Here is a 123,337-nt window from a genome sequence, read left to right on the forward strand (position 1 = left end):
CTTTAAAGGAACACTGTGGCCGCTTGGAGAGAATAACTGGTAGGGGCAAGTTTAGCAAGCTATTGCAATTTTCAGGTGAGAGATGATGGTGGCCTGGACCACGGTGGGAGCTGTGGAGCTGCTGAGTGAGTTCTGCAATATGTTGTTTACTTCTCTGTGACCTATTTTTCTGTAGTTGAGTTTGTGCCCTGGGAGACAGTTTTGACCCATAATGGCTAACAAAATGTGTGTGAGTGATGGTGCTATGCCTGCCACAAAAAAATAAAGGAAGGATATCCTGCTGAATGTTAAAATGGGAGTTTTGCAGGGATTGGAGGCATCTTTGAGGAAAGAATTCAGGAAACAAGGGTAAAGATCAACAGATAATCAGGGAATGGAATAAGTTCTTTGACACTGAAAAGATTTCCTAACTATGCCACAGCCTGGGAGGATTGATCAACAGTTGAATGACTGATAGCTGGAAGAAATCGGGGGCAGAGACGTCTATAAGTTCAGAGCATTTGAAGAAAACTCTACCACCTTGCAACACCAGAGCAACATCTCAAAAAAGGCTTTATAGCTAGCGTTCCCATTTCCAGAAACGTATTCTCCTAGCTGAAGAGGGAGAGCCTGTATTCATTTGGACAGTCTTGGAACATTTTGTTGTCATCTGCTAACACACAAGTTTCTAGAGTGAAATAATAGAACTGATACTTGTGGTCTCCTGTATTTGAACCATCTTGATGATGATGGGAGAACCGAAGCAGCAGAACAAATAACCTGGATTAAATCCCTAGAAATCAATTCACATGTACCTGTATAACATATTGGGCTGGGGTCTGAAAGCCAATCCAGTGTGGTATATTGAAGAAATTGGGACCCTAATACTGCTGCTAAAAAGCTACCCAAGTCTTCGGTAGCCAACTTAGAAAAACTGAATCCTCTCCATATGGGTTTCTAAGAAAGGTCAAAAGTTAATGGAAGTCCCAAGTTGGGCATTTCACAGTTAGGTAGCAGGAGAGTGTTTCAACAGTTTATAGAAACACTTATTTGCTTCCTTGGCTTATGGTTTCTGTCACGAGCTGAAAATTGGAACCACCTGTAACTTGGAGAGTGTCAAGGCAAAGACACAAATGATTTCAACATGTCTTCTGAAGTAGTGAGCCATGGGTGCTCCTCTGCTGTCAGTTTGTTAATGTACAGACCCAATCTCTGACTCCTTCATGGGGGCCAATGCCAGGTTCCCTTAAAAATGAGCATCCCGCTCTTACAGAACACACTTAGGGTCATCAAAACCAAGAGCTCAAAGGGAGCTACTCATTTTGGAAAAGGTAGAAAAACAGTGGAAACATTTTCACCACCTGAGCATCTCCCAGCTCAAAAAGATTGACAACTGATTGCACTGAGCCTGGGAGTCTAAAGAAGTCAACATGTGGAGTGGGAAGGAGACATGGAAATGCCTAGCTTGCAGGGAAATCATCGTGAAATAAAGGACAAATGAAGATCTATGTTTGACAAGTGTCAAATAAAAAATGGGGAACTTGGAGGCTGTTGTAGATTGTATTTAAGAATATTGTTTGTTAACTCCTTATGTTTAGAGGAGCTGAGGACTCTCCTAGGGGCTCAGAAAATTCTAGGGAGGTGAGAAATAGCTGGAGGAAGTTTTCAGCCTGGGTTTCTCAAAGAATTCCTCATTAGCTTTCAGCAAGAAGCAATTGAAGTTCTCTGTCTTCAAAATATATTTTTCAAGAAATGCATAAGCAGCAATCTCATCTGTCATCAAGACTTCTCAGTGAGTTGCTATATGATTTCATGGAAGATAATAATTTAGTTAAACTTTGAATTAAATTAATATTATTTAAGAGATACTCAGAAGCAAACCTATACTTGTTTCATCTAGGTTGTTGCTCTGGAGCTGAGCAGGTATGATTATCAAGTAATTAAACTGATTCCATAAAACTTCATGGAAAAATGAATTGGATTATTTTATGGACACACTTGTTTATGTGGCTTGTTCATTATAAGAGATTGCAAAATTTTTTTTGTCTAGGATACATTCTTTTTCTAATTTAGCGGTGTTTGTATTTTACTGTAGTCATTAATAATTTCCAGAACACAACTGTGGACATTAAACAACGAGTCATTCTTTTGAAGGACGTGAGGATTAATATCATTGTTTTACAGATGAGGAGACTGAGGTATCCTCCAGAATTAAATTAAAAAAAATTTCTGGTGTAGTTAAGTGGTCAGATCCTTTTGGGTCTCTTCTTATTGTTGAGTATGTACAGTAAGAGTTAGAGGTAGCAAGGAGGCTATCTCCTGTGATAGCCAAGGATTCATTTTTTAATGCCGTTTCTATTGCCTGAAACATAAAGGTAATAAAATCTGAAAATGTGAGAGTGCCAAGATTCACCAATTTAAAATCATTTAATAGGAGGAAAATGATTTAACCTTCATTCATCCAGGAAATAATTCTCGCTTCTAGGTTTGTGTGTAAATGCATTGGTGTGTAAGTACTATGAGTCAAGTGCGAATATGAGTTTCCTCTTTCCTATGCACCTGCTTCCTGGCAGCCTCTGATCTCTGCTTCTCCTATTCAGAGAACTTATTCCTAGTCTAGAGAAGTGACTCTTAACCTTTTCCGCATTATGAACCCCTTGAAAATCTCTATGAAAGCTATGGATAATCTGCCCCAGAAAGATGCACATTTGTGCATATACACAAAATTTTGCAAACACTTTCAGGCTTAAAGCCCATTCATGTGCCTGTGCATGAACCCCAGGGAAAGAACCTCAGGCCTGGGCTCATTGGACAAGATGCTTCACTTCCTGTGTTCCCAAAGAAATGATAGCCTCTCAATAATCATATGAACATGTGTGCCCAAAGAACTAGAGATTCTTCTCATTCTGACAAGTGGCTTATTATTATTAATTACTATTGTTACTATTATAATTTTATTTCTTCCTTTACCTTTGCCCAAAATGTTATTCAATACCTGTGAAAGTCCAATAACCTCTAAGACCTGAAAGATTATCAGATAGTCTAGCTACCTCAGCCAGTTGAATTGATACCTTTGGAATTGAGGAAGTTATCTCTGATTCTCCAACACTGCAAATATAGTGACCCTCATGGGATGCCTGGCCCCATTTACCTGATTCATTGGCTGTGACTCATTGAATATTCATGTACTCTCTGCATTTCCCAGCCTTGAGGTAGGGCTTCAAGATTGAGTCCTGACAAATGGGAATATGAGTGTGATTGGTGACTCCCAGCCCACTTAAAGCACTTAAAGGTTGATGTGGCTCTTCTCTTCCCATTTAGAGAAACGGTAGGACCACAAGATGGAAACAGCCTAGATCCCTGAGTCACCCCAGGGAGGAGAGCGGAACTAGTGAGTTTCCCAAAATACATTGGACTTAACCAGAACAACAACAAAAAACCTTTATTGTGCTAAGTCATTGAGATTCCAGGATTAATTTGTTAATTCAGCATGGCCTAACTATACTGATAAATACATTGGTATAAAGACTGGATTTTAAAAAAAGAAAGAAATTACCCCAGAACACTTTTTTTTTTTTGCGGTATGTGGGCCTCTCACTGCTGTGGCCTCTCACATTGTGGAGCACAGGCTCTGGACGCGCAAGCTCGGCGGCATGGCTCACGGGCCCAGCCGCTCCGCAGCATGTGGGATCCTCCCGGACCGGGGCACGAACCTGTGTACCCTGCATCGGCAGGCGGACTCTCAACCACTGCGCCACCAGGGAAGCTCCCCCCAGAACACTTTTATGGCTAAGAATGGGAATCATTATGGTTAACTGGATAGAGCTTGATATTACCTACATTGCAGGGTTATTGTATAATAGATATGATAGTATATAAAATACCTAGGAGGGCACCTGGCTTATATTAGTTACTCCATAAATAGTGGCTTTTATTATTAGTTCTTTTAAAAAAATATTTATGTTTTTTATTTATTTGGCTGCACCGGGTCTCAGTTGTGGCATGCAAACTCTTAGTTGCAGCATGTGGGATCTAGTTCCCTGACCAGGGATTGAACCTGGGCCCCTTGCATTGGGAACGTGGAGTCTTAGCCACTGGACCACCAGGGACATCCCTATTATTAGTTCTTAAGATATCCTATAGCATACTATAAGTATTTTATGGGACATGATAAAACTGGACTACACTCATGGACGATAGGATCCCTATTCTGATTCTTTTCCAGATTCTCCCCTTAAGGTATCTCTCCTAAATAGTTTGGGTGTTGGGCTCAAGCATCTTTTATAAAATTACTGGAACTAATAACTTCCAAGAAATAAGCTGTATATTGTCTTTAATCCACCAACATTGAGTCAAATCCTTTTATTTCTTCCACACGTTAATTAAGAAAACAGCATAACAGGTAACATAATATCGCCAAGTGCTAATTCATGTGATCCAGACAATGAAAGAATATGACATATAAAATTATGCTGTGTGAGACAGTACTTTCTAGAAAGAAAAAGGAAAGCTCTATGCAGGCTCAAGTCTTCAGTGAAAACTTCTTGAAAGGAGTAGGGCTCAGATCTTGTCTTGAAGCACAGGTAGGATGTGGATAAGTAAGAGAAAGGAAGAAAAACATTCTAAGTGGGCAACAGAATGATCAAGGTACTGATCAAATCCATAAAGGATAAATATCAGGTTGAAACATATAACATTACTGGGGTTTTTTTTGTAGGTACAAAACAATCAAATATTGGCAATTTCATATTGTTCAACCTAATAAAAGCGGCATTTGTGGAGTGATACACTGGAAATTTTAACTGTATTTGTAATGTTTTATTTTTTGTCCTGAGTGGTAGGTACATAGGTTTCTTATATGACTTCTTACTTCTTGTGGTTCTTAAGTATTTCACAATTATTAAAATAATTTAATGAAAAGCAAAAGAGAAAGTAAAGTCTCATCAAATAATTTAAATGATTCCTTTAGGTAACACTCATTCTGTTGATGAAGATAACACTCAGTTTTCTCAGCATTCTCAGACTTTCACCCTCTTCCCCAGCTTTTCTCCAAGTATATCAGGGGACAGCATAGCTTATGCAAACACATGACAAAGGAGAGAATCCAGAGATCCCCCAAGTGTTCTTTGACTCCTCTGGCCTTTGGGGCAATGTGCCTCTCCACCTGGCCACTGCTTGCCCTGCTGGTGTTTGCAGCTGAAATTTGTGGTTCAAGACCATGTGGATATAAGGGACCTGGCCTCCCTTAGAGTGCTCAGGCCTTGTGGCTCTTCCTCTACTCCCCCTCAGCTCTCTGACTCTATGGGTCCTTCTCCCATTTGTCTATGAGGCTCATCTGGCCGTGGCCCCAGTGTGGCAGAGGGGGGTGTTCCCTTTGCAGTCTTCACTGCAGTGTCACCTTGCCCCTTAAGGTCACCCCTCCAGCCAGCTCCTCAGTCAGACATTCAGCCACTATGGCTCTCACTGTGGCTTTCCCAAGAAAGCTACACCTCAAGGCCTCCTGCCTGACTACACCTTTACCTGGTGTGACAGAGGAGAATACAGCGTTCTGGGCCTCCTCACAGGGGCCCAAATAGGATCAGTCCCTGTTATTCCCTCCAAATATACGATACACCTCTGTCATCTCTACACAGAAGCCTGGAGAGGAGAAATTGGGACACACATCTGACAGTTTTCCCCTTCCCCCTATTTCTCGATTCCCCTTCTTCTTCCCAGAATCCCCCCAGGGCCCAAAACACAGGCTTGCCTGCCTTCATCGCCTTCATGTCCTTCTACCACTGAGCACAGGCAACATGACCTGGCAGTCATACCCTTTGGGAGAACTCCCTGGGTTAAGCTCCCCAAGCTGGGCTCTTCAGGGAGGTACAGGAATTTTTTTTTAAAGGGAATTTAGGAAATCCTCTTTCAAGCCACTAACCTGGCTTAGAAAGTTCTTGTCTTGCTATAAAATCCTATGTTGAATGTCAGAAGCCAAATATCTCACTATTTTTTCCCCATTCCTTCTGTAACAAATCCTTATTTCCCCCCGGGGCGGATGGATGCCAAGGGCCAACTAAGGATAAAGTCATTTTCTGAGAAAGGGAAAAAGGAAAGCATGCTATTTTTCAAAAGAGTACTTTTCTGGGCTTCCCTTGTTGCGCAGTGGTTGAGAGTCTGCCTGCCGATGCAGGGGATGCGGGTTCGTGCCCCGGTCCAGGAAGATCCCACATGCCGCGGAGCGGTTGGGCCCGTAAGCCATGGCTGCTGGACCTGCGCGTCCGGAGCCTGTGCTCCGCAGTGGGAGAGGCCACAACAGTGAGAGGCCCGCGTACTGAATAAAAAAAAAAAAAAGAGAAAAAAAAAAGATTACTTTTCTAATTGCACTAAAATTCTTCCCATCCCCTGTTCCTCTCCTTCATAGAGCTCCAACCCCGACATGGGTCATGCCCCATGACCCCGACAGGTCAAATGCCAAGGTTTACTGCCAGGGTTGATACTCAGAATGTTGAACAACTAGCTGAATAGCAACCCTGACCCATGATGAACATGTAGAGGAAATAACAACCAGTTAAGTAAGTTCGCAGTGTTTGCTCTTCTTCTCTCCCAAAGCATATCTGTGCACAGCTTTGTAAACAATTTACCCAGGGGCTCCCCTTCCTCCATCCACGTTTGCAATGACCCCCCCCCCTTGCCTGGTAAACAAGATCTGTGGAGTGTGTCTGGTGCACTTCAGATGCCAGTTAACAAGGCATGACTTCAAGGAACATAAACTATCTCATTGATATCACAATCGCCTTTTAGGCAAGAGGTCTTTGGAGGAAAACACTCAGATCCAATATTCAGGGAGTCAGTGAAACAAAATGAAAGGAGAGACGGGCAGTGGGTAAAGAGTCCTGCCAGGCACTAACTAGCACATTACTTACCCTTGTCTAAGCTCAGTTTCTTCAACTATGAGGTAGGGTTATTAGGAGAATTCACTGACCTAATGCATGTAATTTGCTTAGCACAGAAAAGTGTTGATAAATAAATGTTGATAAATATAAGTGTTAATAATAATTCTTTTTATTATTATTTTATTGTTGTTATTACTGGGCCAGTGGCCCACTATTGACAATGAAAAGTGTTTCCCTACCATCAGCACCTTCACCTGCATATTCACGTGGGCCTTCTGATCCAACTGCTGAACAAATGAAAATGGCAGGAATGAAGTGAGTGTGTGTAATGGGGGCAAAGATGGAAAATTCAGTCACAGACCACAGCCCTGATTAGCACAAAAGAGAGCTTCCCCTACTGAGAAGGGACAAAGTCAAATTCAATCACTTCAGGCTTTCATATGACCTAAATAGGATGATAAAAAATTTTTAATAAATAATTAGGGAAAAGAGAAAAATGTTTATTTTATTTTATTTTTAAATGTTTATTTTAAAGTAAACATAAATAAAAATAAAATAGATCCACAGGAGTACTTGAGTACATGATATTCCAGCAACCCAAGCTTCCAGGACTACACTGCAGACAGTGCTTTCAGACACATGTGGAATGTGTCCATGGCCCTGGGGTCACAGGGTAATAGAGGAGCCATAGAGAAAAGACGAGCTTGGCAGAATTGCCTTCATATTTTAAGCTATAGCTTTCTTTACTGAAATAATAGTTTTCAAGAAACAAATTATTCACAAACCATTAATAGCATATGTTGAGATGGGAAGATGATAGGCAAGAAGGATAATTAATTCTGGCCTATTCTTTAAATAAAATACTGTCTAAGTATAGAGGAATAAATTAGATGACTTTTCAAACCTTTCTAATCAAAGCCTCCTAAAATAATCCCATTGTCTAGTGCAGTGGTTTTCAAACATTTTTTGACCATAACACACAGTAAGAAATATATTCTACATCTAGACTCGGTACATGCACACAGACAGTATTCTTTCTTAATACTGGTTTCACGAAAGAATATATATATATAATTTTTATAAATTTCTTTATTTTACTTTTGGCTGCGTTGGGTCTTCATTGCTGCACGCAGGCTTTCTCTAGTTGCAGCGAGCGGGGCCTACTCTTCCTTGAGGTGCGCACTTCTCACTGTGGTGGCTTCTCTTGTTGTGGAGCACAGGCTCTAGGCGCGCGGGCTTCAGTAGTTGTAGCACGCAGGCTCAGTAGTTGTGGTTCGTGGGCTCTAGAGCACAGGCTCAGTAGTTGTGGCTCACGGGCTCTAGTCACGCAGGCTCCACCGCATGTGGGATCTTCCTGGACCAGGGCTCAAACCCGTGTTCCCTGCATTGGCAGGCAGAGTCTTAACCACTGTGACACCAGGGAAGCTCCCATGAAAGAATATTGATCCTTAGTTATGTAATGTTTTTCTATTGTTTTATGCCGGTTCCTTCCTTTCTTTTCCTTCCTTTCTTCCCTTGTCCCTTCTTCCCTTTCTTTCTTCCTCCCTTCCTCCCTCCCTAATACTCCTTGCCAAACTGATTTTGCCACTCATAATCTGAAAAATACAGGCCTATTGGGTTTTCCTAATCATTAAATATTTTTGCAGGTGAGTTTACCCATCCAGAATATGGACAGAATTCAGCCAACTTCCCAGAAGAGCAGTTTCTAGGTTTGACTTTTGTCTCTAGGATTTAAGAAGTCATTCCCAGGGGATCTTGTTTTGTCTATAGCTGAACATAAGTATTTAGGAGGGGGCGGGAAGGAAGGGGACAGATGAGAATCAATAGAAAGAACTGCAAGGTCCGAAGACAAGAACCATTTGTCTAGTGCAATCTACTTTACTATATATTAATAAAAAAAAAAAAACTGATCTTAAATATTTAGCATCATCGTGCACCTTTTACAATTGACCCAACAAACCAAGCTCTGGCTTGGAGGCGCAATTATTCATTTTCACGGAAGAGTGACCTCTTTTTTAAAATCCAGGACCCCCGCAGCGTCCCAGCCCTTCTCCGGCCTCCAACTTTTCCCTCCAGTTTGGTGGAAGGTTACATTAGAAGAAAATAGTCCCTATAGTGTTGAAACTTTTCAGGGGAAAAGAGGGCGTTTGACGTGTGGGTGGGTGGGCAGCGCCGGCCGGTGCAGCTGGTGCGGCGAACGCCCGGGGCTGGGCGGCACGCGGACGCGGAGGCGCCAGCGGCGGGGGCAGGACGGGGCAGGAGGAACCCGGAGGCGGGGGTGGGAAGAAAGCCCTGAAGTCCAGCAAAGGACAGAGGCCGCTTGCGCTCCTTTGCTGCTCACCCGCCGCCCGGGAGGGGGCGCTGGCTGCCGGGGAGTTGAGGATGGGGCCTTGGTCTCCCGAACCCTAGAGTCGGCTTGGGTTGTCAAGAACCGTCTTTTTTATTGATCATTTCTTTTTGTCATGAGGCTCTCTTGGCCTCAGACTGCGTGAAGGGAGCCATATTAAGAGTGCAGAAGAAGAGGTGACCTGGAGGAAAAATTAAAATGCGATATAAAAAAAGAGTTTTTCTTACTTCCTTTCTCTCTCAAATTAATTTAGATGTAAATTACATTTTGAAAGGTCCCAAAATCAGTCTCCAAGGCTGTGTCCTCTACCCTCACCAGATACATAGAATAAGATTTTGATGTGATAGTAATTTTGCCAGTGGAGGCCGACTCCCCAAACCATCACCCTGGTAAGTAATGAACAATTTCCATGGGTTATGACTTTGAGGTTTTGTTTTACTTCATTCTAATAGATGTCCCGTCTAAAAGTGGGTAAGATTATACCTAACTCAGCCCAGGTTTAATTCGGATTATTTTTGAAAACTCTTGATGGGTAGGTAATTTACCTAGTTTCTCCTTATTCAGATTTAGGAAATATTGCTTTATTGCTACATGCATTTTAAGTGTCTTTTGCCATGCTGTTCTTAGTGTGGGTAGAATGTCTCTCTCTTTCCCCGTTGGTACTGTCAACAAACATTCGAGGAGTGCTTAGCTCAGAATACTGTTGGGTATTACAGATTAAACAATCTGACATACCTGTCAATTTCATCAGAAACAGCATTTATGTATACGTATAGTCTGTACCATGCTATATACTAGAAATCTTTGTGAAATGTAAACTCCTCATATGTAGAGACCCTATTTTATTCTGCAGTGAAATGGAGTCGATCTCCTTGCAGTGTTGTGTATTTTAAAGGATCTAGGATTTAATAGGGACTATTAAATGATAGCCATTAGTATTATTTACCTTGATATCCTCCAAAGTGCTTTGCTCATGGCAAACACTCAATAAATATTGGTTAAATGAATGAACATGGCATGTTCCTTACTATGCACATAAGGAAAATACCAGGATACCCTGTAGCACAATGACTTCCTTTCACCAATGAAGCTTAGTGTGGAGGTGTCTATCCTACAGCCCTTTTACCAGACGCAGGCTCTCTTGACCTTGGAATGTGGATCACTTAAAATTTTCGGGGGAAAATAAGTGTACTTACTTAACTAGTAGGCCCTAACCTCTTGTCAGTATGGAGCTTGAGAAGTTTGCTTAAATATGGAAAAGCTAAGCTTACTTGACACAAATCAGGGGGAAAAAAAGGTTTCTACATGTTATTCAAGTTATTCATGTCAAAAGTGATTAGTGGGCCCCAGCTTCCATTACATCATTCATTAGGAGAGTGTGGGCTGGGAGCTCTGCAAGTCACATGATTCGATGGAGGAATTAAGACTGAATTTTCTTTTGTGTTTCTGCCCTTAACCATATTCAGTGGTAAGCATGTTTGGAAAAGGTTAAAGCAGAACATGGAGATCTAGTTTATTTTAATGCTGTCAGACTGCTAAGCAGTGGAAACTTGTTGAAGAGATTTACCAAGCTGTTTCCTTAGATTAAAGACTTTAGTGAATTAATTAAAAGGGTTCTGAGAGATACAACATGCCAGACCCCTACTGGCTCATAAAATTGTTCTTTCTGATTGATGTGACGTGACAGCTGAGCACAGTGCATGTAAAGCTGCAGGAGAATAAAACAAGAGTAGTGCTGATGTGTTCAAAGACATGTAAGAGTTCCACGTGAACTGGCTGTGACCACGGAGTCAGCTGGACACCGTGCTTATTTCCTTTGGCTCAGGCACCTGAGCTCAGTAGAAGCACAGATTTGGCAAGGTGCTGAACTACTGGGGGAAAATGAAGTCACAGCTTCAGAAGAGCTTCACAGATTGTGATGTGTTGGTATTATGTTTCATGTTTTAGTCATTGCTTTTAGGATGCACGCTTGAAGATGGTCCTCAGTTATGGAGTCATGTCTGCGCCACTTGGTTTCCCGAGTGACTGACTGAGCTGAAAGTGAACTACGTTTTTAAGGAGACAGATATCCAAGACAAGTAGATGAATTGCAGAAGTATTCTAAAATTTTTAGCCAGATTCTAGGCAATGTTGGGTCTAACTGGTTTAGAAAATACATTCTTTTTTAGCCAACAGTGTCAACAATATCAACCAACACTGAAGCTGAGAGCCGTCAGCGTTAATACATACCTGCAGTCAGAATTTGAACGTGCCTTGGCCAAATACATTTATTCATTCAACGCATCTTTATTAAGTGCTAGGCCTTGGAGATACCTCAGTTCTTATATTGTCTAATAGTGTTGTTCAATAGGAATATAATGTGAGCCCCGTGTGTAATTTAAAATTTTCTAGTAGCCATATTAAGACATTTAAGAGAAATCAATGAAATTAATTTTAATAAGATATTTTATTTCCACCAAATATAGCTAAACTATAATTTTAATATGTAATTAATATAGGAGTTATTAATACAATATTTTACATTGTTTATTTTGAATTGTTGTTCTAATTCAGTGTGTATTTTACGCTTAGAGCACATCTCACATTGCACTAGACACATTTCAGCTGCTCAAATGCCACTAGTGATTACCGTATTGGGCAGTGCAGGTCTAGAGGGAAATACAGATGAGTAAAAAGGTAATTTCAATAAGATGGAATAAAGGCAATGATGAGAGAAGTATAAGGTACAACGAGAACATATAAAAAGGGCTTAGTTCCTTCAGTTCTTCCGCCTAAAAATCCCATACTTCTCTCTGCTCCTCTGCATTCTTCCTGCCACCACTCTAATCCAAGCCAGCATCATCTCTCTCCTTGACTTCCGTAACAGCATCCAAAATTGTCTACCTGCATCCGCCCATGGCCCTCTCTGCAGCTAGAGTGATCTTTTAAAAATGCCCGTCCAGGTGCTTCCCTGGTGGCGCAGTGGTTGAGAGTCTGCCTGCCGATGCAGGGGACACGGGTTCGTGCCCCGGTCCAGGAAGATCCCATATGCCGCGGAGCGGCTGGGCCCATGAGCCATGGCCGCTGAGCCTGCGCGTCCGGAGCCTGTGCTCCACAACGGGAGAGGCCACGACAGTGAGAGGCCCACGTACTGCAAAAAAAAATAAAAAATAAGAAAAAACAAATAAAAATGCCCATCTGATCATATCACTCCCCTGATTCAAACCTTAACTAGATGATGAATTGAGCAAATGTGAAATGATGGACGTAAAGCACCTGGCACAAGACTTCTGCTCACTAAGTTTACTTCTCCCCACGTCTCCCTTCACTTTCTTGTTTCTGCCTTCCTCTTCCCTCTCTGGCTCTGGAAAAAGCATCTGCCTCCCACCCTCTCCTTCCTCTTATCACCACTTATCAGTCTCTTATCACCTGAATTTTTTTTTCTTGCTTTCCCCTTTCTTCTTTCTTGTCTCTCCTTCATGATTTAGTTTATTACAACATAGAATTTAAATGGTTTAAATTTTTGTGCTGTAGGGAGTTCCCTGGTGGCCTAGTGGTTAGGATTCTGGGCTTTCACTGTCATGGCCTGGGTTCAATCCCTGGTGTTGGAACTGAGATCCCATTCCATAAGCTGCACAGAGCAGCCGACAAAAACAAACAAACAAACAAAATCTGTGCTGTAGTTATGTACTTCTGTGGCTCAAGTTCTTCATTTTTTATTTTTTAAGAAGATGTTGGGGGTAGGAGTTTATTAATTACTTACTTTTGCTGTGTTGGGTCTTTGTTTCTGTGCGAGGGCTTTCTCTAGTTGTGGCAAGCGGGGGCACTCTTCATCGCGGTGCGCGGGCCTCTCACTATTGTGGTCTCTCTTGTTGCGGAGCACAGGCTCCAGATGCGCAGGCTCAGTAGTTGTGGCTCACGGGCCTAGTTGCTCTGCGGCATGTGGGAGCCTCCCAGACCAGGGCTCAAGCCCGTGTCCCCTGCATTAGCAGGCAGATTCTCAACCACTGCTCCACCAGGGAAGCCCCAAGTTCTTCATTTTAAAAGTCAGAAAAGCTTGACCTTGTATCAGAATTAAATTAAAATGCTTTTTACTTCAGCATGGTCTTCAGTTAACTCTTCTTATAGAAAGCTTCTATACAAAAGTACGTATTATCTTCTTTTGGGAGGAAAACAATCCCCTTTCATGTTCTGTAGAGGAGAAAATGGTGCAGCTGTTTACACAGCATCCTCCTCTAGTGATGTGAAACATGTCAGAAGAACCCAGGTACCTGCCCATAGCTGTGCCTCTCTTAGGTGGATTGCTGCTGCCTCTTGGCAGTAGGGCAGTGAGGCAAGTTAATTATTCAGTGTCAGTGGAAGTAAATAAATAAATGAATTACCTAGTTAAATAAACCTTCAGGCTGCTGAAAGCTGGCAGTTTCCTTAACTGCACACTTTCTTTGGAGGATCAGTTCTCTTGTTTGAAGGAACAGCCAACCCAGGCATATGGGCTCTTCCCTTGTACTTCTGAGAAAGTGGATTTACGACCGTCTGTGTATTCATCTTTCTGTTTACGTCTCTGACATAGACAACTCTGCCTACCACTCTTTCTACCTCCACTGAGAACAAGGAGAGATCCTGCCACTGCAGAAGGAAGAAAGTAAGTTATAATTCAAGAAGGACTTCCTGCTGTAAAGATATAATCAACACCCACACAAAACAAGTGAGGGAGTATCTTAGCCTAGAAAAGATGTTTCTGTTATAGAAAAGACCCCCCCCCTCATCCCAGGCCTGGCCTGAGGGAGGCCCTGCCCCTGGAAAGGCTTGGGCATTCAGAGTCAGAATCAGCAAGCATTTGTTGAATAGATAGATACTACATAATACAAGGCAGCTCCATGTACATCTTTCTACTACACCATTTTAATATTTTAATTTAAGAGAAACCCTTCAGCTTTTTCCCAAATGGAATTTTATCCTGAAATGAGATCCTGCAGCATGAGGACCAGCTACAGAAATACTTTAGTATTAAGGGACCTCCACAACCTGAAACATTTTTCCTAACTTTGACCACTGTTCCATGGGCTTCCAGAGGCTGTACCACATTCTATCCTAACAGCTTGTTCTTAACCTCCCACTACAAAGATTTACTGAGAATTTCTTTCTGAACAGAATTACTCTCATGAAATAAATAGTAGAAGCATGTTGTATTTATTAGGATAAGTGCTATAACAGATCCAAATAAGGAAAATGGCTCCCATACAGTAGTTTATTTCTTGCTTCTAGGGTGGCAGAGCAGCCCTCCTCCATGTAGCCGTTTAGGAGCCCAGGTTAATGACGGCCTGCAGAAGGCACGGAGGAGACACATGGGAGGTTTTATGGGCCTTGAAGGAGGGTTCATCCCCCTAAATGGGCTCCACTGATGGGTGTCAGTTTGCAAACAGTTTGTTACTGATGCCTGACAAGATAAGTATGGAAATGGAGAGTAAGCCTTTAGAAAATTTTATAGCAATTTTGATAGAGTAATTTTATGTCTGCTGAATTTAATAAAAAATTGGGGCTTAATTTATATCTTCGTTTTTTTTTTTTTGCGGTACGCGGGCCTCTCATTGTTGTAGCCTCTCCTGTTGCGGAGCACAGGTTCCGGAAGCGCAGGCTCAGCGGCCATGGCTCACGGGCCCAGCCGCTCCACTGTATGTGGGATCTTCCCGGACTGGGGCACGAACCCGTGTCCCCTGCATCGGCAGGCGGACTCTCAACCACTGCGCCACAAGGGAAGCCCTATATCTTCATTTTTTAATTTCATTTTTCCATTAACTTATTGCTAGTATATTTTTTCAAAAGTTCTGATCCACAATGGATTAGAAAGAAAAAAAATCTTGTCTTTTTTGCCACATATGTTATGAGAAGCACTAGTGTACATTCCTTCCCTCCATGTACCTTCTGCTAGAACTTAGTCTCATGGTCATGTCTAACCGTAGTGGAGGTTGGGAACGTGGTCTAGCTGTATGCAAAGGGAAAAGGGGAGAAGGCAGATGTTGGTGAGCACTAGAAGACTCTGGCACATGTAGCTTACACACCTGGAAACACAACTTGAAGTTTGTAACGGAGAGAGAGGACTGAGCCCCCAGGATGAGGGTGAGCTATGGGGAATGTATCCATCCTACTTTCGTCCAGGCTGGAGACCACTGACGGCTACTGGCATTAGTTACAATTCAGAAGGATTTGGCTGCTAAGGTCAGAAGGAAAAATGTCTTTATTTGCTAGGCTCATTTCTCTCACACTCGAACTTTTCTTTCCATTCTCCCTGCCATGCCTTACTTAGTTCGTTATTTCTTAAACTATTGAAATAGCCTCTTAACAGAGGCCCCTACATCTATCTTTACCCACCTCAGCCCCATCTAACATGTGAGTCTCACTGTGTTATGCTTCAGTAGTTTCCCTGTCACTCACAAGCCTGAGTTAACTTTTGTCATAAAAATCCCACGAGGGCATTCACATTCCAGTCCCTTCCTACCTCTTAGGCCTCATCTCCTGGCACTGTGCTCTGGGCATTCTGTGCCCAGCCTTACCGACTTCCTCTATTCCTGGCACACTCCATGCACTAACATGCCTCCTTGCCTTGGACGTGCAGCCTCCCTGGGAGCACTCCCACCTGTCCTTCAGCTCTCAGTTTAATGTTACTTCATCTGTGAAACCTTCCTTGATTCTCTTCAGCCTGGTGGTGCACCCCTTCCTTCAGGAAAATCATAATTGTTTGGTAAAAAATAGCTATCGCTCTAAAAAATGTATTTCTCCCCATCTTAGACTATAAGCTAAATGAGGCCCAAGAACATGTGTTCTCATTTATGTATCTCAAGTGCCTCCTATGGTTTCTGATAAAGAGTTGGTACTCAGTGAAGATTTGTCAAGTGAATGAGTGAATGGTTTTCGACCTTTGGACAATTCAAGGATGAACCTTTGGACCATTTAAGCTCCTTCTTGTCTGCCCCCTGTCTAAGAATAAAGGGTTTGAGGAAGATAGGACAAGAAGTTGACACAAAAACGGAAGAAACGAAAGTTAGCTCTCAGAAAGACTGTCAAATGAGAGGACTCTGAAATGTTGGTGTCTTGGACTGGATGTGACATCTCAATGCCTAGAGAGGAGACTGCTAGTTGCCTACTCAGCACCCAATATTTCATCCTTCCTTACTAACAGAGCCCTTATGTTATTGAAAGTGGCAATGGGCCTAGCTGAGAAACGACATCTCTTAGACCGTTGTTGCTAGGAGGAGCCATGAGATGTGATGGAATTTCTTGGAAAAGACCTTTAAAGGTGGCTGACTTCGCTGAGAGGTCTCCCTTTCTACCTTTGCCTCAGCCTCATTTCTGCTGCTTAGAATATGGATGTGGTATCTGCAGCTGCAAATCTTGCTACCAGGAGGCAACCTTGAGGATGGAAGCTGTGAGCTAAGGAGAGCAGGATAGAAATATAGAAGCAGCCTGAGTCCCTAATAGGATGGAGCCACCCTACCTGGCCTGTCTTGCCTATTTTGTATAAATTTATTTATTTATGTATTTTTGGCTGTGTTGGGTCTTTGTTGCTGCGCACAGGCTTTCTCTAGTTGTGGCGAGCGGGGGCTACTCTTCGTTGTGGTGCGCAGGCTTCTCGTTGCGGTGGCTCCTCTTGTTGCGGAGCTCAGGGGTTCAGTAGTTGTGGCTTGCGGACTCTAGAGTGCAGGCTCAGTAGTTGTGGCGCACGGGCTTAGTTGCTCCGCGGCATGTGGGATCTTCCCAGACCAGGGCTCGAACCCATGTCCCCTGCATTGGCAGGCGCCACCAGGGAAGTCCCAGTACCCACTCTTAGCCATTACCATATTAGCATATTAGCAATAACATAAGCGCATTCAGAGGCCTGACTGTAGTTCAGAAAGCTTCGGTAACTTGTTTAAGGTGACACAGTAAGCGGTAGAGCCAAGATTCAGACCCGGGCCCCCATGAATCTTAAAACTGTGCATTTCTGGGAATTCCCTGACAGTTTAGTGGTTAGGACTCCACGCTTTCACTGCCGGGGTTCGATCCCTGGTCGGAGAATTAAGATCCCGCAAGTCGCATGGTGAGGCCGGAAAAACAAACAAACAAAAACAAAACAAAAACCCAAACTGTGCATTTCCCCATGCATTTTGGAAGGACCCAATGTGGGTAGACTACAGGGTGAAGGGGCGGAATACCAGATGCATAAATGAAATCCTGCCTTTTACTCTCCTGTAACCCTGAGTCTTACCCATGGAGCCGACATCCATCTCGCCCTCTTGTGGCCACATGACCCACTGCTCTTGGCAAGCAGTTAATAGGAAGTCCCACGTGGAGGGCTCAAGTCAACAAAGGGCTTAGCTCAGCCGACCCATGGGAGAAAGATGGGGTATTCAAGGAGGAGGAAGGCAGCTACCAAATAAGGGAACCATGCTTAGCCTGACTTCCCAGTACCAAGTCCATCCCCAGAGCTAGGAGTGTCAACCTCCCATAAAAATAAGGGCCAAAAAACTCTAGGCAGTTGATAAGACTTTCTTAATCATGATATGGGGCTCTCAAGAGAAGAAATGGAAGATATAGTCCCCTCCCTCAAGGAGCTCATCATATAATTTATCCATTTGCGCAATCAGCAGACAGAATTTTATATGGTTAAGAGCAAGACTCTAGAGTCTGACTGTCTGGGTGTGAATTCTGCCTCTGCTACTTACTGTGTGACCTTGAGCAACTTACTTAACTTCTCTGTGCTCTGATTTCCACGCTTAAAACGAGGGTGATAATACCACCTACTTTATAAGATCATCATGAAGATTAAATGAAGTAATATTTGTAAAGCGATTAGAATAGTGTCTGGCATATAGTAAATGCTTAAGAGACTTATAGATAACCTGTAAATGAAACACTCCTTTTGTGGTTTAACTCCATAACAATTCAGAAATGGGGAAAGTCATAGGAGAAAAGAAATTAAGAAGGGTGTCACTAAAATAGTGAAGCCAAATAATGGACAGGATTTGGGAAGATGCAGAGGTGTGTCCCGGATCCAGGCAAAAATATGGAGGCAGAAACTGGCATGGTCAGGGTTACAGATGAGGTGGGGAGTGAGAAGGCATGCCAGACAGTAGACAGGGTAGGTGCTTGCAAGCCTCTGATCAGAGCATTTTCAACTGATAAATTCATAACCTTGTGTGTGTTTCTGTTTAAAGACACCTTATTTAATATCTATTGTTGATTCATTAACATTGAACTCATGACAAACAGCACTCTAAATCATGCCTGCAAGAAGCTTATCTAACACCCTTTTCCTCTGTAGGGCACATCCCAGCCTTCTTGCACCTGGGAAGCACTTCAGCACTGCAGTTGGGGGCCATTGTAAACAGCGAAATCACCAACAAAAAGCATCCACACAAAAGCAAAAAACAGAGCACTAAACAGACCATGAATAGGACACTTGTTTACCGGATGAGAGCTGAAACAAGGAGGTAGAGCGCTGCCCTGTTGGACCTCAGTTGGTAACGTCACTATCCCATGACTCAAATTTTTTGCTGCTCTGAACACATCTGTGAATGACCATGAAAGCCTTATGATTACTGATTGGGGGGTTACAGATAAATTTTAGCAAGTAGGCAAAATTGACAAATATAGAAACTGTAAATCATGAGGATGAACCATACATAGAGGACCAGCTTCTTGGTCATGTGACCTGTCCAGTCACACAGAGACAACATTCAGAAGGGCCCCAAGCTTGGTTTAATGCTCTGCTGTTGTTACTGTCCTGAATTATTCCTAACTTTTTTTTAAATTGAAGTATAGTTGATTTACAATATTGTTAGTTTCAGATGTACAGTGAAGTGATTCAGTTATATATATATATGTTTTTTTCAGATTATTTTCCATTATAGGTTATTATAAGATATCAAATATAGTTCCCTGTGCTATACAGTAAACCCTTGTTGCTTATCTATTTTATATATAGTAGTATGTACCTGTTAATGCCATACCTTCCCCCCACCCCTCGAAATTCTTAACTTTTGAACAAGGGACCACACATCATTTTCATTTTGCACTAGGCTACGAATTATGTATCTGGTCCTGTATATGTTTGTGTAGGCATATTTTATTTCATAAATGAGATATTATAAATACTCTTCCTTTTTTCTTATATTTTCCTTTTTTAAAAACTCAGTATTATATCTTTGGAGACATTTTCATATTGACATATAGAAGTCTACTTTCCTCCTTTTAACATCCATAGTATAGGTGTATCATGATTTATTTTTCAAGCCTCCTATTGCTGGACATTACTTTATGAATTTTTAGAAATTATACTGAAAAGACCATCCTTGTTATACATACACAAACGCTTTGGCATATCTTCAAATTATATTCATACAGTATACTAGCAGTAGAATTGCTGCTACCTCAAAGGATATTTGTATTTCAAATAATGATCATTATTGCCTTGTTGCTCTCTAAAAAGTTTGTGCTGATTTTCACTCATACCAAGAAAGTTTGAGAATGCCTGTTCTCAAATACAGCTTGCCGATTCCATAAGTTTCCAAACTTAAAAAGAATTTGCCAGTCTGATCAGCAAAAAAGGTATTTTGTAGTTGTTTTAATTTGCATGTATTTAATCATGTGTGAAGTTGAACATTTTTTCTGTATGTTTATTTATTAATCATTTTTTCTCTGTTTTTGAATTTCCTGTTGCTATCCTTTGTTCATTTTCCTATTAGGCTGTCTTTAGTACTTCTTTATATAAATGAAAGAAATTAACCCTTTGCTTATTATATGAATTATAAGTATTATCCCTGACTTATGAGTCTTTTGATTTTATTTGCAGCATTGCTTTATTTCCAATACAGGAACAAAGCTTTTCATGTTATACACTGAAACTTCTAGATGAGAGGTATTTTAAATTTCAATCAGGGAATTCCCTGGCGGTCCAGTGGTTAGGACTTGGCGCTTTCACTGCAGGGGCCTGGGTTCGATCCCTGGTCGGGGAACTAAGATCCTGCAAGCTGTGCAGTGTGGCCAAAAAAAAAAAAAATTTAAATCAATATCACTTCATGATAGCTTAGATATAAAGGGCCTGGGAGAGGAAGACATCAAAGATAACACCAGTGTTTCTAGGTTTGGGGAATAATAATAGTGTCCGTACCAGGCTCCTCCAGCAGGAATCCTCCCAGTGATAGGTCTTCCCTGTGAGCTTAGGGAGCCAAAGTTTCAAAATCAAGAATTCATTAGAGTTTACTGCTTTTATTTTTTAATAAATGATTTAGGAATAATTTTAGATTCACAGAATAGTTGCAAAGATAGTAAGCAGAGAGCGTTCTCAGATACCCTACACCCAGTTTTCCCTACTATATATTAAAATACTACATTAACATGGTATATTTATCACAATTAATGAGCCAATATTGACACATTACTATTAACTAAAGTCCATACTTTCTTCAGATTTCCTTAGTTTTTAGTCTCATAACCTTTTTCTATTCCAGCATACCATATAATATTTATTAGTAATGTCTTCTTAGCCTCCTCTTGACTGTGACAATTGAGTTTCCTGCTTTTTGTCATTATCATTCCACATCAATTCACTAACGGGAGCAAAACCCTATCTGAACTAGCCATGCCCAGGATACAGAATCAGCAAATAGCTGACTCTAGATCCTTATCCCCACTCTCCTCCTGCTTCCAATCCCCCTTTTCTGAGTCTCTCAGGCACCCTCCACTTCCCCTACATTCACTCCAGTGCCCTGCGCATTCCTTCTGTGCCCTCTGACTTAACCTCTGACAACCTAGCAATGCTTAAGTCTTCCTCTGAAATCAAAGACTGTTTTCTACCTTCTTTGCCAAAGGTAGGGATTAACCCCCACATAGTCCCATAAATTTGCCTTATTTGTTTAGTTATATAATTATTTGTTTGTTTGTTTATCCCCTCAATCAGAGTAGCTGGCTGGTTTTCTTAGTAGCTAGTCTCTGGTACAATTCTAAGAAAGGAGGTGCGGGCTTCCCTGGTGGCGCAGTGCAGGGGACACGGGTTCGTGCCCCGGTCCGGGAGGATCCCACATGTGAGCCTGCGCGTCCGGAGCCTGTGCTCCGCAACGGGAGAGGCCACAACAGTGAGAGGCCCGTGTACCGCAAAAAAAAAAAAAAGAAAAAAAGAAAGGAGGTGCTCCTGATATTGGAGAGAATGAGGACTACGATCAGGAGAGGCAGGGAAGTTGGGAAGCAGAGCTGGGGTACTGGGGAACTTCGTGCACCTGGTTTGTACGTGTCCTAAGTAAAGGTGAGTTGCACAAGTGCAGAAGTCCAGGAAAAATTTAGAAATACAGATTTCATATACTTATGAGAGGTCAGTGTTTAAAATGGAGCTTGGATAGATGTCTGCTTTTGGAGGTGGCAGTAGAAAGCATGAGAGTGAGGGAGAAGAGTAGGGGGCAGAGGAAAGAACCTTGTCCACAGTTAGGAAACAGGGGAAGAAGTTCCCATGAAGGAGGCAGGGGAGGGGCTGGAGCTATGGAAGACCATGGACAGAGCAGTGGTGTAGGAACCCAAGGAGAAAAGAGTGTGGAAAACCAGGAAGCAGAGGAAGAAGAGCCACTCAGTAAAGGGAGGACTGAGACAAGGTCTTCAGTTTCTCAGCTCACGTGCAGAGGAGGGACGAGAGGACTTGGAACCCTCGTGTGATAAACTGCTTGACTCAGACGTCGTAAATAGAAAGGAAAGAAATCGGAGGGCAGCTTCAAGTTGCAAAAGGATGAGGATAAGTTTCTCTTACACATTTTCAGGGCATAAGGAAAGTAACTCAGGGAGGGAATTATTGAAGATGATAAAGAGGAAAGGGAGATTGGTGGAAGTAAGATTCTAGCTTTTAGTTTCCCTGCTTCACTTAGGATGAAGCTCATGAAGGCAGGGATTTCTGTCTGTTTCGACTTCTGTTATATTCCAGGAGCCTAGAACAGTGTCTGGTACCTGGTAGGTAGTCAATAAATATTGATGAATAGTGGAGAGGAACAGGAATTATTAAGTCTAGACACTAAGAGGAGAGGCTGGTTTTAGAATGAAGGATAAATAAATATCTCTTCCTCTGAGATCATAGGGAAAACTGAGGAGCCAGAGGGGGAGAAGGAACTCATGCCTGACGCCCTAGGCTGAATAATAAGGTACCTAGTGGAGGTGGACTGCAGGAAGGCGGGTCTGGCAGGGAACTGAGGGCAAAAATCCCCTCCTGCTCCCATGCAGGGCAGCCAAGAGCTGGCCTGGGACACCAGCTGGGCACTTTTCCCAGCCCTTGCATTCCAGCCGAGTCCCATACACAATGAAGAAATGGAGCTGACAGTGCAGTGACATGATTTAGGTTAATGAACCTAAATCACCTGCCAAGTGGGTGGGAAGTTGTTTTTCTGTCTGCCCACTTTTATAGAAAACATTTTTTTATGAATGATTCGTGTCTCATTACTCAGAGCACAAACTTGTGAGCTGATAACAAGAGGTTAAAACCCAGAGAGAACATAGCTACCCCCACCCCATCCCATTCCCCCCAATTTCTGGTGTATGGGTATGCTCACCCTCTTGATTTTGGTGAGGATTTCACAGATGTGTATATATATATATATATATATATATATACACACACATACATATATATATGTGTGTGTGTGTGTGTCAAAACTATCAAATTATATATTTACGTGTGTGCAGTTCACTGTATGTCAATTATACCTCAATCAAGCTGTTTAGAAAAAGGAAAACAGAATCTTTTTTTTTTTTACCATTTAAAAAAATTTTTTTATTGGGGTATCGTTGATTTACAATGTCGTGTTAGTTTCAGGTATACAGCAAAGTGAATCAGCTATACATATATCCACTCTTTTTTGTTAAATTCTTTTCCCATATAGGCCATTACAGAGTATTCAGTAGAATCCCCTGTGCTATACAATAGCTCCTTATTAGTTACCTTTTTTATATGTAGTAGCAGGTATGTGTCAATCCTAATCTTCCAATTTATCCCCTCCCCCATCTTTACCACTTTTAAGCATAAGGTTCAGTGGTAACAAACACATTCATCACATTGAGCAACCGTCACCACCATCCATCCCTGTGAACACTTTTCATCTTCTAAAATGGAAACTATACCCATTAAACAGTAACTCTTCATTTCCTCATTCCCTGCCCCTGGCAACCACCAGTATATTCTTTTAAAATATATCTGGACAACCTATGTTTTCACCAATTGATCAAAAGGCAAATTGGATGTCTGTGTTAATGGCATAATAAAAACCTCAAATATAAGAATACTACCACAATCAATTTAGAAATCCTTAACATTGGTGTCAATATGTGGCGAATCTACTTTTTGTATGTGGCTGCAAAGAGGTACAGCTAGACGTCAACTGTGATGCTCATTCACTGGTGGTTAACCTTTCATGTCCCTAAACCTTTCTGTACCATCTTGTTTTCACTGAGACCAATCTACTTTTTATTTGCTTTAAAATATTTTATTGGAATCCTTTGGGTAAGATGAAGTAAAGGCCACCTAATTGATTTTGGTCCCCAAATTTCTAGGCAGTCCCCTCCCTCCACCCCAGGAGATTGACAGCTGCTCACGCGGGTTAATACAGGAAAGACGTGAAGTTCCAAGGATCTGTCCAACACCAGGTAGAGAACATCCTTTGTGTCAGCAAAATTCACAGTACCCAGGTAGAAGGCATGCTACTCTCCACTTCTTGTCACTCTCCACTTCTTGTCACAGCTTGTTGATGAAGTGGCAGGTACCATTACCTGGGCATCGCAGCTATCCCAACAGCACTTCTCCAAGAGGAAAATTCCAAACTTTAGGCCTTCATCCACCAGACTATCCCTGAATCTCTGTGAAGGGGCACTGCCCCTGCTGGGCTTCCAAAGCTCTCACGCTTTATTCAAAAATAACACACTGGTGAACGTCTTAAACCCCTTTGAGGCGCTGCGGACCCTCCTTCGAGAATCAGGGGCCTGTATGCCGGCAGCTGTGCAAAGATGGCGCAGGCGGTCGCCTTCCTCTTGGAAGGTTGCACAACTGCCGCCAGGCGGATCCCAAAGCCACCATCTTCCCCATTCACGAGTTCACTGCACAAAGACAGAAAACAGAATCTTAAATGTAAATTTTTTTTGATCACAGAGTTTGGAATATATATATATATATATATATATACACACACACATACACACACATATACACAGGTTTATATATATATATATTTTTTTAATTTTTTCAATTGCATATATAAATTTATCTAATTTATCTTTACAATCAAAGAAAAATTTATTTTGAAATAAAATAATTATTTGGGGGGAAAACAAAGGTCAACCCAGGGAGATGAGATACAAAGAGGGTCATTGTAAGATTTCCAGCCACATCTCAGGATAAACTAGCTACTCCCTCTCCTCGGGTGAAAACTGAAGAGGAAAAAGTCTTTGGTTAGCTGGGGTGAGAATGTTGTGTTCCTTTTATAAACTTTTTATAATTCTTTATTTAGCTCTCCTTGAGTCCATGGTCTCTTTGTAACCTTCAATCTATAGAAAACCCTCCCTTTCACAGCCTGGAGAGAAAGATGGCTTTTTCCTAGGGAAGCCAGTTGCTCTGCCATTCTGCTGGTGCCAAGGGTCCCATTTCTTCATCCTCCTGATACACTACAGAACTTGAGAGACACCAGTACAACTTACCGAATAGAGGGATCTGGGACCTGGTTTCCCTGCCCCCAGGACTCAGTGGTGAACCAAATCCTAGCTGAGGCCAGTTTACTTTAAACTTTTCTGAAGAGGTTTTGAAAATCATTTCCAAAGGAATGAAATTTAATTGGGTAAGGACTGAAATTACTCCCACTTTGGGCTCTGCCATCACATTGCAGCCTTAGGGCTTTTATGCCAGACAATATGCATGAAACAGTGCTGGGTGCTGTTCTTAATCTTCAAGAGAAAGGGTTGGTTCTTGATCTTGACTTGAAATTCAGAAAGCCTAGAGAATAAAATCCCTGGGGTGGGGGGTCACAAATCCATATTTACTTTGTGAGTTGGAACTGGTCTGCTTAATAAAGCTCATTCATAAGTGAGGATGGTAAAAGTCAACACACTTCCTGAACTAACAGGCCCCAAATTCACCAAAAATATCCAAAGGACTCCAAGGGGAACAGAGCCAAGTGTGCTAGTAATTGCCTTATAATCCTTCAGGCTTTAGCTCCAAAGCCAGTTCCTCAGAGGGAGTTCTCTTGGTCAGACCACTCTCCAAACCTTGTCACCATCATGATGCCCTTTTAAAACTGACTTCAGGGGACTTCCCTGGTGGTGCAGTGGTTACGAATCCACCTGCCAATGCAGGGGACATGGGTTCGATCCCTGGTCTGGGAACATCCCACATGCCACGGAGCAACTAAACCCGTGTGCCACAACTACTGAGCCTGTGCTCTAGAGCCTGCGCCACAACTACTGAGCCTGCGCGCCATAACTACTGAAGCCCAATACTCTAGGGCCCGTGTGCCGCAACTACTGAGCCCGTATGCTGCAACTACTGAAGCCCATGCACCTAGAGCCTGTGCTCTGCAACAAGAGAAGCCCCTGCTCGCCGCAACTAGAGAAAGCCCACACACAGCAACGAAGACCCAACACAGCCAAAAATAAATAAACAAATAAAATAAATAAATAAAATTGACTTCATAGCACTTATTAGCATTTTATCAATTAATTTACCTGTTTATTTTCTGTCTCTCCTACACTGGAAGAGAATCTCCATGGGAGCAGGGATCTCACCTCCTGTGTTCATCACTCTATTACCACAATAATGTAGAATAATGGCTTCCCCCAAACGGCCACCTCCTAATTCTAGGAACTCCTGAATATGTTACCTCATGTCATAAAAGGGACTTTGCAGATCTGATTAAGTTAAGGATGGGGACTTAAAAGTGGGGAGAGTAGCCTGGATTATCCAGGTGGGCCCAACGTAATCATGAGGGTCTTTATAAGAGGGAAGGAGGATCAGTGTCAGAGAAGGAGATATGACAACAGCAACAGCAGTCAGAAAGTGGGAGAGAGATTGGAAGATGTTGTGCTGCTGGCTTTGAAGATGGAGGAAGGGGCCACAAGCCAAGGAATGTAGACAGCTTCTAGAAGCTGGAAAAGACAGGAGAATAGAGTCTCTCCTAGCCTCTAGAAGGAACGCAGCCCTGTGACAACTGATTTTAGGATTTCTGATCTCCAGAACTGTAAGGTGATAAATTTGTGCTGTTTTAAGCCACTAAATTTGCACTAATTTGTTACAGCAGCCATAGAAAACTAATACAAATGGTACCTGATGCATAGCAGATGCTCAACAAACATTTATTGATTGACGAGCTTCCTTATATCTGAGACCCCAGCCTACAATAAAAACAATACTTTGCAACTTCATAGTGTTGTACAATAGCAAAATGAGATCATAATCCTAATCTCATTTTATTTTCACAATTATTATCCTTATATTACAGACAAGGAAAATAAAACTCAGTTGTCAATTTCCCATAGAGGCAGAAGGTAGATTCAGAACCAATATCCTTATTTTCTCCTTATTTTTGTGTAATGTATAAACAATGTTAACAGTAAAGGACAGGTGAAAAAAATTTTCATTCACAATCCTTTTACTCTAATAGATCAACTAGTTTTATTTTTCTATGTCTTCTTCCAGGTCTCATCTATGTAAACGTAAAAAATCTTTGTAATTATAGTATGTGTTACATATATACGTAGTTTTCATTTTTCTGGTTAATATTATTTTACTGCCTGGGTGTGTTGGTTTGGGTCTTTTGGGAAACAGCTGCTGAGACAAAGATAACAATATAAGAAGTTCATTGGGGGTAACACCTGTAAAAGATAAAGAGAGAGGAAGCAGGATTGGGCGTGGAGAGCCCCAAGTCATGATGCAGCTCTGACGGTCTCAGCCAGCCCAACACGGAGATCTGGGAAAAAGATAGCCAGTTAGACGAGCAGAAATGGCCAGTCCTGGTACCCACATCAGGCTCATTCATTGGCTGGGGGCTGTCTGGGGAAAGTATGGTCTCAACTGGAATATAATAGTGAATCCTGAAGGTGTTGCAACTGGAAGCTGTGAGATCACTGCATTCTGGTAGGTGAACAGAAATAGTTTTCTGAAGGGGATCCAAGTGGGGCACCTCCACAGCTGCTACAGTCCACACCTTGTGTCACATGGATTCACTTCTCCATACATATTGAGTAAGTGTTCCCTGGACCTCTTCTCAGGAGAAACTCAGGTGAGGGAGGTTAGTGGAATAATGTACAGCTCCATTGCTGCAGTTGGTCTCGGGGCTGCAACTGGTGCTCATTGTTTCCTTCCTCCATTCTAAATCCCCTTTGCCCTCGGCCTTCACCTCTACTGGTCTCAGTGGCTTATCCAGTGGTGCAGCCCAAACACTGATTCCTGAAGGGTCTGAGGTAACTTCTTAGGTCAGGGTTGCTACACTTGTCCATTCATGGTCACAACTAGGCAAGGGAGTACCAAGAGGTGCCCAGGTGGGTCACGGCGCACATTCCTCCCTGCCCCAACTGGGTAACTGAAGGAAGTCTACCTCTTCCCTGATCAGAGCCAATGACCCTTGACCACATGGTAATTTCTTGCCTGCTGCTCTCTGTATACAAGGAGTCCAAAGTGCCCAGGTGGCAGCCACTGCATGAAACTCAGTGTTACCCTTGTGGAAAGAATATATCCTTTGGGGGATTAGAACTTCAAACCCTGCAGAGCCCAGAGTTGCAGGAATAGGAAGCACAAAGTCCCCAGTGGGTCACTGAGAATGATGGTAAGTAGGTGCTATTGTCTGAATGCTTGTGTCCCTCCAAAATTCATATGTTGAAATCCTAATGCCCAATATGATGGTGTTAGGAGGTGGAGCCTCTGTGAGGTGATTAGGTCCTCAGAGAGAGCCCTCATGAATGGGATTAGTGTCCTTATTAAATAGGTCCAAGAGAGACCCCTCCCTGCTTCTGCCATGTGAGGACACAGTGAAAAGACAAACATCTAAGAACCAGGAAGCCCTTACCAAATACCAAGATGCTGTACTTCCCAGCCTCCAGAACCATGAGAAATAAATGTTTGTTGTTTTTTACCTACCTGATATGTGGCATTTTGTTGTAACAGCACGAGCTAAGACTGTGGGGCTACTCCTTTCCTGCTCCAGGCCCCACTCAGCGCTGGCACGTTTTTTTTGTCACCTAGTATGTGGGCCAGAGCAGTATTCCTAGCGTGGAAAGTATTGCCTTCACAAGCTGAAGAGGCCTCCCAGGTCTGTGATCCTTTCTTTGTGGTAAAGGATGGAAGATGAAGTAGTTTGTCTTTTATTTTGGAAGGGATGTCCTGGCATGTCTCTTAAACACTGGACTCTTAAGAACTTTACTGATGTAAGAAAGACTTTACTGATATAAGACTTGACTTCAGTCTTACTGATGTAAGACTAACTGATGTAATTTACTGATGTAAGAATTTCTGGGTGCCCAGGCCTGCAGCAGGGAGAGGGAGAAGGAGGGGCAGGGGGCAGGCACTGGAAGGTGCTTCCTACAAAAGTGTTTGTTGAAGCCTTTTGCTAAATCATGCATCCTGTTCAAAATGGAGAAAAATTGTTTTAAAAGCTCGACCTCGGGACTTCCCTCGTGGTCCAGTGTTTAAGAATCCGGCTTCCAATGCAGGGGACGCGGGTTCGATCCCAGGTTGGGGAACTAAGATCCTACATGCCGCAGGGCAACTAAGCCCGTGCACCACAAACTACTGAGCCCATGCACACTGGAGCCTGCACGCCACAACTAAAGAGAAGCCCATGCGCCAATGAAGACCCCGCACTGTAACGAAAGATCCCGTATGCCGAAACTAAGACCCAAAGGAGGCAAAAACAAAATAAATAAATAAAATTAAAAAAAAAAGAAAAACTCCACCTAAGGGCCTTCCTTAAAAGAGAAGATTCCAGGACTTCCCTGGTGGCACAGTGGTTAAGAATCCGCCTGCCAATGCAGGGGACATGGGTTCAATCCCTGGTCTGGGAAGATCCCACATGCCGCAGAGCATCTAAGCCCGTGTGCCACAACTACTGACCCTGTGCTCTAGAGACCACGAGCCACAACTACTGAGCCCGGGTGCCACAACTACAGAGCCTGCGCTCTAGAGCCTGCAAGCCACAACTACTGTGCCACGACTACTGAAGTCCATGTGCCTAGAGCCCATGCTCCGCAACAAGAGAAGCCACTGCAATGAGAAGCCCGTGCACCGCAACGAAGATTAGCCCCTGCTCGATGCAACTAAAGAAAGCCCGCGCACAGTAATGAAGACCCAATGCAGCCAAAAATAAATAAATTAAATAAATAAATAAATAAATTTTAAAAAAGAGAGAGAAGATTCCAATCCTCTCTGTAGACAATGTAATGCACTCTTGGTTGATATGCAGAAGTTTCTAAAAGACAAACTGACTTCGGTAATTGCTCTAAAAAAATCTTTACAGCAAGCAAACAGAGTTTGGATCTAACTATTCTTTTGAGTTCACATCTGAGACCTGCCTAAATTTAAAATAAACTATATGTTTTCTGTGTGAAAAAAAAAAAGAACTTCTGTAGGGATTATCTTCCACACTCTGGAGTGTGTGTGTCTTTTTTTTTTTTTTTTTTAAAGTTTCACTTAATATACAATTGAATTTTACTTTTATTATTATTTTTTTAAATTTTTGGCTGTGTTGGGTCTTCGTTTCTGTGCGAGGGCTTTCTCTAGTTGTGGCAAGTGGGGGCCACTCTTCATCGCGGTGCGCAGGCCTCTCACTATCGTGGCCTCTCTTGTTGCGGAGCACAGGCTCCAGACGCTCAGGCTCAGTAGTTGTGGCTCATGGGCCTAGTTCCTCCGCGGCATGTGGGATCCTCCCAGACCAGGGCCCAAACCCGTGTCCCCTGCATTAAGCAGGCAGATTCTCAACCACTGCGCCACCAGGGAAGCCCAGTGTGTGTCTTACCTAGGCTTTTAGTGTGCTAGCTCCTGTTGCTCATCCTGACTGATCAGCATGATGTCATCAATGTAACGGACCAGAGGGATGTTGTGCAGGATGTCCACACGGTACAGACTGCTTCTGACTAGGTAGGGTGGATCCACTGGAAGCTGGACTTTGGCTAGGACTCTACTTATCACCCGACTCTCACAGGCTCCCACTCCAACAGAGGGGTGAGAATGACACTTTGGGTCTCCAGGTGTCAATGTCAACTTAGAGTCTGTGTCCAACAGTCCTCAAAATGCCTGGGTGTTCTCTCCTATATCTACAGTTACTTGAGGAAATAGTCCTAAGTCCCTTTTTGGAAAGACTACAGTATATACTTACTGTGCTGTTGCCAGTCTTGGAGACATGGCCACCTCTTTAATCAAAGAAATCTTGGTCTGGAAACTGACTGAGGTTGGGGAACTAGACAAGGGACCATGATTTTTTACTGGGACCTCCATCCTGAGGTTTCTGCTCATCTATTTTTGCTTTCTTTTCATATATGCAGCAATACCCTTGTTTTGACTGCCCATCTATTTTGCCCCTAGGGATGCCATGTTCTATCACTCATCTACACAACTCTTTGTGTCAAGCTCCTGGGCTGTCCCTCTGACCTTGCCAGTCATTAGGATCATTAATAACCCCCAGGCTTCTGGCAGTTAAATGCTGCCACTTGGCCTCTATCGCTGTTGCTATAGAAGAGCCAAACTGTGACAGCATCTCCTCTTGTTAGCTCTGGCTTGCAGAAGAAAGCCAACACTGAGCTTCTTAGTAATGCTGGTACTCCTCTTACCAGCACATTCCTGATGGCACTGGTAAATGGGGTTGTTCTAGACCTTCCATGGAACATCCTGTGGTAGGGTTTCTGGCCTCTTATAATTGACTCTAGCATGGCCACTTCACTGAGCCATTTAATCCTTTCTCCCTCCCAACTGCTGTGGCAATTCAGGCAATTGAACTTCACTCAGCAAAAGTTATCACATCCTCCAGGTTTCTAGGAGCCACACAGGCAGGTCCTTACAAGGAAGTTAAATTCTATTCCAGGGGAGGGGATCCCAGTCAATAAACTCTTCCTTATTCAGTCTTGTATTTCAGCCCCTTAATTAAGCATCATCAAAAACCCAATCCCAGGGGCTTCCCTGGTGGCACAGTGGTTAAGAATTCGCCTACCAATGCAGGGGACACGGGTTCGAGCCCTGGTCCAGGAAAATCCCACATGCCGCGGAGCAACTAAGCCCGTGCACCACAATTACTGAGCCTGTGCTCTAGAGCCCACGAGTCACAACTACTGAGCCCACACACCACAACTACTGAAGCCCGCGTGCCTACAGCCCGTGCTCCGCAACAAGAGAAGCCACTGCAATGAGAAGCCTGCACGCTGCCACAAAGAGTAGCCCCCGCTCGCCGCAACTAGAGAAAGCCTGAGCGCAGCAAGGAGGACCCAACGAGGCCAAAAAAAAAAAAACTCAACCCCATAGATACTCCCCAACTCTTACCAGTTCATATTGGTCAGTTCTTGCAGCTACTTTGGGGTATGTCCTTTTCTTCCCTTATCAAGACCAGCATGTTCTTACTGGACTATGCTGTCACTTAACCCTAATTAAGATCCTGGCAGTCAGGAGAGGAGGTGGAAGCAAATTCTGAGGGGGAGAGCCCTCTGCAGTGTCTTCACACATGGAGGGAGTGCTAGCTCCTAACAGGAAAGGGTGGGCCCCCTTCTAAGGCTCTGAGGTGCTCAGAAGAGTGTAGGGAGCCAAAATCTTTGGGGGCACCACCTAGATACCTCCATTCCATGTGTCAGGGTCCTGGGTTTTCCTAACCAGGATCCTGACCTTGATTACAGGTCTGCCTCCTGGAACTCTCAAGTCTTGAGTTTGGTCTTCAGCTTTTTTTTTCCCCCTCTCCCATTGTTATAAGGGCCTCTTTGTAACCCATCAAAGAAGCTCTCTGGCCTTCACAGTCAATTTTCAATGTTTGGTAACTGCTCTCAGCTTTTCATTATCTCTTGGCAGGACTCAATGCAACTTAGTAAGTCAGCTAATTCCATTGTCCTTGTATCCGCTGCTATCCCTCCACCTACCACATATGTCCGAATTGTTGCACCATAGGAATATTTTCCCACTTCACCATCAGTGAAAGTTTTAGCAAATGCGCCATCACCTTGTCCCAGTGACTATCTGTACCCCACATACTATCCAGGAGGGGTTCTTATTGCCAGCCAGGCAATGAGTAATGCAGTTCCCAAACCCCATCTTACTGCCAGCCTTCTCAGACCACTCCTGGAGCCAACTGAGTCAGTTCAGGTGGTCTGGCAAGCAGATGCTGAGACAAAATTAGGAGTGCAAGAGATTTATTGGGTAGCAATGCCTATGAAAGATCAAGGGGAAGGAAGCAGGAATGGGTAAGTAAAGCGTTTGGATAGTAATACAAAATTGGGCAAGGAGAATCTCAAGTCATGATGCAGACAGATCCTCCCAAGTTGCAGCTGACCCAGTGAAAAGTTCCAGAGCAAACAGGGTCCTCTAGAGGAGTCCAACAGTGGGCAGAAATGGCCAAGCCCTAATGTCCACATGGTGCCTAGTCATAGGCTGATAGCTGCTCAGTGAGAGTGGGGCCTCAGTGAGAGTGGGGTCTCTAACACTGTAACAAATCCCAAAGGTGATGTAGCTGGAGGCTGACAGCTAACAGCACTCTGGCAGTTGAATGCCAGTGTCTTTTTTTTTTTTAATTAATTAATTTATTTTTGGCTGTGTTGGGTCTTCGCAGCTGCCCACGGGCTTTCCCTAGTTGCTGTGAGCGGGGGCTACTCTTCGTTGTGGTGTGTGGGCTTCTCATTGCAGTGGCTTCTCTTGTAGAGCATGGGCTCTAGGCACGTGGGTTTCTAGTTGTGGCACGCGGGCTCAGTAGTTGTGGCGCATGGGCTTAGTCGCTCCGTAGCGTGTGGGATCTTCCCGGACCAGGGCTCAAACCTGTGTTCCCTGCACTGGCAGGCAGATTCTCAACCACTGAGCCACCAGGGAAGTCCCCAGAGTCCTTCTTAAAGGGAGAGCTGAGCTACATATCTCTGTGGCTGCCATATCAGGTATTTTCTCTTCGAGTCCAGTGCTATTTCCATATATCATCTTGCCTCTGTATTTGAAACATGAACTTTGAGAAACAGTCAGATAAAGAACCTAAGTAAATCAGAGTGGGACTCTGCTGAAATTCTTTGCCACAATGGACTGTGAGAGAATGTGGGGCTTCGGGAATGTGTGCATAGGTTTAAGCTGCCTAGTTTCTGCCTCCTTCACGGATGAGGAAAGGAAAGTGGGGTGTGAGGTACAATCAGCTCTTGTTTGGCTGTGTGGAGGAAAGCTGGCTGTCTCCTCAGAATGGCAATTTACCAACTCAGGAAAAGAAATTATTCAGAAGGAATCTGTCCCTTTTAATTACCACTGGAATTGGAAGTACGTAGCCTTCTTGCTCTTTTTTCCTTTTAAATAATACTCATATTTTGAATGTATGCTGGAGACTGAACATGATGGAATTTAGTTGCTCAGAGCATTAGAGGTGGGGCAGCTGGGATCTATCAAAGGGTTAAAGGGTATAGGGTCACCTGAGGAGCTGGGAGAGGAGTCTTTCCCTTGTCAGGAGTGACTCTGATTAGGCTGAAAATGTTGCTTGGAATTCTTTGTCCCAAATAGTTATCTTGTGTCAGATGTGGTTACACTTACTCATGTTTCTAACTGATAATAAAAAGAGGAGCTGGAAGACAGAACGTGACTTCTGCCCCCAAAGAAGCCAAAGGAAACAATATAATTATGGAATCTGCAATCATCTTTTTTTTTTTTAATTTTTAGTTTTGGCCACATTGCGTGGCTTGTGGGATCTTAGTTCCCTGACCAGGAATCGAACTCAGGCCCTCAGCAGTGAAAGTGCAGAGTCCTAACCACTAGACTGCCAGGGAATTCCCATCATCTCCTTAATTTCTCAGAAGAAACTGAGTTCCAGAGATTTTAGGAAACTTGGCTAGGATTACAGCTTTCTCAGAAGTAAAATTAGAATATAGGTCTCAACTCCTGACTCAGTGCTCTACCTCAGTGATGTTCACTCATAAAGTCTCTTGTGGAAAGAGTGGAGGACGTGGGTCAGAAAAAATGAAAGATCATTTGGGGACTTAGAGATCCTGAACCCAAAGATTGGAAGAGTATATCAAGCGAGTATATAACGTGACCATTTCTTATTATCTTCCCTAACAACACCCATAATAAAAATTTTACTCAACCAGGAAAAGCCCCAAGCATTAGTATAATTACAGGTTGTTACTGCTGTTGAAGAGCAGAGTATTTGTAATGGAATTTGTAAAGAAATGGTGAGTAATGTGCTAAAAGGACATCAGGGTGACTGGTCCCTTTCTTTTCCCTCCCTTGGTCACCACTCTAGCGTAGGACTTGCCACCTCAATCAAGCCTTGCCATTGCATTTATCATCCCAACCTAGATTAACCTTCTGAAGTACTGCCACTTTCTTGTTCAAAAACCTTCAATAGCTCTCTATGACCTACCAATAAAGTCCACATTCCTTATCCTGATATTCAAGGCCTTGTAAAATTTATCCCAGAATCTACCTTTCCAGTCTATTTCTCAATCCTCACCTGTCCCTGTGCTCAGCCTGTAGGATCTCCTTCTAGTTCCAAAATAAACATTGTGCTTTCCTGCCCCAAGGCCCTTCCCCCCACCTCTCCCCTTCACCTACCTGTTTTTTCAAGGTCCACATTAGATACCACCCCATTCTAGTTGGAAGGAAGACTTTTCAGTACTATTTCATTTGTGCCATTCATTGGGCACTTTTCATATCCTTCTTTAGGCTCATAGGTAACTCCAACAGCTTCAAAACTTGTTTACACAGTCTCCGGCCCTCAGAATCACTCTTATTTTTGGCAGGTCCATCTATGTGGTGAACTAAAGTTACCTGACTCAACTTTCTCAACTCCCCACTCCTTCATACCTGGTCTTCCAATTTAAGTTCTAGAACACAAAATTTACCTTTTCTTCTGTGTCAGGCTTTGAGTGCTCGATCGCTCGCACTCTCTCTCTCTCTCTCTCTCTCTCTCGTACTTCTTGAATCTTGCTCACTCTTCTCGCTTATCCTCAAAATACAACCAAGTCTCTCTTTCCTGAAAACAAAACCAAACCAACATACAACTTCCCCTTTCTTTCACCCTGTTTTTCTTTAAGTCAAGGTACCTTTTCTCCTCTTTTCTTGGTATACTCCTGTTACTGCAGTTTGACCTAAGGGTCTGCCACGCTGTTGAAACTGACATCTGGAAGATCAACCATAACTTCTAAATGCCAAATTCCAGTCTCTTCTACTTGAACACGTCCCTTCTATGGACTTTTTCATCTACCTCTCTGACTACTCCATCACTGGCTTTTGTTTTTCTTCCTCTGTCCCATACTTTTCAAGGTTTGTTCTTTGGTCCTCTTTAGAAACTTCCACTTCTGTGGGGATGATTCTTAGATCTGTCTCTAGCCCTAGCTTCTCTTCTATGCTTCATTTCCAGTTGTTTGCTAGACTTGTGTGTGTGTGTGCGTGTGTGTCCCACCTACTTCTCCAAGATGGCAAGTTCCAAAGTTAATTTATTTTATTCTTCCTCTTCCAGGCTATCCCCAAATCTCTTCTGTCTCCTGTCCTTTCACTCTCAGCCAGTGGCATCACCCCCTTTCAGTTATTTGTTTATCTTTAATTACTCTTCCTGTGTAGCTTCCTGCTGCTCCATTTAGGAACTGGCCACAGAATAATAGGTGATCTCTGAGACGATTTCAGTAGAGTTTTTAGTGGTAGTGGTGATAGTCTTGGAGAACTCAGGAAAGAATTGCAGGATAAGAATTTGGCTCCAAATTCACTGCTTTCAATGAAGCTGTCTCCAATTTACTTAGAACATTCTCTCCTACACCATTTCACAAAAGTAAAATTACTCTCTTGAGTACGTATCAATGTAATTCATTTCTTCTTTCTGGATACTATATTTCGCTCTAATTTTCTATCTTTGCTATATTTATAAACTGGTCAATTTTGCCAAATTGTTACATTTCTTAAGGAGACAGACCACAAACTCTGGAAAAGGCATTGGTGTCATCTTTGCCATCTGTACCTGATGATAGTGTCTCTCTCAGATTGAGTACTTCCTCGAGGGACAGATGATGATGACTGTGACTCAGAAGTCTCCTGGTTTTTTCTTGTAATCTGTGTTCATAGTGCAGGGATGGGGTGTCTCCTTTGCCACTCTAACTTTGTATTTACTACAAATACACGAAATATACTAATTATTGAGGTGTTAACTTAGGAGAGTTTAGGAGTTTCCACTTTTCCAATATTTGGGTCAATTAAACAATCTCAAATTTCAAAAGAAAAAAAACACTCTTCAAAAACCACCCCAGTGGGCTGGAGATAACGTAGTCCTGGAGAGACATTTCCTTTTCCGATCCCCCCTGTTCCTCACTCCACCGCCCGCTGTTCCTCCCTGGGGCATGGGTAGGTTTGATGGCTCAGATCCCTACATAAAGCTTCCCTTGGAATGCTGAGACTTTGCGTCCCAGCCTAGGAACTGGGAGGTGGACTTTAATCTCCAGGACCTACATCTAGCCTTCGAAGTTTGGGGGGAGGGGAAGGAAATGAGCTCCCGAGAAAGCACTAGACTGTCAGCAGCATGTAAGAGTCCTCTTCAACCCTAAATAGGTACACAATAAATATCTGTTGAATAAATGAGAACATCAGAACCCAACAACGTAAACTAAGTCAATCTCTTTTTTACATACCTCAACGATTAAAATCTAGGAAGTCAGCTTTACCGCTGTTTACACCTAGTAGATTAGCAGAGTGCCTGCAGTTTGCTGAGCACCCCTGACTCTACTCTTCAGGGCACTGGGATCAATTTCCCCACTTCTTGAAAGGCTAAACCCCAAAATGGATTTATAATCTGGGGTTGAGACCTCCTTCTGTTTAGAATGAGTCATTCCCGTTCCCTGTAAACTCACCCCGCCCCTTCCCATTCATTCATTCAACAAATATTTATTAAGCGCCTAACATATGCCGATCCCTTTGCAGGCGTTTGGGATAAACCAGAGAAAAAAACAAGAGCTCTTTGCCCTGGTAGAACTTAGCGTAGGGCAAGAGACAAACGACGACTATGAATTTTAGATTAAATTATATGATTTGGAAATTGATACATACTACCGAGAAAAAGGTGCCAGGCTGAATGATTTGTGGAGGCCAGGAGACAGGGGTGGAGAATCCAAGATTGGGATCCAGCTCAGGTTGGGGAAAAGGGAGACGGAGCTGAAGTGGAGGAGGTGCTGACGTCGGGGGACCGGGAAGATATTTTCCGCAGAATGCGACGGAAGAGTATTCTGGCTTATGCGGAGGTAGGTGAAGAGCAGAAAGGAGTCTGGACAGAGATTCCCGTCGAGAAGCCGGCAGGCGGGGGACTCTTCTGCCGCTGAGGAGAGAAGATGCTCTGGCTGGAGGATCCTGGTCCAGGGGCCGGGCGGGGGCCGTCAAGGGCGGCCAACCACTAAGTCCCCAAAATGGCCTCCCGATGCCCCTCGCAGCCCCACCCCCGCCCCCGCACTCCACCGCTCGCCGGCCCACGTGACCCGACCGGCCCCTCCCGCCCACCCGGGCTAGCGACCCCGGGTCCGGGTCCCTGCGGCGGTGGCCCCGCCCCTCGCGGGAAACGGACCAACCGAGGAAGGGTAAGGCGGGGCGGGTGGTGACGGCCAATGGAGGTGGAGCTCCGGAGGGGAGTAACAGGTTGGTGGGAGGGGGAGAAAGAAGGAGGGAGCGCCGAGGGACAGAGGGGGAGGGCCCGGGAGCCGCGCGTGCAGCTCTACCCGAGCCCGAGCCCGAGCCCGGGAACGCCGAGCCCGGCTGGGGTGAGTGAACCGGGCGGGCGCAAGGGCACCTGAGAGGCAGGCGAGCCCTCAGGTGTACCCCTGAGGGGCGGGAGTCCAGGCGATCAGAGATACCCAGGGCACAGGTGCTGAGTTGGCGAGAGGAGGAGGGGAGGTCAAGTTAGGGTGGGAGTAGTGATTAAGAGCTGGCTCCTACTCTAAGATGCCACACGCAGGTGCCTGGGAAGGTGCCAGGTGAGGGGCACCTGAGGCTAAGGCTATTCCCAGGGCATGGAAGCGTTTCAGGGCCCATATATCTCTGGAGGTCAGACGCCAGTCCCCGGGGCAGAGTTTCTCTTGGAGACCGGAATGGTGGGGGGAAGGAGTCAGTCTCAGTTGGGCAAAGGGAACTGCTGCCTGAGGTTCAGACACGTAAAGGAAAGGGCGTGGAAAGGTGCTGTTTCCCTGAGGTTCTTTACCCGACTGCCAGTCTGAGCCGGTGCTGATACCTCCCTCTGGCTTTGAGGTGGAATCTTTCTCTAACCATTCATCTATAGGGCAAGACAGGTGCAATTAATAGACACTGAGAGGTAGAGCGAGAGGGCACCCCCATCTCTTTGCTAGGTGTGAAACTAAGTCTTTCAGTTTTTGTCCTCCTTTGCTTTCTTGCCAGGGAGAATATTTCCTTCTTTCTCTTGAGAGAGTGCTCTACAAGAGAGGGATTTGAGTAAGCCTAGATCCCTAGGCCTACAAAATGTGTAGAAATACTTCTTTCTAATGAGGCCTCTTTCTGGGGGCTAATGTCAAGCCCTTCCCCCAAGCATACATACTTCTGTGGTTCTAGGTGGGGCCATTGGGTGAGGTTTGGGAGCCTAACCAATTTCCTTGATGCCTCTCAGAAATTCCCCATTATTTCCTTAAACCCTACCAGGCATCCCTGACAGCTGGACCATGATGGCTGTCAGACTAGCCATAGGCACTGGTGCAGGAAATAAGCAGGACTCCTCAGGAGACCACAGGACTAGGAGATTCAGCACCTCTGAGTCTCCAAGCTGGATGAGAGGTGCACGTCAGGGCTGAGACAAAATTTCTGAGGCAGATTCCCTTGCCTTAGGCAGGTGAGGGAATCAGAGCCAGCCTTAGCTTGGCCCCTTTGATGCCCTGCCTGAGGAGAGTTGTTGTAATTGGGAAATAATTAGCAACCGCTATGTTGTCGACAGGCTGCCTGCACATGCCTCTCTACCTCTTTTTTCATCCTGGATATTCGGGAATGGGGGGCTGGCTCTAGGGGACTGCTAATCCAGAGATTTGCCTGACCCTAAGAGGATTCTGGCTTCCTAGAACCCTTCCTGCTTTCCCCAGGCTGACCTGCATGCCATCACCCATGTGGGAGGTGAGGAGGGGGTAGGGCTGCTGCTTTCTTCACGCCAGGGAAGGGGAGAACTGAGGGCCAGGGAGGTGGCCCAGGTTAAGTGTGGGATCTGGAATGCAACCTTGGGAACTTTAGAGGGAGGGGTAGAGGGAGACAAAGTCTTCTGTTACACACTGGCCTGTCTGTCAGTCACCAGGCACACTGTGTATCTGTTCCTGCCTGTTCCCTCCCCACCTTCTGCCTCTTCCTTCAGAGCCTTGGCTTTGGCATCTAAGCTGGACGGAGTCCCTGCCCATGGTTTTGCCCCTCTGCCTCCTCTGTGGTGTGGAATTTCTCTGGTCTGCTTCACAAGCTGCCAGTGGAGTCTCCCCGGCCCTCCCCTTTCCCTTGCCTCTCAAACCAGTCCAGCCAGTTTGCAGGGGCCCAGTTCCTCATTGTGTTTTTTTCCCCACTGGCCAAGCAGCTCTAGTCTGGTGCTCAGGTTTGACTTTTCCAGTGGACTGAGCCAGGAGTACACATGGGGGGGAGTTCTTTTTTTTTTTTTTTTTGCAGTACGCGGGCCTCTCACTGTTGTGGCCTCTCCCGTTGCGGAGCACAGGCTCCGGACGCGCAGGCTCAGCTGCCATGGCTCACGGGCCTAGCCGCTCCACGGCATGTGGGATCTTTCCGGATCGGGGCACGAACCCGTGTCCCCTGCATCGGCAGGCGGACTCTCAACCACTGCGCCACCAGGGAAGCCCACATGGGGGGTTCTTTCTGGATCCTTGGGCAACCTTATCTTGCTAACTCTTTATGAGAAAATAGGAGCCGAAAGAGCAAGGTCATTGAACTGTCCTTTTCTGTTTTCACCATTTGCTTTCCTTGTTTCCTCCGAGGGGAGTCTAATCTCTGTACCTCTAGTTCACCCATTTTCTGCATCTGCCAATTATATAGCATCTAGCATATTGCCAGGCCCTATGTATACCAGTTCTTCCTGGGCACACCTGGAGCCACCCCACCCCCACTTCCTGCCAGGAGTCCAGAGACCCTGTCACTCCTAGTTGGAAGCCAGCTGCTTATGGTTGGGCCAGAGGTGATGGAATTGGGGCAGGGCAGGCTAATGAGTAACTCAGGGAGAAGTGGCTGCCTGATACAAGTGCTGTGTTCTCCCTCTCCTTACAGGCAGGAATGACAGAGGCAGAAAGATGAAGCTGAATTAACTTGTGGCCTAGTCTCTTCCCAGAGTACAGTTGGTGGGAAAAGCAGGGTCAGGCGTCTGGTGAGAGGAGAGGCTCTGGGCTCCCTGTTGCCTGGCACTAGATCACTATTTACCTGCCTCTGGGGCTTACGAAAGGCCTTGGAGCTGCCTTGCTCACCGGGCCCCGCCCCGCTGTCCTCTGTAACTGAAGGCGGATAGGTTTCGGGTTTTCCATGTTGAATCATTTAGAGCCCTGCTTTCTGACCCACCCCAAAGATCCCTTTAGCCCTCCTGGCCCTTGACCCACATGTCCTGGGACTGAAGGGGGTTGAGGTTAGGGAGTCACTGGGACCTCAGGGTACACTTGGTGCCGCCTCTGAGCAGCTTGGTGCTCTTGGGCAGGCAAGGGCTATGCACTCGCTGGGACTAGGCTGGGAACTTCTTGACCTGGATCTGGAAGATCAGTAGATGTACTGTCAGGGTAGAGCTGCATCATGAATAAATCATGTGACTTCTAGGCACATCTGGTTCCAAAATTATGCCTGAATAGGACAGGGAGTCCAGGCCAGGAAGAGGTCCTGTTACTAGGACAAACAAGAAATGGCTGTGCACGATCCTTGGGAAATCTCCCCACTGCTGTGTTGAGTCTGCCTTGGTTTGGGATACAACTTCTTTTTGTTTGTTTCTTTGCGGTACGCGGGCCTCTCGCTGCTGTGGCCTCTCCCATTGCGGAGCACAGGCTCCGGACGCTCAGGCTCAGCGGCCATGGCTCACGGGCCCAGCCGCTCTGAGGCATGTGGGATCCTCCCGGACCAGGGCACGAACCCGTGTCCCCTGCATCGGCAGGCGGACTCTCAACCACTGCGCCACCAGGGAAGCCCTGGGATACAACTTTTAATAGATATATATTGACAACTACCATCTGCCAGGCCCTGGGGACACAGGAGTCAGCTGAGAACAATGTCTTTTTTCCCTCCAGGAGCTTATAACCTAGTGGAGGAGACAGATAGGAAACAAATCATCATTCTGATAAATATATAACTAAACTGAGGCACACTCACTGAAGGCCAACTATGGAGTGTATAATGTGAATCTGATCTAGTTTGTGGGAAGGAATGGTCAAGGAAGGCTTCTCTAGGAAGTGGCATCCTTCTGTAAACCAGGGGAAGCCAGGAAGGTCCTGTTGGAAGGAGCAGCATATGTGCAGGATAACATTTGTTGTCAGCTTTGTGACAGGCTTATGCTGCTAGGTGCATTCATGTTTAATATCTTGACATTTCCCCTCTTTTTATTGAAGTAGAACCTAAGTAAATAAAGTGCAAAAATCTTAAGTGTATAGCATGATACATTTTTACAGTTGTGTATACCCACATAGTTGTTATTATCTAATTCTCACAGGTAATTACCTCATGAGGTATTATTATACCCATTTTACAGATGAGGAAACAGGCTGGGAAAAGTTGTGATTTGCCCAAGGTTATATACATCAAGTGAAGGTCAGAAGCTGGGATTCCAAGCCAGATCCTGACTATAGTCCAGTGCCTTTTCTATTGGATGAGTGGCTTGGAGAACTTACGCCTTTGCCTTGTAGCTTCTTTTCTGGTCCCATTTCTTACTTGAATTCCAACATAGGGCTCTGCCAACTAAAAATATTGCTTTCTGGGGTATCTGAGTCAGTGGTTGGTTAAAGTCCTCCCCGATGTCTGCATAGTGGAAGGATCGGGTCCTTGGGTTCATGGGTGGGCCTTAAGGACCTCTTGAGATTCTGTGGTAAAAGTTTGGGTGGGCGGTCTCCTGGGGGAAGGGTGCATTGCTTTCATCATTTTCTCAGACACCAGAAAAGGTGAAGAACCATTGCTGATAAGGTGTTCCTCCCCCCCTGTATCTTCCCCTGTAGGGGAGGGGTTGGGAATGCTACTAGGAATGCTCTTCTTCCAATTCCTTTCTCACCTGGAGCTCCGCCCCTCCCTTCCCCACCCCTCCTGGGTTCCTGAGCTTCCTGGCACTTCTACAATCCCTGAAAGGGGCCTTGCCAAGTTTCCTTGGCCCAGAGCTCCACTGGGAGGTTGAGTTGGGTATGTTTGTGTCTCTGGCACATCAGAGGCTCCTCCTCCAGTTTGGTGCTAGGCCCTGGTGGAGGTTAGCAGAAGGGGTGGGGAAGCTGGATTTTTATTTGCTTAGAGGAGAACCTCTCCCTGCAAGTTCCTGGAGCCAGAGCAATAAGCAATACCTGGAACACATTCCATTTGCTGACTCTGAGCTTAGGCAATGTAGACCCAGGGAGCTGGCCTGTAGGTGGTCTTGGCTCTGGCTCTCAGATGGGACAAGTCTGCCTGTCCTGGGGCCTGATACTCTTTTTTTTTTTGGCTGCACCATGAAGCTTGTGGGATCTCAGTTCCCTGACCAGGGATGGAACCCAGGCCTCAGCAGTGAGAGCACCAAGTTCCAACCACTGGACCGCCAGGGAACTAATTCCTGGACTGGTACCCTTAAATGTTACTTAAATCTTTTCTTGAATAGGTAGTACATGGTTCCAGATTCAAAAGGGACAAAAAGATATATAATAGAAAGCCAGTCATTCTCCCATCCCTGTCCCCAGCCCTCAGTTCCCCCAACGCTGATGCATCACTGCTATTGGTTTCTTTGAGTATCCTCCCAGAAACGGGATGACATATCTTGGGGTCTTCTGTATTTGAAATGAGCTCTGGGATTGGAGGCCCCTATTCTCCATTGGGTTGGAGGTGTCTGCAGGTGGGGCTTGGGTTCTGCCTTCCCTGGGGGTAGGAGAAGCACATGGTAGTGCTATAGGTGTACGTGTGAAGATCAAGAAAAATCTTTAAACTCTTGACAAAACCAAGCTGCCCAGGACTGTATTAGAGGAAATGGATTCTTCTGGGTCAGTGGGTCTCAGAATGTGGAATCTGGACCAGCAGCATCACATCACCTGGGAACTTGTTAGAACTGTAAATCCTCAGTTTGGGGCTACCTGCTGAATCTGATACTCTGGGGGCAGGGTCCAGCAGTCTGTTTTAACTCGTCCTTCAGGTGACTCTGCTGCTCAGGTAAAGTATGAGAACCACTATTTTGTGTAGAAGGGATTGGCAGGGCAATCACCCTCACAAAAGCTGGGCAAGTGGAGGTTTCTGGGTTTCTACTTGTAGTCTCTCAGCTTAAACTCTTCATCTTCTAGGACCCCTCCTACCCATGGAGCAGGTGTCCACCATGGCCGAGCCCCGGGGCCCTGTAGACCATGGAGTCCAGATTCGCTTCATCACAGAGCCAGTGTGTGATGCAGAGATGGGCACCCTACGTCGTGGTGGACGACGCCCAGCTAAGGATGCAAGAGCCAATACCTATGGGGTTGCCGTGCGTGTGCAGGGCATCGCTGGGCAACCCTTTGTGGTGCTCAACAGTGGGGAGAAAGGTGGCGACTCCTTTGGAGTCCAGATCAAGGGGGCCAACAACCGAGGGGCCCCAGGAGCTCTGAGCTCCGACTCGGAACTTCCCGAGAGCCCCTACTCTCAGGCCAAGGAGTTTCCTGCCCGCTCGCAGGGAAGCACATCTGATGAGGAGCCCGGGGCCCACTGGAATGGAAGGCTACTGCGCTCCCAGTCCCAGGCCTCACTGGCAGGCCCTGCCCCTATGGGTCCAAGCAACAGGAGCACCAGCCTGCTGGAGCTAGCCCACCAAGGAGCTTACCTGGACAGCACCATTGACACTGCCCCCCTGTCTTCGGTGGACTCCCTCATCAACAAGTTTGACAGTCACCATGGGGGCCAGGCCCGGGGCCGGACTGGCCGCCGCACGCGGATGCTGCCCCCTGAACAGCGCAAGCGGAGCCAGAGCCTGGACAGCCGGCTCCCACGGGACACCGTTGAGGAACGGGAGCGCTGGTCCCCCAACCGCTGGACCCCTAGCACAAAGCATGACCAGCACACGGGCAGCATGAAACAGTCAGCCCAAAGCTGTCTTGGTGGCTTTAGCCGTTCCCGTCAGACCCAGGACTGGGTCCTTCAGAGTTTTGAGGAGCCACGGGGGAGAGCACAGGACCCTCCCATGCTACAGGTCAGACCTCACCCCTCTGTGGCTTCCAAGCCCTGGCCCCTTCTCATCAGCCCTGACCTACTTGGGTCTCCATGTTGGTTCAAATGACCTATGGCAGAAAGTCTACTTTTTGTCCTCCCCTTTATCCATCTACTTAATAGATGGTATTCACATGTACAAGACACTTCCATGGGCAAAATGCTGAAGGAAGTGGAAGTAACTGTGAATCACCATTCACAAGCATGGAGAGTTACTTGTCATTGCCCGACCATTAACTGTGCCTCAGTCACCAGCGTTTGCTAGGTCTGCAGCAAATGTGAGGCAGGCTTGGAAGATATGAGTGGCTCCCTGGTGCTCTTGCCAAAACTCCCCGCTTTGTCTCCCACTCAGGAATGCGAGCGCGTGGGGGAGTGACTTTACTCTGAGACAAAGTTAAGCCCATTCTAAAAGTAAATCATTCACAAATTCTAGTACATTAACTGCCATTAGTGACAAATAACCTGTGACACAGCTCACAACTGGTCGAGATCTGTGTGTCGAGCAAAATCTGGTTTGCAGCGATAGTGAGAGGTGTACCCTGCTTGGACCCCTTCCTGGCCTGTTGCTCCGGCCTCAGAGGTGTTGCCTCTTTACCCCACTTCAGGCTTGTTCGTCGTGCTTGAAGGGCCTCGTCTCCCAACTGCCACGTCTCTTCCATCTGAACCCCACACACGCTTCTGGCGTAACCTTTGTAGTCTTCCTATTGCTCTGGGTTTACTTTTTTTATAGTTCAAATCAACTCCAGACCTTCTCCGAGACCAGCAGGAGGCAGTCCCACCAGGCAGTGTGGACCACGTGAAGGCCACCATCTACGGCATCCTGAGAGACGGGTGAGTGGGGACCCTCCCAATAGCAGAGTCACACACCTCCCTTCTTTTCCTTCTAGCTTTGTTCCCCATCTTCCTTGCTCTTAGCCTTTCCTTCCCTCATCTCTGCTACCCCTTTCCTCCCCTAACCTTTGCATCTGTCCTTTTATCCTCCAGAAGCTCAGAAAGTGAAACCTCTGTGAGGAGGAAGGTCAGTTTGTTGCTGGAGCAGATGCAGCCTCTGGTGGTGAGTGGCCTTCTCACGGTGGGGCAGGGGGCAGGGTTAGGGCCTTGTGGGCCTTGGGATCTGGATGTGGACTCGCTTCCTTCCCCCCGTGTCTCTGGCAGATGGTTTCTTCTGGTTCCACTAAGGCAGGGCAGGGTGAACTCACCCAAAAAGTGGAGGAGCTACAGAAAAAGCTGGATGAAGAAGTGAAGGTGAGGAGAGATTAGAGGTGCAGGAGGGATGAAGGGCCACAGGGGGAAAGAACCTTGGCCTGAGCTGGCCCTTCCAAACAATGGAATGAGCACTTGTGTGTCCTGTGAGACAAGAGTATGTGCTAGTCCCAGGAAGGACTTCTGGGGTTCTCTGGAGCTTAGAGAGGAGGAGCACATTCATCAGGGGTCTAACTACTTCTAATTCCATTTCCTTTGGAATTTCCTGTCCTAGCTCTGCCACTCACTGTGGCTGTATAAATCTTGAGTAAATTATTTACCTCAGTTCTTGGCATCATCATAGTAATGATGGCAGTAATAGTAGCTGTCATTTATTGAGTTTAATTTTTGTAGTAGGTACTATCCCGAGTAATATGTAATAATTACAATGACCCTGTAAAATAGGCGTCCTTGACCCTTGTATGATGAGAAAGTTGAAGATCAGAAAGGTTAATTGCTCAAGGTGGTAAGTTGTAGAGGAGGAGTGTTAAAATTCAGGTGAGTCTTATGCTCAAGCCTACGTACTCCTCTTTTTTTATACTGCTTCCACCTGTCACAGTATTGCCTTGTATATAGGTGGTGCTCAGTAAGTGTTAGATTGTAACTCCCCTTGTTTCCTGAAAAGCGCTGTCATGTACTGGTTGAGCGGTGGGCTGTGGAGTCAAACTGAATTCAAATCCTGGTACTCTTACTTGTTGGCTATGTAACTGACCTTGGGCAAATTCTTTAAATGTTCTAAGCCTTTGTTTCCTTAACTGTAATGTGAGGATAATAATTGTGCTGTGTTAGTTATCTCTTGCTGTGTAACAAATTACCTCAAAACAAACATCCCCCAGTATCTGAGTGCCCAGGATCTGGGAGCCACTTAACTGGGTAGTTGTGGCTCAGGGTCTGTGATGAGCTTCCAGTCAAGGTATTGGCTGGGGCTGTAGTCATTAGAAGACTTGACAGGTGTTGGAGGATTTACTTCTAAAACGGCTTACTCAGTGGTTGTTAGTTGGAGGTCTCAGTTCCTTGCTATGTGGACCTCTTCATAGTGCTGCTTGAGTGTCCTCACAGTATGGTAGCTACCGTCCCCCGGAGGGAGTGATCCAAGAGAGAAGGTAAGGAGGAGGCCGCAATGCCTTTTTCTGACCTAGTCTCAGAAGCTACACATCACTTCCCCCTTTTTCTATTTGTTGGAAGAGACAGCCTATACTCAAAGGGAGCCTATATTAAGTCCAGCCTATACTCAAGGAGAGAGGCTTCACCTTTTGAAAGAAATGTCAAATAATTTGTGGACATATTTTAAACCATTACAAGTACCGAGGCTTGTTATGAGGATTAAATGCAGATAATATACATAAGGTCCCTAGTACAGTGCCTGTCATATAGTGAGTGTCAATAGATGTTAGGTATTCTCATTATTCCTGGTCCTTCTGAGAGGCTTTCCCTACTCTCCACCTGTTTCACTCTCTTTTCCCTTTCCAGAAACGGCAGAAGCTAGAGCCATTCCGGGTTGGGCTGGAGCGGCAGCTAGAGGAGAAGGCAGAAGAGTGCAGCCGACTGCAGGAGCTGCTGGAGAGGAGGAGTGGGGAAGCCCAGCAGAGCACCAAGGAGTGAGTGCAGCTGATGGTGCTTGCAGGGCTGCATGAGGGCCTCAGCCAGAGTTAGAGGCTCCCCCAGGGCTGGGGGAGACAGGGAAATCTCCAGAAGCTGAAAGGGGCCAACAGAGAAGGTTAAAGATAGGACCTTTCTCTTTACCTTCTCTATCAGTAATGCTGACAGCACATGAGTTAGGCTCCCTAGATTTGCCTCTGTGCATCAGGTTCTTAATCTGTAAAATGGGATTTTTTTTTTAAAATGTGATGGAACTGAACATGTCTTTTTTTATTTTTCAATTTATTTTTATTTTTTGGCTGTGTTGGGTCTTCATTTCTCTGCAAGGGCTTTCTCTAGTTGCGGCGAGCGGGGGCCACTCTTCATCGCGGTGCGCGGGCCTCTCACTGTCGCGGCCTCTCTTGTTGCGGAGCACAGGCTCCAGACGCGCAGGCCCAGTAGTTGTGGCTCACGGGTCCAGTTGTTCCGCAGCATGTGGGATCTTCGCAGACCAGGGCTCGAACCCGTGTCCCCTGCATTGGCAGGCGGATTCTCAACCACTGTGCCAATTCACAGGGAAGCCCTGTAAAATGGGATTAACGATGGTACCTACCTCACAGGATTGTTGTGAGGATTTAATCATTCATGTAGCAGAAGTTTTTGCAATGAGTACTGTGTAGTAGGCACTGATCTAGATTCCTGGGGTTCATCAGTGAACCATAAAGATGAAGCATAGCTTCTAGGAAGGGGGCACAGACAGTAAACAATTAACATATTGTATAAGTAAACGTATTACATATGAGAAGGTGGTAAGTAGAATAGGTTAAAGCAGATCAGGAGGGCTGGGTTGCAATATTAAACAAAGTAGTCAGGGGAAGCCTTGTTAGGATTTGAACAAAGACTTGAAGGAGGTTTATAGGAACTAATATAAGTAAAGTGTTTAGAAAACGGCCTTACACGTAGTGCTCAATACTGTTATCTATAATTAATATTAGGCTCCAGAACATGAAGCTCCTCCTGGACCAGGGTGAAATGGTACGGCATGGGCTGGAGACACAGGTGATGGAGCTGCAGGACAAGCTGAAACAGGCCCAGGGTCCTGAGCCTGCTAAAGAGGTGCTAATGAAGGTAGGGAGCAGGATTGGGGTACCTTAGCCTCTGCTTCCTTTCAGCTAGAGCATCCTCAAGTCTGCTCATCTGCAGTTTCCCTAAAGTATGGGGAGTAGGTAGCTGATTACAGGTATCCCTTAGGGTGCTTTCACGCTGACTCAATGACGGCGTGGCACTAGAGCCCAGAATGGTAGATTTCCTTTATCCTAACAGGGCATCTTAGAGGGCAGAGAGCACCTGGTACCATGCCTAACAGATAGGAGGTGCTCAATAAATATTTTTGATTGACTTCCACCTTCACTTTGCCCAGGACCTGGTAGAGACCCGGGAGCTTCTGGAAGAGGTCTTAGAGGGGAAGCAGCGGGTAGAGGAGCAGCTGAGGCTGCGGGAGCGGGAGCTGACAGCACTGAAGGGTGCCCTGAAGGAGGAGGTGGCCTCCCGTGACCAGGAGGTAGAGCATGTGCGGCAGCAGTACCAGCGGGACGCAGAGCAGCTTCGCCGGAGCATGCAGGATGCAACCCAGGCACGTGACAAGAGCAGGGCTGGGAAAAGAGAGCACCCCCAGGGAAGGGGGCTGCCTCGAGGTCTTGGTATTTGGGGAATTTTTCATGGTCATAACCGGAACTCCCCCTAAAAGACACATGTGAGATGTAATGAAAACCTTGCTCAGGAAACCTACAAGGGCAGAGGGAAGGAATGCAGGCCAGAAGTCCTGTGAGGATGTATGACAGAAGTCCCATGGGGAAATAACTGGGGGAGGCTTCCTGTAGATGACAGAGGGGCAGACTGTGTCTTGGGAAGAGAGCCTTCTGCTAGCATTGCACCAGGTACCCTGGTTGTCAGGGTGTGCAGTGGGCATGGTGCCTCTGGACCTGAGCCTCCCCTTCTACACACTCACACTTTGGTTTGGAGTGAGCTCTTCCCTCCGAGCCTCCTGGCCCCTGACTCTCCCCTTCCCTAGGATTACACAGCATTGGAGGCTGAGAGGCAGAAGATGTTAGTCCTGGTGCGGGAGCTGCAGAGGGAGCTGGAGGAGACCTCGGAGGAGACAGGGCATTGGCAGAGCATGTTTCAGAAGAACAAGGAGGAACTTAGAGCCACCAAGCAAGAGTAAGGACATTGCCCCCCAGGATGCTTATACATGATTCTTATATTCCCCCTCTTTTCTGCCAGTGCTGTGCTCCTTCCTTTCCCATTTCTCAAACTGCCCTTCTCCATCCCCACCTTCCGCCCTCCTGAGGGTGGGTGCCCAGTGTCCTGCCTCCAGGGAGGTGGTTGTCATTGCCATTGTCCTGCTCACCTCTCCCAGGCAGGCGGCCTCACCCTGTTCCCTTTCCCTTTCGTTTCACCTTTCTGGGCTCAGACTCCTGCAGCTGCGGATGGAGAAGGAGGAGATGGAAGAGGAACTTGGGGAGAAGATAGAGGTCTTGCAGAGGGAATTAGGGCAGGCCCGGGCTGATGCTGGAGATACTCGCCAGGTGGAGGAGCTCAAGAAGGTACTTGGGAGTTGGGGGGCAATAGGGCAGGTTGGGGTGATGGGTATCTGCCTCACCTATCCACGAAGGCCTCCACACTTGTGTGGCTGTCTCCCGTGTGCTTGGTTTTCAGGCTTCATCCTGCCTGTTCAGCCTTATCTCTTCCCAGCACACACTCTAGCAGGACTGGTCTCCTCACTCAGTATAGAAGTTTCTAATGGAACGGGCTCTCGGCGGCCAGGTTGGGTTATAGCCAGAGGCTGCTGGCTGCCTCCCAAGAGACCTCATGGGTAGCAGCATTGAGGTGGATTTGTGAAACTCCAGGGTCATTTTTGCAAGCTTGGAAACCTAATTTGGTCAGGATAGCAAAAGTTGCTCTGTCTCTCAGAGGGGACTCATTAACTACACTTATGAAACAAACATTTACAGTTAGAATGCCAGTTTATTAACTTACAATGAGTAGTGTTGTCACATGGACTGGAACACTTGCAGTGGCATGGCCAGCTGACCTATATGGGAAGCCAAATTGTAATTTGAAGGCTGCTTAGAGAGTATAGAATCTAGACACAGGTAGCTAAATGTTTTATCATGTATGGATATTTTATGAATAATAAGGTCATAAAATTGAAGTGAACACAAATAATTTCTTCATATTCCTGGTATCAGTTTATGAAGGACAAGAAAGCAATGAATTATTTCAGATGATTTGAAAATTAGAAAATATTTTCATTAATTATAGGGAACTGGCATTTGTGGCCTCCTGAGAATCCTTCTGGGTTTATATTCTTTCATTTGCTATGCTGTATATGTAGTAGGTGCTCAGTTAACAAGTATTAATTAATCAATTCTTGTTTATCATGCTTTTACTATAAAACTACCTAATTGTAATCAAGGTAATCATATTTTTAAATGAGTAAAGAAATATAGCTCTGAATGATGATTTTCCAGATAAATAAAAGCCTGAGCTTATGCAAAATATTTGGTGGAGAAAAAGATAATAAATGTTAACCAAACATACTTTGGTGGTTGTGAAATCAAAAGTACTCCTAATTTTTACTATACTGTTTTTAAGTTAACAAATATCAAGGATAGTCTGAGGTCTGTTAAATATATTGGCTGATATAGTGAACTTGGACATTCCTCTGGACAATCTCAGTTGACTTATTATGCTGGGTAAAGCTAAAAAGCAAAAAAGTAATAACTAGTGTTTCATTTATATATTAAGCTAATTTTATTAAGTATTTAATAAATCAATAAGATATATATTAGGAAAATAGACTAACCCAGTCCACTGTAGACCATACACTGTGCTATTTTTCTTTTTCTTCTTTATTTAAAAAATTTTGAAAATTTATTTATTTTTGGCCGCATCGCACCTCATGTGGGATCCTACTTCCCCGACCAGGGATCGAACCCTCACCCACTGTGGTGGAAGCATGGAGTCCCAACTGCTGGACCGCCAGGGAAGTCCCCTCTTTTTCTTTGTAATTAGTATGTTAGTGTCTTACACTGAAGACTCATGATATACATATAACCTTTCAGCCTAATTATACTTTCTGAATTTCAGAAGTAGCTAATAGATAAAGAATTAGAATGAGAAATCATATTTTGATTTTTTAAAAAAGAAATCAGAGCAGCACCAATATTTATTGTGTCACATATTTTGGTTTTCAGCATTTAAAAAAAATAGCCAATCCTGTTTTATGCATACCCTCATCTGTTCTCACTCCATGTAATTTTTTTTAATGGAGATTTAGTTCACATACCATAGAATTCACCCTTTTAAAGTATACAATTTAGTGGGGTTTTGTATACTCACAGAGTTGTACAACCAACACCACCACCACTATCTACTTATAGAACATTTTCATCACCCCAAAAAAGAACCCTGCATCCATTAGCGGTCACCCTCCCCACTCCTGGCAGCCACTAATCTACTTTCTCTCTCTATGGATTTGCCTATTCTGGGCATTTCATATAATGGGACTCCTATAATATGGGGCCTTTCATGTCTGGCTTCTTTCACCTAGCATAATGTTTTTCAAGGTTTATCCATGTTGTAGCAAGTATCAGTGCTTCATTACTTTTTATGGCTGAATAATATTCCACTACATGGATATACCACATTTTTTATCTGTTCATCAATTGATGGACATTTGGGTCATTTCTGTATTTAGCTGCTATGAGCATTCACTGACAAGTTTTTTGTGAACATATGTTTATAAAGTTCTCTTGGGTATATGCCTAGGAGTGGAATTGCTGGGTCATATGGTAACTTTATGGTTAACTTTCTGAGACATTGCCAAATTGTTTTCCAAAGTGGGCATACCATTTCACATTCTCACCAGCAGTGTACGAGAGTTTCAGTTTCTCCACTTTCTGTTATCCCAGGCTGGCTCTCTCTGCCCTGTCACCATTTCCCTTCCCTTCTAGGAGCTGCGCCAGACACAGGAGGAACTTAAGGAGCTGCAGGCAGAGAAGCAGAGCCAGGAGGTGACTAGGCGACACCGGGAGCGGGAGTTGGAGAAGCAGCTGAGGGTAGAGGCTGAACGAGGCCGGGGGCTGGAACTGCAGAACCTCCAGCTACAAAAGACCCTCCAGCAACTGAGACAAGACTGTGAAGAGGCTTCCAAGGCAAGGGGAGTGGGCACAGGGCTTAGGAGGTGGAGGCTGAGGGGTCTGGAGGGCTGAGGAGCCAGAGGGCGTGGAAAATTACCTATCATGGGTATGTATAGACCAAATACCTTGGTCCTAGGTGTGTGGTTAAAAGTAGCCAGGATGTGGCAGCGGGGGAGGTTGGGCTGTACCTGGTGACACCCATTGCATCTCTGTAGGGGTGGGATTCTCAGGGAAGCCTCTGGCTGGTGGCACTACCCCTTTTCACACCTGGGTTCGTGTGAGCTCTCTTTGGGGTGGCTTTCCTGGGAGTCGCCAATGACCTTGAGCCCTGGGGTCTGAGCCACCTCTCCCTGAACCGGCCTCAGGCTCAGATGGCAGCAGAGGCAGAAGTGGCAGTGCTGGGGCAGCGTCGGACAGCAGTGGAGACGACGCTTCGGGAGACCCAGGAGGAAAATGATGACTTCCGAAGGCGCATCCTGGGTCTGGAGCAGCAGCTGAAGGAGGCACGAGGCTTGGCGGAGGGTGGGGAAGTGGCGGAGGCTCGGCTTCGGGACAAGGTGCAGCGGTTAGAGGTCAGTGCTTTTGCTGACATTGTTGGCTTCCTCCTGGCCCTCTCTCCTCTCATCCCTGGCTAAATACTCAGTCATCACTTTGATTTTGCCTGTAGCGTGCTTCTGTTTGCCTCCCTAGTCCTCTGTCAACCTCGGGTTTATTTCCTGGAGTGTGCTTTAGTGTGAATGTCTCAGCCTTTGCACTGGTATTTTTGTCCATTTCCCACTCTTCGCATGTTCTCTGATCTTTGCTGGTTCCTCTGAGCCTGTTTTCATTGCCCACCTTTTTCATAAACATCTGTTCCTCCTCCCTCCCACCTACTCACCTCCAAATGGCTTGAGCCCAAGCTTTGCATCCCCTCAGTCCAGCGTCCCTCACCTTCCCCACTCCCAGGCAGAGAAACAGCGGCTAGAGGAGGCCCTGAACACAGCTCAGGAAGAGGAGGGGAGCCTGACAGCAGCCAAGCGGGCACTGGAGGCACGGCTGGAAGAGGCCCAGCGGGGGTTGGCCCGCCTGGGACAGGAGCAGCAGGCTCTGAACCGGGCCCTGGAGGAGGAGGGGAAGCAGCGGGAGGCGCTCCGGCGCAGCAAGACTGAGCTGGAGGAGCAGAAGCGCTTGCTGGACAGGACTGTGGACCGGCTGAACAAGGAGGTGGGGCACGGTGGCCTGGGCTCAGGAAGAGGCTCAGCTCATACAGAAGCTTGCCTGGGGGGCGGGGGGAACAGGGGAGGGAATGGGGTCACGACATGTGGTGTTTGCTTTCCTCAAGTTCATTGTTGGGGAGGCCAAGTCTACATCTGCAGTGTGGCATCCTTCCTACTTCCCCTCAGTGTTCTTGACCTCCCCCTACCTCCCATTCCTTTATGATCTTGATCCTTGGAGAATGTCTCCTGGAGTTCCTCTTAGAAGTCTGTAAGACCTAAACATAAGAATCTTCGTTGGTAGAGTTTTATATTTAGGGGAAGGAAAAAGGCCTATAATCCCTCCTTAGATGTCTATAAGACCTAAAAACAGGAATTTTCATTGGTAGAATTTTATATTTGGGGGAGGGAAGGAGAAAGGAAGAAAAGGAGATAAATTGCTTTTTTTCAGGTAAGGTTCTCCTCCTAATCGCTTATTTATAAAACCGGAGCAAACACCTAAAATATTTCATCAATTCTAAAATGTACATTTTATCGTCTCTGAAATTGATTTGTGTCTTATAATTGACGGTATGTTATAGTTCAATTGGCAAATTTTTCTTTTTCTTTGTAATAATCATTGGTATCTTGGGTTTGCTGAAATATGGTCATTTAAGGTTTACTTTGTATCAGGCACTATTGTAAGTACTTTACGTAATTAATTAACATAATTCTCACAACAACCTTGTGATATAGGTGCACTGTTATTATCCCATTTTACAGATGGGGAACTGAGACCCAGAGAGGGTAAATAACTTGCCTGTGGTCACACAGCTAATAAGTGGTAGAGCCAGGATTTGAACCCAGGAAATCTATATATTACTCCCAGCCGTACTAGGGACCTAGGTCCAGGAAAGAGCAAGAGAGGGCTACTTCGGCAGGAAGGAGGCTCTGGGAGAGTCTTGGGAGTCTGGGCCCAGAGAAGAGAGAGAGGCATCCGTTAAAGAGATGCAGTGCTGAACAATCTCTTTTCTCTGTGTCTCAGCTGGAGCAGATTGGGAATGACTCTAAGCAAGCCCTGCAGCAGCTCCAGGCCCAGCTGGAGGATTACAAGGAAAAGGCCCGGCGGGAGGTGGCGGATGCCCAGCGCCAGGCCAAGGAGTGGGCCAGTGAGGCTGAGAAGACCGCTGGAGGGCTAAGCCGGCTTCAGGATGAGGTAGGAGCCTAAATGGCAGTAGTCCCAACGTCCTTGGTTTGAAGGTCATTACCTCTTAACCTGTGACCAAGGGATCCTGGGACCTGGGTTTAGGTCTAATCACTTCGGTGGGGGAGGGTGGGGGGAGTTGTCCACTGTAGGCAGAGACAGTAGAGGATGCACTGTCTGCACAGCAGTGATTTTCAAACTCTGCTGCACACTAGGGTCACCTGGGGAGATTTTTAAGATCTCAACACCCAAGATGCCTCCTGTTACACTTAAATCACAAACCCTGGGGCTTGGATCCAGGATCAGTAGTCTAGAAGCTCCTCACGTGATTTAAACTTGTGTAGAGAATTTTAAGACGATAGAGAATATGGGCTAAAAGTCAAGTCTTTTTATCATCACCGTGCTCTGGCAATTCTAAAGAATGACAGAGTTGAAGAATTTTCCCCCACGGGGTGGACTGCTTCCACCCTTCAACCCCCATCTTACCTTATCTGAGCTGCTGCATTTTTCTCTTCTGACCAGACTCAGAGGCTGCGGCAGGGCCTGCAGGCATCCCAGGCTGAGCGGGACTCTGCCCGGCTGGACAAAGAGCTGCTGGTCCAGCGACTGCAGGGGCTGGAGCAAGAGGCAGAGAACAAAAAACGCTCCCAGGATGACAGGAGCCGTCAGCTCAAGGGCCTTGAGGTGAGGACAGTGAGGGGGTGACGGGTGGTGGGTGGGATGGGGAAGGTGAGGGTGTCCGGATCCTGGCACAGGTGGGACTAATGTGGGGAAAAGAGCCAGGACACTCCAGCCTCTGGGATAGGAAACTGGCAGCCGACAGCTGATGGGTTTTGTTTGATTGCAGTGTTGTAAACAACTTTGAATTAATTGCCACTGTTTAGAAATTTATAGATGTCACATAAAATTTTGGATTTCTGGCTTTTCTCATACATTTGGAAAATATAATAACACTGGGCTTTGAGTCTTGAATTGTCCACATGGCAACAGTTGGCTGGAGCTGAGCAGTGGCTTCTCCCCTTTAGAGTCAACAGTGGTCTTCAGTTTGCTATATTTGGCAATAACAACAACAACAGTAATAAGAGCAGCAGCAGCAGCAAGCAAACACTTACATATTGTGCTGTGTGCCAGGTACTTAAGAATTATTTAATCCTGAGAGTAACCTTATGGCATGAGTAGGCTTGTTTTCCCCATTTTATAGATGAGGACAGCTGAGACACAGAGAGGCCAAGCAACTTGTCCGTGGCCCCTTTGCTAGGAAGCAGTCGATCTGATTTTTAAATCCAGGCAGTCTTGTCTTAGCCTCTACATGGTACTGCCTGACTTGAATTTGCTTCCCCAATCTGTACCCTGATGCTTCAGTTTCTGACTCTCTTTATCTCAGCCTTGGCCTGGGCACTTGGGTTTCTCTCTATTTTCCCATTTGGGAAATAGGGCTGCACCAGTGAGAAATAGATTCTGGGGTTTGTCATCCTGCCAAGGCGCCAAGGTCAGAGCGGGCCCACCCTTTTCCCTTGATGCCTCACTTGGGCAGCAGAGGGCGCTAGCTCCATGGTGGCTCTGGGCAGGGGCAGGGACCAATAGGTTCTGGGATGTGGGAGAGAGAAGAACCTGTGGAGGCTGGTGTCTGAGAGGCTCCTGGGCAGAGTTTGGCGTTCTGGTGTCCAGCATTTGGGGCAGAATTAACCTGTTGGCCCTCTGCCACAGGAAAAAGTCTCACGGCTGGAGGTGGAGTTAGATGAGGAGAGGAGCACTGTGGAGCTGCTGACGGAACGGATGAATCGTGGTCGGGACCAGGTAACCCCTTCCTTATGCCTTATCCGTGTCTACCCCGATGACAGAACCTCTTGGCCCTTTCAGAAACAACCCTACCTTCCCATCTTTCATATATGGAGTTCTGGCTGCAGAATCGGTGCGTGGCCGGCTCTACTGCAGGGTCTCATCTGCTTTCGGGAGGGGTTGGCGGGTTTCCTCAGGTGGAAAGAAGCCGGGAGTTTGAATGGAGGAAGGAATCCTGGTGGCCTGGGCTGTGGATCTGAGTCTGGGCTGCTTGCATTCAGAAGGGACGTTAGTCCCTGGTGAGACTGAGGAGGCCCTGTTTAAATTCTGGGGCCCCTCCCATCTGAGTAGGCTGTGATTTCTTAGTTGCCTGGGAATTTGGGGGATTCAGAGAGCACCCTCCAGCTACTCTGCTCCACTTGGTTCAACTTGCTGGTTCATCATCAGTCCTCCCTAAGTCTGGTGCCTCTGGCCCATCCCCACTAGGTGGACCAGCTGAGGACAGAGCTCATGCAGGAGAGGGCTGCTCGGCAGGACCTGGAGTGTGACAAAATCTCCTTGGAGAGACAGGTGAGGTGGGGGGGGTCTTGGGGATAGGCCTGAGGAGGTGGGTAAAATGACCATGGAAGCAATCGCAGGTTGAGTGCTAACCAAGGAGGCTTCCTGTCCCTCTCAGAACAAGGACTTGAAGAGCCGGCTGGCCAGCTCAGAAGGCTTCCAGAAGCCCAGCGCCAGCCTCTCTCAGCTTGAGTCCCAGAATCGGGAGTTGCAGGAGCGGCTGCAGGCTGAAGAGAGGTGACATGAGCCCATCCTCTCTCTCTCCCTCTGGGCTTTTCTCCTCTGGTGTCCCTACATCTTCTGCTTCAGACATGGCCAACCTGGCTTGATCTTTTGGGAGACCTCTTCTCTTGATGGGGAGAAGAGGGAGTTGCAGAAATTCTGAAATGTGAATGACCTCTATCTACCTGGTTCTTTGCATCTGTCCTGGATCCTCCTCAGTCTAATGGTTGGGCTCGTGGCTGAGCCCTTGGAGTTCTTGGAGGCAGTATGGGGCCAAGTAGGAGTTTCTTTAGAAATGACAACAGCCATAGACATCCCCCTACCCCACCCTCTTAGGGAGAAGACAGTTCTGCAGTCCACCAACCGAAAACTGGAGCGGAGAGTTAAAGAGCTGTCCATCCAGATTGATGATGAACGACAGCATGTGAATGACCAGAAAGACCAGGTAAGGATGGCAGCTAGGGCCAGGCAACCATATGGCAAGTATATACTATGCATTTGCTTGAAGGCCAAGAGAGGTCCCATCTCATAGGTCTTCTAAACTTAGACTTTCCTTCTATAAGGTCAGAGAGACTAGAGTGAAAGGACTAGATTAGAGCAGTCATAGTAAGCATGGGTATCGAGTACTTATGATGTGCTAGGCTCTCTTTCTAAGTGATGTATTAACTTATTTAATCCCCAGGACAAACCTAAGAGGTTAGGGTACTGGCCCATGGTCTCAACATTTTCCTAGGGGCAACTGTATATACCTTGTCAAGATTGCTGCAGGGGAGGATCCCAGGCCACGGTAGCAGCAGCTCCTTTTCTAATGTGGGGACTTGGTATCCTGCCTAGCTAAGCCTGAGGGTGAAGGCTTTGAAGCGGCAGGTGGATGAAGCCGAAGAGGAAATTGAGCGACTGGATGGCCTGAGGAAGAAGGCCCAGCGTGAGCTGGAGGAACAGCATGAGGTCAATGAACAGCTCCAGGCCCGGATCAAAGTCCTGGAGAAGGACTCCTGGTACGGGCTCCTCTTCTGACCCCTGTTCCATCGGGATAGCAGAGCAATAAGGGAATGGGCTCTCCTGAACTGGATGGGGAGGAGGATCTCTAAGAAGGGACTTCGCAGGCACTCATTCCTGGGTGAAAGCCAGTGTGACTGTCTTTTAGTATCTCAGCCCCCATCCTGTACCCAATCTCCGCATATCTCTAATTAGTGGGGGAATCTTGTGAATAGCTTTAGGCCTTAGGAGAACTGGGAGTTTCCTTAGCATGAAAAGGGAGGCTGTTTAAATCTTTCTGTCTCCTTCCCTGACCAGTATTTCTCTTTGACTCAGGCGCAAAGCTTCCCGCTCAGCTGCTGAGTCAACTCTCCAACATGAAGGGCTGAGCTCAGATGAGGAATTTGACAGCGTCTACGATCCTTCCTCCATCGCTTCACTGCTTACGGAGAGCAACCTGCAGACTAGCTCCTGTTAGCTCATGGTCCACAAGGGCCCATGAACCACACTTGAGGCCTATCCTGGCCAGTCCTGCTCTGCTCTGCCCAGCCTCAGATTCCTCATCCCTGTGGGGGACCCAGTTATTCAGACCTAAGACAGGGAGGGGTGTGAGTGAAGGTGATAAAAAAGGCATCAGCGCTAAGCCGGTAGACAGACTTTCCCTTTCCTCTGGAGGAGTGGGCATTTTAAGCCAACAGAGCCCCCTCCTTAAGTGCCGACCCCCTCTTCTGCTCCCTCACAGCAGTAGGTTGGTGAGCATATAGGCTGAGAGGGATTGAGCAGGATAGGAAGGGATAGAAATTGCCATGTATATAAAGCTTTATTTCTTTAGCCCTTAACCCCAGGCTCAGGGAAATACCCTATGTGATTCTGCCCCCTTGACTCCTGCAACTCATTTCCTTCCCATTCTGGAGCACTGTAAGGGGAACATTATGGGTAATGGACATGCTGGCGTGGCTCTACCCACTTCTCAGAGGCTCTTCTTTGCACAGTCATGGGGCCCATGTGGTAGTCCCCACCTGTCTCCATTCCTGTATTTTTTGTCTTCCCCAGGCCAGGATCCAAGGGACCCTTTCTCTTTCTCTTCCTATCTTTACCGTTTCTATGTTCCTTCTTTCTTCTCAGTGCCTTAGCTGGGGTGAGGAGATAAGGATGCTCTTCTTGCCTTTTATTACCTGCACATTCATACCTCTCCAAGGACCACCCTTTCCCCAACCGGGGCCTTCTGCCTTCCCTGCTGCCCCAATGACTGGTCGAGAGACCTACCGGCTTCCCTGCCTATGAGGCCCTGTGAGAGGGACTTTGGGAGGGCCATGATAAGGTGGTGGGGCTGCTTCTGCTCAGGGTTTCCATCCTTCCTCCTCTCCCTCCGTGACCATGGATGTGCTTATAAGATGGTTGCACCTGGGAACCCTGACCACTGTCTACGCAAGTTTGAAAAGCAAAGGTTTTGGTCTCCGGGGCCTTAACTTGTGGTTTCTCTGATCAGATGTGCCCAAACTCAGTAGGGAACCGAGGGACCCTCATTATCTCAGGAGCTTGGACCTGATACAGAGGGGCTAGAGGCTGACTCTTGGTAGAAATGGGAAGAGGCAATGGTGGACTTATTCCTCCTTTGGGATTTGGGGAGAGCCACGTTCTGGTGGGAGGAGGTAAGGGAGATGATTCACCTCTCTTATTTTCTAAGCAGACTGTAAGAAGCCTAGAGGAGGGAGAAGCCTGTTCTCACCAATGACTTGTAATTTCATGATTAAAAAAAATTTCCTTTATTCTGCAAATCATATATTCTCTCCCAATCCAATCCAGCATTGAATTTATTTTAAATTAAATATTAAAATTATATATCTATACTGAAATCCTTGACTTGTCTTCTCATTCTTTTTCCTGACTTATTTGGAGGTCTAAATTTTATGAAGAAACCATTTTACTGTACAGCTTAGAGGCTGAAGCTGGGGTTTTCTTCACCTCACTTTTAGAGGCATTTTACAACAGATCAGATGGAACTTAGGGAACTGAGAAGTGTTTATAGCAGCTCCATTCTTTCCTGAGGAAACTTTTGGGAATAGCAAGGCCAGTAAATGCCTTCTCTGAGGGTTAAAGGAGACAGACCAGAAATGGGTTTTATTCCTTTGGGGCATAGGGATAGCCCAAGCATGCACCTCCCAGGCGCAAAGATACCCATCCATTCTTACCAGGCATGGGACCCAGTCCCTCCATGAGAGGTGGGGAAGTTTCTGTCATCCCTGCCCTTGTGTTGCCTTGAAGAGAGCTAGCTGTTCACCAGAGCCTATTGCCAGATTTAGGGGTTCTGCCCACTCAAGAGTGGGTCAGACCTCTTCTTGTCTGGTGTCCATGTGGACCATAGCCCAGTGGAGAAGCCACCTGCTGAGAGCAGTTGGGCTGGAAGAGGCTCCAAGGTCCTGCTTGGCCATCCTCTATTCTAGGCCCTTAAGATGCTAACCTGGGCTTAGAGAGCAAATGCCACTGGAGAAGTTGAGGTTCATCCCTTCTCAAGAATGCAAATTCCTTTTAAGGCAATGTGTCCCACCTCTCCCATCCATATTAGGGCAGCTTTGGTATAATAGCTTCTGCAAAACAAGCCCCACCCAGAGCCAAGCTAGCTTTGCCTTTGGCCTGGGCTTCCTGCCAGGGAAGGGCACCTGCCAGACTGGCTTAGGCCAGTCTGAGTGAGCTGGTCTTGGGAGCCTGTACAGTGGAGGAAATGTTTGCTCAGCTCCGCAAAGCCTACAGGCTGGCCTATGTATAAGGAGAGGAGAATGTATGGAAGCTTTTTTCGAACTCCTCATCCTCTAGGGGCAGGCAGGGTGATTCTGTCTTACCAATACTGGTCTTGGAGTTGAAAGGAGAGGGCAAGACTAATGTTTAAGGTACAACCATACATAACGCTAGGCAAAACTTCAGTTAAGCAGAAAAGCAGCTCCTAAGCCCCACCTTTAGGTAAATCTGAGAGAGCGCAGATGGGCGTGCCCTGAAACGTCTAGGCCACGCCCACTGCATCCCTTTGCTCGCTTGCTGGCGAACGGCGTCCTAGGGGCGTGTCCTATCGTGCCTCCGCCCGTGACGTGCCTATACAAGGAAAGGTTCGGCGCGCGCCAGTCTGGGAGAAGTCGGACCGCGGGGCCCAGGGTTGGGGTCCCAGCTGCGACCCCAGCAGAAGATGAACGGGACGCATAGCTGGTGTACACTGGTGGATGTGCACCCGGAGGGGCAAACCGCGGTAAGAAAAAGCGTCCGCACCGCCTCCCCTCGCGCGGTATTCTCGGTTTCTAATTCCGCCCTTCCAGTGCCCAGCGAGGAGTTCGCTGACATCACCTGGTGCAGCGCTCGGTGCGGTCAGCTCCTCGCGGCGCTTCTCTTTTTCTGCCGCTTCTCGGCGGGAGGTGGAATCCTGGGGAGTTGCGGGATGAAGACTGTTTTGAGGCTCAAGGACAAGGGGCGTCCCTGCCCTTTGGGAGGACACTGCGGCTCCTGCCCGAACTGAGCGCGGATCTCGAGGTGCGCGCTGCTCGGGCGTCCTGTGCGCTGCTAGATTGCGTCGTAGGAGAATGAGCTCCAGGGACGGGATCCCTGTGCTCTTTTGAACTTTGGTTCCCAACGAGGGGGATTAGGCTTTTCTGTGGGTCCTGGTGACCTCAGGGGCCCTTCAAAGAACTTCATGGGGCTTTGGGTGAGCAGTAGCAAGACAAAGGGTAGAGAGTGAAATCCTAGGGCTTGGACTGGAGGGTGGGGGCGGTAGAACTCCAGGTACGTTGAGATTGGCCAGGGACTCTTACCTTTCGCTAGGTGGGGATAGGGCTGTCTGCTTGGGGGTCACCTCTCTGCTGAAAGAGGATTTCTCCTCTTTCCCCCCATGGAGGGTCTCCTGCTCCCCTCCCCCCGTCGGCCAACCGGTAGCTTCCTGAGACGTGTTGTTGGTTTTGCTTCCGTCTCCAGCCTTCAAGCCCGGGGCAAGTGGATGGAGGGGATGCCAGAACCTGGGCTGAGAAGGGGAGGGAAGTGACTTACGCGAGAGCTTCTGGACGGAGTGAGAGTGGGGGAAAGAGGAGTGCTCACCCGTCTGCTCCAGTGCTAACCGATCTGCCCAGCTCCCCTCACTGCCTTGGCTCCCAGTACCTGGTCTCCTCCCCACCCCAGCAGACTGTATGATTCTTCCTCTCCAGAGGCAGAGGAGGGTAACTTGTGGCTGAGTGTTTCTAGGTCTGCTGGGGAACTTAACCCAGAATGGGTGTGTATTATTTCATCAATTTCTAAGCTATTGTGGGGGGGAGTGAAATGAGAGACAAGGTGATGGGGCGTTTGTATGCCTCCATTTCCCCCACTCCACTCCGATTCTGATTCCCTTCCCCTCTTCCTCTCAGCATGCCCTTGAGATAGAGCTAACCCATGTGCACCTGAATTATGGCTCTTCAAAGAATATTTGTTGACTAGTTTCTCATTTCAAGTTTAGGGTATACATGATCACTTAATTCTGTTCACAGTCCCCTCTCTGTTTCTGCCCAGGCTGTGAGAGTTTCCACCACATTACAATTCAGGTCTTGCTACTGCCCAACCCCAGTACCTCCATGCCTCATCTTCAGTAGATAGAAAAAATCCATCCTCTATCGTGTCAGCCCCAAGTCCTACTCCATGAGCTTGCTCACTGTTTTGGGATGGTTGAGGCAGGGAACGGGGTATGAGGAAAATAAAGGAGAGGGGTGTTTGCACTTCTTTTTGCTTGCTGTAGAAAAGAGATCCAGAAAAGTCTTAAGTCTAAGGCATTGGCAGTGTTGAGAATGAATTGACACTCTCTTCCATCCCTCGATGTTTTGCTGCTTGTCTGGCGGGGGAAAATAGCGGATTGAAAAATAGCAAGGAATTCAGACAATCTCCAGCCATAGATTAGTTTGAAGCTTATCAGAGACCTCTAGAATGAGGGGGAGACAGAAATTCCCTTTTATTCTTTCTTTCTAGGCTGGGCTTGAAAGTTATTTGACTTCAAAGGTGGGAATGACATAACTATTGCTGAGATCTGGTGTTAAGAGACATTCCTGAGCTCTTAAGGAAGGGGAGGAGATTGTAAACAATCGATCAGTCAGGAGACTAGCTTTTTCCTGGATTCCTCTCCTCTGAGCCATCCTGCAGATAGAATTTATGGCTCTGGACAGTCTCCAGGAACCTCTTGTATATTCACACCATTGAAGGAGTGCTCAGTGCATGTGTAAAGTGAGTGAGTGAATAAATAAACGAACAGATGTTTCTTCTGGTGTCTGCAGCGTAGACAGTTTAACTGTCTGGTGTGTCCTAGTGAATGTCAGGACCCTTGGACTGTGTTGGTATTTCTCCACCAGCCAGGCCATATGCCTCAGTGCACTGCACATGGACATGGAAATATGGCTAATGCATTCTCTGGGTTGCTTTTATTGTTGGAGGTAGATGTGGCAGGTACAGGGAGCCAGTGTTTTTTTTCCCAAACTGCTGATCATAATCGCATAATCACTGAGATCAACTTAGTGGGTCAGAACCAGCGTTAAAAAAGAAATAGATGTGCTCAGAGCAGGAAGCCGGAAGAAATGGTTCCTCTGTTTACAACACACCCAACAGGAATCATTGTAACAAGGAGCTCAAAACTTGTGGCCTTCCTATAAATAAATACCCTACAGGTGTCCCCCTGTACCTCTACTGGGCAGGACCAGTGGGAAGGGATCAATATTAGACGAAAAGTTGCAGTATTAGAAGAGTTTGCCTTTTTTAAAAATTTTATTTAATTTTTTATTTTTGGCTGCGTTGGGTCCTCGTTGCTGCGCGTGGGCTTTCCTTTTAGTTGATGATGATGAGCGGGGGCTACTCTTCATTGCCACGCACAGGCCCCTCATTGTGGTGGCCTCTCTTATCTTGGACCACAGGCTCTAGGTGCGTGGGCTATAGAGCGCAGGCTCAGCAGTTGTGGCGCACGGGCCCAGCTGCTCCGCAGCATGGGGGATCCTCCCGGACCAGGGCTCGAACCCGTGTCCCCTGCATTGGCAGGCAGATTCCCAACCACTGCGCCACCAGGGAAGCCCCGAGTTTGCCTTTTAGATCCTGTCTAGTCCATGCATGGGTGGGCCATGAGTGGTCTTATAGGCATAAAGGCTTTGAACTCTCTTTTCAAAAAGGAAGAAAGAGATTCCAGCTATATGCCATTCTGGAAAAGGTAAAACTATGGCGACAGTAATGAGATCAATGGATGCCAGGAGTCTGGGGGGAGAGGGGAGATGAATATACAGAATACAGAAGTTTTTTAGGGCAGTGAAAATGCTTTGTATGATATTATAACGATGGATATATGTCATTATACCTTTGTCCAAACCCATAGAACGTGCAGCACCATTCACTTCGTTAGAGTGAACCCTAAGGTGATCTGTGGATGTTGGGTAATTACAATGTATCAATGTATGTTCATCTTTGGTTAAAAAGTACCATTCTGGTGAATGATATTGATAATGGCTATGCATGTGTGTGGGGAGGTATATGAGAAATTTCTGTACCTTTCTGCTAATTTTGTTGTAAACCTAAAACTGCTCTAAAAACAATAAAGTCTTAAAAAAAAGAAATAGAATTAACACTCTCAGAGTGTTAGGGTAGACATTTTGGCAAAACTTTTGTTTCAGTTATGTCTGTGTATACATATTATATATATGTGTGTGTGTGTGTTTATTTGATTGTGATGTAAAATGTATTTTTTAGGTCAAAAAAGTTTGCAAACCACTGTAGTGAGTTACACTGGCAAATAAAAGCACAGATAAACCTCAAACTCATTTTTTTTAGACATTCCCATTTAAGTTCCCTTATTATAAGCAATAGAGAGTGGCTCCAGCTAACTTAAGCAACAGAGGAATTTATTAGACGGAAATGGGCAACACAGAGGATTTAAGGGAGAGCTTAAAAAGTCCGAACCAAGGGAGTCCTGGGGCCTGGGTAAGTGGAAGGTACTAATGGAGGGCTTCTGCTTCTGGGTGAAGTGTTTCCAGCTGTTTTAGGTCTTTTTGCCATTCTGCTCAAGATTCCAAGAGGGTGTCACTGGCCCCTTCTCCCCCTTGGCCAGGGCATGTTGGGGTTCCTTGATTGACAGGCCCACCGGATTGCCCAGTGAAGGAGGGAGATTCTCCAAAGCCAAACCCAAGTGCTGTTATCAGTGGAGGAGGATGGAAACTGTGGCAAGAGCAACAGTAGACTTTGATTGGCATGATCTCTGATTTTCTTTCTTTTTCCTTTTTAATCATTTTTTATCAAAGGAATACATGTGTATGATTTTAAAAAGATCTATTAATATCAAAAGGCCTTTAAAAGAAAATTGTAAGCAGTTCCCTACCCAAGGCCTGCCCAATGGAAGTTACCACTTTTAACTCTTTTAGCTCTTTCTAGTGTTTACTGCCATGTTTCTAAATAGTATGCTTATGATTTATCAGTTTTAGACATCATTGACTTCCTATTGTAGGAATTATAGGAAGGTTTATACTCCCACTCCTTACATGCTCCCTTTTCCTTCTCTCATCTTCCCAAAGAAATTATATCACAATTTTTTTTTTTTTTTTGCGGTATGTGGGCCTCTCACTGTTGTGGCCTCTCCCATTGCGGACCACAGGCTCTGGACGCGCAGGCTCAGTGGCCATGGCTCACGGGCCCAGCCGCTCCGCAGCATGTGGGGTCTTCCCGGACCGGCGCATGAACCCGTGTCCCCTGCATCAGCAGGCGGACTCTCAACCACTGTGCCACCAGGGAAGCCCCACAACTTTTTTTATATCATTATTGGAGTATAATTGCTTTACAATGGTGTGTTAGTTTCTGCTTTATAACAAAGTGAATCAGCTATACATATACATATATCCCCATATCTCCTCCCTCTTGAGTCTCCCTCCCACCCTCCCTATCCCACCCCTGTAGGTGGTCACAAAGCACTGAGCTGATCTCCCTGTGCTATGCGGCGGCTTCCCACTAGCTATCTATTTTACATTTGGTAGTGTATATATGTCAGTGCTATTCTCTCACTTCATCCCAGCTTCCCCTTTCCCCCTGTGTCCTTAAGTCCGTTCTCTACGTCTGCATCTTTATTACTTCCCTGCCACTAGGTTCATCAGTACCGTTATTTTAGATTCCATATATGTGCGTTAGCATGCGGTATTTGTTTTTCTCTTTCTGACTTACTTCACTCTGTATGGACTCTAGGTCCATCCACCTCATTACAAATAACTCAGTTTTATTCCTTTTTATGGCTGAGTAATATTCCATTCTATATATGCCACATCTTCTTTATCCATTCATCTGTCAATGGACATTTAGGTTGCTTCCATGTCCTGGCTATTGTAAATAGTGCTGCAATGAACATTGGGGCACATGTATCTTTTTGAATTACGGTTTTCTCAGGGCATATGCCCAGTAGTGTGATTGGCTGGGTCATATGGTAGCTCTGTTTTTAGTTTTTTAAGGAACCTCCATACTGTTCTCCATAGTGGTTGTAGCAATTTACATTCCCACCCACAGTGCAGGAGGGTTCCCTTTTCTCCATACCGTCTCCAGCATTTATCGTTTATAAATTTTTTGATGATGGCCATTCTGACCGGTGTGAGGTGATACCTCATTGTGGTTTTGATTTGCATTTCTCTAATGATTAGTGATGTTGAGCATCTTTTCATGTGTTTGTTGGTAATCTGTATGTCTGCTTCGGAGAAATGTCTGTTTAGGTCTTCTGCCCATTTTTGGTATATCACAATTTTTGACTAAACTATGATTCTATTAATAACATTGTGGTTAAGAGCCTAGTTCTGGGAATCTGACCCAGTGGACTAGAGTCAGGGCTTCAGTGTTTGCTTTGCCCAAGATCACTTTGGTAAATTACTTTATCTCTTGTCTCAGTTTCCTCCTCCTTAAAATGGGGATAATAATTGCACCCTTCTCATAAGGTTGTTGTGAAGAATGCATATGAAACATTAAGCACAATGCCTGGCACACGGTAGGTGCTCAGATGTTAGTTGTTATTTTCTGTTACTTACTGGCTAGAGTGTTTTATCTTCCCCCAGTCAAGGGATGGAGAAAGAGTCTGGGAACTCTGTGGTCTGGTAAAGGTTTGTTCCTTCTCATTATGTTGATGTTTGCTCTTACATGTTTGCTCTTACATGTTCCTTTCCCCTTTCCTCTACCAGTGGAGAGTCTTGAGGATTAGAAGGAACCTATAGGTAGACCCAGAGTGAAGACCTGCGTAACCTTCGCTAGTCCCAACTCAGCCAGGACTGTCTTAGAGTGATATAGTCAGGGTTCATATTTTAGCATCCCACTCTGGGCTCCTTTCCTCCTCCTCCTTTTTCTGAAATCATGGCCAAGGCAGCTGGTATCCCATGATGCACTGGACTCTGATAAAGTGATTCCCTTTAAGTATCCTATCAGTGTTACCCTTCCTTAGAATATTTGCTCTCCCCTCCCCCACCCACCACCAGTCCTCTCTACATTTTTTTATGTTGATCAGTCTAGGCCAGAGAGGTTCTCTCAATGCCTGAGTGGATTTGAAATTTTATATCAGTTGCAGTCTGAACCTTTGTCTTTACCCTGGAATAGGTGTCATTCCTTTAGGACCTCAGAAGCTGCATTAGTTACATACCAAGTCTTTCCTGAGACCAAGTCTTTCCTGAGCCCGACTCTTTTTTTTTTAAACTAAAGCTGTAATTTACTGAACGCTTACTATGGGCCTCATTTTCTTTTTATAACAGCTTTATTGAGATATAATTCACATACTGTACATATCACCCATTTAAAGTATACAGTTCATTGGTTTTTAGTATATTCACAGTTGTATAGTCATCAGCACAACTGATTTTAGAATACTTTCATCACCCCATAAAGAAATCCTGACCCATTAGCAGTCACTCCCTGTTTTCTTCCAACACCCCCCCAATCCCATCAGTCTCTTTCTCTATGATTTGCTTATTCTAGATATTTTATCTAAAAGTAATCATATAACATGTGATCCTTTGTGACTGGCTTCCTTCAATTAGCATGTTTTTAAGGTTGATCCATGTTGTAACATGAATCAGTATTTCATTACTTCTTATGGCTGAATAATATTCCATTGTATGGATATATTATGACATGTTCATCGTGAATAAATGTGAGTGGACTTTGGGGTTGTTTCTTCTTTTATTTTTTAACTTTTATTGGAGTATAGTTGATTTACAATGTTGTGTTAGTTTCAGGTGTACAGCAAAGTGAATCAGTTATACATATATGTATATCCACTCGTTTTAGATTCTTTTCCCATGTAGCCCATTACAGAGTATTGAGTAGAGCTCCCTATGCTAGACAGTAGGTCCTTATTAGTGGGTGGTTTCTTCTTTTTGTCTATTGTGAATAATGCTGCTATGAACATTTGTTTACAAGTTTTTATGTGGATTTACATTTTACTTTCTCTTGGAAAGAAATACCTAGGATTGGAATTGCTGGGTGAGAATATTTGCATTTTAAAAGGGGATTCATCTGGAGTCATTGATGCTTACTCCAAAGGAATGAATGAATTCTAAAACGGTGGAAGCCCTGGCTCTGTGACACCTGGGTGGGGAAGAAACTCCTGGGCAGAGGAACCATTCAAGTTTGGTGACTGCCTGTTCCTTCCACTCATGAGACCTGCCTCAAGCTCAGCCCATAAATTCCTCCTCACTCCACTCCATCTCCCCCATTCATTGCCAAGTTCTCACCTTCAGGAGCACTACAGCTGATGTCTCCAAGCCTGCCAGGAATTTGGGGAATCCTGGGCTCTGTGGGAGGACCGGGTGAGGAGGCTTACCTAGTCACCAGGCTTTGGGCGCCAAAGTTTGCCCATATTTCTCCCGGGTGGGAGTAGCGGGGCGGTGTGTGCACGCAGATGGTTTTGGTTCCACACACGCGTGCTCAGAGCAGGTGGGACAGGTTTCCTCGCCTGCTGGTAATTGTGGTATGTGCCTCTTTGGGTCATGATGCAGAGTCTTGTGAAACACCTTTGTCTCTTAGGGGTGGGGATGTTTAGTTGAGGGAACAGGTATGCGCCAGGGAGGCTGTTGGCCCAGATTTAAGCCTAGCCAGCAGGGGCAGGAAGAGGAGAAGAAAATACAGGGGAAAGAAGAGGAAATGGTCTTCTAGGGCCTGGAGGCAAAGAAGCAAAAATCACAAAGCAAGGTAATCAGAGACTAGAGAGGGGAGAGGGTGCTGGGGACCTCGGAATTCCAGGCTGGCTGGGCACTAGGTGGGTTTCGTGAAGGGAGATTGGCTGAGCAAAAGGGTGTCTTTCTCAGAGTGGAGAGTTCAGGAGCCCACCTCCCTCTATGTACACACTCTCACTTCCAGGCCCTGGTGTTTCCCTGTGCTAGGGATCCAGGGAATGAGAAAGGCTGCCCCATTTAGGGTGCCACCCTAAATCCCTTTTTCTCATTTCACCTCCCAGTCATCCTGGTCAGCCCTCTGCATAGAGCTTGTCCAGCCCATGCCTCTGGGCGGGTAGCCAGATAAAAAGCAAATACCTGTTCTGTTGGCTAATCTGTGGGGAGGAGCAGGACTGATTCTTTGTGCCATCCCCAACAAAGCACCATCTCTGACCTAGAGAGCCCTGCAAAAGGCAGGACCAAGGGTACCTGAGATCTGTGAGCTGAGTGGGTTAGCAGTCTCAGCTAAGAGAGGGTCATCCCCCAACCACTGCATCCGGCCTCTTTGACTTTATTGGGGCTTTCCTCATCCTGACCTCTTGGGAACCATTGTTTCAAGGTGCTGGCTATTCCCATTTCTCAGAAGGGGAAAATTGAGGTGGCTGCTGCTGTAGCCACTTGAGAGACCATGTACCTTCCCGGTGGGAACAGGGAACAGGGTTGAGGGACAAAATGGTGGAAGAGTGGGTTATATAGGGAGAGGATAAATTAAGGATGCTGGTTTGCAGCTCAGGGGCAATCTTCCACTTCCCTTACTTCCTTCTCGGAGTCCCTTGATCCTCACCTGCCATCCAGTCCTCATGGCCCTCATAGCAGCCTGGGGAGTGGGAGCTGGGGAAACGTATTTTCCCATAGATCTTTCCCCTATTCACATGAGCCAGTGATGTGAGAACCTCCGGGGCCTCCCTGATATATCTCTGTATCGCCCCTCCTCAGCGTCTTGATCTCTAAGCCCTCAGCTCTGTGTTGACCCCCTCCCCACTCTGAGGCGTGAGTCACAGCTGCAGATTTGTTTGAACAGAGTGGAGAGGCTGCCTATAATTTGGAGTTGGCTGGGCTTCTCCCCAGGAATGTTTATGAGGTTAGAGACTGCTTACCTTGTGATTAGCTCTGCTCCTTTTTCCTTAGAGAAGATGGCTCCCCTTCCTATCTTGCTGTTCAGAGAGCACCCAGTGGGGACCACCCTGCTAGACATCTTGGGGTATCCCTAAAGCTCCCTGGAGCCTGCTCACAGCCTCGGGGTCACTCCAGCCCCAGAAAACGACCAATGGCACCAAGCAGAGAGGGGCCTGGGTTTTCCTTCTTGGCTATGGTTTGGGGTCGTGGGGTGAAGTCTGTGGCCTTACAGACCGGATCCTCTGGTCCTAGAGGATGAGGTGCCAGAGAGAACCCTAGACTTAGTCACAGGCTTCTTTTAGACAGTTTGTCTCACCTACTCTCCTCCCTTGCGGTCTTTCCAGAGCTCCTTGGGAAAGTTAACGCTGCCTTACTTTTGTGAAGTGATTTATGGTTTGCAAAGCACTTTCACACTGTTCCTACACCTCTACCTACCCTGCCTAAAGTGTAGGCAAGGTAGGTATTATTACCCCCGTTTTGTAGATGGAAAATTGCCCGGAGAAATAAAATGATTTGCTCAAGGATTAGTAGGGGTCGGACTCAGATCCCACCTCTAAGTTTAGTACTTTTTCTTTCCTTCTCTTTATTTTATATATTTTATTATAGGAATGTCACACAAATACATTTTTGTTGCAGAAGTTTAAATCACTATAGAAGTACATGGACTGAAAGTCCCTGGACTCCCTTGACTTTCTCTAGCTTAGTGTATATGAATTCAGTGCTTTTCTGTTGTGCTTACTTTCAAGAATTGCCAACGTGGCATGGTGGGTAGGAGCACAGACTCTGGAGCCACAGGGCCTGGGTTTGAATCCTGGCTCTGCTCCTTACTAGTTATATGACCTTGGGCAAGATACTTAACTTCTGTGCCTCAGTTTTCTTGTCTATAAAATGGGAATTTATACCTACCATATAGTTGTGTCGTGAGGATTAAATGAGTTAATACATGTAAAGCACTTAGAACAGTGCCTAATAGGGCTCAGCATGTAGTAATTGCTTTATTTAGGAACCGGCAATTACCAATACTATGAACATATGTGTGTACTTAAATAAATAAGAAGTCACATTTTATGAATGAATTTGTGACTTGCTTTTTTTTCACTTAATATGTCTTGGAGGTCTTTTCCTGTCAATTTATAGAGGTTTATTTATCAGCAGTGTAGTATTTCATGGTGTGGATGTTACCATACTTGACTCACACACTCACTTACTCAAGAATATTTATGCTGTTTCCACGTCTTTAACTATTGTAAAGAGTATTGCAGTCAACAGTTTTACACACATATCTTTGGGCAAATGTGCATGGATTTTCATAGGCCATATTCGTAAAAGTTGAATTACTCAAAGGGTTTATAAAATATGCAAACTGTTTATTAATATCACCAAATTAGTTTCTAAAAATACTTTTATAATCTCCAACGATATACATGGGAGATTAGTCTTTTTCCCTGCATCCTCACCAACCCTAGGTATTATCAGTATCTTTAAAATTTGCCAGTCACTTGATCTAAAAATGATATTTCTCGACTTCCCTGGTGGTCCAGTGGTTAAGAATTTGCCTTCCAACGCAGGGAGCCGGGGTTCGATCCCTGGTTGGGGAACTAAGATCCCACATGCTGCTTAACTAAGCCGGTGCGCCACAACTACTGAGCCTGCACGCCACAATTAGAGAGCCTGAGCACTGCAACTATTGAGCCTGCGTGCTCTAGAGCCTGAGTACCTCAACAAAGAGCCCACATGCTGCAACGAAGATCCCGCATGCTGCAACTACGACCCCATGCAGCCAAATAAATAAATATTTAAAAAAATAAAAATGATATTTCTGTAGGATTCACATGAAGTAACTCACTCGCTTTACTGAAAAGCAAGAAAGGATTCTTGTGTATATGTCAAGTTTTTTCTTTTTCTTTTTTTTTTTTTTTGGCCACACCGTGTGGCCTGTGGGGTCTTAGTTCCCTGATGACCAGGGATCGAACTGTGCCATGCGCCCTGCAGTGGAAGTACGGAGTCTTAAACCACTGGACCACCAGGGAAGTCCCTATATGGGAAGTTTTAAAGCAAAGCAATAAAATGGTCCTGGTGTACTGAACAACCAGGTTAAGAAACAGAACATTACCCATACTTTTGAAGCCCCCTGGGGTCCTTTCTGGATCATAACCCCTCTGCTTCCTCCATAGAATTTGTGAATTTTGTGTTTATTTTCTTGCTTTTTATTATGCTTTTACTGCATGCTCAAGTGATATCTTGCTTAGTTTGACATGTTTTGAACTTTGTATACATGGTATCTATATTCTACTGCTTACTTTTTTATATAACATTAATTTTGAGATTCCTTCATGTCAAAGCGTGTAGCTGTAGTTCATTGTACTAATATGCCATATTGCATTCATCCATTTACTTGTCAGTGCACCATTTGGGTTGTTTCCAGTGTTTTGCCGTTGCAAGCAGTGCTGCTGTGAGCATACTTCTATGTGTCTCATCTTACACTTTTTAACTCAGAATTTAATGAAATTCCCCCCAAATGATAACTCATTATTATTTTCATTTGCATTTCCTTGATTACTGGTAAGGTTGAGCATCTTTCATATATTTATCAGCCACTTATATTTCTTCTTAGTGTTGCCTTTCTTGGTCTTTGCTCTTTTTTTTTTTTTTTCTTGTTTTCCCCTTTTCATGTCTGCTTTTTTCCAGTATTCCCTACCGCCTCTCTAAACTGAGGAATCTAATGTTCTCAAAAGAAAGAGAATTGGGAAAATCCTGGACCACATTACCTGAAATTCACACAACATATATTCTTTGATATGCCCGCTCTAAGCAAGGCACTGTACTAAATAAGCCATCGAGGTCTTCAGAGAGCTTATGATTTTATTGGGGAGATGAATGAATAAGTAGTTATGAAGGAAGGGGACCAGTGTTACAGTGTAGGATATGTAGGGTGCAGTGGTTGCAGGAGCAGGCTCTGACTAAGGAGTGCTAGGGTCGGACCCTTAGAGCTGAGCCTTCAAGGTTGACTGGGAATTCTCCAAGGAGGCAAGGGAGGGAAGCGTATCCCTGGAGGAGAAAACGACATGTACACTTGTGGGGAGGTGGGAGTGTGTATTGCATTGGAAAACTCATCAACAGAAATAGAAATTTGGATTTGGATGCCTTCCTGCAATTGGATCAGGAACGTTTGGGACAGCTAATGTAGGGTACAGGTGGGGTACTGGTGGGAGTCAAGACATTATGTGATATACACTGTGATAGGTCTGATCATGCAGGGACTTTAATGCTACAATAAGGCGTTTTAAATTTTTTTGTTTGCTTTTTTTAAAAAAAGCATACATTTATGTATGTTAAACAATAACATACATACATAAAAGTGCATATATCATATATGTACAGTCAAGTAATTTTCACAAACTGGATGTATTTCTCTAACCATCACCCAGATCAAGAAGCAGATCGTCAAGAAGCCCCCTCTTGTCCCCTTCTAGTCATTACCTACCCTCCACCCTCAAGGGTAACCACTGTCCTGACTTCTGAAGCATGTATTAGTTTTGCTTGCTTTTATACTTTTTATACAAGTGGAATCATATAGTATACTTTTGTGTGTGACTTCTGTTGCTTAACATTTCTGTAAAGTTCATCCATGTTGCATATTCACTCTTTTTCATTGTTGTGCAGTGTTCTGTTGTATGACTGTATCACAGTTTATCCATTCTACTCCAAAAACATTTGGGTAATTTCTAGCTTTTGGCTATTATGAAAAATGCTACTATGAACATTCTAGTATATGTTTTTTATGGGGAAAGTATGTATGCATTTCTGTTGAGTAGATAACCAGGTGTGGAATTGCTGTGTTATAAGGTACGCATGTGTTCATCTTTGGTAGATACTTCCAAAGTGATTGTGATAATGAGCAAACCCACCATCCGTTCTGATTTTTCCACAGCCCCGGAAACTTGGTATTTTTTTTTTTTTCATTTTAGTCATTCTGATGAGTAGTTTGTGGTTTCGCCTTATGGTTTTAGTTTCTAGTTCTTTGATGATGATGACTAATAAGGTGGAACCCTTTTCATATGTTTATTGGACATTTGGATATTCTCTTATGTAATGTATCTATTGAAGTCTTTTGCCCATTTTTCTGTTGGGCACCACTCTGTCTCCCTCTCATGTTCCCTCCCTCCCCACTTTCTTTCTTTAATTATACTTTTTATTTTGAAATAATTTTAGATTTACAGAAAAGTTGCAAAGATAATACTCATATACTCTTCACCCAATTTCCCCCAATGTTAGCATCTTAATAACCATGGTGCATTTGTCATAACTAAGACATTAATGTTGATACAATACTATTAACTAAATTATAGACTTTATTTGGATTTCACCAGCTTTTCCACTAATGTCCTTTTTCTGATCCAGGATTCAGTCCAGGATACCACATTGTTTTTTTGTCTTTTTGTTTTGTAGGAATTCTTAATGTATTCTGAATATCCTTTGTCAGATAGTCATAGAGTGAATATCTTCTACTCTGTGGGTTGTCATACTCTCTTAGTGGTGTCTTTTGATGAACAAAAGTTCAGAATTTTAATATAGTCCAATGTATCAGTTTTTTATGGGGAGGATTGTTTTTGTGCTGTGGTTAAGAAAAATTTTGCCTTTCCAAGGCCATGAACGTGTTCTCCTATAAAACCTTTACTGGGGCTTCCCTGGTGGCGCAGTGGTTGAGAGTCCACCTGCTGATGCAGGGGACGCGGGTTCGTGCCCTGGTCCGGGAAGATCCCACGTGCCGCGGAGCGGCTGGGCCCGTGAGCCATGGCCGTTGAGCCTGCGCGTACGGAGCCTGTGCTCCACAACGGGAGAGGCCACAACAGTGAGAGGCCCGCGTACCGCGGAAAAAAAAAAACCAAAAAAAACCACCTTTATTGTTCTGCTTTTCACATGTACATCTATAATCCACTTGGAATTAATGTTTGTATATAGTGTGAAGTAGGAGTTACTATGCATCTTTTCCCATGACAAGGCATATTACTTTAACCTATAAGCATATGGAATATGCTTATGGAAAATATTTTAAAGAGGAGCATTATGTCAAATTTGAGGAACTGGCATTTTTGTATGTCTGTTAGTCACTGTGTATTAGTCACTGTGTTCTCACTGTGTATTAGTCACTGTGTTCTCACTTAAATGTTGTACTATCCATCTTACCTAATACTAAACTAAGGCTGAGGGAGAATAAAATTAATACACACAACAAATAAAAGCTGGAGCCAGTGCTTGAGCCAAGGTCTAACTGTTCCAAATGCTATTCTTTTTCTGCAAAGAAGAGAGAAAATCAAGTTAGGCTTGAGGAGTAATGGACCAGGCAGTAAATCTGGTGGTGATCTAGGTACTGCTGTGTATCATGTCATTCTATCAAAATAAAATATATTTTCTAAAATAAAAAAGTAAATATATAAAAAATAAAATGCAAAAAGTTGATAGGAACCTATACTGGGGTGGGGGTAGGCTGAATAAATTAGTCTGATCTATTCGTGGAATACTAGTAGCCATTAAAAGCAAATTTTGAAGAATATTTATTTATTTTTAAAATGTTTATTATTTGGTTGTGCTGGGTCTTAGTTGTGGCAGGCAGGCTCATTAGATGTGGCACGTGGGCTCCTTATTTGTGGCCCAAGGGCTCCTTAGTTATGGTACGCAGGCTCCTTAGTTGTAGCATTCAAACACTTAGTTACAGCATACATGTGGGATCTAGTTCCCTGATGAGGGATCGAACCCAGGCCCCCTGCATTGGGAATGCAGAGTCTTAACCACTGTGCCACCAGAGAAGTCCCTGAAGAATGTTTAATGTGATGGAAATTCATGATGAAATATTAAAGGGGGAAAAAAGCAAGTATATAACTGTATATAGTAGTATGCCTTTCAAAAATATACATAGAAAAATTATAAGGAATACACTAACATTTTAATAGTGACTATTTTGGAGTAGTAGGATTATAATAATTATTTTTTAAAATAAATGTATTTATTTATTTTATTTATTTTTTGCTGCATTGTGTTCGTTGCTGTGCACAGGCTTTCTCTAGTTGCGGTGAGCTGGGGCTACTCTGTTGCGGTGCATGGGCTTTAGGTGCATGGGTTTCAGTAGCTGTGGCTCGCGGGCTCAGTAGTTGTGGCTCGCGGACTCTAGAGCGCAGGCTCAGTAGTTGTGGCTCACAGGGTCTAGGGTGCAGGCTCAGTAGTTGTGGCACACGGGCTTAATTACTCCACAGCCTGTGGGATCTTCCAGGACCAGGGATCGAACCCATGTCCCCTGTATTGGCAGGCGGATTCTTAACCACAGTGCCACCAGGGAAGTCCAGGATTGTAACTATTTTCATTATATTCTTTAATTTTTATCTCTGGAAGTATTACTCTTTTTTTTTTTTTTTTTTTTTTTGCGATATGCGGGCCTCTCACCGCTGTGGCCTCTCCCGCTGTGGAGCACAGGCTCCGGACGCGCAGGCTCAGCGGCCATGGCTCATGGACCCAGCCGCTCCACGGCATGTGGGATCCTCCCGGACCGGGGCACGAACCCGCGTCCCCTGCATCGGCAGGCGGACTCTCAACCACTGCGCCACCAGGGAAGCCCTGGAAGTATTACTTTAAAAAAAAAAAGACAGTTGTAGATTCACATGCAGTTAAAAGAAATAATAGAGATCTCTGTACCCTTTACTTAGCATTCCTCAGTGGTAACATATTGCAAAACCATAGTACACTGTCACAATCAGGATAGTGACATAAATACAGTCAAGGGACAGAATATTTCCATCACCACAAAGATACTTCAGGTTGCCGTTTTAGAGTCACACCCACTTCCTTCCCATCTCCATCTTCTCCTTAACTCCTGGCAACCCCTAATCTGTTCTCCATTTGTATAATTTTGCCATTTCAAGACTATTATCAATACATAAATGGAATCGTATAGTATGTAACTTTTTGTGATTGACTTCTTTCATTTAGCATAATTCTTTGGAAATTGTTGTTGCATGCATCAATAATTTGTTCCTTTTTATTGCTGAATGGTAAGCATTCCATGGTATGGCTGTACCACAGTTTGTTTAACCATTCACCTACTGAAGGGCATCTGGGTTGTTTCTAGTTTTGAGGTATTACAAATAAAGCTTCTATAAATATTAGTGTGCAAGTTTTTGTGTGAACATAGGTCTTCATTTCTTTTGGATAAATGCCCAGGAGTATAATTGCTGGGTCATATGGTAGTTGTATGTTTAGTTTTTAAAGAAATTGCAAACTATTTTTCAGAGTGGTTGTGTCACTTTGTATTTCCACAAGCAATGTGTGAGTGATCCAGTTTCTCTGCCTTCTTGCCAGCATTTGGTGTACTTTTTGTTTTAATCATTCTGATAGGTGTGTAGTGGTATCTCACTGTGGGTTTAATTTGCATTTCCCTAATGACTAATGATGCTGAACATTATTTTATATGCTTATTTGACATGTGTATATCTTCTTCAGTGAAATATCTTTTCATGTCTTTTACCCATGTTCTAACAAAATGTTAGAGAGTAAAATCTCTGTATTCATGAGAGATGTTGGTTTGTAGTCTGTTTATTTGTTTTTTTCTTTTTAAAATTGACTTTGTCTGGTCTTGGTGCCACACAATAAGAATAGATTGATGAAATGAATTTGTTCCCTCCTCTTATTTTCTGGATGAGATTATGTAGAAATAGAATTGGTGTTAATTTTTTAAATATTTGGTAGAATTCTCAGTGGAGCCATCTGGGCCCGGATAGTTCTTGAGAATATTTTTTTTTTGGCCTCGCCCCACACTTGTGAGATCTCAGTTCCCCCACCAGGGATTGAACCTGGGCCACGGCAGTGAAAGCCTGGAATCCTAACCCCTAGGTCACCAGGGAACTCCCGGGAAGTTTTAAATTATGACTTTAATTTCCTTAATAGTTATAAGGCTATTCATATTACCTATGTCATATTAGATGAGCTGTGGTAGTTTGTATTTTTTGAAGAATTGATTCATTTTGTCTAAATTGTCAAATTTATGTTCATAGAGTTTTTCATAGTATTACCTTATACTTTCAATATGTGCAGGATCTGTAGAAATATCCTATTTCATTCCTGATATTGGTATTTATGTCTCTCTCTTTTATTCTTTGGCAGTCTTGCTAGAGGTTATGATTTGCATCGATCTTTTCAAAGAACTGCTCTTTGTTTCATTGGTTTTTCTGTATTGTTGTTCTGTGTTAAATTTTATTTATTCATGCTCTTATCTTTATTAATTCCTTCCTCCTCATTGCTTTGAGTTTGGTTCTTTTTCTAAATTCTTGTAATGAGAGCTTAAATTATCTGATATTAATACAGCACTCCTGCATTCCTTTGATTAATATTTGCATGATATATCTTTTCCCATTCTTTTACTTCAACCAGCCTATATTTTTATATTTAAAGTATGTTTCTTATAGACAGCATATAATGAGTCATGTTTTTTTTTTAATCCATTCTGCCAATCTGTTTTTTATTTTTATTTTATTTATTTATTTATTTTGGCCATGGCCACGTGGCTTGCGGGATCTTAGTTCCCCAACCAGGGATTGAATCCAGGCCCCCTGCAGTGTAAGTGTGGAGTCCTAACCACTGGACTGCCAGGGAATTCCAGCCAATCTGGTTTTTTTTGTTTTTGTTTTTGTTTTTGTTTTTGCGGTACATGGGCCTCTCACTGCTGCGGCCTCTCCCATTGTGGAGCACAGGCTCCGGACACACAGGCTCAGCGGCCATGGACCACGGGCCCAGCCTCTCTGTGGCATGTGGGATCCTCCTGGACCGGGGCACGAACCCGTGTCCCCTGCATCAGCAGGCAGACTCCCAACCACTGCGCCACCAGGGAAGCCCCAATCTGTTTTTTAATTGATGTATTTAGACCATGTACATTTAGTGTAATTATTGGTATGGTAAGTCTGCTATTTTATTTTTGTTTGTTGTTTGTTCTCTCTGTTCTTCATTTCTCTGTTTTCTTTTCCCTGCCTTTCTGTGGGTTACTTGAACACTTTTTAGGATTCAATTTTGATTCATTTATAGTGTTTCTGAGTATTATTTCTTTGTATAGACTTTGTAGTGATTGCTCTAGTATTACCAGTTTAAGTGAGGTATAGAAACCTTGCCTTCCTTTACATTCCTTTACCCTCTCCCATTTATAATTAATTTAAATATTTCCTGTGTATGCACTTAGAATAACATCAGATGGGGTTATAATTTTTAGCTTCAATCATCAAACATAATTTAGAAAACTCAAGGAGAGAGGGAAAGCCAATTGGATTAACCCACGTTTTTGCTATCCATGTTGTTTCTGTCTTCCTAATGTTCCAAGATTCCTTTTTTATTGTTTCCTTTCTGTTTAGAGAACTTTCAAAGCCATTCTTTTAGTGTAGGTCTACTGGTAAGAGATTCTCTTAGTTTTCCTTTACCTGAGAATGTCTTGATTTCCCTCTCATTCCTGATGAATATTTTTCCTGGGAAAAAATTGATTGAGAGGTTTTTTTTTTCCCCAGCACTTGAAAAATAGTGTCCCATTTTCTTCTGGCCTTCATGGTTTCCGATGACAAATCTGTTGTTATTCAAAGTGCTTTCCCCCTATAGGTAAGGTGTCATTTTTCTCTGGCTGCTTTCAAGATTTTTTCTTTGTCTTTAGTTATCAGAAGTTTAATTACAATATATCTTGGCATGAATTTTGGGTTTATCATGTTTGCTGAGCTCCTTGAATCTGCAGATTCGTCTTTTGCCAGATTTGGGAAGCTTCAGCCATTATTTTCTTGAGTACTTCTTCAACTTGTTCTCTTTCTTGTCTGCAGCTGGAATTCTGATGACATGAACAGAGGAGATGACCTCTCAGGGCCCAAATCCAGCCTAGTTGTCTGTGCTCTTCCAATTAGAATACCATGGTTGAACCCAGGCCACAGCAGTGAAAGCGCCAAATCCTAACCACTAGACCACCGGGGAACTCCTGAGATTGTGTTTTAATCTGAATGCATGCCTGCGTCCTGGGGAAAAGGAGTTGGCAGCCACTCTGGCTATTTTGAAATTATTTTTTCTTCTTTCTTTTGTAATGTTCTCTTGACCTAGATGTCATGGAACACTCACTATGCATTCAGAAAATACTTACCTTTGTTAGGGGCTGTGGCAGACAGCTGCCCACAAGGAGTTAACAGTTAGAAGGGGTAATTCCTCATGGATCACAAATAAGTGAGAGGCACTTGCCACCAGAGGCCCTGTGATACAGAGGGAGCTCAGGGAAGGGAGTATGTGTTTCCCACAGGATGTAGGGAAGTGTCATGGAAGATGTGGCAATTGAATGCAAGCTCTTGAGGGACTTGCAGATGCCCCTGGTGAAAATGGGAGGAAAGAACTTTTTTTTTTTAACATCTTTATTGGAGTATAATTGCTTTACAATGGTGTGTTAGTTTCTGCTTTATAACAAAGTGAATCAGCTATACATATACATATATCCCCATATCTCCTCCCTCTTGTGTTTCCCTCCCACCCTCCCTATCCCACCCCTCTAGGCGGTCACAAAGCACTGAGCTGATCTCCCTGTGCTATGTGGCTGCTTCCCACTAGCTATCTATTTTACATTTAGTAGTGTATATATAAGTCCATGCCACTCTTTCACTTCATCCCAGCTTACCCTTCCCCCTCCCTGTGTCCTCAAGTCCATTCTGTACATCTGCATCTTTATTCCTGTCCTTCCCCTAGGTTCTTCATAACCATTTTTTTTTTTTTAGATTCCATATGTATGTGTTAGCATACGGTATTTGTTTTTCTCTTTCTGACTTACTTCACTCTGTATGACAACTCTTGGTCCATCCACCTCACTACAAATAGCTCAATTTCATTTCTCTTTATGGCTGAGCAATATTCCATTTTATATATGTGCCACATCTTCTTTATCCATTCATCTGTCGATGGACACTTAGGTTGCTTCCATGGCCTGGCTATCGTAAATAGAGCTGCAATGAACATTGTGGTACATGACTCTTTTTGAATTATGGTTTTCTCAGGGTTTATGCCCAATAGTGGGATTGCTGGGTCGTATGGTAGTTCTATTTTTAGTTTTTTAAGGCACCTCCATACTGTTCTCCATAGTGGCTGTATCAATTTACATTCCCACCCACAGTGCAAGAGTGTTCCCTTTTCACCACACCCTCTCCAGCATTTATTGTTTTTGTTGTTGTTGTTGTTGTTTTTGTGGTACACGGGCCTCTCACCGTTGTGGCCCCTCCTGTTGCGGAGCACAGGCTCTGGACGCGCAGGCTCAGCAGCCATGGCTCACGGGCCTAGCCGCTCCGCGGCATGTGGGATCTTCCCGGACTGGGGCACGAAGCCGCTTCCCCTGCATCGGCAGGCGGACTCTCAACCACTGTGCCACCAGGGAAGCCCTCCAGCATTTATTGTTTGTTGATTTTTTGGTGATGGCCATCCTGACTGGTGTGAGGTGATACCTCACTGTGGTTTTGATTTGCATTCCTCTAATGATTAGTGATGTTGAGCATTCTTTCATGTGTTTGTTGGCAATCTGTGTATCTTCTTTGGAGAAAGATTACTTCTCCACCAATTCACTCTTTCTTGTGTAGGAAGGACTATTGTCTACCCAGAAAAGCTTCTCCCAACTCTCTGGGCAGAGTCCATTCTTTCTTCTTTCTTTCTTTCCAGCAGACATGTGGAAGGTTAGGAGGGTTCCTTAAAATGTGTTAAGAGTAAGATGGCATTTATACTTCTGGACCTTATGGCAGGGTATGACCAGATGACCTCAAGGTCACTTTCATCTTGGCTAGTTCAGCACCCATCTTCCCATCGTTGGATGGGAGAAGCATACACTCCTCTTTTATGCTGCCATAAAAGGCTGGAAGGAGCCTTAGAGATACTTATTCCAACCGTTCTTTTTCCAGTGAGATCCAGAGGCCCAGAGTGGCTAAGCCTCTTGTCCACCTGTACACATAACATGGGTTATTGGCAGGATTTGGTCCACTCTGCCTTGCTGATTCTCTCTCAATGTTATTATCTCTCCAAATCTCCAGCCCCCCACTTTTCCCTCTTATTGCATGCTTTCTCTCTCGGGTTTTCTATCTTGCTCACAATGTGTGTTTTTTTTAACATCTTTATTGGGGTATAATTGCTTTACAATGGTGTGTTAGTTTCTGCTTTATAACAAAGTGAATCAGTTATACATATACATATGTTCCCATATGTCTTCCCTCTTGCGTCTCCCTCCCTCCCACCCTCCCCACAATGTGTTTTTTAAAACTTCTTTGAGTTATGAAAGAACATCAGCTTTTCCCTTTGAAGTTAGGCTGATCTATTGTATTGCCCGCTTTCATTTGGATAATTTCTGTGTGGCTTATAGAAATAGGGGTTTGGATTCATGTACCTTCCTATGGTTTGGTTCTGGAAGGATATCTTAGTCTTATATATCAGTAACTACCTGGTTGGCTGTCAGGTGCAGAAATTCTGGATTGGGGATGACCAATCCAGGGATGCTGTCTTCAGGGTTGGGGAAAGGAGAGTGCATGCAATGTGCTTCCTGTAATCCAAGGACCAGGGTAGCGCCTCTGCAACCACACAGAGCAGGGTGCTGTGTAGTCTCCGTGCATTGTAAAGAGCACTGTCAAAGTCCCCGGAGACATCCTTATCACCTAAGAGTGAACTGATCTTGGATAAGCTGATGTCACCTCCCCGGACCTCAGCTTTCCTTGCCTGTAAAATGCTGATAATAAGGCCCACTCCACAGGGCTGGCAAAAGTGCATGTGTACTGGTAGTAGACTATAAAGGTAAGAGGTTATTGTTGCTGTCATTGTCATTATTAGGGCAGCGTGGACATTCTCAGGCTGACTCTCCAGGGTGAACTGACAGGAGATGAACTTGAACGCATAGCCCAGAAGGTATTGAGGTTTCTGGTGGGGCAAGGCCTCCTCCCCTGCACCAGTTCTCCTTCCTTGCTGCCGACTCCTCGTCCCAGTGCTGGCTGGAGCCATCTCTGCTGCCCGGGAGCATCTCCTTTCAGACACCCCCAGCTGACCTCAGCATTGTGCACTGCTTTGGGGGATAGAGAGACCCCTATTAAAATTAAAACTAACCTGCAATTTCAACTAATTGTCCCCGTCCTGTGTTCTTGTTGCTGCTGTGTTCATCCTGTGGCTTCTGGTAGAGGTTCTGAAATGAATTTTTGGAGGGGAAAATTGGACTAACCCTTCAAGTCTTTTGAGGAGCAGTTCTTCTACATTGGTTGAGGGGCAGAAGTTCTGTGCTTGTCGTATGGTTTCTGAGCCACTTTTCTCTCTCTCTCCGGTAGGCCAGCAGGAAGACCTATGCCATGGTGTCCGGCCGCTCATCTGGTCATTCTCTGGCCTCAGAACTGGTGGAGTCCAACGATGGACATGAAGAGATCATTAAGGTAAGCTTAGTTCACCTCCACTGTTTCTCCCTCCTCTCTTTCTTCCTATAGACATGGGAGAGGGAACGGCTGACTTCGTCAAAGGGACCTTGTGGTTTGACGAGGAAGAACCAGACCTGCAATGCTAGCTCCTGGCCATCTCCTGGAAGGATCTTAATCAACACCAGGAGACCACAGTCAGTCTGTAGTGACTTTGGTGCAACCTGGCCCCGGGCATGGGGATGGATGGGATGACCTTTCTAGGTGCTTATCCACTGTCCATGTTTAGCTGCTGGAAGTTGTGGAGACCGGTGGGAAGTGTGTTTATGGAACTTATTTTTAAAAATTAAAACAATTTTTGTTATTTCTTTTTTAAAAACAGCTTTTTGAGATGTACTTCACATACCATACAATTGACTTGGTTACAGTGTACAATTCAGTGGTTTTTAGTATATTCACAGAGTTGTGCAACCACCACCACTACTAATTTCAGAACATTTTCAGTCACTCCTTCTAGCTCCTGGCAATCACCAATCTACCTTCTGTCTCTATGGATTTGCCCCTTCTAGACATCTCATATAAACAGAATCACACAACATGTGGCCTTTTGTGTCTGGCTTCTTTCACTTAGCACAGTATTTTCAGGGTTCAGCCACGTTGTAACATACATCAGTACTCACTGCTTTTAACGGCTGAATCATGTTCCCTTGAATGAATATACCACATTTTGTTACCCATTCATCAGTTGACGGACATTTGGGTTGTTTCCACTATCTTTTATGAATAATGCTGCTCTGAATATTCATGTACAGGTTTTTGGGTGAACATATGTTTTCAGTTCTCTTGGTATATACCTAGCAGTAGTGAAATTGCTAGCTCATATGGTAATTCTATATTTATATTTAATCTTTTGAGAAACTACCAGACTTTTTCCCAAAGCATCTGCTCCATTTTATATTCCCATCAGTGATGCATGAGGGTTCCAGTTTCTGTACATCCTCATTAACACTTGTTATTGTTCATCTTTTTGATTATATCCATCCTAGTGGATGTGAAGTGATATCTTGTGGTTTTAATTTGCATTTCCCTGATGACATCTTTTCTTATGCTTATTGCCCATTTGTATATCTCCTTTGGAGAAATATTTATGCAAATCCTTTGCTCATTTAAAAATTCAATTGTGTTTTAATTGTTAAGATTTAAGGGTTCTTTCATATATTCTGGATAATAGACCCTTATCAGATATATGATTTCGAAAAAAATCTTTAATTTTTTCCCATTCTGTGGGTTTTTCTTCTGTTTTTACGTTTTCTTTCTTCTTCTTTTTTTTTTTTTAATATTTATTTATTTATTTGGTTGCACCAGGTCTTAGCTGTGGCAGGCAGGCTCCTTAGTAGTGGCTCACCGGCTCCTTAGTTGTGGCATGCAAACTCTTAGTTGTGACATGCCTGTGGGATCTAGTTCCCTGACCAGGGGTCGAACACAGGCTCCCTACACTGGGAGCGTGGAGTTTTAACCACTGCACCACCAGGGCAGTCCCCTGCTTGCCCCACCTTTAATGGTAGTTTATAACATCTTTGTATCCATAAATGGGTGCTTAGTGTTCTAGTATACACATACCATAATTTCTTTAATCCTCCATTGTTGGACATTTTGTCTATTTCCATGTTTTACAGCCATAAACAATATTTTGTCGAGCATATATGTTACTAATTTGTGAATGTGCTTTAAAATACAAGTGATAAAGAACTACTTTCTCAATTGTTAAAGATTCAAGCATGGTATACAGAGAAAAATGTGTAAATCCCCTTTTACAACCCCCTTTCCATGAATTTGCATATATGTACGGGAGTATTTATGCTAGTTTAGCTAAATTTATTTCATTAGGATGAATTTCCAGAAATAGATTTGATAGGTTAAAGAGTAAATATAGTTTATTTTAAAATTTTTATTTATATTTATTTTTGGCTGAGTTGGGTCTCAGTTGCTGCATGGGCTTTCTCTAGTTGCGGTAAGCAGGGGCTACTCTTCATTGCCACGTGCGGGCTTCTCATTGCGGTGGCTTCTCTTGTTGCGGAGCACGGTCTCTAGGCACGTGGGCTTCAGTAGTTATGGCACAGAGGCTCAGTAGTGTGGCTCACGAGCTCTAGAGTACAGGCTCAGTAGTTGTGGTGCACGGGCTTAGTTGCTCCATGGCACGCGGGATCTTCCCAGACCAGGGATCGAACCCACGTCCCCTGCATTGGCAGGCGGATTCTTTACCACTGCGCCACCAGGGAAGCCCCCAAAGACTAAATATAGTTTTAAGTCTTCTGATCGGAATTACCAAATTGCCACCCAGAAAGGTGGTGACAATTTACCCTTCCACCAGCAGTGTATGAGGCTGCCTGTGTGGAGTTAATTTAACTGGAGTTTTCTTTTTATTGAAGTAGAGTTGATTTACAATGTTGTGTTACTTTCAGGTGTACAGCAAAGTGATTCACATTCTTTTTCCTTATAGGTTATTACAGAGTATTGAGTATAGTTCCCTGTGCTATACAGTAGGTCCTTGTTGGTTATTTATTTATGTATTTTGTCTGTGTTAGGTCTTTGTTGCTGTGTGCCAGCTTTTCTGTAGCTGCGGTGAGCAGGGGCTACTCCTCGTTCCGGTGTGCAGGCTTCTCACTGCAGTGGCTTCTCTTGTTGTGGAGCACGGGCTCTAGGCACTCAGGCCTCAGTAGTTGCTGCACATGGGCTCAGCAGTCGTGGCTCGCGGGCTCTAGAGCGCAGGCTCAGCAGTTGTGGCACACAGGCTTAGTTGCTCCGTGGCATGTGGGATCTTTCCCGACCAGGGGTCGAACTCATGTCCCCTGCATTGGCAGGAGAATTCCTAACCACTGAGCCACCAGGGAAGTCTTCTGTTTTATATAGTAGTATATATATGTTAATCCCAACCTCCTGATTTATCCCTCCCCCCCCACTTCCCCTTTGCTAACCATAATTTTGTTTTCTATGGGTCTATTTCTGTTTTGTATATAAGTTCATTTGTATCATTTTATTTTTCTAAATTCCACGTATAAGCAGTATCATATGATATTTGTCTTTCTTTGTCTGGCTTACTTCACTTAGTAAGATAATCTCTAGGTCCATCCATGTTGCTGCAAATGACATTATTTCATTCTTATGGCTGAGCAATATTGTATTTTGTGTGTGTGTGTGTGTGTGTGTATGTGTACATATATACACCACATCTTATTTATCCATTCATCTGTCAATGGACATTTAGGTTGCTTCCATTGGAGGTCTCTTAATTAGTGTTGTTTTCCTTATTTCAGGTGTACTTGAAGGGGAAGTCAGGAGACAAGATGATCCATGAGAAGAATATTAACCAGCTGAAGAGTGAGGTCCAGTATATCCAGGAGGTGGGCACCCCTTCCCTTCGTGGAAATGACCTAGGTCATTTCTCTGAACCTCACATTTATTTGGCTCCCTTCTTTTGTAGGTTCTGATTTTCTCCCTTCTGCTCCCTTCGTATCTCCAAAGCACCATGCCCCCTCATGTGTAAATATCATTTCTGACCCTTCCATTCATCAACCAATCCATTAATCAACAAATACTTATTAAGCACCATGCACCTAGCACTGTCCCCCCAGTCATCCTACCTAAAGTTGCCAGCCTTGCTTCTTTACTTTTCTTTTTTTTTTTTAACATATTTATTTATTTATCTTTTGTTTATTTTTTTGGCTACGTAGGGTCTTAGTTGCGACACACGGGACCCTCGTTGTGGCACGCGGGATCTTTCGTTGCGGCGCGTGGGCTTCTCTCTAGTTGTGGCATGCAGGTTTTCTCTTCTCTAGTTGTGGCGCGTGGGCTCCAGAGCATGTGGGCTCTGCAGTTTGCGCCACGCAGGCTCTCCAGTTGAGGCGCATGGGCCCTGCAGCGTGTGGGATCCTAGTTCCCCAACAAGGGATCAAACCTGTGTCCCCTGCATTGGAAGGCGGATTCTTTACCACTGGACCACCGGGGAAGTCCCCTCCCCACTTTTCTTAACCCTCACTCTGGCTCTTGTTTCTCCTTGGCACTTGTCACCATGACATATTACATGTTTTACTTATTTGTCTTTTGGGTTGTGTGTCTCCACAACTAAAATGTTAGATACACCAGGGCACGGTTTTTATTATCTTGTTGCTTGTATAGGAGGGACTGCGTTGCAGCCCCACTTGACTAGAATCTCTCCTTTCCCAGCCGGTACTTAGAACAGTACCTGACTCATAGGGGTATGGGTTGTGGATAGGCACAAAGTTGGGTGAGTTGGTGTGCTCTCTTTCCCAAAACTAAAGCCTCTTGCCCTCTCCTCCCAGGCCAGGAACTGCCTGCAGAAGCTCCGGGAGGATATAAGTAGGAAGCTCGACAGAAATCCAGGAGATTCTCTCCATCAACAGGAGATACAGGTAATAGGAAATGGTCCATGGTTGGGTCCCCACTGAGGAGGTGGGGTTGTACCATTTACCAGTCACCCAGTGGGTGCCGAATCTAATGCCACTGCCAGGAAAGGCGAGAATACAAGTGATGCTGGCTTCTCTGAGCACTCACAACATTGTTAGGGCTCTCCGGCAGATGGACACTTGTATTCACACTAATCAGCCTACATACAAGCACACCTGTTCCTAAAACGTGCAAAAATTGAATTTATATCAATAAAATTATTAAGTTAATGGCAGGCCATCTTATATATAAGGATTCTGTGATCAATCTTCTTGTAGTACAAAGTCTTATAAAGAGACAATTAACCTATAAATCCGAACTTCTCATAAGCTGATCTTGCTTAATTTGGTGATGCTTGTGGTGTAAATTGGAAGTCTTGGTCCTTGTCTATTATTACTGTCTGTGTCTATAGCTATCTCTACCCTGGGACAGGAAGCTCCTCCAGGTGAGGGTTCACCCCCTGACCCTCGTCTCTGTGTCCCCACACCTCAGCCCAGGGTCTGGGATGCACAAGGTCATCAGTAAATGTTTGTTAGACCAAACTGATTGGAGAATTCCTCTTGGGGTGGATGATCCTGGGATCCTGTTTTTCAGTTCTTCAAAAATTTGAGGATAGAAATGTCCCCAGGAGAGCAGAACTATCTCTTCCATGACTTCACCCTCATCTTCCCTTAGATTCCAAGCTGTGTCTCCTTCATTTGCTTTTGGTTTGGTTGCGGTGGTCCTTCTCCAGTAGATCCTGCCCTCGTTCTCCTAAGGGGAAGAGTGACCTAGCAGCTAGTGCCAGCAAAATTACCCTTCGTCTTGGGCATGTGCTAGGCTTGTGTGGTGGATTCTCCCTAATTCATTTTGCTTTGGCTGGAGGTAAGACTTTCACTGCCTGAGCTCACATCTGGCTGGTGGGAGGTGCTTTGTCTAGTGACTGAAGAACCTAATGTGTTCAGAGCCCGGAGGTCCAGGCACCTTGTTTACACAAAACGGCAGTCGTATGATGACTAATCAGGCTTTGGGTTGGAAAGAACTGCAGCAAATGCCGCTTCCCCTTTTGATTTATGTTGTGTCAGACCTTGTCAGGATCCCCGAGGGGCAAAGGAAACTCTTTGTTTATGGCAGACAGCAGCTTGTATTTCCTGGGCTGTGAGGAATGTGCCTGCACATTTTCCAGTCTGCTGAAAGGTTTTAGCCTGGGGTTTCTTTCCTCCTCCCAACAAGGCTAGATAGAGTATTCCCCCTCAAGGCTGCACATGTTTCTCCACTCCCTCTTTTCTCCATTTTCCCACAGAGCACTAGATGTCTTTTTTTCTTTTCTTTTCTCCCTTCCTTCCTTCCTCTTTTTCTTCTTCTTCTTCCTCCCCCCTTCTCTCTCTCTCTCCTCTTTCTTTCTATCTAAGATTTGAACTCTTAGAAGAATAATGTTTCAAAAATATATGATACTAAAAAAGACGATACAAATGAACTTATATACAAAACAGAAATAGACCCACAGACATAGAAAACAAACTATGGTTACCAAAGGGGAAAGCAGGGAGGAGGGATAAATTAGGAGTTTAGGATGAAAATATACACACTACTATATATAAAATAGATAACCAACAAGGACCTACTGTATAACACAGGGAACTATAATCAATATTTTTTAATAATCTATAAGGGAAAAGAATATGAAAAAGAATAGATATATATATGTATAACTGAGTCACTTTGCTGTACACCTGAAACTAACACAAGATTGTAAATCAACTATACTTCAATTAAAAAAAAAACAAGGAGGGCTTCCCTGGTGGCGCAGTGGTTGAGAATCCGCCTGCCAATGCAGGGGACACGGGTTCGAGCCCTGGTCTGGGAGGATCCCACATGCCGTGGAGCAACTAGGCCCGTGAGCCACAATTACTGAGCCTGCGCATCTGGAGCCTGTGCTCCGCAACAAGAGACGCCGCGATAGTGAGAGGCCCGCGCACTGCGATGAAGAGTGGCCCCCGCTTGCCACAACTAGAGAAAGCCCTCGCACAGAAATGAAGACCCAACACAGCCATAAATAAATAAATAAATAAATAAAGCGAACTGTCAACAAGTAAAATTAATAAACACTATTTAAAAAAAAAAAAAAAAAAACAAGGAGAAGAATGTTTCAAAGTTGATTGCTTGGGACTGTTTTCACTACCAATTTTATTTTTCTTTGAATAGGTGGTGCTAGAAAAGCCAAATGGCTTCAGTCAAGGTCCCCTGACCCCACATAGCAGCCCACCCGAGGTAGGTAACAGGGAAAATAGTGGTAACTACTGCTTGGCCAAGAGGCAGGAAATAATCCTTCCTGATCCTTTTGTTTATTGCTTTCTCTGTCTCACTAAATATGAGAGTAATATTTACTTGCTGTAAAAATTCAAACAAAGGAGAAATATATAAAGCATAAATTTTCCTTCCCCAATCCCACTCCTTGAAAGTATTCAAGGTTAACAGATTGAAGTGGGTGGGTCCTTTTATTTATTTAATTTTTATTTTTTTGGCCTTGCTGCGTGGCTTGTGGGGTCTTAGTTTCCTGACCAGGGATCGAACCCACACCCTTGGCAGTGAAAGCGCAGAGTCCTAACTGGACCGCCAGGGAATTCCCGTGGGTGGGTCCTTTTAGAGCAGTGCTTCTCAGCCTTCATTGCCCATTAGGATGGCCTTGGGAGCTTTAAAGGATGCGTGCCATCCCTAGAGACTGTAATTTAACTGGTCTGAAGTGTGGCCTACGCATCAGGACTTTTAAAAGCTCTTCATGTGATTCTAATATTTAGCCTATTAGTTCTAATATTCTAGTCTACAGTTCTAGAGTGTTTTTCTATACACAGACAACCATATTTAAAAGCCATATGTATCTGTGTATATACACTAATATATACACATGCACCATCTATACATACATGGATAAATGTCTGTATATAATATGCACATACTTTTCACAATTCCAGTTGTGATAAATACATTATTTCTTGCTTGCTTTTTTATTTTTTTAAGCTGAAAAGTATATATAGCCTTCTTTCCATATTTGTATGTGTAAATCTATCTCATTCTCTTGAACGACAAAGTATTTCCTTCCGTAGCTGTACTTTCTTTCCCCGCCCCAACTTTATTGAAGTATAATTGACAAATAAACATGGCTGTACTTTTTTTTAAATGACATTTGTTATTATATATTTTGTGATTACATAATAATTTAAGACACACATAGTGTAGAAAATTAGGGAAATTCAGAAACACAGAAAAGTTGAAAGAAGAAAAAAATATCAATTGTAATCTACCCAGAGAAAAACCAGTTTGGTGAAATTTCCTTTGTTTTTCCTTCAGTGCAAATATATATTTATGATATTGAGATTAGACTGTATATAGCATTTCGTTGCATTTGTTTCTTTGCTTGGGCAGGTATATTTTTGGGTTAGGTTTGTTTGGCTCTCAAGTGCAGAGCTGAATCAGACCTTCCCATCAGTTCAGGGCTCATTATCATCATTGGTCCCATAAAGACCTCTCACTGCTTTCACTTTTTTTTTTTTTTGTCTCCCCCACCAAAAGGTACTCACTCTAACATATTCAATATATGATTTAAATATGCCTATTAAATATGATTTTTTTAATTAATTAATTTATTTGTGTTTAATTTTTGGCTGTGTTGGTTCTTCGTTGCTGCGTGCAGGCTTTCTCTAGTTGCCACGAGCAGGGGCTACTCTTCGTTGCGGTGCACGGGCTTCTCATTGCGGGGGCTTCTCTTGTTGTGGAGCACAGACTCTAGGCACGTGGGCTTAGTAGTTGTGGCACGCAGGCTCAGTAGTTGTGGCGCACGGGCTTAGTTGCTCCGTGGCATGTGGGATCTTCCCGGGCCAGGGATTGAACCCGTGTCCCCTGCATTGGCAGGCGGATTCTTAAGCACTCCACCACCAGGGAAGCCCATTTTTAATTTTCATAATGGACTTGTGCTGTATTTCTGTTTTTTCCTTTTTTTATCCAACACCATGTTTTTAGGCTCTATCTATGTTGCTGTGTTAAAATCTGGTTTGTTGTCTCTATCTCCTGCAGGTAAAGTTTTATAACTCCCTTTTTTCTCTTCATACTGTATCATTAAATTTTTCCTTGTCATCAGAGAGTCTTATGAGAATGCCATCTGAAATAAACACATAACAGTTGTGCTCCAGGAGGAGCCTTTTCAAACGTTCTCACCTGCCCAGCAGCATAGGCGCAGACATAGGGGAACTGACCAGATAACTTACTGACGGCTGGATTTGGAATGTTGTGATTCTAGCCACTTACTTTAGATGTGCAGTTTGGATGTTTCCCTTCCCCGAATCACCATATTTGGCAAATATGCTGTTGGCAACAAGTTATAATAATACCTGGCACTATCTGTTCAGCCTTTCTTCTCACAGGCTCCAAGCCCTACCGGATATTATCTTAGTTTTGAGGCAGGCTGTAAGGCAGGGCGTGGTAAGGAGTCTTTTCCCTGCTTCCCAGGTAGAGAAACAAGGCCCACAGGACTCAGTGATAACACAGCCACCCAGGGACCCTGTCCGCTCCTCCCAGCTGAGCTCTGTGCTCTGGTTTAAAGGTGCTGCTATTTCCCCGCTGTGCAAGACCGGGAGGGACTTTTCTGTCAGACTCAAGGGAGCTGGTAACTGAAGTGAGCAGAGATGGAGGCGAGAGCATACATGCCAGTTTGGGTGTGCCTGGGGGAGAGGCTCACAGTAACCTCAGTGAGACACCTTTTCCTCCATTGAATCAGATTCCTGGACTTATTGGGTGCTTTTGCCTTAAGCTGCCCATCTGTCAGTAACCCTTTATCTGCTGATCTTTGTGCTAAGTGCAGAGAACCACAAAAGACGTGCCTTTGGGACATGCCCCTCATGATGAATGTGGCACAGTCCCTGCCCTTGGGGAACTGTAGTCCAAAGCGAAACATGGTCCCTGCTCTCAGAGAGCTCTAGTCTGATGGAAGCAGGACAGACACATGAGAACGGCATAAACATACCTGTTCCTTAATCAGTTGATACATGTATAAAGATTACTACAGTGTGTCCTAAAATAATCAGGTGATTGGAAACTAGTTGAGCTCTTTAAGGTATGAGAGTGTTTTCACATGAATAACTCAGAACTCCTTAGTGCCTATGACTGACTAACTCTCCCCTTGTGCGATGTGAATTCTTTTGTGAGGGTGGTCTGAGCAAGATGGTCCAAACAAGTGTGCGTTGTCGGGGGGACCTTGTCTTACCAAGTCACAAACATAGTAACTTCACCTTCCCTTCCCTCCTCTGGCTGCAGGTGGACACCTATCTAGATGAAGATGCCGAGAGCTTGAGGAGGACCGTGCAGGACTTGCTTGTCAAGCTGCAGGAGGCTGAGCGGCAGCACCAGTCAGACCGTGTGGATTTTGAGGTGAGATTTGGGATCTGGGGAGAAGGTGCCCTAAGGGTTGGGCCACTGGATACAGGTGCAGATGAAGTCTTCCTGGCTGGAGTGCCATCAACTGGAAAGGCTAGGCTCTGTGGCCTGGAGCACTTCCTGTCTGCTTTGCCCTTTCCTGGATATTTATAGTTTTTGTTGTCTAAGGCTAGCTCTTGAGTCTCTGCTCTACTGGAGCAGAGTGGTGATGCTGGTCTGGGAGAGCAGGTACTTCAGAATTCCTTTCTATAAGGACTGCTGGGCTCTAGGCACCATGCAGGCAAGGACTGTTGCTGTCCAGTTCACCACTGCATCCCCAGTGTCTGGGACAACACTTGGCATCAGGTGGGTGCCTCTTAAGTGTGGACAGGGTGAGTGGATGAATTGGTGTGGCCTTAGGAAGAACTGTGCCCATGGAGTCAGGGGACTTTAGATCAAGACTTGGCTTTACAACACAGAGCTCTGTGATCTTTTTTTTGAAATTGAAGTATAGTTGATTTACAATGTTTTTAGGTGTACAGCAAAGTGATTCAGTTATATACACATATATATATATTCTTTTTCAGATTCTTTTCCATTATAGGTTATTTCAAGGTATTGAATATAGTTCCCTGGGCTATACAGTAGGTCCTTGCTGTTTATCTACAGTATATATAGTAGTAGTATCGGTTAATCCCAAATTCCCAATTTATCCCTACTCCTGCCCAGAGCTCTGTGAACTTGAGTGAGTATCTCAATTATTGTTATAAAAGTAATACTAGGTTATTGTAGAAGATTAAAAAAAATACAAAAATCTCTATATAGAGAAAGCCCCCCACTTTTAAAAGTATGTGACGTCTTCCATGCTTTCCAGACAATTCTTTGGGTATAAGATGAGGTACACTGGGCAAACAGAGCAGTTTTCCTAGCTGCTCTGTATGAGAGTAACCTTCTGTTATCTGGTATTGTTCACCCACACGTAAAGTACTTTTTAGGTCAGAAATATGTAATCATAGGATTCTGCCCTGCCCAGGCTTGCCAGGGTCTGGTGGAAAGAGGAATCCCAGCCTGAACTCTTCTGTTTTATGGACTAAGAGAGAGAATTTTTTTTTTAGGCCACACCACGCGGCTTGCGGGACCTTAGTTCGCTGACCAGGGATCGAACCTGGGCCCCCGGCAGTGGAGGCGTGGAGTCCTAACCACTGGACCGCCAGGGAATTCCCTAAGAGAGGGAATTTTGAGAGGTGTATTGAGGGTGAGGACGAAGGGCAGTGAGAGTGATCAACTGCCTCAAGAGTAGTCGAAGTCTTACCTGAGTGAGTAGTTTAACCTCCCTAACCATCAGTTTCAACTTCTGTACAAAGGGGTCATGAAATATACCTCACAGGTTTGATGTATGGATTGAGTGAGGTAATATATGTAAGCATATTTATTATTCAAAAGGGTTTTAGAAATAAAAAATATCCTATATTTTTCTTAGTGATCCATTTAACACATGGGTTTTCTTATCCTAAATAATTTGGGCTTAGGGTAATACTAAGATTAGTTTGTCTCAGAACAGAGTAGCTGTGCAGTAAAGGAGTTTGTTGTATCTATTTCAGATTCCACAATTTGTATAATTAGGTTGACAATGAATTGGTTCAATGACCAGCTGTTCCTTACCTTATTGGAGTAGAACAGGAGGAAGGGGAGGTCGAGGCTGTAGCACTGACCAGACTGTGAATTTTAGAAAGAAATTTCTACATTGAGAGACACTGTGAAGTACTGGTTGGTTTTGGCAGCATACGGGGGGCTCTGCTGGCCCTGGGTTTCAAAGCTTGAGCAAAAGTGTCCTGAGTAAAAGCCCAAGGCTAGAAGACCCCTGACAGCTGTTAACCGCACGCCCATGGCTTCTTACAGGGGGCTGCCCTTTACCCCCAAGGCATGCAGCACCCACCTACGATAGGAGATGCTCCTTGGGTTTCTCCCACTGTTGGGGTAGGTCACCACACCCTCTTATGATTAAGAGGTTCCCTTAGGGCAGAGCTGGCTGGAGCTATGGGACTGATGTGGCAGAGGAGTGTGTTTTTTTCCTTTGTGATCCTACAGCTGGGTGTGAGGATCATTTGTGGCCCGTTAATGCTGTATTCCGAGCACACATCAACCTGGGTGCAATGTTTGTGTACAGAAATGAGAGGCCTTATTTTATTTTTTTGTGGTATGCAGGCCTCTCACTGTTGTGACCCCTCCCGTTGCAGAGCACAGGCTCCGGATGCGCAGGCTCAGCGGCCATGGCTCACGGGCCCAGCCACTACGCGGCATGTGGGATCTTCCCAGACCGGGGCACGAACCCGCGTCCCCTGCATCGGCAGGCGGACTCTCCACCACTGCGCCACCAGGGAAGCCCGAGAGGCCTTATTTTTACATTCCCGCCCATGGTGCTGGCCTGTTCCAGGCTAATATGAGACATTTGAAGGCTTTTCTCTGTCTCTTCTGGTGAATTAGACTTTCTGGTCTCCCTTTTCTGAATATGCAGGGTAGGAAGGGCAAGGTTGTCAGTTACCATGAGGAAAACCTCATGGTTTCCCGTTCTACTGGCTCCTGGCCGTTAGGAGGGATTTGCCGTGAGTTTGCTCTGGACAGAGCTGTGTGCAGCATGGACACATCCCATCACACATCATCCTGTGCTTTGCTTTCTCCTCCTTGATTCTGACTTGGGAGGTGCCAGACAGTCTGGTTGCTGGTGTTCTGTTTCACCAGGTCTGGTTAGGCTTTCCGGAGGCTACTTGGATTCTTTTTTAGTAACTGACTGGGGAGTCAATATGGGGTATCTGGGAAGCATTGAAATGGATGACGAGGTAACCGGGTTCTGTCATTCTTTGGCTGTGTAACCTTGACTAGGTCAGTTGATCTTTAGTTGTGAAAGGAGAGGGTTGGACTAGATGACCATCAGTTCCATTCATGATGTTATGGAGCGGTGTTGTGCTGAGCTCTGGAAAGGTAACAGTGCCCAAGGTCTCCGCCATCATGAAGTTGATGGTCTCCTGGGGGATGCACACAAGTGACCGGACAAAATCTGCTCAGTGCTATAAGAGGGAAGGGCTGTGTCTTCTGTGAACACACAAGGAAGGACTCCTTACCCGAGCTCAGAGCTCCCTAGAAGAAGGGGTGTCTAAGCTGAGACCTGAAGGATGACTGGAGTTGGCAAAATGCACGTGGGAGGAAAGGAGGCAAGTTCTTACTTTTTCACGACAAGTGCTGCTTCTCTCCTTTCCAAATTGGCTTATCATCCTTGACAAAGAGCGAATGCTTCCTGGTGCTAGTAGCCCTTCCGGGTGCCATTTTGGCCTTTCCGGTATTGCTGGAAGTGAGGACGAGGAAGAGTGGGAGACAGAAGGAAGGACATGGAGATCTCCTCCCCTGGATTTTTTGTGTTTGCACGAGGGGGAAAGCTGAAACACTGGGTTAAGCTTGGGTGGCACTGGAGGGCTGGTGGGGATGTTGACGAAGTCATCCATCTGGAAACCGGTGCTTGTGGGTTCCAGGTGTCACTCTAAAGTAGAGCTTGATCAACTCTGTGACAATTAACCCTGCAAGTGGAGTTAATCTGCTAGTCTCCTGAGTGGTCCTGGAACAGTGAGTGGGAGACAGCGGTGTGCTCATCAGGGTTGCCTCCCTCCTCCCATCACTGCACCCAGATTCCTGTTTTTTTTGTTGTTAATATTTATTTGGCTGTGCTGGGTCTTAGTTGTGGCGTGTGGGATTTTTAGCTGTGGCGTGTGGGATCTTTAGTTGCGGCATATGAACGCTTAGTTGCAGCATGTGGGATCTAGTTCCCTGACCAGGGATTGAACCCGGGCCCCCTGCATTGAGGACACGGAGTCTTAGCCACTGGACCACCAGGGCAGTCCCCCTCCGGGTTTTTTTTCTAAGGTTTTTATCCATGTTTGTCACTCTGCCTGCTTAACGCATCCCCATCCTGTGTCACAGGTCACACTCAATCGGTACCAGAGAGAAGCAGAACAGAATCAGGTGGCCCTTCAGAGAGCAGAGGACAGAGTGGAACAGAAGGAGGCGGAAGTCGGGGAGCTGCAGAGATGCTTTCTGGGAATGGAGATGGTAACTGTTGGACTCTTGCTCTTCAGCACTCAGACTCCTGGGCCGGAAGGCGCCTGGGGTTGACTGAGGTGGTCGCAGGGACTGTCCTTCTCTGAGCAGCTCCAGAAAATCACATTTCATAGCTTCCTTTGGCAAATACCTTCGAGGACCTTTCAGCCCTTAAGGAATGGGAAGGTCTTTCTCTGTCTAACTTAGCCCTTGACAACTAGAGTTGAACCCATTTCCATTTCAGGCGGGTTCTTGTATAGCTGCCCTTTGGCCTTTGAAGATGGTTCTTCAGGAGCCACTCAGCCTGGTTTCTTGGGGACTGGTAGCCATAGTTGGCAGGGGGGCCTGGATAATGCAGGGCTGGACTCTCCCTCTGGGCAGCTGGGTGAGGCTGAGAAGTTTCTATGTGCTGGGGTGGGAAGGGTTATCCCGGACAGGGGAGAGTGCCCCATCAAACCAGCTTGGGCTGCTGCTGTTTGGCAGCTGTCCCAGGCCCAGCAGGGGCTGACTGCCAGCCCTAGCGCCCATCTCACCCCAAACGCAGGAACTGTCGCCATCTCCTCATCTTAGATTTTCTTCCCTTTGGCCCATCCAGGAGCATCAGGCCTTACTCGTGAAGGTCAGGGAAGGGGAGACAGCTCTGGAGGAACTTCGGAGCAGGAAGGTTGACTGCCAAGCAGAACAAGAAAAGTAAGGACTCTGGTTCACTGTGAGGTTGGGGTGCAGGGAAGGGAGGGCACAGACCTGGGGAGGAAGCTGGTGCTGATGTCAGATTTTCCAGCTCTGACTCACCATGTCTCTGCTCAGTGTGGGGCCCTGCCCAGGGAGACACTGTTGGGGAGGCTCCCATCTCCAAGGAGCTCATTTTCCAGGGAGTAATAACCTGAAGAAAGGGCTTCTACAGTTTTAGAGCCAGGGTCAAGCAGGAGCTGGTAAAGTGTCTGCCGTTGTGGCACATCATTCCTTGGTTGTCATACTGGATGTGGAAGTGGTGTTATTACACCACAGCTTACTCCCCCCCTAAACAAAAACCAACTGTAAACTATCTGAGGGTAAAATTGAATACTTTCCTCACAAGTTGTGCTGATGAAAATAAAATGAGCAGCTTCGTGGAGAGCTACTGAACTTCTTTCATCTGAACCATCTCAGAAACTGAGACCCACCTGTCAGCAGTGGCATCTAGGGGATCTCTGAGATCCTTTCTACTCCAGGCTTAGAGGATTTTGCAACTTCCCTCTGATCAGAGGGGATCAGAGGCCCCAGACCAATGAAACCTACAGGGCAAAGACTGAGCCATTCTTGGACCTTCACAAATTTAGAAATTTTTTACGCTGTTGGCAAGTAATAATAGAAGATCTCAGATGGTAAATCAAATTTTTTAAAATAAATTTTTTTATTTTGGGCTGCATTGGGTCTTCATTGCTGCACGTGGGCTTTCTCTAGTTGCGGCGAGTGGGGGCTACTCGTCATTGCAGTGCGTGGGCTTCTCATTGCGGTGGCTTCTCTTGTGGCGGAGCATGGTCTCCAGTTATGGCAGGCGGGCTCAGTAGTTGCGGCTCACAGGCTCTAGAGCGCAGGCTCAGTAGTTGTGGTGCACAGGCTTAGTTGCTCCGCGGCATGTGGGATCTTCCTGGACCAGGAATCGAACCTGTGTTCCCTGCATTGGCACGTGGATTCTTAACCACTGCACCACCAGGGAAGTCCCGGTAAATCAAATTTAACATTAGTATATTGGTCTGGACTTCATTGTATAAGTTGGACCTTTCTAAGTTCAACAGACATTACCTGAAGGGCCTTCTAAGGAATTCCAAGATGAACCGACACAATCCTTGCCTTCTTGGACCCCTCAGTCTTCTGGGGGGTCCTTTTCTCTCCTTTGGGATATCCTTGATCTAGGCCTGCCTGACATGAAAAATGCAGACATCTTATTGTAGCCTTCTTTCAGACTTCACAGCAGAATTGCTTGATTTTTTTTAAAAATTTTTATATACATTTATTTATTTATTTTTGGCTGCATTGGGTCTTTGTTGCTGTGCGCGGGCTTTCTCTAGTTGCGGCGAGAGGGGGCTACTCTTCATTGCGGCGCACGGGCTTCTCATTGTGGTGGCTTCTCTTGTTGTGGAGCATGGACTCTAGGCGCACGGGCTTCATTAGTTGAGGCACGGGGGCTCAGTAGTTGTGGCTCAAGGGCTCTAGAGTGCAAGCTCAGTAGTTGTGGTGCACGGGCTCAGTAGTTGTGGCGCACAGGCTTAGTTGCTCCATGGCATGTGGGATTGTCCCGGACCAGGGCTCGAACCCGTGTCCCCTGCATTGGCAGGTGGATTCTTAACCACTGCGCCACCAGGGAAGCCCCAGAATTGCTTTAAATTACTCAGCCCTCCCTCCTCAATGGTGGAGGTGCTCATGGGCAGGAGACTGAGTGGAAGGAGCAGGAGAAGCACAAAAGACCAGATAATCCAAAACTGAGACTTGGGGATGGCAAATGACAGCTATGCATCATAAATGCTGATTTTCTAAATAAAAGGAGACTGAGTAATAGGGCACTGGAGAGCTGAGGGTGACAACTTAGAATGTTTGAAGCTTAGGAAGTATGAGTTTGGAGGCTCAGATTGCAGTGTCCCCCACGCCGAGCACTGCCCATCTTCTAGCAGTGGGCGCTTGTCTGTTTCCTCAGGCAGACCCAGAGGGTAATGGGTACCAGCAATTCTTCAGCGCTCTGAACTCCTGGACTCCCCAGCCTCCTGACCTTTGGAGATCTTGGCCCAGTTTGCTTAGAAGAGGCAAAGGAAGCAGCAGTGGCTGGGAATCAGGAGACTTAGAAATGGACTTGTGTGAAGAGGCTTTAAGGGTCCTCAAATCTTATCTCCCTCCTGATATAAAATCCCTGCCAAAGCTTGAAGGTCTAGGGTATCATAATCCCAGCTTGTACTTGAATCTTTCCAGGAAGGAGGAGTTCATTACACACGAGGCAGTCCACTTTCTGACAACTTTAATACTGAAAAAGTCTTTCCTGTGTTAATATAAGAACTCCTTCCTTGAAACATCTACCTATTGGCTCTAGTTCTATCCGTAGAACTATCCGGAATGACTTATCCTTTCTAACCTTTCCGAGCATCAGTTCCCTTATTTGGACTAGATGATCTCTAGTGATGCTTCTGACGTGTTGTTCTAAGGTGTCCCACCACCTCCTCCTTATAGCAGACCACTGGGGAATCAGGCAGAGGGAATCATGCCTGATCGAAAGCCCCTGAGCCCAAGGCCCTTACTGTGACTGGGTGGAGAAAGCATCTTTTCCCCTTGCCTCAGCCTTGTGGTCTTAATCCCCAGAGCTGCTAACCTGGAAAAGGAAGTGGCTGGGTTGCGGCAGAAGATCCACCACTTGGATGACATGCTTAAGAGCCAGCAGCGGAAAGTCCGGCAGATGATAGAGCAGGTAAGCAGGGTTAGATCTTACCCTGCTCTGGGTTACCCCCTCTGGAAGTTTCCACATTGTCTAGCCCTGTTTTCCTGTCAAGTCTACACCTTTATTGATTTATTTGCTTGGGTATCTTGGCTTATATTCATTAAGTGTCCCGTAAAACATTTATGGCAACCGATTACTAGGTTAGGGTGATTGGGATTTGCTTTTCTCCCATCTTTCCCCTACTTGTTTGGCTATTTGCCTTGTACGTTCCCCTGGGAGAAGAAGGACAAGGTTATTCTCGCCCACATGTTGAAGAGTGCTGGTAAATGAGTAATTAAGTCCCAGTAAACTCACTTATCTGTGTGTAGATTTTCAGCCTTTGCCCCTCATGCACATTTTCTGCCTTCCCTTGCCTGAGCTAGGGTAGCACACTCAGAACATGCCATTTTGTAGAATCGTTTGAGAATTTAAGATACCCTAACTGGGAGGGCATAGTTGCTGCATGTCAGCTCCATGAGGGCTAGGATTTTTCTGTCTTGTTCACTGCTGTTGCCCATTCTCTAGAACAGGGCCTGTCATAGGGTAAGCACTCAGTAAATATCTCTTGAACCAATACATAATTTGTCTTTCCCAAAGTCAAATGGAAGGGGTTTTGAATCATCCCTTACTTTGGATTATCAGGGTGGTGTTCCCCTCAAACCCCTGCCCCCACACCTGGGGTAATCAAGAGTTTAACACTCACTGAAACAAGGCTTTTATAGAAAAGCTAAGCCAGCCACTTGAGAGGTGCAAAACTCTGCCCTTTGTCTCTGCTGGCTCCCCCGCCCCGGCAGCGGGGCGAAGTGCGATGAGTATGTAATGAGTCATTTCAGAACAAGCTTCAGTGTCTGCCATAACTTTGCAGCTCCAGAATTCAAAAGCTGTGATACAGTCAAAGGACACTGCCATCCAGGAGCTCAAGGAGAAGATCGCCTACCTGGAAGCCGAGGTGTGTGTTCTGGGCAGCCCTGGGAAGGGAGCAGACTCTTGAAGAAAAAACTGGACATAGGGAGGGGGAGATTCTGGAGGGGGTCTCGATCCTGTCTAGCTGCTGCTCGGAAGTGAGTAGCTGGGGTGGTTGGATATCTTCAGTTCTGCTGAGTGAACATTTTCTAAGACTCTTCAGGGAGTTGCAAACAATGGAAGACCTGTCCCCACTCTGAAAGGATATATCCTCATGGCGCAAGCCCTGTGCCACATAGCAGCATGGAAGCCGGCCCCTCATTCTGACTATATGGGCTTGGCAGAGGAGCTGACAGTGGAGCTGAGCTTTGAAGGAGGACGCATTCTACGGGTGGAGTCTTCTCCTTGGCTAAGGCGATGGGCTCGATTAGCTAATGAGTTCTTGGTCTGATTTCTACCATACCTCAGGGCCCCTCCTGTCCATTGACTGACTACCTGAGATTGCTTTGCAGCCATTGTGTGAGAGTCCCAGCTAGTGGGGGAGATAAAAAGAAATGGGAGACAGGGTTGTTTATCTCCAGGGAGATTGCAGTCTAGATTTATAGATAAAATACATTTAAAAAATACCTAAGAATACTTTATAGAAAAGCATATGGACAACCATAAGTAAATATCTCAGCAGACTATAGGAAATTATATGCAGGAAATGTATAGAGAGGATTTACAGGAGAGGATCAGTGCTGCACAGTTATTGAGAGAACGCGCCTTCAGGGAAGGAGGCTGGAGTAAGTAAGTACTGGAGGGAGAGGGCATCCTGGTGGCACACACGGTAGGGGTTGGGGTGACAGCAGCGCACAGAGCTGGAGACCAGAATGAGCTGGTTAAATGTGGCACGGGGCAAACCAGAGGAAGCCCAATTCTAATCTCATAACTTGTGTTACAGAATTTAGAAATGCACGACCGGATGGAACACCTGATAGAGAAACAGATCACCCATGGCAACTTCAGCACCCAGAACCGGACCAAGACTGAGAACCTGGGCAGGTGAGTGGGCATGAATGGAGTGGGCCCCAGGTAGGAAGTGAAGGAAAGAGGGACAGAGCCGTGGGAAGGAGACCTTTAGTGCCAAGGCCAGGATGAGGCTCTTCTAAATCCAGCTTCCTTCTCTCAGTCTCGAATCTGACCCATTCTCCACCTGAGCCACTTTCTAACCAGCTTAGAGTAGAGCCTGATACCAGAACCCCAAAGAGGCCCATGAACAGCGCTAGAGGCGCCTGAAGCCCCTAAAGTCGTATGCAAAAATTGTGAATGTATAGTAAGGGCATATTTCCAGGGAGAGGGCCTTTTGTTTCCAAGAGATTCACAAAAAGGTCCAAGACTGAAAAAAAAATCAAGAATCACAGCCATACCCACTCCTAAGGTGTTCAGCTGCACCTTCTCTTTTCCCCACCCCTGCCACCAGACAAAAGTACCAGTCCCCTAACCTCTTAGCACTGACAATGACTATTTCAAGGCATGAGAACCGAGATCAGCGGGCCCTGCAGGATAGAATCCAGAGGCAAACTGGAGGGGCGGCTCTGTGAAGGGTGGGCAACAACAGGGCACTCAGTGTTTCCGACTTTCATTTCAGCGTTAGGATCACCAAGACCCCCAGCCCAAAGCCCATGCCTCTCATCCGAGTGATGGAAACATGAGCTGAAGGAGACAAGATGCTGCTGTTGCTGGTGCCTCTGGCCTGAGGAGCAGCCCACCACCCCTGGAGGCTGCCGGCCCTGACTTTGACTTCCCGACTGCTCCCTTCATGGTTCCGAACGCCAGTCCTCTACGCTGGGCGGACGGGGGATGAGCTCCCCCTCTGGACACTGCAGCCTCTGGAGGCCGGCGATATCCTGCCTACAGGACCCAGGGCAGTAGCCTTATTCCCATAGTTACTATTTTTCTCTGTAGCAGAGCCTCCCTTCTGTTGTAGACTGGAGTTTGTAGCCGGGCCGGTTATTCTGCCCCAGAAGCCAGGCCCTCCGCAGGTCAGGAGAGGTGACAAGATCTACCTCAGCCCTAGAGGCTGGAGGCACAGATGTCAGCAGTGATTGGAGAGTGGCCCCGGGGCATGAAGTTCCTTCCTTAAACACAGCTCAGTTCTTAGCAACAAACTGTTTGTTTTTCTAATTGCTCCACCCTCAGCCCATGCTGACCTGGGCCTCCTGCAGACAGACAATGGGGCTACCTGTCATGGCCTGTGAAGCTCAACTTTGACTGGACGGCCTTGTCTTTTGGGGAGGGGGAATGTCCTTCAGGGAGTAGCTCATAGCAGAAAGGTTCTGTGAGGCCACGGACAGTTACGGGCGACTTCTGTCTGTTGTGAGGACTCCCAGAATCTCTTAGGGTTTCCCCCTAAGTTGCGGAGCAAGATACACCTCATTCTTCTCGACTCAGAGCCTAAAAACTGTTTTCACTGGGTTACATCAGTCTCAGCGAAGAAACTCTCATGGTATTTATTTGGCTAAGTTATTGGTGTTTTTGCTTACAACTGATTAAATACCAAGAGTTCAGAGTTCTGCAGCCTTCTCTTGCGGTGTTTGGATTTGCTCTGACAGAGGGAAAAGAGTGTTCCCAGTGGACTTGTCGATTTCAGAATGATGTCATAGTCTTTTTCTCTCTTTCCTGCTGCTTTTCCCTTCCTCCTCCAAACCTCAGGAAGGCAAGTATTGATATATTCTCCCTGAAGCATCTGGGTCTGAGTGTCTGTTGTTTGGGGGAAGAGAGCAATCAGGAGGGATTGAATTCTTCCCTTAACCCCTCTGCACCCCTCTGCTCCACAGTCAGTTTGTTACCCTGGCTCTGAGTGAACCTGCCACTCATCGAGTTTCTTTAGGGCTCTTCCTGCAGCCTTAAGGAGGAGATAAGCGTCAGAATGTGGTACCGTAGGACACAGAAAAATGAAAAATAAAAATTAAGTCTTTAAGTTCTACTTGGCTCAAAACCAGAAGCCTTAAGTCTGCGGTTTCTGTGCATCAGGCCTGAGCTCCCATGCTGGCTTTGTCCATCGTGTTCTGGTGTTCTGGTGTTCTTCTCGCCATTCCCATTTGTGAAACGAGGGGGCTGGACCAGATAATCTCCATGAGCCCTTCCAGTTCTGATATTCTTTCCTGTGGCATGTTCTTTGTGGGGTGAATTTAATAAATTATGTTAATGTGTCTCTTTGAGCTCCTGGCCTGGTTTCTTTTCACTTTTCAGGGAGGATGAAAGAGCATAATTTTAGTGCCTCTTGCAGGTGGGCACCCTGCTGTCCACATCTGGGAGGTATGGAGACATCCCCAACACGATGATGTGGGGACTTTGTGGCATTCAGAGGAGTTAGCCTGTCTCTGTTAAACAGCTCAGCTCCATAGGCTGAGTCCGCATTGCAGGAGGTAGCCCCTAACTTGAGCTCTGACCCTGTCTGGGGTGGTGGCCTTGTGGGATCCCTAAGGTTGGCCACTGCGTGTCTTCCTCAGTTGGAAAAGATCAGCTGACAGACAGAGGTCCTATGATTACTTAGAGGTTTACCAATCAGCACTGGAGGGAGATGACTAACTCCATGTGCTTCGCAGAAATGAAAAGTACTCTGGAAATGCTGACTGCAGCTGTTTGAGGCTTTAGTTTTTGGCTATCTCTAGGCATCATTCAATTAATCCACTGATCATCTTTTTCTTTCTGCCAAAAAATGTAGTTGACTGCAGGGCCCAACGGGGACATAGCTAAATTTACACGAATCTTCCCTGTACCAAAGAAACTAGAAATGGAACCCCTGTCATCCCTGGCTGCATTTCCTCTCTAGTCCCCTTTCTCCTTCAATCAAAAGAATGTAAATTTTTCTCTTGTGACTTTTCTTCCCCTGTCTGCTTCTCAGCTAATTCACATCCAGGCTTCAGGATGCACTGGATACCTCCTTCCATTCCGGACCTGGGTTTGTCTTCTGACAGCCTGGGTTCTCTTCCTTCTCTGGAAGTCTTGCTTGGCCTGGGTGTATCTAGACTGTGCTTGTTCTCCGAATATTAAGAGGGTGGAAGCAGGGTGCGGTTACCTGAGGTGCCAAGGCGACTGACTTGCGTGGCTGGAAGGAGACAGGAGCGAGTGAGCCACCGCACAGGAGAGGGAGGCTCTGGGCTGGGTCTCAAGGACGTGGTTGGATGAGCAGAACTTCCATCTGGCGATAATGAGGTGGTCTGGAAACGTTCTGGAGATTAGAACTAGAGCTCTAATGGCAGTTCCCTGGAGGTCCAGTGGTTAGGACTCTGCGCTTTCACTGCCTCAGGCCCGGGTTTGATCCCTGGTCAGGGAACTAAGAGCCCACAAGCCACGTGGCACGGCCGAAAAAAAAAAAGAACTAGAGCTCTAAGAGATTCCTGGGACCAAAAAGTGCCCCTGGTGTATATTTCCCCGAGTTTAGTTGTACCACTGCTGAAAGGAACAGGGGCTAAGAAGGGTCTATGGGAAGAAAAAGTAGCTGAGGGAAAGGTAGTTTATATCCTGGCAACTTTTCCATTAGAGATGGAGAATAGCCCAGGGCCTGAGAAAGGGCGTGGTGAGAAGCTGCTCCTGACTTCAGCAGCCTGTTTATTGCCTGAGCTATGTCATTTGTAAGCCAACTCCTCTGTGCTCCTTGAATATGTCGCAGAGGGAAGATTGAGTCTGACTCCCTGGGACCTTTGCCATGATGGCCTGTTTATTTGAGCTGGGTGTTGAGAGCTGCCCGGACACGCAGCCATCATCAGCAGGCTGCTATAAACCCGGAGCATCACCCCAACATGGGAAAAGCTTGCAGAAGCACTCCTTGCCTCTGTCCTCCCACCTCTTCATTTGTCCCCTCCCTGAGTAGAAAAAATCCTGACAGGGACATGGTATTTCAACCAAATGGTACATTGGACCTCTTTTTTTTTTCAGTTTTTAATTTTATTTTATTTTTTACTTTATTGAAAAAATATCTTTATTGGAGTATAATTGCTTTACAATGGTGTGTTAGTTTCTGCTGTACAACAAAGCGAATCAGCTATAGGTATACATATATCTCCCTATCCCTTCCCTCTTGTGTCTCCCTCCCACCCTCCCTATCCCACCCTCTAGGTTTTCACAAAGCGATGAACTGATCTCCCTGTGCTATGCAGCAGCTTCCTGCTAGCCATCCATTTTACATTTGGTAGTGTATATATGTCAGTGCTACTCTCTCACTTCCTCTTTTTTAAAACTAAGTATCTAAAGCCAAAAATTGATTGGCTTATTTTCAACTCTATTTAAAAAAATTTTGTATTATGAAATGTTCCAAGATGTACTCTGTAAAGATGATTTGACATGACATGGCTTAAAGCAACTTAATTTGACTGAGGAGGGTAATATCCCTTGGGGTAGAAAAGCAAATTTCTGTCTTTAATCAGCTCTTCAATGTGTGTTGCTGTTTTTTGTTGGGCCTCTGCTAATCCCGTGGGCTCCCTCATTCCTCATTGCCAAGCGTTGCGGAGCTTGGGCCTGAGTTTTGTTCAGGCTCTGACCCAACAGCAGATGTTAGCCTAGGGCCCTTGGCCTCTTTTCCATGCTTCGATTTAGGACTCTCACTTCCGCAAGGAGAAAGTGTTTCCTATCTTCCCTGTCCCAGTTCTAAGCCCCATGACCTTGAAACTCAAAGTTGGAGACCTACATATTCTCTAGCCCCTCTTTCTCCAAGGAAAATCCTTATCTAGCCTGAGGCTAAAGGAGATGTGTTTTTAAAAGGTGAGGAATTTCTAACTCTGTGTGCTCTGTGGGTGGGCAGTGAGACCTACTTTGAACTCTAAAATGTGTGTGGCCTTTCTTCTGGAATCTCTCTTCCTCTGGAGCCCTCTGGGACATGGGATTGAGGGTAGATGGTGGTAGCTTAATTAATTTCCTGACCAGGTATTGGTCGCCAAGTCTTAGACCACGGGATCTCACAAGCTGAGGGGAAGGAAGTCATTTGTCCTCTTGACTTAATCTGTCAATTCAGGGGGGTATTCTAGGCCAAACTCGCATATGTCTGCAGGAGTTTGAGGACACTTATATCTGTTTTATATCTATTTCTATGTGTTTGCGTTTGAACTGGCCTGCTATGTAAAACATATGATTGTGGGGGAAAATTGGAAAAACACTGATGTTTAGGAAAAACTCAGTTTTTCACCTGTATGTCTCCTTTACTGCATACACAGAACACTTCACTTCTGGTCACCAAGTATGTGGGGGTTTTTCCCCCTATAACAGGCAATTCTCTGCAACACCAGCTGGGTGTCCTACAATTTAACTCAATTCTGACACCATCTACCTGGAGATAAGGTTAAGGGCTCAGTCTCAAGAGACTGTCCCTCCCCAACCTCAGATGCCAACTGCAGGTAGCAGGTCCCTAGCTGGACTTTTGTCTGACTTGCCTGCAAACCAGAGGTTCCCACAACCCCCTCCTTGGGTTCGATTAATTTGCTAGAGAGGCTCACAGAACTCAGGGAAACACCTACTTACCTTTACCAGCTTATTAAAGGATATAATAAAGGATGCAGATGAACAGCCAGATGAAGAGATCCATAGGGCAAGGCCTGGGAGGGTCCCGAGTGCAGGAGGTTCAGTCTCGGTGAAGTTGGAGTGCATCGCCTTCCCAGTATAAGGATGTGCTCACCCACCTGGAAGCTCTCCGAACCCCATACTGTTGGTATTTTATGGAGTCTTCCTCATGCAGGCATGATTAATCGTGAACTTCATTTCTAGTCCCTCTCCCCTCTCTGGGTAAGTGGGGGACAGGGCTGAGAATTCCAAGCTTCTAATCATGGTTTGGTCTTTCTGGTGACCAACCCCCATCCAGGAGCCCGGCCGGAGTCCCCTCATTAGAATAAAAGATGATCCTAGTGCATTTATCACTTAGGAATTGACAAGGGTGTTAGGAACCCTGTGCCAGGAACCCAGGGCACAGACCAATACATATGTTTTCTATTATCTCACAACTAGGCTGTAGATCTGTCTCCTTGGATATATTGTAATCTCAGGGTCAGGAGGACCAAAATTGACTTCCTTTGAAACTACCTTCCCTTTTCAATTCTCATACTTCCTCTTAGTAGAGAGAATCACTTTCTTCAGTGATTTAGAGCCATCTTTGACTCTTTGCATTTCTTTATTCCTTATATCTAGTTTGTCAGTATGTCCTGATGTTTCCTCTTTTGAGATATCTCCCAGACTTGCCCCTTCCCATGTTCACAGCCTCATCTTAGCCCATCTCTTTAAGCCTGGATTACCACAGAAGCCAGTCCTCACTGGTACCCCACCTCTAGCCTAACCTGCCCCAAATCCACCCACCTCACCACTGTCATTTGAATTACTCCCAGATACATTTTCATCCTATCAGCGGGGTTATTTAGCCAGGACAAAAGAAGGCTGATGGAAACATGATAGCAGTCTCCAAGAGATGAAAATCTGTCCTGTAGAAGGAGGTGCAGTTTCACTCCACCTAGCTCCAGAGGGGAGAACTCAGGCTTGTGGGTGGTATCTGCAGGGAGATGGCTAAGAAACAAAAGGACAGTTAGAGTGTCAGTTGGACTGTCTTGACGAGTTAGCAAGTTTCCCTACATATGCCAGTAATATCCCAGTTAGAAAACAATCTAAAATAACAAATACAAAATACCTAGAAATAAACTTTATTTGAAATGTCAGTAATCTATGTGAAGAAAATGACCACATTTTGTTGAAAAATATGGGAAACTTAATGAAGAAAAACTTTCCTGGATGGCAAAGTTTAAAATCGTAAAGATGTCAATTCTTCCTTAATTTATTTTTAGGCTTCGTGTACTTACAGTGAAAATTCCAAGAGTCCTTTTAGAATTAGATATAATTATTTTAAAAATTCATCTGGAAAAATAAACAAGGGAGATGGCAAAGAAAATTTTGAAGACAGACCTTAATTGGAGGATTATTAGCCTTGGCGAATAGTGAAATATTACATAGCTAGGCAGAAATAGACTCAATTTTATATAAGCATTAAAAAAAGGATAAAAGAAGCATTGCAACTCAATGCGGGAAAAGGCGTTTGAACAGTTGGTTAAGAATTTAGAAAATAAAAGAAAAAAGAATTCTAACCTTAAACAGTACACCTGAATAAATTCTAGGTAAATGAAAGAAATTAAATACTACAATTTAACTGTAGAAAAACTAGAAGAAAATACAAATGAATATCAACTCTGAGAGGAGATCCATTTAGAATTTTAGTATTAAAGGTCATGAAGGTATATGTCAATTATATCCCAATAAAAAATAAAAATAAAGGTCATGAAGGAAAATATTTTAGTTCATAAAAATGTAAACTTTCTAAATTGAAGAACTAAAGAAGGCCAAAAAATGGGGAATTATTAGTGGCAAATATGATGAAGAGGCAACATTTTTGTTGATAAGCTCATATTGATAAAAGTACTAAGATCCTTCTAGATCACTGGTCAGGATAAGAATGGATAGTTCAGGGCTTCCCTGGTGGCGCAGTGGTTGGGAGTGCGCCTGCCGATGCAGGGGACGCGGGTTCGTGCCCCGGTCCGGGAGGATCCTGCATGCCACGGAGTGGCTGGGCCCGTGGGCCATGGCCACTGGGCCTGCGCGTCCGGAGCCTGTGCTCCGCAACGGGAGAGGCCACAACAGTGAGAGGCCTGCGTACTGCAAAAAAAAAAAAAAAGAATGTATAGTTCATACAAGAGTTCATATTCTTTTTTCTGCACATGTTTATTAGGCTCCTACTCTGTGCCTTGGACTGAGGATTCAGGTGGGTTTACGACAGTGAGCAAGACAAGCTCAGTCCTGCCATTGGAGCCCTTATGTTAGGTGGGATAATGTGGGTTGCAAATCAGAGAAAATGCAGCTCCAATTGGCTTAAGCAATAATGGATCAGTCTGACTGGCTCAGGTGACTAAAAAGTCCAGAGATGCTTTAGGCTCACGTGAGCCTTCATAGAATAATTTGAGGTTTCACCAAAGACCCAGTTTTGTTCCATTTCTTCTCTGCACAAGAGATCTGTGCTTCTTATAATAGCGTAAAATGGGAAACGTGTCCAACAAAAGAGAAATGGATAGGTACATGCAGATGCATTCACTACAAATGGCCTTTATGAAGACTATGTCACATCAGGGAACTGTGCTTAGAATGTTAAGTGAAACAAAGTAGGACACAAAATTTTATGGACACTTATTACAGCTTAGCAAAAGAAAAAAAATATTTCTAAAAAAAAGGCTAGAAATAAATACACCTAACTGCTAACCATGTTAGTGTTAAGGCAGGATTTATTTTTCTGTTGGTTTTTGTTACCTTTATCCTTCAATTTCCAAATTTTCTACAGTGTTCACTCTTCCCTCTCCAGCAGGGTTGTGTTCCCACACTGCCTTCTGTTCATGCCAGGATCATTCCTCTCTTTGTACCTTTGCTAGTGTTATTTCCTTCGCCTGGAATGCCTTCCTCTTTTGCCCTATTAATCCATCAAATATTTATTGATAATTGATACAGGCGTATAGTGCAGCTTGTGGAATGTAATGTACATGAAAACACTTTGTAAACTGCTTTACAGATGCTAGTTGTTATTGTTAGGAGAAAAAAAAAAGATGAGGAGGATAAGGAAGAGAAAAAACTATTATTTGTACAAAAATGTGCCAGGTGCTAGGGGAGGCCAGGATGGAAAAATATAGAACAGGGTTGCAGTCCTCCAGAAGTTTAGAATCTTGTCAGGTGAGTAGAGGAAAAAAATACCACCATGTGGAATAGAAATCGATAGAAATGAAATGAATAGAAATAGATAATAGAACATGTGAAATGCGAATGTGAGAGAGACAGACAGTGATATAAGAGGAAACAGAGAAGGGTGGGGAGGATGTGGAGCTAGAACCAGGCCCTGAGGGATTTGGGCAGGTAGGTTCAAAGAGAAAGGACATAAAGAAAGCTTGCGTTGGGAAAAAATGTGGCATGGGGTGGGGTGGGGGGATGAGCCCAGCTGACGATCCTGCTGGAAAGTGGTAGGAGGTTAGGGGGAGGGGGAGATAAGTAGGGTGGGCCTTGCCACAGGTCTCTGCTGGAGTTTTTAAAAACTAGTATGGAAGTCCCAGGTGGATGGTGGGCAGGGTTCTTCCTTGCCTGTCTTGTTCGATACTGAATATCTTAGTACATAGAAAAGTGGTGCCTGGAACACAGTAGATGCTCAATAACTATTAGTTGAAGGGAAGTTGGAATGAATGAATCATAGGAGTGACATCATAAAATAGGAAGGCTAATCCGAAAGAGGTGGATGACATGGACTGAAAAGGTAAAGGCTGACAGCAAAGAGACAAGTTAATAGATTGTTAGGGTACTTCCAGGCAGGAAATAATGAGGGACTGAATTGGGATTATGGCTGCTGGACTTGAAAGTACAGGACTGGTGTGAGAGTCATTTGGAAAGAACCGATAGGCCTTGGTGACTAACCAACCAGATCTACAGAGATGGAGAGAAAAGAATCAGAGCTAACATCAAAGAAAGTTAATCATGCTTCAAGACTTGGCCTGAGTTCCTCTTCCAGGAAGTCTTCCCAGAATTCTCAAGCCTGTGCTGTGTGTTCCCTTTCTGAAATCAATTAACATAAATAATCTGTATCGCCCTGTATTAGGATGTAATAATTATGACATTATAATTCAGACTTTGCATATGTTTGTTTCCCCAACTAGATTGCAAGCTTTGAAAGGTCAGGGAAATATCTAATCCCCACAGTGCCTGGCCCTGGTACTGCCACAAAGTCCTACTGATTTAGAAGAAACCTGTATTCTCCTCTGTGCTGAAGAGGGCACTTACCTCTGTTTCTTGTTTTGAATTGTTTTCATCTTCTCTCTTAATTGGTCCCGGGTAGTATGGAAGAGACCAATCTGGAGTATTAGTATCCTCCCCATGTAAGAGTCGAATGCCAACTATTAGCATTGTTTTCAGCAATAAAGGATTTTATTTATTCCTTCATTCATTTGTCAGTCATTCAACAGTAGGGAAATAATGTAGCATAGAGCTTAAGAGTCCATGAGCTTTGGATCTTGCTTCTAATCTTAGATCTGTCATTCACTGGGCCATGCCGGTTTGGAAAAGTTATTTAATCTCTCTCAGTTTTAATTTCCTCATCTATAAAATCAAGATAATAATGTCTACCTAATAAGAACATTTACTGAGTGCTTACTGCCATTTACTTCCCGTTTTACAGATGAGGAAATTGAGACACAGAGAAAGGATGCACAGGTAGGAAGTGTGGAACTAGGAGTCAGTCATAGAAAATCTTGTCCCAGAGTCCTTGTGAAATGGGAGGGAAGCGGGCAGGGCACAGCCTTTGAAAGAACAACATAGCCCGAGGACATGACATAAACTGATTTGAACCAAATGGGCCCAAGATGGCAGACAAGTTGACTTCCACTAGACCTTGAGCCTCAGTATGTGCTCACTGTAACACATCAGCAAGCTAAATTACACAGCCATAGGCACCATGACAGTTCCAAGGCTGACCATAAGGATCAAAAAGTGGGCGGTGGGGGCTTCCCTGGTGGCGCAGTGGTTGAGAGTCTGCCTGCCGATGCAGGGGACACGGGTTCGTGCCCCGGTTTGCGAAGATCCCACATGCCGCGGAGCGGCTGGGCCCGTGAGCCATGGCCGCTGAGCCTGCGCGTCCGGAGCCTGTGCTCCGCAACGGGAGAGGCCACAACAGTGAGAGGCCTGCTTACCGCAAAAAAAAAAAAAAAAGTGGGCGGTGGCCCAATTCCTGGAAATCCCCGCCCCTTCCTGAAATACTCCTCCCATTCATTAGCCTATGAAATTACCCACCCAGATAAAAACTGACAAACCCATACCCTGGTGCCTTTCTTACTTTCTAAGGTTGCCCACACTCTCTGGAGTGTGTTTCTCTCTAAGTAAGTCCACTTCTTACCTATCACTTTGTCTCTCACTGAATTCTTTCTGGGATGAGACATCAAGAACCTGAGCTTCATTAAGTCTTGTGATCTCAGTTGGAAGACTGGGGGTTTTGGCCGCGTTGGAGTCCTGGCCGCATGGGTTTGAGTCCCAGTCAGGGTTTTGGCCAGGTTCGAGTCCCTGTACGTGGGTTCAAGTTCCAATCTGAGGTGCATGGTTTCACTTGTGCTTAATGGTGGGCTCTATAACGTCACAGGTGTGGCGATCGTCAATATAAAACCACATCTAAATATCATATGTAATGTGTCTGGCAGTGTCAGCACTGAATATGCTAATTATTGTTAATAAATCTTTTTGAGCATCTAATATGTCAGTGGTATAGGGTTGGGCTTTGGGGATATTAAGAGGAAAAGACTCTGCCCTCAAGTTACTCCGAGTCTTAATAACCAGATATTTGTGTGCCAGATATTTGTGTCCCAAGAGGCAAACAGACAATCATAAACTATCAGTGCTAAAGCAAACTTTAGAAAACATCCAACCCAACTCCCTCATTTTCCAGAGGAGAAAACTGAGGCCCAAAAGTGGGAGTGTGGTATGAGTAACTAAAGGTTGAAGCTTGGACAAAAATCCTGATCTCCTACAATGGAGTGGTGTGTCCTTGGCATAAGAAAGTGTTCAAAAAACACAGAGAGATGGTCCTTATCCAAGACCTGTGTGCAATTACAAAGCGGCTTTCCTTGGGAAGCAGAAAATGGGAGAAGTGGTCACTGACGGTTGGAGGGAAGCCCACCAGATCCGCCCGGCTCAGCTGTCTCAGCTGGTCTGCAACTTTTTAGCATTCTCTGTTTTCCTAAATTTCAACTGGCCATTTGCTTTTGCTCTCCTGTCTTCTCATGAGGGTGGATGTTCCATTCCTGCTCACTTCTCTAACCAGGGTGTGTCCTTAGCTAACTGACCATATCTCTCTTATCCTCAGGCTCCTTCTCCACCAAAAAACAACCACCACCACCACCAAAAAAAGGGGGTTTGGCCAAGGTTCCTTCCAGTTCTAAAATCACACGGGTCCTGGGACTTCCCTGGCGGTCCAGTGGTTAAGACTCTGTGCTTCCAATGCAGGGGGCATGGGTTTGATCCCTGGTCGGGGGAACTAAGATCCCACATGCTGGCGCTGGGGGGTGGAGGGGGGCACAGCAATGTTTCAGAGCACATTTCGTCAGCCAGTGAACCTGAAAACAAGAGGAGTTTCTTTGTTTGCCAAGCGGCGGTGCTTGCCACAAGAGGGCAGCAGGGCCTTGAGCACCTGGGCAGGTGCCTACTGTGGGCCCCACAGGAAGACAAGCAGGCTCTCTCCTCTGACCGTGCCTAGGCCCCCGGAGTTTTCCTGTTGTAAATCCCAAACTCACTTATTTAGCGAAGGGCAGCCAGCCAGATTGGAGTGAGACAAGGGAGCAGTTTTGCAAATTAAGTCTAGCACCAGAAAGATGAAAGACCAGGCCTAAAAAGAAATTGGATTCTAGAAAAGTAAATACTTTATGAAAAATTGAAAACGTATCCCTGCCCTAGTTTAAGTTGCCTACGGCTCACATCATCGGAGGCAGAGCTTTGAGAAGAGCTGGGAGTATATTACAGACCAGTAAACATTTTAGTAGGCTGAAAGGTTTAAAGCTCATTTGGAAGGCTTGTGTGTTAGACCAGCATTTCTCAGAGTTCCTTGAGAAATTTCAGTTCATTTTGCTCATGTTTAATAAGCTCTTAAGAAAGAATTCGTTCTGGAAGTTTCCAGAAAGCTCAGCCAAACCAACACTAAATTAATTAATTAATTTATTAAGGAGAGGATGAAAATTATCTTGTGTTTACTGAATGAAGAGCACCGGCCTGGGCACCTGAAGGGTCTGAAAGGATGGAGAGGAAGCTCAGTGAGGGTGCAAAGGAGGGCTGGGTGCTGCCTTGGCTTATCCTCTTCAGAGTTCCACTCAGCAATAATCACATTTGAGGTCATCACAACAGCCCAAAGATTCCACATGGCCTGCCCAAGGGCCTTTCAAATATATAAAAGAACTTTGTTCCTTGAGAAGACAGTTCCCCTTAGATTATAATCTTGCAAAATACCTAGAACACCCACAGAACAGGATCTATAAGGACATGAGCTTTATATAGGAAGATAACATTGCTCATTCACCAGCAAAAGAGCTAGAGCTCTGTTTTTGTCCCCCTCTCCCAGGGCCAAGGAGGGGTCATGGTTGGGATTAAGCTGCCCACTGCCTTACTCAACCAACCTCATCTCTGAGCCTCTGCTACCTTGCCAGTTGTTTCCAAAACAGAAGGACTTGCCTTTCCTCACCTCTCTGCCTTTGCATATGCTATTCCCTCTGCCTGGAAATCTTTTCCCTGCCTTATCTTTCCAGCAAGCTTGTACTCATTGTTCCAAACCCCACTCAATGATACTGGTGAAATCTTCCATGACTCCCCAGAGAATCCCCAGACAGCTAATTATCCTTCATCTGTGCTCCCAGAGCAGCTGGTATAAAACATCACATTGTACAGTAATTGTTTGTTTTCATGTCTGCGTCTCCCCTCAGACCTGAGAATTCCTAAAGGACAGGGACTGATGGTTTATCCCTGTATCCTCAGTCCTATATTGCCTGGCACACTGCGCATACTCAGTCAATGCTGGCTGAATGGAAATGGATTCTCTTTCCTGTAACCAGCAGGGTGTTTTGCAAGGTGACTGACCAGGATCACTGAACAAAAGACAGTCATTCCTGAAGGGAGCCCTGGGGCACTTGCCTAGTATCAGGAGCTAAATACCTATAACTGATTGCTAACATTCAATTGCATTGGAGGGCACACATCGCTCAAAACTCGATGGAGGCCATTTGTCTAGAATCCATTTTATTTACAGCAGAAGATTATGTGTAAGGAGACACCTTCTGATGGTGTGACTAAGCTCTGTGACATGAATTTAAGGGAGTGGTGAGTGTTCCATGTTGAAGGTCTTTATAATCTTTGATATGTTTTGGAAAAGACTGTCCAGAGTGAGTAGGTTAAATATGAGTAGATGATGGGACTTCCCTGGCGGTCCAATGCTTAGGACCCTGTGCTTCCACTGCAGGGGGCATGGGTTCGATCCCTGGTAGGGGGAACTAAGATCCCGCATGCTGCATGGCACAGCCAAAAACCAAAAAAAAAAAAAACAAACAAAAAAACCCCAAATAAATATGAATAGAAGACCTCTGCTTTCAAGTTTATGTAATAGAATGGCTCAGCTCTGGGCTCTGGACCTGGGGGCAGGGGCTTTGGTAGCTGCAGCGGGAATGACCTGGTCCTCTATGAATGGGTGTTTGGGTTGGATACCTAGCTGCCATTTCTCTACACAGCAGCTTTGCCTCATTTACAGACCTCTGAGGAATCAGTAAATATTAGTACATATGTGTTGTCAGTAAATAGAGTTTGCAAGAGCTGCCAACACCTCCCGATGCTTTGTGCTTGTGCTTCTCTCTGGCTCCGAGTCTTCCTCTCTGCCTTCTTGTCCCAAAGCCTCTGGGCAAGGATGTGGGGAGAGACAGCTGTATTGAAAAGGACCAGAAGACAAAGGAAGGAAGGGGAAGGTAACCTTCAAGGGGAAAGTAAATGGGTATCGTAGTTGATTCCATTCCGGGCAGGGGATTCCCTTGCAGGGCATTTTTCGGAGACGGAATTTCTTGATCTGCGCCTCACTCAAAATAACAATGAATATGAGGAAAGAGGAGAGAATGGCACATGATCTGGACAGAAGTGATAGCTGAGGCTGGGAAATGATTACCACCCACAAATCAAAATAGGTAAAAGTTCAACATTATGGTTATTAGAACCATGAATTTATATTGTACATTTTTTAAGTTTAGCACCATTTCTTTGCTCTATGTCTTAAATAACCTCACTATTTTATTAATTTTTTTGTGTGTGATAGAATATACACAACATAGAACTTACCATTTTAACCCTTGTTAAGTGCACCTTTCCGTGGCATTAAGTACAGTCACATTGTTGTGCGACCGTCACCGCCATCCGCCTCCAGAACTTTTTCACCTTCCCCGACTGAAACTCTATACCCGTTAAACACTAACTCCCCAGTTTCTCCCCCATTAAGCCCCTGGAAACTACCATTCTTTCAGTCTGCATGAATTTGACTATTCTAGGAACCTCACTGTTTTGTAATTAGACTATTTTCATGAGAGTGTCCTGCAAAATCTTATTTCTAAAAGTATCTCTTCATATAGATGAAGTAGGTATCATCATGCCTAGTTCGTAGTTGGAGAAACCAAGCTGAAGAGAAGTTCAGTGCATCAGATACAAGTGGCTGCTTCTCCAGATCTATTCTGCCCTGTTCCCTTTCCCTCTCACCCTTCTTTCTTTCAGCAAGTCCCAAATTTTGTTGGTATTCACAGGCAAACTATGCACACAGGGAAGGGGCTACTCTTAGCCCCAGGAGTATGTCTTGATGCATTTGAGTCAATCACTGTAATTTCAGTTCCTTTGCCAATGATTGGTATAGGGGATTAGTAGGTGATACACTTTTGGCCTATGAGACATGAGAGAAAGCTGATGCAAGGATTCTAAAAAGGGTTTCTTTGCTTTGACAAATACACACTTCCTATTTTCTGCTTCTCAGTATGGTGGCCACATGTGTGAGTGATGCCTGGAGCTCAGCAGCCATTTTGTCACCATGAGAAGAGTTAGCCACATCACCCAGATAATACACTGAAGATGGAAGAGGGGCAGATGGAAAGAATCTGGATCCTTTATCATGTGAATGACCTTCTGAATTAACCAACTCTGGAACTCCCCACTTTTAGTCTTGCTATTTATGCAAGATCATAAATTTCCTTATTATTTAAACCACTTTTGCATTTTCTGTACTTGCAGCCAAAAGTGTACTATTGATAAATGACTTGTTAAGGATTAAAGCTAAACAGGAACCAATGCAGAGGACCCACATCTCACATGCTTTTCCACTGGATGATGCTATTGACTCAGCATTGGTCTTTTTGTTACGAGCTAGCCCAACCTATTGTATTATTTCTGAACTGTTGGCTCTGGGAAGCAATTTCTAGGAAAAGGGACCCCTGGAAAATTGAGTTTGATTTTCAGAGAAGAAAGGGGAGGGGAGACGTTGGAGAAAATGAAGAGAGACACAAATAACAGAGTGACAATTGCCTAGGGAGTTGCAACTGGAAGGATGGTAAAAAATGATATTTGGGAATAGCTCTGTGAAACATGCCAGTCAGGTGTGGTGAGACGGAATGGGTGAAAAAAGCCAGCCAGTATGGCTGTAAGAACCAGGGAGCTTTTCTCTCCAATGGGAAACCCAGCAAATCTCAGAGATTTGTTGTGTGACAAAGTAGAAGACAAGGGCATCATATGAAGGTGACGAGGTAAAGGGCTTTGAAATACTGCAACTACAGAATACTGATAGGAAACTAACGTAATTATAATTACACACGAAGCTGACATCAATGCTCACTTACATTAAACCTGTGGCAGATTGTACTAGCTATTCCTCAGAGCCTACACAGCAAACTTTCTTTTAGACATGTGAGCTGGGCATGTGATCCTGGTTTGGACAATCACTGTTCTTCATTCTCCAGGCAACTTCAATCAGTCCAGGTGGTAGGCACATGACTCAAGGAATGGCAAAAGTCCTTCCCTAGGAAATTAGATACAGACACTGCGAAAAACAAGGTGTTTTTTGCTAATAGACAAAGAGAAACAGAGATGAGCAAAAATGAAAGGCAGAAGAAAAAGAGGGAGATGACCTTGAGTTCTCTGTGTCAGACCTTAAGGCCTAGGTTCCTATAACATTTGCTCTAAATCTATGAGCTATCCCAGTGTGGCAGATTATGTTTTCCAGAAATGGCCACCATGATATATCCCATCCCCTATACTCTAATTACACCGCAACATCGATACTCCTTCCATGGAGTGGTGGTGTCCATATCCCCTCCCCTTGCACCTGGACAGACCTTTATGACCACTTGGACCAAAAAAGTATGGTGGAAGTGCTGCTATATGACTTCTGACACAGAGTCATAAAAACGCCATACACTATTGCTTTATTCTCTTGGGACATCTGATTTTGGAAACCAGGCACCATGCTTGAAGAAGCCGATAGCCACATGAAGAGACCATGTACAGGAGTCATGCCAACAGCCCTAGATGAGGTCCCAGCAGACAGCCAGCCTCAACCACCAGAAATGAGACATTTCCAGATGAACCCAGCCATCCAGTCACCCCTAGCCTTTGTCTTCCCAAGTGAGGCTCCAGGCATCAAGCAGGGGCAGAGACAAGTCATCCCTATGTATCCTATCTGAATTCCTGACCCACAGAGTCCAAGAGAATAATAAATCGATGGTTTTAAACCACTAAGCTTTGGGATGGTTTGTTACACAGCTACAATTAAGGAAATACCCGGTGTCCTCCTTAGCTATGTGAACAAATAAATTCTCTTTTTTGCTTAAGCTAATTTGAATTGAGTTTGTCACTTGCAACTAAAGGAATCTTGACTCATAAACCCTCTAGTTTCTAGGTCTTTTTTTTTTTTTTTAAAGAAGATGTTGGGGGTAGGAGTTTATCAATTAATTTTTATTTTATTTTTGCTGTGTTGCACCTTCGTTTCTGTGTGAGGGCTTCCTCTAGTTGTGGCAAGCGGGGGCCACTCTTCATCATGGTGTGTGGGCCTCTCACTATGGCGGCCTCTCTTGTTGTGGAGCACAGGCTCCAGACACGCAGGCTCAGTAGTTGTGGCTCACGGGCCTAGTTGCTCCGCAGCATGTGGGATCCTCCCAGACCAGGGCTCGAACCCGTGTCTCCTGCATTAGCAGGCAGATTCTCAACCACTGCGCCACCAGGGAAGCCCTAGTCTCTAGGTCTTATCCACTCTAGCATATCAGTTAATTCAGTTTACCAAAAAAGTGATTTTTCATGTGGTCGTCACAGAAAAAAGTACAGAAAGGTAGTGAAAATGAAAGAAGAGTCAGAATTAGTGCAAAGGCCTAAAAAAAAGAGCCCTCTTTTTGTTTTCTTCAACTCATGACTCCCTGAGAAATGGCATGCCTTATTTCCTCATTCACGCCATTTAATTTTTCTGCTTAGGGTTGGGTGCTGGCCACTGATCTGCTGAGTGACTTTTTTTTTTTTTTTTTTGTGGTATGCGGGCCTCTTACTGCTGTGGCCTCTCCCGTTGCGGAGAACAGGCTCCAGATGCGCAGGCTCAGCGGCCATGGCTCACGGGCCCAGCCGCTCCGCGGCATGTGGGATCTTCGCAGACCGAGACACAAACCCGTGTCTCCTGCATCGGCAGGCGGACTCTCAACCACTGCGCCACCAGGGAAGCCCTGCTGAATGACTTTTGAAAATCATTGTACCTTGCTGGATCTACTTCCTTTTTCAAAGGGTGATAGCGGAGGGAGCTATTCCTTTACCAGCAAAATGAGGGAATAGGGCTAGATGTGATATTAATTAGTATTTTTTTATTGGATTATAATTGTTCTACAATGTTGTGTTAGTTTCTGCTGTACAACAAAGTGAATCAGCCTATGTGTATACATATATCCTCTCCCTCCTGAGCCTCCCTCCCTGTTAGTACTCTTAATAATAGCTCTGTGCTAAGTATTAATATTATGTTAGGTGTTTCCCACATATTCTCATTTGGTCCCCACCATGTCCTTATGCAGCAGGTATTATTAGCCACTTTATGGTCCTTTCCTGGACTAACATTCTATCAACCTTTGTTGAGCTCCTTCTCTTGTGCCTCTCACTCTGTTACACTCTGAGGGCATGACAAGTCACATGTAACAAGTTCCTTGTTTTCAAGAAGCTTATGTTCAGATTGGAAAGGTAAAGCTAAACTAAGTATTAAATTGATCTAAACTGAGTAGCACTGACCATAGATGCAACAGGAGTTATATTCGTTATCTATTGTCCTGTAACAGATTACCACAAATTTAGCAGCTTAAAACAATACACATTTATTATCTCACAACTTTTGTGGTCCAGGAGTCAGGGTTCAGCTTAGCTGGGTCCTCTGCAGGGTCTCACAAGCCTGCAATCAAGGCACTGGCTGGGCTATGTTCCCTAGTGGAGCCAAGAATCCTCCTCCAAGCTCACGAGGTTGTTGGCAGAATTTCTTGCAGGCTTAGGACTGAGGGCCCTATTTTCTCGCTGTCCACTCAGGGCAACTCTCAGTTCCTAGAGGCTCCTGCAGTTCCCTGTCATGGGCCTTCTTCACCAGCAGTTCACAACATGGCAGCGTTCTTCTTTAGGGCCAGCAAGAGACTCTCACCCCAGTCAGCTAAAAAGGAATGTTATATAATGTACCTGTAACCATGGGAGTGACACATCATCATCTTCACTATATTCTATTGTCTAGAAGCAAGTCACGGGTCCTGCCCACACTCAAGGGGAGGGTATTACAAAAGCGTGTGACTCACTGAAGGGGAGATGGGGTCACTGGAAGGTGTATTTGTTGCAGGGATTTAAAAAAGAGAGAGGGGACTTCCCTGGTGGTGCAGTGGTTAAGAATCCGCCTGACAATGCAGGGGACACGTGTTCGATCACTGGTCCGGGAAGATCCCACATGCCGTGGAGCAACTAAGCCCGTGCACCACAACTACTGAGCCTGTGCTCTAGAGCCCGCAAGCCACAACTACTGAGCCTGCGTGCCACAATTACTGAAGCCTGTGCACCTAGAGCCTCTGCTCTGTAACAAGAGAAGCCACCGCAATAAGAAGGCTGCACACCACAAAGAAGAGTCGCTCACC

At 45.2% G+C, this 123,337-nt stretch overlaps 2 protein-coding genes, 1 long non-coding RNA gene and 1 other non-coding gene across 10 annotated transcripts; 3 read left to right on the plus strand and 1 right to left on the minus strand.

Moving 5' to 3' along the window:
• Positions 1–23,120: 23,120 nt before the first annotated feature.
• Positions 23,121–37,510, minus strand: LOC113615345 (uncharacterized). Its single transcript, XR_003430973.1, has 2 exons — positions 37,400–37,510; positions 23,121–24,273 (listed from the first exon to the last, which is right to left on the minus strand). It is a non-coding gene; the product is annotated as an uncharacterized LOC113615345 (long non-coding RNA).
• CGN (cingulin) lies at positions 37,339–60,482 on the plus strand. 4 transcript variants are annotated; one of them, XM_027097598.1, is made up of 21 exons: positions 37,339–37,590; positions 43,798–44,672; positions 45,420–45,520; positions 45,674–45,743; positions 45,845–45,934; positions 47,402–47,529; positions 48,505–48,637; positions 48,930–49,142; positions 49,581–49,729; positions 49,983–50,115; positions 52,528–52,728; positions 53,079–53,285; positions 53,659–53,916; positions 54,931–55,101; positions 55,612–55,773; positions 56,797–56,886; positions 57,355–57,438; positions 57,545–57,663; positions 57,985–58,093; positions 58,483–58,646; positions 58,963–60,482. In XM_027097598.1, the coding sequence occupies exons 2-21, from the start codon at positions 43,812–43,814 to the stop codon at positions 59,102–59,104; spliced, it is 3,585 nt and encodes a 1,194-aa protein (XP_026953399.1). In that variant the 5' UTR covers positions 37,339–37,590; positions 43,798–43,811; the 3' UTR covers positions 59,105–60,482. The 4 variants fall into 4 exon arrangements, with proteins under 4 accessions (XP_026953399.1, XP_026953397.1, XP_026953400.1 ...); XM_027097596.1 differs by lacking the exon at positions 37,339–37,590 and adding an exon at positions 37,987–38,100; XM_027097599.1 differs by lacking the exon at positions 37,339–37,590 and adding an exon at positions 37,987–38,100 and having other exon boundaries at positions 45,677–45,743.
• Positions 60,483–61,739: 1,257 nt separating this feature from the next.
• TUFT1 (tuftelin 1) lies at positions 61,740–105,835 on the plus strand. Of its 4 annotated transcripts, none has more exons than XM_027097600.1 (13): positions 61,742–61,864; positions 83,787–83,861; positions 84,272–84,373; positions 87,667–87,753; positions 88,693–88,782; positions 91,001–91,066; positions 94,103–94,216; positions 98,171–98,299; positions 98,883–98,977; positions 101,615–101,720; positions 102,595–102,678; positions 103,576–103,676; positions 104,263–105,835. In XM_027097600.1, the coding sequence occupies exons 1-13, from the start codon at positions 61,805–61,807 to the stop codon at positions 104,324–104,326; spliced, it is 1,173 nt and encodes a 390-aa protein (XP_026953401.1). In that variant the 5' UTR covers positions 61,742–61,804; the 3' UTR covers positions 104,327–105,835. The 4 variants fall into 4 exon arrangements, with proteins under 4 accessions (XP_026953403.1, XP_026953401.1, XP_026953402.1 ...); XM_027097604.1 differs by lacking the exon at positions 61,742–61,864 and adding an exon at positions 83,231–83,557; XM_027097602.1 differs by lacking the exon at positions 83,787–83,861 and having other exon boundaries at positions 61,740–61,864.
• Positions 64,166–64,288, plus strand: LOC113615444 (small nucleolar RNA SNORA11). Its single transcript, XR_003431006.1, has one exon. It is a non-coding gene; the product is annotated as a small nucleolar RNA SNORA11 (small nucleolar RNA).
• Positions 105,836–123,337: the final 17,502 nt, after the last annotated feature.

This window comes from Aethalodelphis obliquidens, unplaced genomic scaffold (genome assembly GCF_003676395.1).
Source record: "Aethalodelphis obliquidens isolate GAN/ISIS:26980383/991018 unplaced genomic scaffold, ASM367639v1 scaffold116, whole genome shotgun sequence".
Taxonomy (NCBI): Eukaryota; Metazoa; Chordata; class Mammalia; order Artiodactyla; family Delphinidae; genus Aethalodelphis; species Aethalodelphis obliquidens.

Bases quoted from the DNA above. Each gene is read 5' to 3' on its own strand.
- CGN (XM_027097598.1), top strand. From the start codon at position 43,812: ATGGAGCAGGTGTCCACCATGGCCGAGCCCCGGGGCCCTGTAGACCAT. The intron at 47,530-48,504 runs GTGAGTGCAGCT...AATTAATATTAG, and splicing joins GCCCAGCAGAGCACCAAGGA to GCTCCAGAACATGAAGCTCC. The intron at 49,730-49,982 runs GTAAGGACATTG...TTCTGGGCTCAG, and splicing joins CTTAGAGCCACCAAGCAAGA to ACTCCTGCAGCTGCGGATGG.
- TUFT1 (XM_027097604.1), top strand. From the start codon at position 83,441: ATGACCAATCCAGGGATGCTGTCTTCAGGGTTGGGGAAAGGAGAGTGC. The intron at 87,754-88,692 runs GTGGGCACCCCT...CTCTCCTCCCAG, and splicing joins AGGTCCAGTATATCCAGGAG to GCCAGGAACTGCCTGCAGAA. The intron at 94,217-98,170 runs GTGAGATTTGGG...CCTGTGTCACAG, and splicing joins CAGACCGTGTGGATTTTGAG to GTCACACTCAATCGGTACCA.